We start from the raw sequence: 143,813 nt of genomic DNA, 5'->3' as shown, positions 1-143,813 counted from the left end.
TCTTCATGTATATAGGGGAAACAAAGGTCAGAAGAAAAGGGGAAAGGCTTCTGCCACACAAAGAAATCAGAAAACACATTTCATATATCTAAAGTTCATAAAAGGCAAGATTTCATAAGGTTTGTCCATGTGGGGGGAAAGGGCGTCCATAGAGGATGGCTAAAACGCAAGGGTGTTGCACAAAGGTCCTGGCAGGAGTTCTTGAGTGGCCCAAATAGACCTGGTGTCTCTGGAAACAAGCTTTGCTCCCCGTCCTTGGAGAACTACAGCTCCCGAGAGAGGCAGAGACCCCAAGGTCTAGCTATTCCCAGAGTTTCATGGGGTCCTCATTGTTGTTAAGGCCTTGGCAAATTGACCAAGACTTAACCCCTATTGTGCAGTCTGGTACCTTTGTCCTTTGCAGAACTATAAGTCACCATCCCTTGTTGGGGGGGGGGGGAGCATGCTCGACGTCAAAACTATCAATCATACGCCCATCCCTCCTTGACAATTATCCCCAGGCTGCCCAGGCTGATGGGAATCATAGTCCCAGAAAAGAAAGCATTTCCAAGCTCTAGAGAGGAAACTTCACAGAGAAACAGCTGCTCGACGCTGGCCTCTTTTGCCCTGAAAACACCTGATGTTTTGGTCTTGCAAGTGGTCCAAACATGAAGGACTAAGACGATGGCGTCAGCTGCAGGCCTGCCAGCCTCTCCCAGGCCGTTTGCACAGCCTGTACCCGCTTTCTCTGAATCAGGGCCGCTTTTGCCAAAGGAAACACACTCTGAAAGGCGAGAAGCTCTCTCTCTGGGCTGTCCTTGCCCTCCCAGGCACAGAAAACAAGCGGTTTCCTCCCTCACTTTCTGCACAGCTGGCAGCTTTTCCTTCCACTTGAGACCGACTTGGCCAAAAGCGGTGGCCGAGCACCAGCCTGACTCAGGGGGTGTTTTAGGAAATTGTTGCTGAGTATTCATTCCCTTGTTCCAAAGCCCTTTCCCCCAATATTTACAGATTTTGAAAAAGAAGTGACTCAGGGCATCTTGAAAAGAAAATCTTGCTGTCGCGGTGTGCTTTCAAGTTGTTTCTGGCTTATGGCAACATTCAAGTAAATTTATGGCAGCATTTTCTTGGCAAGGTTTCATCCAAAGGGCTTTATTGTTGCCTTCCTCTGAGGCTGAGAGAGTGAGGCTTTTGGTCAAGGTCTCCCAATGGGTTTCCGCAAGGGGATTCGAACCCTGATGTTCCAGAGTCCCCATTAAACTCAACCTTTTGTTGGAAACCAACCACAGGACAAGGAACAATGGCTTCAAATTACAAGAGAGGAGATTCCATCTGAACATGAGGAAGAACTTCCTGACTGTGAGAACCGTTCAGCAGTGGAACTCTCTGCCCTGGAGTGTGGTGGAGGCTCCTTCTTTGGAAGCTTTTAAGCAGAGGCTGGATGGCCATCTGTCAGGGGTGATTTGAATGCAATATTCCTGCTTCTTGGCAGAATGGGGTTGGACTGGATGATTGCCCATGAGGTCTCTTCCAACTCTTTGATTCTAGGATTCTATGATTCTATTGTCCTGAGTCTTGAAATAACATCTTCTGTCTGGCCCCAAAGAGCCAGTTCCATTGTCTTATAATCCTGTGATATTTACTTGATGATGAGGCAAGTCACACTCTCTCAGCCTCAGAGGAAAGCAATGAGAAATTACTTCTGAAGAAACCCAAGAGCTAGCTAAACTTGTAGTTTGGATGTTGGACTAGGACTCGTGGAGATCTCGAATTTAATTCCTCCTCAGGAATACATGCTTCCTGCCCGGTTTTATACCCATTACATACTTGTAATCAGCCAGGGACAAAAGTGAATGATGCAACCCTTGTCATGTCTGTCACATGGTCATGACTCTGCTTCTTCAGCATGTTCCTTGAGTTACACATCACCACCCACTTAATCATGTAGCAGGTGTGTGACCACATGTCCATTAGAAATGTATTTTCTACCAGTTTTACATGATAGGATTACAATCAGTGCATTCCTCTTTAATAATGTGTTACCTGTAGGGAAAGCTCTTGTCCCAAATAAAGCAGAGCACGGATTTAGGGGGCCTTGCCTGAGCAGAGGCTGGTGAAGACCCGAAACGAGGATCCACTATGCCTGGCGAGACAATAAGCACCAATAAAGAATTTCCTTATTTCCCAATAAATCTCACCAGGATGAACCAAGTCCACCGAAATTTATTTTCTATTCCAGCTGGAAAGGGTGACGACTGTCACTGTTCTGGAACAGCTGTTCCAGGAGCTCCAAATTTATTTGCTTTGAATTAAATGTTGGTTTGCAGTCCCAGGCTTGGGATTTTGCAGCAGGGTGGCTTCCTGTTATAGTTTGCAATCATAGGGCAAGCCACCTGTCTATTATAGTTAGGATCCCTGGTCCCGCCCCTCTCTGGGTTTTTTGGAGGGAAGGGGCCATTTTTCAGTTAGTCTCAGCAAAGGAAGTCAATGCAGAGGATGTAAACAGACGTCCTCCTGTGCAAAGGCTTCGTCCCTTAAGACTTTCCGGGGGAGAACAGTCTTGAGAGCCTCCGAAGATTCCCAAAGGTTCCGGGGAAACAGCCTTACAGCCCTGAGGAATTCCGGAGGGAATAACAGCTCTAACCATCAAAGCAGCTAAGTGATTACAGGCCTGCTGGTACATCTACTCGGTTCTGAGACGCAGTTCAGCCCGGTAGTGAATCCACATCAATAAGGTTTAGGTTCACAGCAGCCTGGGAGGAGCTAGAAAGGGGAATTTCCCTTTGAACAAGTTTTTTGAAGATAGTGCCTGTTCCCTGTGAACAAGATTGCAAGAGCTAAGAGACTGTTTAGAAAACTTTACAATTCCTGTTTGTTCATCAATAAAAGACTGTTATATATAAGCTCAAGCCTCATAAAGACTGTTTAATAAGGGAAATTTCTCTAAAGGCTTCTTTTTGGCCCCCCTGGCTTCCCGCTGGATCCAAGCCATACATCCTCTCTTAAAGGCACTTCATTTCAGGTCCAGTGGCGACAGAACAGTCACGATGCCAGGGCTCTGCCTTATTCAGGTAGAGATGAATCAAACAAATACCCAGTTTGTATCAAGCAGTTTAATTAAAGCAGCACTTACTTTCTGGCTGTTTTAATAGTCCAAAATATAAAACATAAAGATTGCACTCAGCCACAGAATATAAAACAAAAAAAGCAGACACTGTGGTCAACAAGTTAAACATGAGCCAACAATGTGATGTGGCGGCGAAAAAAGCCAATGGGATTTTGGCCCTCATCAATAGGAGCCTAGTGTCTAGATCCAGAAAAGTCATGCTCCCCATGCTCTATTCTGCTTTGGTTAGACCACACCTGGAATATTGTGTCCAATTCTGGGCAACACAATTGAAGAGGGATATTGACTCTAAGCTGGAATGTGTCCAGAGGAGGGCAACTAAAATGATCAAGGGTCTGGAGAACAAGCCCTATGAGGAGTGGCTTAAGGAGCTGGGCGTGTTTAGCCTGAAGAAGAGAAGGCTGAGAGGAGATATGATAGCCATGTATAAATATGTGAGAGGAAGCCACAGGGAGGAGGAGGGAGCAAGCTTGTTTTCTGCTTCCCTGGAGACCAGGACGCAATGGAACAATGGCTTCAAACTACAAGAAAGGAGATTCCATCTGAACATGAGGAAGAACTTCCTGACTGTGAGAGCCGTTCAGCAGTGGAACTCTCTGCCCCGGAGGGGGTCTGGTGGAGGCTCCTTCTTTGGAAGCTTTTAAACAGAGGCTGGATGGCCATCTGTCAGGGGTGATTTGAATGCAATGTTCCTGTTTCTTGGCAGAATGGGGTTGGACTGGGTGGCCCACGAGGTCTCTTCCAACTCTTTGATTCTATGATTCTATGAGTGTGGTGGAGGCTCCTTCTTTGGAGGCTTTTAAACAGAGGCTGGATGGCCATCTGTCAGGGGTGATTTGAATGCAATATTCCTGCTTCTTGGCAGAATGGGGTTGGACTGGATGGCCCATGAGGTCTCTTCCAACTCTTTGATTCTATGATTTTATGATTCTATGAGAGGAGCCATTAGTCTATTGTCCATGCTTAAGAGTTTCTGCAAAGTCCATTGTTTAAGGATGAAGGCCCAGAATGTTTGGCAATACCTGGGTCCCGAGGTGCTGACCATACTTCACAAAGAGGTCACCTTGCTTAATATTTTAAGCAAATGCTGTATTCTCAGTTGTGTGTTGTCAGTACTTTGGAGTGCTTTCTCCACTGACATCTTCTCTGGCCATTGAGAAGAAACTTCTACTCGTCTGTGTCTCATTCTGTCTTTTGGGAAACTAGACATGCCGGGCATCCGAACCCAGGGTTTTAGTGGAGCAGAAATCACTCAACCTTGGACTGGATGATCTTCCATTCCGTGATTCTGCATTGCCTTCTGCCCATCAATTCTGGAAGCTGAGACTCTGGCTGGGCTTCAATTGCAAGGAAGACTCCAGAGAGACCAAGCCTTTAAAGGACCTCAGGACATACCGAGAAGCCACAGAAACCGCCAGCACAATCCTTGTTGGGCTTTTCTCTCTGGGACGTTCTTAAGACTCCACTTTAGTGGGCAGATTGTGGGCGCAGCAGAAATCCCTTGGCAGGAGAGAGGTTTCATTTAAAACAACACAAGCAGGAGGAGAAAAATACCCAGATATTGTTGAGTAATCACAATAGAGAAAGCTTGGACTGTGCCAACACACACACACACACACACACACCAATTGGGATTATATGAATAGAATCCAAAATATACATAGAGCAGCCCTAGGATACCTCTACACTGTAGAATTAATATAGTTTGACCCCCCACTTGTCATGGCTCGATGCTACGGAATCCTGGGAGTTGTAGATTTAGAAGGTTCTTAGCTTTCCTCTGTCCAAGGTCTTGAAAGGTCTTCTAACACTGGTTGATTGAATGGTAATCATTTAAGGCTGCTTGAATTGTGTCTTCCTGCATGACAGAATTAGATGTGTCAGAGGTCTTCCAATACTGGTTGGTTGGATAGTCATTGTTTAAGACTGCTTGAATTGTGTCTTCCTGCATGACAGAATTAGATGCATGTCAGAGGTCTCAGATATGCAGATGACACCACTCTGATGGCCGAAAGCGAGGAGGAGCTGAGGAGCCTTCTAATCAAGGTGAAAGAAGAAAGCGCAAAAGCCGGGTTGCAGCTAAACGTCAAAAAAAAAAACAAGATTATGGCAACAAGAATGATTGACAACTTGAAAATAGAGGGAGAAAATGTGGAGGCCGTGACAGACTTTGTATTTCTAGGTGCAAAGATTACTGCAGATGCAGACGGTGGCCAGGAAATCAGAAGACGCTTCCTTCTCGGGAGAAGAGCAATGTCCAGTCTCGATAAAATAGTCAAGAGTTGAGACATCAGACTGGCAACCAAGATCCATTGCCTAGTCAAAGCCATGGTCTTCCCTGTAGTCACCTACGGATGTGAGAGCTGGACCGTAGGGAAGGCTGAGCGAAGGAAGAGAGGCGCTTTTGAGCTGTGGTGTTGGAGGATCATTGTTCAAGGCTGCTTGAATTGTGTCTTCATGCATGTCAGACTAGATATCCTTCCAACTGTATCTGGAGGCCTTTAAGCAGAGGTTGTGTGGCCATCTCTCAGGGATGCTTTAGTAGTGCCTTTCTACAGGGCAGAAGGGAGACCCCCAACAAGGAACCAAGGGGGGCCTAGAAAACCCTCCCCGAATCGGAACCCAAAGACCCCCGGAGTGTGAGCTGCCTGCCAAAGTCTGCAAACAGAGGCTTTTGCGAAAATAATATGTGTGGCATTGGCTGGAAGGAAATTCTGCAAAGGTAGCACATTGGGGCTGCGGACGTAGGAGGGCGAGGAATCAGAAGAAGGCGAGGGCAGCATTGGCAAGAGACGGCCGAGTAGGATTTCAACCCCGTTGCAGAAATCCTTCCTTGCAAAGTCAAGGGAAAAGGGCCAGCCGCTTCCTGCTTCTAGCTCTGGGTGGGCTGATTGGCACTTCCTTGGCTCCCTCTTCTTTTTAATACTTGCTTTTGGAGGGGCAAATGCAAGATACTCCACTTTGGCAGGAAAAATGAAATGCAAAGATACAGAATGGGGGACAATGCCTGGCTCGAGAGCAGGACGTGTGAAAAAGATCTTGGAGTCCTCGTGGACAACAAGTTAAACATGAGCCAACAATGTGATGTGGCGGCAAAAAAAGCCAATGGGATTTTGGCCTGAATCAATAGGAGCATAGTGTCTAGATCTAGGGAAGTCATGCTCCCCATGCTCTATTCCGCTTTGGTTAGACCACATCTGGAATATTGTGTCCAGTTCTGGGCACCACAATTCAAGAGAGAGATTGACAAGCTGGAATGTGTCCAGAGGAGGGCGACTAAAATGATCAAGGGTCTGGAGAACAAGCCCTATGAAGAGCGGCTTAACGAGCTCGGCATGTTTAGCCTGAAGAAGAGAAGGCTGAGAGGAGTCATGATAGCCATGTATAAATATGTGAGAGGAAGCCACAGGGAGGAGGGAGCAAGCTTGTTTTCTGCTTCCCTGGAGACTAGGACGCAATGGAACAATGGCTTCAAACTACAAGAGAGGAGATTCCATCTGAACATGAGGAAGAACTTCCTGACTGTGAGAGCCGTTCAGCAGTGGAACTCTCTGCCCCGGAGTGTGGTGGAGGCTCCTTCTTTGGAAGCTTTTAAGCAGAGGCTGGATGGCCATCTGTCAGGGGTGCTTTGAATGCAATATTCCTGCTTCTTGGCAGAATGGGGTTGGACTGGATGGCCCATGAGGTCTCTTCCAACTCTTTGATTCTATGATTCTATGATTCTATGAGGGTATGGCACCCCTAAATCAGAAGGATGCCCTGCTCCGTTGAGTTTCTCTGTAGCATTGCAATAATACTATGTTCTGTTGCAATAACACCATGTTCCTGGTTGGAAAGTGTTATTTCCTGTTTAACTGTGCAGTCCCTACTTTGAAAGTCGTTGTTCTACTCCAGAAACCTCATTTTTGTGGCACAAACTATGTCGAATTGGTTGAGACTTGATGAGAGATTCATTGAAAAACTAGAGCAAAATGTGCCGCACGATGTCCCTCTTGCAGAAACAAAGTTTTGGCAGTTTAGTTAACTTTTCCCATGTTGTTATGGTAGATCCAAATAAGAAATGGCATTTATGACCCAGGAACAAACCGATGGATGCAAATTATGAGACAAGAGATTCCCCTTAAGCTTCTTGAATGTAAAAACTGTCCAAAACTGGAACAGAGTAACTTGAAGGGTGGTGGGATCAACATCTTTGGAGGTCTTTCCAGGAATGCTTTAGTTCTGCATGGTGGGGTTGGTATAGATGGCCTTTGGGGGTCCCCTTCCAAATCCAATTATGCACTGGGTTGTTGGTTTTTTCAAGCTATATGGCCATGTTCTAGAGGCATTTCTCCTGACGTTTCGCCTGCATCTATGGCAAGCATCCTCATAGGTAGTGAGGTCTGTTGGAACTAGGAAAATTGGTTTATATATCTGTGGAATGATCAGGGTGGGACAAAGGACTCTTGTCTGCTGGAGCTAGATGTGAATGTGTCAACTGACCAATTTGATTAGCACTTGATGGCCTGGCAGTGCCTGGGGTAATCTTTTGTTGAGAGGTGATTAGATGTCTCCAGTATTAAAAAAACTTTAAAATTACAACAGCACAACAGCAGAGAGGAAACAATCAGGGACAGCTAATCACCTCTCAACAAAAGAAGGCCATTTGGGGTTTCCCCTTCCAGAGACCCTATATAATCCGATCCTGACCCCGCCTGGCTGGTTCTCCATGTAGTCCATGCCAAAGGTGCCAATCCTACGCAACTGCCCTTTGTGTAACTGCAACAAGCAAACAAAGGGGCCTTTCAGAGACTGACAAGCGGGCAACCCATATCGCGAGTGTTATCTGGGTCTGCCAAGAGAAGCACCAATGGTGAGAACAAATCCAGGCAGAAACGAGAGGATCGGGGAGGGCGGGGGAGACATAGTTTGCCAGTGACCTGGAATGGAATGCCTGCCTCGTCCCAGAATAGACGCACACACGTTGGCCCTTTTTCTTGGCCAGCTGGCTACTCGTTAACCTTCGAGTTGCCAGCCTGCTTCTGCAGAGACTATAGGGGGGAAACTTTGCAAACAATCCCCATTGTGTGTGTGTTGTTGAAGGCTTTCATGACCAGGATCTCTGGGTTGCTGTGAGTTTTTCAGGCTGTATGATCATGTTCCAGTAGCATTCTCTCCTGACATTTCACCTACATCTGTGGCTCTAGTGGCATCTTCAAAGGTTTGTGAAGAGGTTCTGTTGGCAGTGAAGCAGAACCTTTGCTTGTTTGAAGCAAGTGTGAATGTTGCAATTAGCAAGTTTGATTAGAATAATAGAATCATAGAGTTGGAAGAGACCCCATGGGCCATCCAGTCCAACCCCATTCTGCCAAGAAGCAGGAATATTGCATTCAAATCACCCCTGACAGATGGCCATCCTCTGTTTAAAAGCTTCCAAAGAAGGAGTCTCCACCACACTCTGGGGCAGAGAGTTCCACTGCTGAACGGTTCTCACAGTCAGGAAGCTCTTCCTCATGTTCAGATGGAATCTCCTTTAGCATTGATTAGCTTTGCAGCTATCAATCACTGAGGGTATCTGCACAGATCAGGGGTTCTCAACCTGTGGGTCCCCAGGTGTTTTGGCGTACAACTCCCAGAACCCCCAGCCAGCTTATTGTCAAAGGCTTTCATGGCCACAATCATTGGTTGTTGTAGGTTTTTAAGGCTGTCTGGCCATGTTCTAGAAGCATTCTCTCCTGATGTTTCGCCTGCATCTATGGCAGGCATCCCCAGAGCTTGTGAGGTCAATCCTCGTATATCTGTGGAATGTACAAGGTAGGAGAAAGAGCTCTTGTCTGTTGGAGGCAGGTGGGAATGTTTCAATTGGCCACTTTGATTAGCATTTGATGGCCTGACAGATTTTTGGTGTGGCTTGTTACTGCCTGGGGGAATCCTTTGTTGAGAGGTGATTAGCTGTCCCTGATTGTTTCTTGTTTGGAGTTCCCCTGTTTTTGAGTGTGTCCTCTCTCAACAAAGGATTCCCCCAGGCACTGCAAAAAGGAGAATGGTCTGGATGACCTCTAGGGACCCCTTCCAATGCTCCCTCATGGCAATATAGGTTCAGAACTCTGGAATCCTGTTGGTGCTTTACACACATGCAAGTGTCCTTTTACATGCTATTTTTACTTTCTTAAACATTGCAAAAAGGGAGATGGACTGGATGACCTCCAGGGACCCCTTCCAAGCCTAGAATCCTGATGCTGCCTCATAATGGCAATATAGGTTCAGAACTTTGGAATCCTGTTGGTGCCTTACACACATGCAAATGTGGTCTTGCAATGCAGTTTTTACTTTTTTGAGCATTGCAAAAAAAAGGACGGGCCGACTGGATGACCTCTAGGAACCCCTTCCAAGCTTAGAATCCTGATGCTGCCTCATAATGACAATATGGGTTCGGAACTCTGGAATACTTTTCATGCTTTTCACACATGCAAGTGTCCTCTTACATGCCATTTTGACTTTCTTAAGCATTGCAAAAGGGGGGTGGGCTAGATGACCTCTAGGAACCCCTTCAAATGTAGGATTCAGATGCTACCCCTAAACATGTTCAGATTCCCTCCAATCTGTACAAAGCAGATAATCCTGTTGATGTTTTGCACACTCATGCAAGTGTCCTCTTGCATGAAGTTTTTACTTTTTTGAGCATTGCAAAAAAGGGGGATGGACTGGATGACCTCTAGAGACCCCTTCCAAGTCTAGGATTCTGATGCTACCTCATAATGACAATATAGGTTCAGATTCCCTCTGATCTGTATAAGGCAGAACTCTGGAATCCTGTTGGTGATTTATACACATGCAAGTGTCCTCTTGCATGCAGTTTTACTTTTCGAGCATTGCAAAAAGGGGAGGGTGTGGACTGGATTAAGTCTAGGAACCCCTTCCAAGTCTAGGATTCTGATGCTACCTCATAATGACAATATAAATACTATAAATAAATAAATATAGGTTCAGATTCCCTCTGATCTGCATAAGGCAGAGCTTTGGAATCCTGTTGGTGCTTTACACACATGCAAGTGTCCTCTTGCATGCAATTTTTACTTCTTTGAGCATTGCAAAAAGGAGGATGGACTGGATGACCTCTAGGAACCCCTTCCAAGCCTAGAATCCTGATGCTGCTTCACAATGACAATATAGGTCCTGTTGGTGTTTTACACACATGCAAGTGTCCTCTTGCATGTAGTTTTTACTTTTTCAAGCATTGCAAAAAGGGGAGGGGGTGGACTGGATGACCTCTAGAGATCCCTTCCAAGCCTAGGATTCTGATGCTACTTCATAATGATCTTATAGGTTCAGATTCCCTCCGATCTATATAAGACAGAACTCTGGAAACCTGTTGGTGCTTTACACACATGCAAGTGTGCTCTTGCATGCAATTTTTATTTTTTTGAGCATTGCAAAAAGGAGGACGGACTGGATGACCTCTAGGGACCCCTTCCAACCCTAGGATTCTGATGCTACCTCATAATGACAATATAGGTTCAGAACTCTGGAATACTTTTTGTGCTTTACACACATGCAAGGGTCCTTTTACATCCCATTTTTACTTTCGTAAGGATTGCAAAAGGGGGATGGGCTGGATGACCTCTAGGGACCCCTTCAAATGTCGGATTCAGATGCTACCCTTAATAACAAAAGAGGTTCAGATTCCCTCCAATCTGTACAAGGCAGATAATCTTGTTGATGTTTTGCACACTCATGCAAGTGTCCTTGCATGCTGTTTTTTACTTTTTTAAGCATTGCAAAAACTATACATTGAGCTCACGAATAAAGTTATGTACGCCTGAACATTATAAGTGAAGTTGTGGCTTCTTGAAAGGTGCATGGGTCAAGGAATTCACTGCAATGGCCCAAACAGCTTCAGTATATTATTAGAATCATAATGCCTGAAAGGGACCTCCGAAGGCCATCTAGCCCAACCGGGAAGGGACCACCGAAGGCCATCTAGTCCAACCTGGAAGGGACCCCCGAAGGCCATCTAGTCCAACCTGGAAGGGACCCCCGAAGGCCATCTAGCCCAACCTGGAAGGGACCCCCGAAGGCCATCTAACCCAACCTGGAAGGGACCCCCGAAGGCCATCTAGTCCAACCTGGAAGAGGCCCCCGAAGGCTATCTAGTCCAACCTGGAAGGGACCACCGAAGGCCATCTAGTCCAACCTGGAAGGGACGCCCGAAGGCCATCTAGTCCAACCTGGAAGGGACCCCCGAAGGCCATCTAGCCCAACCTGGAAGGGACCACCGAAGGCCATCTAGTCCAACCTGGAAGGGAGCCCCAAAGGCCATCTAGTCCAACCTGGAAGGGACCCCCGAAGGCCATCTAGCCCAACCTGGAAGGGACCACTGAAGGCTATCTAGTCCAACCTGGAAGAGACCCCCGAAGGCCATCTAGTCCAACCTGGAAGAGGCCCCCGAAGGCTATCTAGTCCAACCTGGAAGGGACCACCGAAGGCCATCTAGTCCAACCTGGAAGGGACGCCCGAAGGCCATCTAGTCCAACCTGGAAGGGACCCCCGAAGGCCATCTAGCCCAACCTGGAAGGGACCACCGAAGGCCATCTAGTCCAACCTGGAAGGGAGCCCCAAAGGCCATCTAGTCCAACCTGGAAGGGACCCCCGAAGGCCATCTAGCCCAACCTGGAAGGGACCACTGAAGGCTATCTAGTCCAACCTGGAAGAGACCCCCGAAGGCCATCTAGTCCAACCTGGAAGGGACCCCCGAAGGCCATCTAGTCCAACCTGGAAGGGACCCCCGAAGGCCATCTAGTCCAACCTGGAAGGGACCCCCGAAGGCCATCTAGTCCAACCTGGAAGGGACCCCCGAAGGCCATCTAGTCCAACCTGGAAGGGACCCCCGAAGGCCATCTAGTCCAACCCACCCTCCTTGCCTTTCCTTGCAAACATCCCTCTTCAGCCAGCGCTGTCTCAGCAGGAAGGCAGCCCTTATTGCATAAGGGCCAATTCCGGGCCAAAACTCGTGGGCTTTGTGGGTTTTTCAACCCCTTTCCAAGCCAAGGTCAACATTTCCCCAGCTGTTTGGGGCCGGATTCTGATGACAGAGTCGCTTTTGACAGATCCAGCTTGGCCGGGCTCCCAAGGCACACAAGAGGCCTTTCTCTCGATTCAAGAGGTTGCGCGCAGGTTCATCAAGTGGGTGTCGGTCCGACAGGTATCACAACATTCGGCCCAGGATCAGAGAGCCGTTTTCACTCATCAGAGGTCTGCTTGGAGGGAAATCAATCAGGATGTCTTACCCAGCTTCGAAGAATCATTGGCTTGAAAGGGACCTTCTAAAGGCCATCTAGTCCAACCCGCTGCCATGCAGGAATGCTCAATTACAGGTCCAAAACACCTTGAGGGCCAAAGTTTACCCTTGCCCAATCTACACTATAGATGTCCTGCTATTGATTTCTGGGATTTGTAGTTTTGCAAGGGCTTTTGTCTTCACCACCAAAGATGGCTGGAGAGATAGATAGATAGATAGATAGATAGATAGATAGATAGATAAATGAATGGACGAATGGAAGGATTGACAGGGATGGATGGATGGATGGATAGATAGATAGATAGATAGATAGCTTAGACAGATAGATAACTGAATAGATAGATGGACGGACGGACAGAGATGGCTGGATAAATAGGTGGATGGCTAGATAGATAGATGGACAGTTGGACGGATGGACGGATGGATATATAGATAGATGGATGGATGGATGGATGGATGGATGGATGACTAAATGGGTGGACGAACAGAAGGATGGACAGATGGCTAGACAGATGGATAGATGGCTGGATGCATGGATGGATGGTTGACTGGATGGATGGATGGATGGATGGATGGATGGATGGATGGATGGATTGATGGATGGATGATAGATAGATAGATAGACAGACCGACAGACAGACAGATAGCTTAGGCACATAGATAGATGGACAGACGGACAGACGGACAGACAGATGGCTAGATAGATAGATAGATAGATAGATAGATAGATAGATAGATAGATAGATAGATAGATGGATGGATGGATGGATGGATGGATGGATGGATGGATGGATGGACGGACGGACGATAGATAGATAGATAGATAGATAAACAGACAGACAGATAGACAGGTGGACAGATAGACAGATAGCTTAGGTAGATAGATAGCTGGATAGATAGATGGACAGATGGACAGACAGATGGCTGAATAGATAGATGGATGGATGAATGGATGGTTGGATGGCTAGATAGACCAATAGACAGATGGCTGGATGGAAAGATAGATAGATGGATGGATGGATGGATGGTTAACTGGATGGATGGGGGAGAGAGAGAGAGAGAGCGTGCGTGCTTAGGCAGATAGATAGCTGGATAGATAGATGGACAGATGGACGGACGGACAGACAGATGGCCGAATAGATACATTGATGGATAGATGGTTAGATAGATGGATGGATGGATGGCTGGCTGGACGGATAGATAGATGACTGAATAGATAGATGATAGATAGATGGATGGATAGATAGATAGATAGATAGATAGATAGATAGATAGATAGATAGATGATAGATAGATAAGACAGATAGATAATTTTGCTGGATAGATAGTTGAATGGCTAGACAGATGGACAGATGGATAGATGGCTAGATCAATGGCTAGACTGATAGATGGATGGATGGATAGATGGATGATTAAATAGATAGATTGATCGAGAGAGAGAGAGAGAGAAAATGCTGGTGCTTGATCAAACAGCTTCCAGGTTTCCATCACATGGAGCCAAAGTGGTGTCAAATTACATTAATTCTGCAGTGTAGATGTACCTTGCATCCCATCTGGCTCCAATGGGATGGGTCCAAATTTTGGTCGGTCACCGTGCAGTATTTCCATCCCTTTATTGGATGGCAAACATCCTTGGGCCCATCCCAGCCCTTGACTCAGCCTTCCTGGGAAGGAAGAGCCGTCACCTTGTCTCAGTGGGGCCCAAGGATGGCATCATCTGGCCCAGATCTGCCCCTCCCGGTGCCCAGGACAGAGCGTTTCGGTTCCAAGGACGCAGGAAGTGACAGCATTTGTCCCCGTAATTCTGCCAAAATATTATTTGTGCTTTCTCATCCTCATGCCGGGAAGGCAAGACGTCCAAAAAGTTGGGAGGAGGAACGAGGCAACTAATCTCCCGATGGAGAGATGCCGAGAACAGAATCCCTATTCAACCCGGATTGGGTCTCCTCTAAGCAGACCGATATGAATAGGACTAAAGGCTAAGAAGGAGAAGAGCTAGTTTCACGTCATGCCTTCATTGGGTCTGTTCATTAAAAAGAAAATGAAATGCATGGATGGACAGATGGATGGATGGATGGATGGACAGATGGATGGACGGACGGAGGACAGACGGACGGACGGATGGATGGATAGACGGATGAATGGATGGATAGATGGACGGATGGATGGATGGATAGACAGATGAATGGATGGATAGACGGACGGATGGACGGATGGATGGACGGATGTATGTATGGATAGACGGATAGATAGACGGGTGGATGGATGGATAGAGGGATGGATGGACGGACGGACAGATGGATGGATGGATAGACGGATGGATAGACGGATGGATGGATAGACGGATGGATGGATAGACGGATGGATGGATAGATAGACGGATGGATAGATGGATGGATGGATGGATGGATGGATAGACGGATGGATGGATGGATAGACGGACGGACGGATGGATGGATGGATGGATGGATGGATAGACGGATGGATGTATGGATAGACAGATAGATAGATGGGTGGACGGCTGGATGGATGGATAGAGGGATGGATGGATAGAAGGATGGATGGACAGACGGACAGATGGCTGGATGGATAGACGGATGGATGGATAGACGGATGGATGGATAGATAGGCGGATGGATAGATGGATGGATGGATGGATGGATGGATGGACAGATGGGTGGATAGATGGATGGATAGACTGATGGACGGATGGATGGATAGAATGGTGGATGGATGGATGGATAGATGGATGGACAGACAAATGGATAGATTTCTAGATGGATGGATGCACAGACAGAGAGATGGCTGGATAAATGGATGGATGGGTGGATGGACAGACAGACAGGTGACTGGATAGAGAAACAGATGGACGGACGGACAGAGACATGGCTGGATAAATGGATGGATGGATGGATGGATGGATGGATGGCTTGATAGATAGATAGACAGACAGACAGCTAGATGGATAGATAAACGGATGAATGGATGGATACATAGACAGACAGACAAATTGCTGGATAGACAGACAGACAGATGGATAGATGGAGAGAGAGAGATAGGGAAATGACTGGATAGTAGACAGACAGACAGACAGACGGCTGGATAGATGGATGAGTAGATGGGATAGATAGATAGATAGATACTCAGTTCTGAGTGATTCCAGCCATGAAAGCCTTCGACAATAGATAGATAGATAGATAGATAGATAGATAGATAGATAGATAGATAGATAGATAGATAGATAGATAGATAGATAGATGGATAGATAGGTGGACGGACAGACACACAGACAGGCAGGTGTCTGGATAGATGGATGGATGTCTAGATAGATAGATAGATAGATAGATAGATGGATGGATGGATGGATGGATTGGATAGGGAGGTACGTAGATAGATAGATGTGTGGACGGACAGATGCACAGACAGACAGGTGTCTTTGGGGGCAAGCAAGTGCATTTATATGTGTGTGTCCACTAGGGGGCGTGCTGCCCATTTCCTTATTTTTAGTAGTAGAGATGAACCGAGCGCCCTCTAGTGGACATTTTGACATATTGAGGGGCAAAAATATTTTTGAAACATTTTGCAAAAAAATATTGTTTTTTGACCCCTGCGGAGGGGGCTGTATGCATGGAAGGTTACAAGAAATAATCTCTGATCTTTCCAAAGTGGTGGAAATGTCCTCAAGGATGAATGGGGGATCACAACAAACTATTTTCGACCCTTGGGAAGGCTAGGCCACACTTTGCTTTGTATAACCGCTTAGTGGATTATTTTTAGTTGTATATCAGGGATGACAGCTTGGAATTGTTTGTTTGGACCGCTTAGATTTATGGCCAGATGAATATGAAGTGAAAGCTGTGGCCAAAATGCTGCAATTGGGAGGAAGAGGGAGGAGGGATGCTTCAATCCCTTGACAAATGGGGTTTGTAATCCAGTTAAAAATTCAATCCAGATGTCAAAGCTGTTCTTCCAGCAACACATTCCCTACTTGTTCTGCAAGGCTGTCGTTAGCTCAGCAGGTGCTGGAGATGGTGGAGAAGAAGAGGAGGAGAAACCCAACATCTCCGTCTCAATCTTTTGGCAATTCAGAATTTCATCTATGTTTAATCTATGCTGACGATCGTGCCATCACCACTCAAGCATGGAGCTTTGAGATGGTTGAACAAAAGCTCTCCGAAGCTTTAGGTCCTCTTGGTGCCTATTACAAGGAAAACCAGCTGATTCCTAATCCATCTAAAATACAGACATGTGCTTTTCACCTCAAGAACAGACAAGCATCCCGAGCTCTGAGGATTATTACCTGGGAAGGAATCCCACTGGAGCATTGCAGCGCACCCAAATACCTGGGAGTTACCATGGATCATTCTCTGACCTACAAGAAGCACTGCCTGAATATCAAGCAAAAAGTGGCCGCTACAAATAATATCATAGGAAAGCTGACTGGCACAACCTGGGGATCACAACCAGACACAGAGAAGACATCTGCCCTTGCGCTATGCTACTCTGCTGTTGAGTATGCATGCCCAGAATCATAGAATCAAAGAGTTGGAAGAGACCTCCTGGGCCATCCAGTCCAACCCCCTGCCAAGGAGCAGGAATATTGCATTCAAATCACCCCTGACAGATGGCCATCCAGCCTCTGTTTAAAAGCTTCCAAAGAAGGAGCCTCCACCACACTCCGGGGCAGGGAGTTCCACTGCTGAACGGCTCTCACAGTCAGGAAGTTCTTCCTCATGTTCAGATGGAATCTCCTCTCTTGTAGTTTGAAGCCATTGTTCCGCGTCCTAGTCGCCAAGGAAGCAGAAAACAAGCTTGCTCCCTCCTCCTCCCTGTGGCTTCCTCTCACATATTTATACATGGCTATCAGCCTTCTCTTCTTCAGGCTAAACATGCCCAGCTCCTTAAGCCGCTCTTCACAGGACTTGTTCTCCAGACCGTTGATCATTTTAGTTGCCCTCCTCTGGACACATTCCAGCTTGTCAATATCTCTCTTCAATTGTGGTGCCCAGAATTGGACACAATATTCCAGGTGTGGTCTAACCAAAGCAGAATAGAGGGGTATCATGACTTCCCAGTGTGGAACACATCTCACCACACTAAAACAGTGGATGTTGCTCTTAATGAGACATGCCGCATTATCATGGGGTGTCTGCGCCCCACACCACTGGAGATATTACAGTGCTTAGCCGGTATTGCACCACCTGACATCCGCCGGGAAGTAGCAGCCAATAGTGAAAGGACCAAGGCAGAGACATCTCCAGCTCATCCCCTCTTTGGGTATAAGCCAGCACGTCAACGACTTAAATCAAGACATAGTTTTCTAAGATCTACAGAGACACTCGCTGGAACATCTCAGCAAGCGAGAGTCCAAACGTGGCAGGCTCAAACCCAGAACCTCAACCAATGGCTGATACCAAATGAGAGACTCCCCCTTGGGCACACAGAGGACTGGGTGACCTGGAGGGCACTGAACAGACTGCGCTCTGGCACCACGAGATGCAGAGCCAACCTTCAGAAATGGGGCCACAAAGTGGAGTCCACAAGTGAGTATGGAGAACAGCAAACCACTGACCACCTGCTGCAATGCACCCTGAGCCTTGCCACATGCACAAGGGAGGACCTTCTTGCGGCAACACCAGAGGCACTCCAAGTGGCCAGATACTGGTCAAAGGACATTTAATAGAATGCCAAGTTTGCAAACTGTGTGTGAGTGTGTGTGTTTTTATATACAATAGAACTGTATTGTCGAACTGTATTGTACCATGTAGCTGTGGACAAGTATACATAGGTACCACCAAACGCAGCAGCATTGCCCAAACACGAATCAAGGAACATGGAAGGCACTGCAGACTACTTCAACCAGAGAAGTCAGCCATAGCAGAGCACCTGATGAACCAGCCTGGACACAGCATATTATTTGAGAACACAGAAATGCTGGACCACACCAACAACCACCATGCCAGACTACACAGAGAAGCCATTGAAATACACAAGAAGCATGTGGACAATTTCAATAGAAAGGAGGAAACCATGAAAATGAACAAAATCAAGTTACCAATATTAAAAAAAAACTCTAAAATTACAACAGCACAACAACAGAGAGGAAACAAACAAGGACATCTAATCACCTCTCAACAAAAGTTTGCTCTAGGCACTGTCAGGCCATTATATGCTAATCAAGGTGGTCAGTTGGAACATTCACCCCTAGCTCCAGCAGACAAGAGTCCTTTGTCTCACCCACAGATATAAAAACCCTTTTTACTAGTTCCAACAGACCTCACTACCTCTGAGGATGCTTGCCATAGATGCAGGCGAAACGTCAGGAGAGAATGCCTCTAGACCATGGCCATATAGCCCGGAAAAACCTACAACAACCCTACAATAGAACTGTTTGGTTTTCTCCTGACACGATAAATAAATAAATCCAGAATTAATTTAGGAAACGGCCTTTGTGGGACTACATTTGAGGCAGAGGTGTCCCAGCTGAGCAGCCTTGTTGAGAACTGAATCTCTTGGAGGTCTCTTCCACTCCAAGTCGAGGTCAACTGTATGCCAAACAAGCACACCTGTGAGTCACCATATCCTTCCATATCTCATAGGCAAAACATAGAACACAGTTGTCTCCGCCACATCAGAGTGTGGTCAAGGTGGCAGAGGGAATGCGCAGGCCAGGAAACCCTGTGGTAGTTTGCAGACGGGAAATGCAAATACTTCGTTCAGAGAGCTTTGCATAAGCAAAGAGAAGCACGCTGACCCTTCCAGGGACCGCATCGACCCACAGAACACACTCTTTGCGCCACTTCACCACCTGAAACAGCAGTTTGGTAATTCATGCCATGCAGCTGGCAAGGGGCAGAAGTTCAATGGGGAGACCTCTTGTGCAGGGAAATGCCTTTGTAATGCAGGGAAGAAAAAGGCAAGGGTATTTTGCACGAGCTGTCCATTTTCCAACTGATAAAACATGTGGAATAGTTTTGCTAAAGTTAAATTTGTTAGCAGTTGAACTGGAGGGCATCCGTGCCCTGAAATGCTCCATGCATGCTGGAATTTCAAGCCCAACAGACCACTATAAATAATAATAATAATAATAATAATAATAATAATAATAATAATAATAATAATAATGGGTTGTTGTAGGTTTTTCCGGGCTATATGGCCATGTTCTGGAGGCAATTTTTCTCCTGACGTTTTGCCTGCATCTATGGCAAACATCCTCAGAGGTAGTGAGGTCTGTTGGAACTAGGGAAAAGGGTTTATATATCTGTGGAATGACCAGGGTGAGACAAAGGACTCTTGTCTGCTGGAGCTTGGTGGGAATGTTTCAACTGACCACCTTGATTAGCATTGCCTGGGGCAATCTTTTGTTGAGAGGTGATTAGATGTGTCCTAGACACTTGGGAAGTGTTCGACTTGTGATTCTGTGATACGAAATCCAGCATATAGATCTTGTTTGCTGTGACATACTGTGGTTTTGTGTCAGTAAAATAATATTAATATTATTAATATTATTATTATTATTATTAATAATAATAATAATAATGTGTTGTCGAAGGCTTTTACAGCCAGAATCACTGTGTTGCTGTGAGTTTTCCAACCTGTCTGGTCATATTCCAGAAGCATTCTCTCCTGACATTTCGCCCACATCTATGACAGGCATCCTCAGAGGTTGTGAGGTATATTGGAAACTATGCAAGAGAGGTTTATGTATCTGTGGGTGGGAGAATTAATTCCTGTCTGCTGGAGGCAAGTGTGACTGTTGCAATTAATCACCTTCATTAGCATTGCAAAGCCTTGCAGCTTCAAGGCCTGGGTGCTTCCTGGCTGTTGGGAATCCTTTGTTGGAAGGTGTTAGCTGGCCCTGATTGTTTCATGTCTGGAATTCCCCTGTTTTGAGAGTGTTGTTCTTTATTTACTGTCCTGATTTTAAGAGGTGACTGTTGCAATTAATCACCTTGATTAGCATTGCAAAGCCTTGCAGCTTCAAGGCTTGGGTGCTTCCTGGCTGGGGGGAATCCTTTGTTGGAAGGTGTTAGCTGCTCCTGATTGTTTCCTGTCTGGAATTCCCTCATTTTCAGTTTTGTTCTTTATTTACAGCCCTAATTTTAGATTTTTTTAAAATACTGGTAGCCAGATGTTCATTTTCATGGTTTCCTCCTTTCTGTTGAAATTGTCCACGTGCTTCTTGTGGATTTCAATGGCTTCTCTGTGTCGTCTAATATGGTGGTTGTGAGAGTGGTCCAGCATTTCTGTGTTCTCAGATTATATGCTATGTCCAGGTTGGTTCGTCAAGTGCTCTGCTGTGGCTGACCTCTCTGGTTGAGTTAGCCTGCAATGCCTTTCATGTTCCTTGATTTGTGTTCAACAATCAGGGCCAGCTAACACATCCCAACAAAGGATTCCCCCAGGCAGGATTCAGCCAGGCCTTGAAGCTGCAAGGCTTTGTAAAAATGCTAATCAAGGAGATTAATTGCCACATTCACACTTGCCTCCAACAGACAAGAGTTCTTTCTCCCACCCTGGACATCGTTCCACAGATATATAAACCTCCCTTGCTTAGTTACCAATAGACTTCACATCTGAGGATGCTTGCCATAGATGTGGGCAAAACGTCAGGAGGGAATGCTTCTGGAACATGGCTAGGCAGCTCAGAAAACTCACAGCAACCCAATAATAATAATAATAATAATAATAATAATAATAATAATAGGAGTCCCTGGTGGTGCAGTGGGTTAAATCACTGAGCTGCTGAACTTGCTGACCGAAAGGTCACAGGTTCAAATCTGGGGAGCGGCATGAGCTCCCGCTGTTAGCCCCAGCTTCTGCCAACCTAGCAGTTTGAAAACATGCAAATGTGAGTAGATCAATAGGTACTGCTTCAGCGGGAAGGTTATTGTGCTAGCCACATGACCTTGGAGGTGTCTACAGACAACGCCGGCTCTTCAGCTTAGAAATGGAGATGAGCACCAGAGTCCCAGAGTCGGACACGACTGGACTTAATGTCAAAGGGAAACCTTTACCTAATAATAATAATAGTAATAATAATAATATTTGCCGATACATCACACCGTGTCCAACGTGTGATCCAATACAACAGCCAGCAGTGTCTGCTGTCGACTCATCTTGTGTTTCAAATAATAATAATAATAATAATAATAATAATAATAATAGATCTGACATGTATATTGTTATTGTTTATATCCCACTTTTATCTCTTATGGTCTCCCACAACTCTTCAATTCTCTGCAGACAGTGCTTTTTGCGCAGAACTATTTATTACAAACCAAACCAACGCAATCTCTGGATACCAAATGCAATTCTTTGCCTGCTAATCGGAGCGTTCGCACTCGGGTCACACATTGCCTTGTTGTCAACAGATTTATGGCAGTCGGTCCAGCCGCTTTTTAATGGCGAACATCCATGTATCTGGAGGGTTCCAGCATGGGGAAATTTATTCGTTTGGAGACAGGAACAAAAGGAATATGAAAACGCACGCACACTTCTCCTTGGCCTGATCTCGCATATCTCTGCGAGTCTCTTTAAGCCAAAAGCTGTCTGGAGCCAAAACAAACCGAAACACACACCCACCGGGTTTGGGGCCGTGTAACCCATTAGGGTTGAGCCTTGTTGTGCAAACTGTTTTCCCAAAGTAAGAAAGCCCCAAACTGTGCGCGCAGGATGCTTTGAAGTTCTGCAGGCAGCATAGAGCATCACTATTTTGGAAACTCACATCCGGACAATCCCTTTCCTCATCTTGAGACAAGATCCAGCCTGAATAAAAGGCTACGAAGAGCCAGAGAGATGCCTGGACAGATCAGACAAAGGGCGCATCTACACTGCAGAATGAATGCAGTTTGACATCCCTTTTACTTGGTTGCCGTGAGCTACAAATCCCAGCATCTCGTCATATTATACCACAGCATCATACAAAAGCTGACTGGCACAACCTGGGGATCACAACCAGATACAGTGAAGACATCTGCCCTTGCACTGTGCTACTCCGCTGCTGAGTACGCATGCCCAGTGTGGAACACATCTCACCACACTAAAACAGTGGATATGGTTCTTAATGAGACATGCTGCCTTATCACGGGGTGTCTGCGCCCTACACCACTGGAGAAATTACACTGCTTAGCCGGTATCGCACCGCCTGACATCCGCCGGGAAGCAGCAGCCAATAGTGAAAGGACCAAGGCAGAGACATCTCCAGCTCATCCCTTGTTTGGGTATCAGCCAGCACGTCAACGACTTAAATCAAGAAATAGTTTTCTAAGATCTACAGAGACACTCGCTGGAACACCCCAGCAAGCGAGAGTCCAAAAGTGGCAGGCCCAAACCCAGAACCTCAATCAATGGCTGATACCAAATGAGAGACTCCCCCCTGGGCACACAGAAGACTGGGCGACTTGGAAGGTAGTGAACAGACTGTGCTCTGGCACCACGAGATGCAGAGCCAACCTCAAGAAATGGGGCCACAAAGTGGAATCCATGACATGAGAGTGCGGAGAACAAATCACTGACCACCTGCTGCAATGCACCCTGAGCCCTGCCACATGCACAATGGAGGACCTTCTTGCGGCAACACCAGAGGCACTCCAAGGGGACAGATACTGGTCAAAGGACATTTAATCAACTACCAAACTCACACATTCTGTATTTTCGCCTGCCTCTGTGGCTGGTATCTTCTGAGGTTCTGTTGGCAGCGAAGTAAGTGGAGTGAATATATATACCTGTGGAAAAATGTCCAGGGTGGGATAAAGAACCCTTGTCTGTTTGAAGCAAGTGGGAATGTTGCAATTAGCCAGCTTGAGCACTCCAGGCAACAAAGGCCAGGCTACCTCTACGTAGATACCCTCACTGATTGACTTTGAAAACTTCATGGCTACCCAATTGCTAATTCAAGCTTGCTAATCGTAACATTCTCACTTGCTACAACAGACAAGGGTTCTTTCTCACCCCAGACATTATTCCACAAGTAGATCTTGGGGCCCTTGTGGACAACAAGTTAAACATGAGCCAACAATGTGATGTGGCGGCAAAAAAAGCCAGTGGGATTTTGGCCTGCGTCAATAGGAGCATAGTGTCTAGATCTAGGGAAGTCATGCTCCCCATGCTCTATTCCACCTTGGTTAGACCACTTTACCTGGAATATTGTGTCCAATTCTGGGCACCACAATTCAAGAGAGATATTGACAAGCTGGAATGTGTCCAGAGGAGGGCGACTAAAATGATCAAGGGTCTGGAGAACAAGCCCTATGAGGAGCGGCTTAAGGAGCTGGGCATGTTTAGCCTGAAGAAGAGAAGGCTGAGAGGAGACATTATGATAGCCATGTATAAATATGTGGGAGGAAGCCACAGGGAGGAGGGAGCAAGCTTGTTTACTGCTTCCCTGGAGAATAGGATGCAAGGGAGCCATGGCTTCAAACTACAAGAGAGGAGATTCCATCTGAACACGAGGAAGAACTTCCTGACTGTGAGAGCTGTTCAGCAGTGGAACTCTCTGCCCTGGAGTGTGATGGAGGTTCTTTCTTTGGAGGCTTTTAAACAGAGGCTGGGTGGCCATCTGTCAGGGGTGATTTGAATGCAATTTTCCTGCTTCTTGGCAGGTTGGGGTTGGACTGAATGATGGTCCATGACGTCTTTTCCAACTCTAGGATTGTATGATTCTATGAGCTGTTCAGCAGTGGAACTCTCTGCCCCAGAGTGTGGTGGTGGCTCCTTCTTTGGAGGCTTTGAAGCAGAAGCTAGGTGGTCACCTGTCAGGGGTGCTTTGAATGCAATATTCCTGCTTCTTGGCAGGTTGGGGTTGGACTGGATGATGGTCCATGACGTCTTTTCCAACTCTAGGATTGTATGATTCTATGAGCTGTTCAGCAGTGGAACTCTCTGCCCTGGAGTGTGGTGGTGGCTCCTTCTTTGGAGGCTTTGAAGCAGAAGCTAGGTGGCCATCTCTCAGGGGTGCTTTGAATGCAATTTTCCTGCTTCTTGGCAGGTTGGGGTTGGACTGAATGATGGTCCATGACGTCTTTTCCAACTCTAGGATTGTATGATTCTATGAGCTGTTCAGCAGTGGAACTCTCTGCCCCAGAGTGTGGTGGAGGCTCCTGCTTTGGAGGCTTTGAAGCAGAAGCTAGGTGGTCACCTGTCAGGGGTGCTTTGAATGCAATATTCCTGCTTCTTGGCAGGTTGGGGTTGGACTGGATGATGGTCCATGACATCTCTTCCAACTCTAGGATTGTATGATTCTATGAGCTGTTCAGCAGTGGAACTCTCTGCCCCAGAGTGTGGTGGAGGCTCCTTCTTTGGAGGCCTTGAAGCAGAAGCTAGGTGGCCATCTGTCAGGGGTGCTTTGAATGCAATTTTCCTGCTTCTTGGCAGGTTGGGGTTGGACTGGATGAGGGTCCATGACGTCTTTTCCAACTCTAGGATTGTATGATTCTATGAGCTGTTCAGCAGTGGAACTCTCTGCCCCAGAGTGTGGTGGTGGCTCCTTCTTTGGAGGCTTTGAAGCAGAAGCTAGGTGGCCACCTGTCAGGGGTGCTTTGAATGCAATTTTCCTGCTTCTTGGCAGGTTGGGGTTGGACTGGATGACGGTCCATGAAGTCTTTTCCAACTCTAGGATTGTATGATTCTATGAGCTGTTCAGCAGTGGAACTCTCTGCCCCAGAGTGTGGTGGAGGCTCCTCCTTTGGAGGCTTTGAATGTGGAAAGGCACCCAAATGAGGTGGAAAGGAGGCCACAAAGGAGAGAATAGAAGCAGACGCATCTTTACTGGAATCGTGAAAGGGAATCAGCTGCTGGTGACACAACGGAGGGCTTCTCCACGCAAGCGCTTTGTACAGCACGGGAAGACAGCGGTGCTAAGCTCATCCCCCAAACTCTCCCCACAGAGCTATGCCCAAACTGGCCCCCCAAACATGTGGGGAAAGGCGTCCCCCCAAACCTCATACACCACAAGGCAGGAGCCTCCCTTGGACGGGGACCCCTTTCGATAGCAAAGCGCAGGAGGTGTCTCTGCTGGGCCAGGAGGACGAAGGCGGGCCAGGCGCTCTTGGGGTGGGAGGCTTTCGAGAAGCAGCGTCCGCCCCATAGCCTGCACGTATTGGGGGGTCTCTCGAGTCAGAATGGGGTGCCCCAAAAGGCCTCCTCCTCTCTCTCCTCCCAGGTGCAGGCTGCCCACCACCAATCAGGTACAGATAGGCCCAAGTCGCTTTGCTTATGGCGGGCGTCCAGGGCAAAAAGTCCACCTTCGATTTCCAAAAGAGAGAGCCTCCCCGGCTACATGAAGTCATCGGAGTCGTTGCCATCCTGAGGAAGGAAGCACAGGGGAAAGCACTGATGTGGGGAGGTCATGGAGGACTGGTAACAACAAGGTCCCTAGATCCCACATCATCATCACCACCACCACCATCATCATCATCATCATCATCATCATCATGTTTATGTTTGTTTGTTTACAACATTTATATGCCACCCTTCTCACCCCGAAGGGGACTCAGAGCAGTTTACAAGGTATATATACATACAATACATTATTTATATTATTTATATTATTTATACCCTGACTTTTCCCTCCACAAAGAAGACTCAAAGTGGCTTTCATGGCACCTAGGCCATAGAGTAGGCACGGGTAAACTTGAGCCCTCCCGCCAACTGTTTTGGATTACTGGGTGTTAGGAATTGTGGGACTTGTAGTCCAAACACTTGGAGGGAGGGCCTAAGTTTGCCCATGCCTGCCATATAGACACAGAGCTGAGCTAGAACAGTTGGGGGTAAACTTGAGCCCTCCCGCCAAGTGTTTTGGACTACTGGGTGTTAGGAATTGTGGGACGTGTAGTCCAAACACTTGGAGGGAGGGCCTAAGTTTGCCCATGCCTGCCATATAGACACAGAGCTGAGCTAGAACAGTTGGGGGTAAACTTGAGCCCTCCCGCCAAGTGTTTTGGACTACTGGGTGTTAGGAATTGTGGGACTTGTAGTCCAAACACTTGGAGGGAGGGCCTAAGTTTGCCCATGCCTGCCATATAGACACAGAGCTGAGCTAGAACAGTTGGGGGTAAACTTGAGCCCTCCCGCCAAGTGTTTTGGACTACTGGGTGTTAGGAATTGTGGGACGTGTAGTCCAAACACTTGGAGGGAGGGCCTAAGTTTGCCCATGCCTGCCATATAGACACAGAGCTGAGCTAGAACAGTTGGGGGTAAACTTGAGCCCTCCCGCCAAGTGTTTTGGACTACTGGGTGTTAGGAATTGTGGGACGTGTAGTCCAAACACTTGGAGGGAGGGCCTAAGTTTGCCCATGCCTGCCATATAGACACAGAGCTGAGCTAGAACAGTTGGGGGTAAACTTGAGCCCTCCCGCCAAGTGTTTTGGACTACTGGGTGTTAGGAATTGTGGGACTTGTAGTCCAAACACTTGGAGGGAGGGCCTAAGTTTGCCCATGCCTGCCATATAGACACAGAGCTGAGCTAGAACAGTTGGGGGTAAACTTGAGCCCTCCCGCCAAGTGTTTTGGACTACTGGGTGTTAGGAATTGTGGGACGTGTAGTCCAAACACTTGGAGGGAGGGCCTAAGTTTGCCCATGCCTGCCATATAGACACAGAGCTGAGCTAGAACAGTTGGGGGTAAACTTGAGCCCTCCCGCCAAGTGTTTTGGACTACTGGGTGTTAGGAATTGTGGGACGTGTAGTCCAAACACCTGGAGGGAGGGCCTAAGTTTGCCCATGCCTGCCATATAGACACAGAGCTGAGCTAGAACAGTTGGGGGTAAACTTGAGCCCTCCCGCCAAGTGTTTTGGACTACTGGGTGTTAGGAATTGTGGGACGTGTAGTCCAAACACTTGGAGGGAGGGCCTAAGTTTGCCCATGCCTGCCATATAGACACAGAGCTGAGCTAGAACAGTTGGGGGTAAACTTGAGCCCTCCCGCCAAGTGTTTTGGACTACTGGGTGTTAGGAATTGTGGGACGTGTAGTCCAAACACCTGGAGGGAGGGCCTAAGTTTGCCCATGCCTGCCATATAGACACAGAGCTGAGCTAGAACAGTTGGGGGTAAACTTGAGCCCTCCCGCCAAGTGTTTTGGACTACTGGGTGTTAGGAATTGTGGGACGTGTAGTCCAAACACTTGGAGGGAGGGCCTAAGTTTGCCCATGCCTGCCATATAGACACAGAGCTGAGCTAGAACAGTTGGGGGTAAACTTGAGCCCTCCCGCCAAGTGTTTTGGACTACTGGGTGTTAGGAATTGTGGGACGTGTAGTCCAAACACCTGGAGGGAGGGCCTAAGTTTGCCCATGCCTGCCATATAGACACAGAGCTGAGCTAGAACAGTTGGGGGTAAACTTGAGCCCTCCCGCCAAGTGTTTTGGACTACTGGGTGTTAGGAATTGTGGGACGTGTAGTCCAAACACTTGGAGGGAGGGCCTAAGTTTGCCCATGCCTGCCATATAGACACAGAGCTGAGCTAGAACAGTTGGGGGTAAACTTGAGCCCTCCCGCCAAGTGTTTTGGACTACTGGGTGTTAGGAATTGTGGGACGTGTAGTCCAAACACCTGGAGGGAGGGCCTAAGTTTGCCCATGCCTGCCATATAGACACAGAGCTGAGCTAGAACAGTTGCTTTCATGGCATCTAGGGCATAGAGTAGGCATGGGTAAACTTGAGCCCTCCCACCAACTGTTTTGGACTACTGGGTGTTAGGAATTGTGGGACGTGTAGTCCAAACACCTGGAGGGAGGGCCTAAGTTTGCCCATGCCTGCCATATAGACACAGAGCTGAGCTAGAACAGTTGCTTTCATGGCATCTAGGGCATAGAGTAGGCATGGGTAAACTTGAGCCCTCCCGCCAACTGTTTTGGATTACTGGGTGTCAAGAATTGTGGGACTTGTAGTCCAAACACCTGGAGGGAGGGCCGAAGTTTGCCCATGCCTGCCATATAGACACAGAGCTGAGCTAGAACAGTTGCTTTCATGGCATCTAGGGCATAGAGTAGGCATGGGTAAACTTCGGCCCTCCCATCAACTGTTTTGGATTGCTAGGTGTTAAGAATTGTGGGACTTGTAGTCCAAACACTTGGAGGGAGGGCCTAAGTTTGCCCATGCCTGCTATATAGACACTGAGCTGACCTAGAGGCCCTAGAACAGTGTTTCTCAACCTGGGGGTTGGGACTCCTGGGGGGTCATGAGGAAGTGTCAGAGGGGTTGCCAAAGACCATCAGAAAACACAATATTCTCTTGGTCATGGGGGTTCTGTGTGGGAAGTTTGACCCAATTCTATCCTTGGTGGGGTTCAGAATGCTCTTTCATTGTAGGTGAACTATAAATCCCAGCAACCGCAACTCCCAAATGTCAAGTTCTATTTTCCCTAAACTCCAGCAGTGTTCACATTTCGGCATTTTGAGTATCCATGCCAAGTTTGGTCCAGATCTATCATTGTTTGAGTCCACAGTGCTCTCTGGATGTACGTGGACTACAACTCTAAAATTCAAGGTCAATGCCCACCAAACCTTTCCAGGATTTTCCCTTGGTCATGGGAGTTCTGTGTGCCAAGTTTGGTTCAATTCCATCATTGGTGGAGTTCAGAATGCTCTTGGATTGTAGGTGGACTATAAATCCCAGCAACTGCAACTCCCAAATGTCAAGTTCTATTTTTCCCAAACTCCACCAGTGTTCACATTTGGCCATATTGAGTATTTATTCCAAGTTTGGCCCAGATCCATCATTGATTGAGTCCACAGTGCTCTCTGGGTGTAGGTGAACTACAAATCCAAAAGTCAAGGCCAATGCCCCCCCAAACCTTCCAGTGTTTTCTGTTGGTCTGGACCTACCTGGTTGGAGGACATGTTCTCCGTCTTCATTAAGGACGAGTAGCTCCTGCAAAAGAAAACCAAACATACGGTAGCTTGGAAGCAATCCATTTCCACCATTTCTCGTTCTAATAAAAAGGGATCTGTAGGCATTCAAAGCAAGATTTAACAACTCACACATCCTAATACTCCTGGTCAGTCGGAAGGCCGAACAGGGTCTAGATTTGCAGCTTGAGAGTTCTCCTGGACTCATTGCTGAGCCTGGAGCCCCAGGTCTTGGTGGTGGCCGGGAGAGCTTTTGCACAATTAATACTTGTGCACCAGTTGTGCCCATACCTTGGGAAGTCAGACTTGACCATAGTAGTCCATTCTCTTGTTACGTCTTAGAATCATAGAATCCTAGAGTTGGAAGAGACCTCCTGGGCCATCATCCAGTCCAACCCCATTCTGCCAAGAAGCAGGAATATTGCATTCAAAGCCCCCCTGACAGATGGCCATCCAGCCTCTGTTTCAAAGCTTCCAAAGAAGGAGCCTCCACCACACTCCAGAGCAGAGAGTTCCACTGCTGAATGGCTCTCACAGTCAGGAAGTTCTTCTTCATGTTCAGATGGAATCTCCTCTCTTGTAGTTTGAAGCCATTGTTCCCTTGCGTCCTAGTCTCCAGGGAAGCGGAAAGGAAGCTTGCTCCCTCCTCCTCCCTGTGGCTTCCTCTCACATATTTATACATGGCTATCATGTCTCCTCTCAGCCTTCTCTTCTTCAGGCTAAACATGGCCAGCTCCTTAAGCCGCTCCTCATAGGGCTTGTTCTCCAGACCCTGGATCATTTTAGTCACCCTCCTCTGGACACATTCCATCTTAGAGTCAATATCTCTCTTGAATTGTGGTGCCCAAAATTGGACACAATATTCCAGACGTGGTCTAACCAAAGCAGAATAGAGCATGGGGAGCATGACTTCCCTAGATCTAGACACTAGACTCCTCTTGATGCATGCCAACATCCCATAGGCTTTTTTTGCTGCCACATCACATTCCTGGCTCATGTTTAACTTGTTGTCCACGAAGACTCCAAGATCTTTTTCGCACGTCCTGCTCTCGAGCCAGGCATTGTCCCCCATTCTGTATCTTTGCATTTCGTTTTTCCTGCCAAAGTGGAGTATCTTGCATTTGTCCCTGGTGAACTTCATTTTGTTAGTTTTGGCCTTTCATCTCTCTAATCTGTCAAGATCGTTTTGAATCCTGCTCCTGTCTTCTGGAGTATTGGCCATCCCTCCCAATTTGGTCCTGTCTGCAAACTTGAGGATCCTGCCTTCTAGCCCTTCATCTCAGTCATGAATGAAGATCCTGAACAGGACTGGGCCCAGGACAGAACCCACCTGATGGCCCTCTGCTCGTCACTTCTTTCCAGGATGAAGAGGAATCCTTGGGGAGAATCACCCTCTGGGTTCGTCCATTTAACCAATTACTGATCCATCTCACCGTAGTTTTGCCTAGCCCACATTGGACTATTAATAAAGTGCAGCACCCAGGAGAGGGTCAGGCAAACTGGACTGTAGTTCTTGCCCAGATGCCAACCCCTGGAGCCCAATTTGGGCACATTTTGCCCTGAAAAAGCATCCCTTGCCTCCATATGCATCTAAGCTGCCAGACAAGAGCTTTCTGCACGAATCCCTGCTGGCTACAAGGCGCCAGACATGGATTCTGGATCCTGGCACAGAAATGCTGTTGTTAAAGAGTTCACTGTGAGGTCATTTGGCAGGCTCGGAGGAAAAACAAATGGGCACTGGGCACCTATATAGAAGGCAGAATCATCAATTTTGCAGACGACACCAAATTGGGAGGGATAGCCAATACTCCAGAAGACAGGAGCAGGATTCAAAACGATCTTGACAGATTGGAGAGATGGGCCAAAATTAACAAAATGAAGTTCAACAGGGACAAATGCAAGATACTCCACTTTGGCAGGAAAAACGAAATGCAAAGATACAGAATGGGGGATGCCTGGCTCAAGAGCAGTACGTGTGAAAAAGATCTTGGAGTCCTCGTGGACAACAAGTTAAACATGAGCCAGGAATGTGATGTGGGGGCAAAAAGAGCCAATGGGATTTTGGCCTGCATCAAGAGGAGCGTAGTGTCTAGATCTAAGGAAGTAATGCTACCCCTCTATTCTGCTTTGGTTAGACCACATCCGGAATATTGTGTCCAATTCTGGGCACCACAATTCAAGAGAGATATTGACAAGCTGGAATGTGTCCAGAGGAGAGTGACTAAAATGATAAAAGGTCTGGAGAACAAGCCCTATGAGGAGCGGCTTAAGAAGCTGGGCATGTTTAGCCTGAAGAAAAGAAGGCTGAGAGGGGATATGATAGCCATGTATAAATATGTGAGGGGAAGTCACAGGGAGGAGGAGGGAGCAAGCTTGTTTTCTGCTTCCTTGGAGACTAGGACGCAAAGGAACAATGGCTTCAAACTACAAGAGAGGAGATTCCATCTGAACATGAGGAAGAACTTCCTGACTGTGAGAGCCGTTCAGCAGTGGAACTCTCTGCCCCAGGGGGAGTGTGGTGGAGGCTCCTTCTTTGGAAGCTTTTAAACAGAGGCTGGATGGCCATTTGTCAGGGGTGATTTGAATGCAATATTCCTGCATCTTGGCAGAATGGGGTTGGACTGGATGGCCCATGAGATCTCTTCCAACTCTATGATTCTATATTATTATTATTATATTAATATTATTATTATTGAGCCTGCTACTCAAGACGACTGCCTGCCTGCCTCCTTTCCTTGCATCAAACACACAAAGAAATAAACAACCAAACAGGGACAAGGGCTGTTGCCTTGCTTCAAGTTTCCCAAGGCCTCCCTCACCTGAGCTCCTCCATCTCCTTCTTCTTCTTCATCTCCTCCTTCTCCTTCTTCTTCATCTCCTGGATCTGGGCCTTCTTTTCGTTCCTCTCCTCCCGGTCGCGGGATTCCTTCTCGGCCGCCAGGTCCGGGAAGCGCTCCACTTTGGTCTTCTCTAGGCGGTTCAGGATCTCGTTCACCTTCTTCTCCACCGTTACTGTCTTCACCTTCAAAAGGGAAATACCTGCCATCAACCCAGCTCACCCAGAATGGGAATGGGATCAAGTTCAAAGGCCCACAAGAGCGCACTTGTTGTCCTCCATCCACCCCTCTTCCCATAGACACATCCTTAAGAAGGATGGATATATATATATAGCAGCAATGAAACTGAGGGTGAGTTGTCTACTTAGACCGCATCCCTGAAGGGGAACCTGTTACAGTAAGTTGTAGCAGGATCAAGTGTGTGTTAAAAAAAACCCCTTATGATGTTAATTATTATGTGCAGCTGGTAATGTAGGTCAGCCAGCATGTTTGGGCCACACCTGGTGGAGTATAACTGTATGGATTTTGGAATAGTTTGGAGAAACAATAATTATGTGCAGCTGGTAATGTAGGTCAGCCAGCATGTTTGGGCCACACCTGGTGGGGTATAACTGTATGGATTTTGGAATAGTTTGGAGAAACAATAATTATGTGCAGCTGGTAATGTAGGTCAGCCAGCATGTTTTGGCCACACCTGGTGGGGTATAACTGTATGGATTTTGGAATAGTTTGGAGAAACAATAATTATGTGCAGCTGGTAATGTAGGTCAGCCAGCATGTTTGGGCCACACCTGGTGGGGTATAACTGTATGGATTTTGGAATAGTTTGGAGAAACAATAATTATGTGCAGCTGGTAATGTAGGTCAGCCAGCATGTTTGGGCCACACCTGGTGGGGTATAACTGTATGGATTTTGGAATAGTTTGGAGAAACAATAATTATGTGCAGCTGGTAATGTAGGTCAGCCAGCATGTTTTGGCCACACCTGGTGAGGTATAACTGTATGGATTTTGGAATAGTTTGGAGAAACAATAATTATGTGCAGCTGGTAATGTAGGTCAGCCAGCATGTTTGGGCCACACCTGGTGGGGTATAACTGTATGGATTTTGGAATAGTTTGGAGAAACAATAATTATGTGCAGCTGGTAATGTAGGTCAGCCAGCATGTTTGGGCCACACCTGGTGGGGTATAACTGTATGGATTTTAGAATACAGTTTGGAGAAGCAATACGCTACTCTGAGTAAGAGAAGCAATATACTGGAATGCGGCTATGCTTTAACAGCGATGCTCTTTGCTATGGTGGAATAACTATTTACTCAAGGTTTATGTTTTGCTCTCTCATTTGAATGAAGAAGCCTTATTCTGTGTTACTTACATGGACTATGTAAGTTTGTCGCACTTTGATTTTGTATGCAACACTGCAAGTTTTTGCCTCTGCTGATAAGAGTACAGTTTTTCTGTTCCCTTTTCCTCTTGCCTGTGTGTCTTTTGTATTGGACTTGGCTAAAATTCGCTTCTGCGCAACAGAACCCCATCCCCAGCAGGACCTTACCCCCCAACCAGAGGCGGGGAGGCCTCTTACTGTACTTTTATGCTAATGCTCTTATGTTAAGCTGCTTTGAGTCTCCTTTGGGAGAGATAGAGCAGGGCATAAATATAATAATAATAATAATAATAATAATAATAATAATAATAATAATTATTATTATTATTATTATCGGCACACTGGGTGCAGTGCTTCAAGACCTTGGCCTGCACTTAAAAACAATTGGTGCTGACAAAATTACCCGCTGTTAGCTGCAAAAGACCATCCTACTTGGATCTGCACACATTATTCGCCGATACATCACACAGTCCTAGACACTTGGGATGGGTCCGACGTGTGATTGAATACAAAAGCCAGCTTAGTGGTCTTGTTTGCTGTGTACTAATTTTGTTGTGTATCAAATAACAACAACAACACTGCCCACAAAAGCCAGCCATGTGCAAGTCATTTGTATCAACAAAGCAGCCCCAAGCAACCTCTCCAGAAGCCTTCTCTAACCATCTACACTGACCATTTAACACAGTTTGAAGGCAGCTTCCAATTGTACTGCCTCAACAATAAACACCCACAAAAGCTTGCAAAAGAAAGACCTGCGCTTGTGTCATCACTGTCCAGGCCTCAAACTGGTTCCAGGATTCCCCATATAATCATCCGCACAGCCCAACCACTTTCTCCAGTATCGGTTCTAAACTGACGTTAATGGATGCGCTCCTGGTGCCTTCCAGAAGTCCTGAAGGCCTCAGTGTGAGAAATGCCTGAGTCTGAGAGGGTTCTCAGTGTGAGAAGGCCTCAGTCTGAGAGAGCTCTTAGTGTGAGAAGGCCTCAGTGGGAGAAAAGCCTCAGTCTGAGAGAGCTCTTAGTGTGAGAAGGCCTCAGTGGCAGAAAGGCCTCAGTCTGAGAGAGCTCTTAATATGAGAAGGCCTCAGTGGGAGAAAGGCCTCAGTCCGAGAGAGCTCTTAGTGTGAGAAGGCCTCAGTGAGAGAAAGGCCTCAATCTGAGAGAAAGGCCTTATCTGAGAGAGCTCTTAGTGTGAGAAGGCCTCAGTGGGAGAAAGGCCTCAGTCTGAGAGAGCTCTTAGTGTGAGAAGGCCTCAGTGGGAGAAAGGCCTCAGTCTGAGAGAGCTCTCAGTGGAAGAAAGGCCTCAGTCTGAGAGAGCTCTTAGTGTGAGAAGGCCTCAGTGGGAGAAAGGCCTCAGTCTGAGAGAGCTCTTAGTGTGAGAAGGCCTCAGTGGGAGAAAGGCCTCAGTCTGAGAGAGCTCTTAGTGTGAGAAGGCCTCAGTGGGAGAAAGGCCTCAGTCTGAGAGAGCTCTTAGTGTGAGAAGGCCTCAGTCTGAGAGAGCGCTTAGTGTGAGAAGGCCTCAGTGGGAGAAAGGCCTCAGTCTGAGAGAGCTCTTAGTGTGAGAAGGCCTCAGTGGGAGAAAGGCCTCAGTCTGAGGCCTTTCTCCCACTCAGTCCCAACGGAGCAGAAGAATGGCGCTGCAATGCACCTGGAAGGCACCTGTTGGTGAGAGACTCATCTGTGAGCCTGGAAACTGTGCTGTTACATCACACTGGCTGAAATACAGAACATTATTCCTTCTGACAAAGCCAATTCCTGCCTGAGGTCTCCTTAAGGTCATCCTCTGCCTCCCCCTCGGCCCACCCGGGGTCTCCCGTCTTCCTTCCCTTTGTTTCCTTCCTCTTCCCGCTGGGTCTCCTCCTCCGCTCCCTGCCTCTCCACTTCACAGCAATGGAACAGCGGATGCTACGTGCTCCTCAGAGGTCTCCACCCAAAGGACCTCTCCTCTCTTCATGCAATTCTTTCCCTTCTTTTCCTTTTCCTCCCTTTGCATCTACTAAAACTCTATTTCGAAGAGTTGTGGGTTTCAATTACTCCCCCCTTTGAATTGCAACGTTAAGATGAATTTACAAGAATCTGAACCAAAATGGATAAATTGCTAATACAGGCATTGCTTTTCAATATATTGGTCTCTATTTAGCAGGAGATGAAATGCAAGGAAGTAGAAAAAGAAGGATATATAGTTGTGTTTGCCTGGGGAAGGGAAAAAGGTAGTTGTATAAGGTTCTTTTTTTAAAAAAAATCTTTTTTTTAAATTTTAAGCAAGGTTAATTTTGTATTGGATCTTTTAGCTTTATTTTTTTTTTTTTAGTTTAATCTGTGTCTTTTGTCAGAAATATTTAAAAATAATAATAATAATAATAATAATAATAATAATAATAATAATAAACTTTATTTATATACCACTCTATCTCCCCGGGGGGACTCAGGGTGATTTCCAAGCAACAACATCAAAACATACAGAGTCACAACATGAACAAAAAATAACATTAACAGCAACATAAGCATGGAATTACCCAAATTAATTAGGTATTTTAAAGTATGAAAATGTGAGTCAAGCACTGAAAGGGTTAAATGGATGAAACGACTCAGCAAAAGCTGTAGTTCTACATAAGCAGGTGTGCCTGTAGCTTAGGAGGCCTCAGTGTTAGTTCGCCTCAATGAGAAAGGCCTCAGTCTGAGAGAGCTCTCAGTGTGAGAAGGCCTCAATGGGAGAAAGGCCTCAGTCTGAGAGAACTCAGTGTGAGAAGGCCTCAGTGGAAGAAAGGCCTCAGTGGGAGAAGGCCTCGGTAGGAGAAAGGCCTCAGTCTGAGAGAGCTCTCAGTGTGAGAAGGCCTCAGTGGGAGAAAGGCTTCAGTCTGAGAGAACTCAGTGTGAGAAGGCCTCAGTGGGAGAAAGGCCTCAGTGGGAGAAAGGCCTCAGTCTGAGAGAGCTCTCAGTGTGAGAAGGCCTCAGTGGGAGAAAGGCTTCAGTCTGAGAGAACTCAGTGTGAGAAGGCCTCAGTGGGAGAAAGGCCTCAGTCTGAGAAGGCCTCAGTAGGAGAAAGGCCTCAGTCTGAGAGAGCTCTCAGTGTGAGAAGGCCTCAGTGGGAGAAAGGCCTCAGTCTGAGAGAGCTCTCAGTGTGAGAAGGCCTCAATGGGAGAAAGGCCTCAGTCTGAGAGAACTCAGTGTGAGAAGGCCTCAGTGGAAGAAAGGCCTCAGTGGGAGAAGGCCTCGGTAGGAGAAAGGCCTCAGTCTGAGAGAGCTCTCAGTGTGAGAAGGCCTCAGTGGGAGAAAGGCTTCAGTCTGAGAGAACTCAGTGTGAGAAGGCCTCAGTGGGAGAAAGGCCTCAGTGGGAGAAAGGCCTCAGTCTGAGAGAGCTCTCAGTGTGAGAAGGCCTCAGTGGGAGAAAGGCTTCAGTCTGAGAGAACTCAGTGTGAGAAGGCCTCAGTGGGAGAAAGGCCTCAGTCTGAGAAGGCCTCAGTAGGAGAAAGGCCTCAGTCTGAGAGAGCTCTCAGTGTGAGAAGGCCTCAGTGGGAGAAAGGCCTCAGTCTGAGAGAGCTCTCAGTGTGAGAAGGCCTCAGTGGAAGAAAGACCTCAGTCTGAGAGAGCTCACAGTGTGAGAAGGCCTCAGTGGGAGAAAGGCCTCAGTCTGAGAGAGCTCTCAGTGTGAGAAGGCCTCAGTGAGAGAAAGGCCTCAGTCTGAGAGAGCTCTTAGTGTGAGAAGGCCTCAGTGGAAGAAAGACCTCAGTCTGAGAGAGCTCACAGTGTTAGTAGGCCTCAGTTTGAGAAGGCCTGGTGTGAGAAGCTTTGATGAGAGGAAGCCCCAGGTTGAAGGCCTTGTGTGTGAAGCTCCAGTGTGAAGGCTGCTATGTGTAAAGTTACTGTGTGAAGCTCCTGTGTAAGTTCGGTGTGAGAAGCGGCTCTGTGAGAGTGAAGTTGTTTATCTGCATGGGAAAGAAGCCCAGCGTGGAAGCAAAGAAGGAAGTATAAAAAACTTTATTTGTGTCGTAGAAACCTTGTTATTGTAAATAGTGCAACCATATTATTTTGCTACTAAGAAAAGCCTCCTATGGAAGGGATAACATTGGTGTGTGTGTTTTGTCCTTTTTTATCACTTTGTGCTGGGTCATGCTACTAATAAGTTACTCTGCTGCGCATTTATGAGGAGGGCATTTTGTTAATAAGCCCATTTGCCCAATATCTTTTTTTTATCTTATTTTGATTTATTGTGAAAATTGCATTTTTGCTCACACTGAGAGCTCACTGAGAGCTCTCTTAGACTAAGGCCTTTCTCCCACCGAGGCCTTCTCACACTGAGAGCTCTCTCAGACTGAGACCTTTCTCCCACTGAGGCATTATTAAAGGAGTGTAATATTAAGAAAAAGGAATGGTATAACTTCTAATACAATGTTTTTGGTGATGCCTAAAACCATTCCATTTATTTATTTATTTATTTGCAGCATTTCTATTCCGCCCTTCTCCTCACCCCGCAGGGGACTCAGGGCGGATTACAGTGTACACATATATGGCAAACATTCAATGCCAATTTTGACATACAACATATACAGACATACACAGAGGCTATTTAACTTTTTCTGGCCGCCAGGGGAGCTGTCGCTTTCATCGTCCATCTGCGACACTGATGAAGCACTTCCACATTCCCCGCATGCTTCCCTACTGGAATGCTTTGCTGGAGTCTTCTTTATGGCTTCATAAATCAATTAATTTAGCCTCCCCACACTTTAAGGTGGTACCTAATTTTCCTACTTGACAGATGCAACTGTCTTTCGGGTTGCAAAGGTCGACAACAGGCTACACAATTGGTTGGAAACCCACTCCAACCTGGGTTGGCTTCGAACTCATGACCATTTGGTCAGAGTGATCTTAATGCAGCTGACACTCAGCCAGCTGCGCCACAATCCCTTAGTCCTATGAAAATAATTTCACAGCATCATTCTTAAATAGAAACAAAAACTGGTTCTGCCTTGGGAACTGCTTTGACTCAATGCTATGGAACCCTGGGAGTTGTAGTGTGACAGGGTCTTTAGCCATCTCTGCCAAAGTGTGCTGGTGCTTCACCAAACTACAAGTTCCAGGAGGCCACAGCAGTGAAAAGCGGTGTCCAACCATACTCATGCTACAACTATACTCATGTTACACTTGTAACTCCTAATTCCTATGGACTGAGAACACACGCTCCCCACCCCCTGAAATCAGGCCAGCGGCCCAAATGCTAAGAGGGGGACTTCCTGCCTTCGTTTGATTGAAGACACATGTATCAATCCAGGCGGGGGAGTCCAGGCATCTGATGTCACTGGAAGGAGTCGGTTTCTCCACGTTCCAGAGATGGCATCACTTGCCTGAGGCAATGCAGGAAATGTGCGGAATGGCTGAACCGCATTCCTCAGGAGACTTGCACAAAAACACCAGCGAGGCTAACCCAGTCCTCCCAAATCGCAAGGTACAAGCCAAGGCTCCCCCGCACTGGTTTCCTTGTGGGCCAGAGTGGGAGAAGAGAAGAGCCCGAGCCCCAGAGGAGAGAGCAGAGGGAGGCACTTACGTCCTTCTGCCGGTAGAACCCGATCTGCCCCACGTCCATGTCCCCCGTCTTCTTCAGGTTGCTCCACGGGGTGTACACCACGTTGACGTTGTTCATCTTGCAGCCTGTGAGTCAGAAAGAGCAGCCAGGGTCCGGATTTTGTTTGAAGTCAACCATCTGTCCTGACATTCAATCATTATGGCCAGAATTCTTTCAACGGTTAACAATGCAACACCTGCAGCCATTCCCCCCACAAGACTCCACCACAAAAAATGTTGTGCAGATAATCAGTGATTGATCTGGCACAAGTGAACCGCAAAGCGAGCAAGGCTTTGCCAGCTCCTGACAAGCTGGCCTTTATAGAACAAAAAGGAGAAGGGGGACTAAAATGGAAGAGGGCGACTCAAATGATCAAGGGTCTGGAGAACAAGCCCTATGAGGAGCGGCTTAAGGAGCTGGGCATGTTTAGCCTGAAGAAGGCTGAGAGGAGACATGATAGCCATGTATAAAGATGTGAGAGGAAGCCACAGGGAGGAGGGAGCAAGCTTGTTTTCTGCTTCCCTGGAGACTAGGACACAATGGAGCAATGACTTCAAACTACAAGAAAGGAGATTCCATCTGAACATGAGGAAGAACTTCCTGACTGTGAGAGCCGTTCAGCAGTGGAACTCTCTGCCCCGGAGTGTGGCGGAGGCTCCTTCTTTGGAAGCTTTTAAACAGAGGCTGGATGGCCATCTGTCAAGGGTGCTTTGAATGCAATATTCCTGCTTCTTGGCAGAATGGGGTTGGACTGGATGGCCCATGAGGTCTCTTCCAACTCTATGATTATAGGATTCTATGAAATGGAATGCACAGCCTTAGAACGAGTTGAAACAGTACATTTGTAAGGGATCTTGTAGTCTTAGGAGACCACAAACAAACCTGTCAGCAATGTGATAAGTACATACATACCTACAATACATACAATCCTAGAGTTGGAAGAGACCTCCTGGGCCATCCAGTCCAACCCCATTCTGCCAAGAAGCAGGAATATTGCATTCAAAGCATCCCGACAGATGGCCATCCAGCCTCTGCTTAAAAGCTTCCAAAGAAGGAGCCTCCACCCCACTCCAGGGCAGAGAGTTCCACTGCTGAACGGCTCTCACAGTCAGGAAGTTCTTCCTCATGTTCAGGTGGAATCTTCTTTCTTGTAGTTCGAAGCCATTGTTCCATTGCGTCCTAGTCTCCAGGGAAGAAGAGAACAAGCTTGCTCCCTCCTCCCTGTGGCTTTCTCTCACGTATTTATACATGGCTATCATATCTCCTCTCAGCCTTCTTCAGGATAAACATGCCCAGCTCTTCAAGCCACTCCTCAAAGGGCTGGTTTTCCAGACCCTTTATCATTTTAATCGCCCTCCTCTGTTGACATTTCAATTTGTCAACATCTCCCTGCATGGGAAAAAAATGGGGTTGGACTAAATGGCCTTTGGGGGTCCCTTCCAATTCTAGTACAAGGTGATCATAGAATCATAGAGTTGGAAGAGACCTCATGGGCCATCCAGTCCAACCCCATTCCGCCAAGAAGCAGGAATATTGCATTCAAATCACCCAGTCAGATGGCCATCCAGCCACTGTTTAAAAGCTTCCAAAGAAGGACCCTCCACCACACTCTGGGGCAGAGAGTTCCACTGCTGAACGGCTCTCACAGTCAGGAAGTTCTTCCTAATGTTAAGATGGATTCTTCTTTTTTGTAGTTTGAAGCCATTTTTCCGCATCCTAGTCTCCAAACTGGAGTGTGTCCAGAGGAGGGCGACTAAAATAATCAAGAGTCTGGAGAACAAGCCCTATGAGGAGCGGATTAAAGAGCTGGGCATGTTTAGCCTGAAGAAGAGAAGGCTGAGAGGAGATATGATAGCCATGTATAAATACCTGAGAGGAAGTCATAGGGAGGAGGGAGCGAGCTTCCTTTCTGCTGCCCTGGAGACTAGGATGTGGAGCAATGGCTTCAAACTATAAGCAAGGAAATTCCACCTGAACATGAGGAAGAACTTTCTGACTTAGAGGGCTGTTCAGCAGTGGAACTCTCTGCCCTGGAGTGAGGTGAAGGCTTTGAAACAGAGGCTGGATGGCCATCTGTTAGGTGTGCTTTGAACACAATATTCTTGCTTCTTGCAGAATGGGGTTGGACTGGGTGAGCCATGAGGTCTCTTCCAACTCTAGGATTCTATGATTGGCTGAGCCTGCTCGGCAGAAGGGAACTGAACTGGATGGTCCTTGGGAGTCTCTTCCTACTCTACAGCTCTATGGCTCGACATCCTTCTGCAGCAAAGGCCATGTTCAGCGCAAAGCAAATGGGCTCCAGATGTGACCAGGAGGGCATGACCTCCATAGGGAGGCCTTCCGCCCTTCCCCTCCCTGGTTTAGGCAGCCACAGGGAAGTCCTGCCAGGAATCATTGCTCCCCCCCCCCCCCCCACAAACGCCCAAGGCCTGGGAGACCTTCCCAAATGCCGTGGCCGCTGTCCAGCAGCTACAGTCACGCAAAGGGAGCCCGGCACACGCCAGGGGTTCCCATCCGTTCCCCGCTTTGAGATATGAAGTAAGCCTGTCCAGGGAGGAGAAGAAAACAAAGGCATCTCAACTAGATTGCAGGCTGTTCCAGTTCTTGGGACAACAAAGAGAAGGGCCACCCCCCACAAATGAAGTCCTTCCACTGGGTTCCTGTGAGTTTTCCAGGCTGTATGACCATGTTCCAGAAGCATTTGCTCCTGAAGTTTTGCCCACATCGATGGAAGGCATCCTCAGAGGTTAGGGGTCTGTTTGGAAGCTGCTGTCTGGCCATATTTCAGAAGCATTCTCTCCTGATGTTTCACCCACATCTATATTTTATTATTTATTTATTTACTGTATTTCTATACCACCCTTCTCAGCCTGAGGGAGACTCAAGGCGGTTTACAAAACGGCACAATCTGATGCCACAATAATATAAAAACAGGTAAAAGCATATAGGTAAGGTAAAGGTAGTCCCCTGACATTAAGTCCAGTCATGTCTGACTCTGGGATGTGGTGCTCATCTCCATTTCTAAGCCGAAGAGCCAGCATTGTCCGTAGACACCTCCAAGGTCATGTGGCCGGCATGACTGCATGGGGCACCCTTACCTTCCCACCACAGCGGTACCTATTGATCTACTCATATTTGCATGTTTTCGAACTACTAGGTTGGCAGAAGCTAGGGCTGACAGCTGAAGCTCACGCCGCTCCCCGGAATCGAACCTGCGACCTTTTGATCAACAAGCTCAGCAGCTCAGTGCTTTAACCCACTGCGCCACCGGGGGCCCATACATAAAATTCCATAAACCGTAAAATCAATAAAAGCATAAATCCCCCGCATCTCAATACCAAAATCGTTATCCGATCACAATTGTCCAGTCGTTCCGAGGTCAAGAAGTTATCTGCTACACTGCATTTGAGAAAGCCTGCTCACAAAGCCAGGTTTTGACTTTTTAACGAAATATTAAGAGGGTGGGGGCCATCTAATGTCCCTAGGGAGGGTGTTCCACAGCCGAGGGGCCACCACTGAGAAGGCCCTATCTCTCGTCCCCGTCAACCGAACCTGTGAAGAAGGTGGGACCGAGAGCAGGGTCTCCCCAGAAGATCTTAAATTCCTAGATGGTTCATAAGGAGAGATGGCGGAGGATGGCTGCCACAGATGTGGGAGAAAAGTCAGGAGAGAATGCTTCTGAAAGCCCATGGCCAGAAAGCCCAGAAAACTGATAGCAACCCAGAAGTCTTTTCTACTTTCTGCAACTGACTTTAAAGGGGGGGGGGGGCTTCTGTTCCTACAGGTTCCCAAACTCTTTCCAGGGTTCTCTCGGTTCCCCCAAGAATCCATTTGTACAAAGTGAAGGTGATCTTACCTTGAATGCTGTTGGCCTTCACAAGCTGCGCACAGTCTATCAGCACCTCCTTTGGGATGTCATCTATCGTCTGGCCCTGGAAGGGAACAAAGAGAATGGGAAAAGGGTAAAGCGAAAGCAGGCCCATTCCCAATTCCCTCACCAAACTACAACTCCCAGGTTCTAGAAAGTTAGAGAAATCTACCACTCGGAAGGGAAATTTACTCTTAGAAGAGTTATTATCGTGAGGGCACGGATAACAGGAGTGAAGAATATACAAAAAGAAAAAGTGTTTGGCCAATTAATAGCGTGTGCACAAATCGTTTTAGTGAGGGGCTGGAAAGATAAAACAAAATGGACACAGACTAATTGGTAGAAGTATATCGTTAATATGTTAAATGTGGAAATAACAAATTGCAAATAGCGTCTATATAAATAAAAATGCAACACATAATGGGTTGTGGTAGGTTTTTTCGGGCTGTATGGCCATGGTCTAGAGGCATTCTCTCCTGACATTTTGCCTGCATCTATGGCAAGTATCCTCAGAGGTAGTGAGGTCTGTTGGAACTAGGAAAAAAGGTTTATATATCTGTGGAATGACCAGAGTGGGACAAAGGACTCTTGTCTGTTGGAGCTAAGTGTGAATGATTCAACTGACCACCCTGATTAGCATTTGATGGCCTGGCAGTGCCTGGGGCAATCTTTTGTTGAGAGATGATTAGCTGTCCCTGATTGTTTCCTCTCTGTTGTTTTGCTGTTGTAATTTTTAGTACTGGTAGCCAGATTTTGTTCATTTTCATGGTTCCCTCCTTTCTGTTGAAATTGTCCACATGCTTCTTGTGGATTTCAATGGCTTCTCTGTGTAGTCTGACATGGTGGTTGTGAGAGTGGTCCAGCATTTCTTTGTTCTCTAATAAAATGCTGTATCCAGGTTGGTTCATCAGGTGCTCTGCAGAGAAGCCTTCCTTCCTTCGTTTTTTTTGCTTCTATCCTCTCTTTCCTTCCCTCTCTTTCTCTCCTTCTTTCGCTCCTTCTTTCCTTCCTTCATTCTCTACCTCTTTCCTTCCTTCCCCCCTTTTTTCCTTTCTTCCTTCTCTACTTCTTTCCTTCCTTCTCTCTTTCCTTCTTTATTTCCCTCCCTCTTTCTCTCTCTTTCTTCCCTTCTCTCCCTCCCTCTTCCTTCCCTTTTTTCTGTATCATCATTTAGCTTTTCGTCATGTCACTTTTTGGGGAGTTTTAAGTCCTTTTCGCTGTTTTGGGGATTTTTTTATGAGTGATGGTCACTTGTTGGTCTGTTAGGAGTATTGTGTCCAAATTTCGTGCCAGTTTGTCCAGTGGTTTTTGAGTTATGTTAATCCTACAAACGAACATTACATTTTTATTTATATATATATAGATTATTATTATTAGTAGTAGTAGTATTATTAGTATTAGTATTATTCCGCTCTATCTCCCTGAAGGGACTCATAAGCCCCCATTGCCAACTTGTCCAATGGTCAGGAATTCAAGGGGTCATAAGTTTGACTCCACTGCAATAGATGACCACGAACCGACATGACAAGCCGAAGATTGAGGGGGGGAGCCTTTACCTTCTGCAGCCGGAGGTAGACATGCGCAGAGGAGAGCTTGTCCACATGAAACCTGCAAAACACAATGCAGATGTGAATAGCACCATGACTTCAGCCCCAAAGAATGCTCTCCATAGATACCAGCTGGCACCAGAGCACCGGCCTTTGAATGCATGCATGTTTTGATAGTGGGAAGGGGGATTTTGATGGCTTATCAAGCTCACATCTCCAAGCAACTGTGCACCCAGCCAGGAGAAGAGGAAATTGAACAGCTGGAGGAAAGAGCTGCACACACACACACACACACACACACACACACATATATATGGGATAAGAACAGAGGCAAAGACCACAGACTCCCTCTGGTGGCTCTCATGATGGAAACAAGGCAAAGCTGGGTTGCTGTAATGCTCAGGTGGCCCAAAAGTGACCCTGGGTAGAGTGACCTGCCTTTACATCATTCCCACCAGTGCCCAGCCAAAAATGCAGCCCTATCAATTGCTGAGGGGACAAAGGGAGAGATATTCCTTCAGCTGGATTCTTTCCACATTTGGGAAAAGCAAAGCTATTGACGTTCTGGGCTAAGGTGAAAGTACATTACTGGCCTGCCAAGACTCTCATGAGTCTCTCTGGAGCAAGGATAAAGCCAGCTGGACTTGAAAGAGGGAGAAAACATAAGGATGGACAACTCAACTATATGTATTTTTGTAAATGTGTGTCTATATATATATATATATAGAGAGAGAGAGAGAGAGAGAGAGGACAAAGCAAACACAGAAACCCAAGACTACAGCTGGAACTGGAATATAACTCAAACCTCTTTTTTAGCTCCCTAGAAATTAACCAAGAGACATGATGATGATGATGATGATGATGATGATGATGATGATGGTGATGATACTTTATTTATACCCCACCACCATCTCACAGAGGGTCTCTGGACAGCTCACAAAGCACTCAAGGTGCAAACACGCAAAATACAAAAAGTGCAAAAACAATACCACAAAAATTGTCGAAGGCTTTAATGGCTGGAATCACTAGGTTCTTGTGGGTTTTTTCGGGCTATAGGGCCATGTTCTAGAGGCATTTCTCCTGACGTTTCGCCTGCATCTATGGCAAGCATCCTCAGAGGATACCTCTGAGGATGCTTGCCATAGATGCAGGCGAAACGTCAGGAGAAATGCCTCTAGAGCATGGCCCTATAGCCCGAAAAAACCCACAAGAACCTAATACCACAAAAGCAACAACAACCAACATAAACATCACAACCCTCCCCCCAGTAAGCTTTTGTAGACCAAAGGTGCATTTATACTAATAATATAATATATTGTATATACATATAATATTTATAATATTATAATGATATGCAATATAATACTACTAATATGATATTATAACTATATATTTTTTACATGTAACATTCTAATAATATTACAGTATAATGGTATAGTACAATATAGCAATATATAATATTATTTATTTATTTATTTATTTACCTGACTTATATCCCGCTGTTCTCAGCCCAAAGGCGACTCACAGCGGTTCACAACAAATACGAACAGCAAAAATTCAGTGCTACAGTATAAAAACAGTTAACAACCTAACACATTACACAATTAATTAGCAGTTACTACAATACCCATTCACTGTCGTCTCATCATCAAAAACATGTTCCAGATTCGTCATCCATTGTTCCATTCCAGTGTTCATTAACCAATCATTGCACTAATTATTCGAACGCCTGCTCAAACATCCAGGTCTTCACTTTTTTGCGGAATACCATTAGAGATGGTGTTAGTCTAATGTCCGTAGGAAGGGCGTTCCACAGCCGAGGAGCCACCACTGAGAAGGCCCTATCTCTCGTCCCCGCCAGACGCGCTTGAGAAGCAGGCGGGATCGAGAGCAGGGTCTCCCCGGAAGATCTCAAAGTCCTGGTGGGTTCATAGGCAGAGATGCGGTCAGATAGGTAGCGTGGACCGGAACCGTTTAGGGCTTTAAAGGCCAACGCCAGCACTTTGAATTGAGCCCGGTAGCAGATCGGTAGCCAGTGGAGTTAGCACAACAGGGGGGTTGTATGCTCCCTGCGCTCTGCGCCTGTTAAAATCATGGCTGCCGAGCGTTGGACTAGTTGGAGCTTCCGAGCTGTCTTCAAAGGCAACCCCACGTAGAGAGCGTTGCAGTAGTCTAAACGGGATGTAACCAGAGCGTGGCCAAGTCAGATACTAATACTGATATTGTGCTATGCTAATAATATATTGTGTGTGTATATGTGTGTGTGTATATATATATATTATTTATTTATTTATGTAAGCCGCTCTGAATCTCCTTCGGGGTGAGAAGGGCGGCCTATCAATGTTGCAAATAAATAAATAAATAAATAAATACATTTACACTGTAGAATCCATGCAGTGTGACACTGCTTACATTTCCATGGCTTATGCCATGCAGTTTGGTGAGACACCAACACTTCCTGGTTAAAGTTCTTGTAAAACTTCAACTCCCATGATTCTGTCGCCTTGAGCCATGGCTCCCAAAGTGAGTTCAAACTGCTTGGGTTCTACCACAGGTCCTGGTAAGGAACAAGGGTGGATTTAACAGGCAGGGCATGAGGCCCCACGGAGCACCACCCCTTCGGTACTCACCAAATATCTTCTACCCAGCCATATTTTATAAGGTCTTCATCTGCAAGAAAACACAAGACACACCATGAGCCTCAAAAGACACCTGGATTTCCCAGGTAAGACTTAATATACAGTATAGGCCAGGACTTCTTACACTTCTCCCACTCGTGACCCCTTTCCGCCCAAGAAATACTGATGTGACCCAAGGTATATAACTATATAAAATAGGCACAAAAATCAAACATTTACTGATAATAAATCAGCATTTGCAAGGCTTGCTAAACAAGTCCATTTTTTCTTTATGTGAAGCATTTTCCACTGAGCTGGCTGTAAACACCAATCATTGTTGTAAATGAGTGGCATTCAGAAAACTTTTATTTTGGCCAAATTTTTCGAGACCCCAACACAGAGGGAAGGGGACAGTTAGGCCAGAGCCCAAGCTGAAAAGAAACAACACAGTGCCAAACTTTCAAAACACATCCAAACGTTCCACTAAATTGGAAAAGGAGCTCCCGGTGGTGCAATGGGTTCAACCCTTGTGCTGACAGGACTGAAGACCGACAGGAGCACAGATGAGCTCCCTCTGTCAGCTCCAGCTCCCTATACGGAGACATGAGAGAATACTTCCACAAGGATGTAAAACACCTGGAATATTGTGTCCAATTCTGGGCACCACAATTGAAGAGAGATATTGACAAGCTGGAATGTGTCCAGAGGAGGGCGACTAAAATGATCAAGGGTCTGGAGAACAAGCCCTATGAGGAGCGGCTTAAGGAGCTGGGCATGTTTAGCCTGAAGAAGAGAAGGCTGAGAGGAGGCATGACAGCCATGGATAAATATGTGAGAGGAAGCCACAGGGAGGAGGAGGGAGCAAGCTTGTTTTCTGCTTCCCTGGAGACTAGGAAGTAATGGAACAATGGCTTCAAACTACAAGAGAGGAGATTCCATCTGAACATGAGGAAAAACTTCCTGTCTGTGAGAGCCGTTCAGCAGTGGAACTCTCTGCCCTGGAGTGTGGTGGAGGCTCCTTCTTTGGAAGCTTTTAAAGAGGGGCTGGATGGCCATCTGTCAGGGGTGATTTGAATGCAATATTCCTGCTTCTTGGCAGAATGGGGTTGGACTGGATGGCGCAGGAGGTCTCTTCCAACTCTATGATTCTATGATTCTGATTCTATGAAAACATACGGGCGTCCCGTGGGCAACGTTTTTGCAGACGGCCAATTTTCTCACACCAGAAGCGACTTGCAGTTTCTCAAGTTACTCCTGACAAACATATACACAAAACTAGGTTGGAAATGCTCATTCTGGATGCTAGGTTGCAGAATTACTCTCAAGATGAACTTAGCAAGATTTATGTTGGAATATATGCAGATAGGATACTGGTCTTCATGCTCCTTTATTGACAATTCAATACCAGCTCAGCACACAGGTTTCAAGATTTGTGTGCTTATGTGGCTATTGACTTATTAATTTCATAGTATTTTCTTAGGCTAGGAATCCTCAAAGGTGGTTTTTGCCATTTCTTATCTCTGAAACAGCATTTACAGCACCTGGTTTCCTTTGGCCGTCTCACATCCAAATACTAACCAGGGTTCACCCTGCTTAGCATTCAAAATAAAAGGATGTGGTGCCTTTGGGGTATCTAGCCTCCCTCAAATAAGATACCTGGGAATAATTCAGAATATGCAGTTCATTTCCACAAGGCAAGAGCTCAGACAAGAAATGTATAAACTGTTATTAGAACTTTGGAACCAGGATACATATAAGTATTGATATGAATGAGATTATCTTATCTGTTTATTAGGCAAGAGTTTAAATTCAAAAGGCCCATAATGAGTCCCTTTGGGGAGATAGGGCGGTCTACAGATAAAGTTGTTGTTATAATTATTATTATTGACACAAAAGCACAGTATGTCACATTATTGTTATTATTATTATTATTATTACACAATAACACAGGGGGCTGTGATTAATATGTATGCAATTATCTTATTAGTACCTTATTATTATTATTGACACAAAAGCACAGTATGTCACATTATTATTATTATTATTATTATTATTATTATTACACAATAATACAGGGGGCTGTGATTAATAAGATCTTATTATCTTATTATTATTATTATTATTGACACAAAAGCACAGTATGTCACATTATTATTATTGTTACGCAATAACATAGGAGACTGTGATTAACATGTATGCGATTATCTTATTATTATCTTATTATTATTATTATTATTATTATTATTATTATTGCCACAAAAGCACAGTATGTCACATTATTATTATTATTATTATTATTATTATTGCACAATAACAGAGGGGAGTGTGATTAGTATGTATGTGATTATCTTATCTGTATATTAGGCAAGCGTTTAAATTAAAAGGCCCATAATGAGTCCCTTTGGGGAGATAGGGCAATCTTCAAATAAAGTTATTATTATTATTATTATCATTATTATTATTGACACAAAAGCACAGTATGTCACATTATTATTATTATTATTCTAACACAATAACACAGGGGGCTGTGATTAATATGTATGTGATTATCTTATCTGTTTATTAGGCAAGAGTTTAAATTCAAAAGGCCCATAATGAGTCCCTTTGGATATTATTATTATTATTATTATTATTATTGACACAAAAGCACAGTATGTCACATTATTTTTCTAGCCTCTACAGAGATACTCGCTGGAACACCTCAGCAAGCAAGAGTCCAAAAGTGGCAGGCTCAAACCCAGAACCTCAACCAATGGCTGATACCAAATGAGAGACTCCCCCCTGGGCACACAGAAAACTGGGCGACTTGGAAGGCGCTGAACAGACTGCGCTCTGGCACCACGAGAAGCAGAGCCAACCTCAAGAAATGGGGCCACAAAGTGGAATCCACAACATGCGAGTGTGGAGAAGAGCAAACCACTGACCACCTGCTATAATGGAACCTGAGCCCTGCCACACGCACAAGGGAGGACCTTCTTGCGGCAACACCAGAAGCACTCCAAGGGGCCAGACACTGGTCAAAGGACATTTAACCAACTACCAAGCTTGCAAACTCTGTTTTGTCTGTTTGTTAAAAAATTGTTTAAAATGTAATACAATAGTCTGGTTGATACTGACACTTTAAATAAATAAAATAAATTATTATTATTATTATTATTATTGACACAAAGACACATTGTATCAATATTATTATTATTATTATTATATTGCAATAACAGCTGTGATGATTCACATCAAGCTACTCTATGTACTGTACTTCTTTTAGTGTTACAAGCCTGTTTAAGAGGGGAAGGCAGGCTATAAATAAATATTACAACAATAATTATAAAGGAAAATGGACCCTGAGGTAGCTGATGAGTTCCCAAAGCATGCGGAATAGTCATCTTGATCAAAGATAGCTTTCTGCCAGTCCAACTTCTAGGAGCAACAGCCAATGAGTTCTTAAAGGAGACTCACGCCTCATCCCAAGGTTCAAATTGTAAATAAACACACATGAAGCTGGCTCCACTTGCCAGGCACGATCACTGGACTTCCATACTTACTTTCATATTTATCCTTTCCCATATAAATTGTATAAGGAGCAGAAACAACTAGGGGGGAAACAAAAGGAAAACAAGATGAAAGTTTCAAAACAAAGTTGTGAACAGGGACACAAAGTTCTTGCAAAGGGGAAAAACAAACAACACATCTCAAAACATAATATCACTTTACCGTACTCTTTTCCTGAGGGGCTTTAAGGCTGCAGCTCAATAGCACTGAAGCCTCGAGCAGGGACCCCTTTTCATCCCTGGGAGTCCTTCAGATCTTTCCCCAAACAATGTCACTGAAAAGGGGGCACCAAAATTAGTCAAGGCATCCTCTTCCACCTTAAGTGTGTGAGAGGAAGCCACAGGGAGGAGGGAACAAGCTTGTTTTCTGCTTCCCTGGAGACTAGAACGCAATAGAACAATGGCTTCAAACTACAAGAGAGGAGATTCCATCTGAACATGAGGAAGAACTTCCTGACTGTGAGAGATGTTCAGCAGTGGAACTCTCTGCCCCTGAGTGTGGTGGAGGCTCCTTCTTTGAAGGTTTTTAAACAGAGGCTGGATGGCCATCTGTCGAGGGTGCTTTGAATGCAACATTCCTGCTTCTTGGCAGAATGGGGTTGGACTGGATGGCCCATGAGGTCTCTTCCAAGTCTAGGATTCTAGGATACTAAGGAATCTGGGGCAGAGAGTTCCACTGCTGAACGGCTCTCACAGTCAGGAAGTTCTTCCTAATGTTCAGATGGAATCTCCTTTCTTGTAGTTTGAAGCCATTGTCCCATTGCGTCCTAGTCTCCAAGGAAGCAGAAAACTAGCTTGCTCCCTCCTCCTCCCTGTGGCTTCCTCTCACATCTTTATACATGGCTATCATGTCTCCTCTCAGCCTTCTCTTCTTCAGGCTAAACATGCCCAGTTCCTTAAGCCACTCCTCATAGGGCTTGTTCTCCAGACCCTTGATCATTTTAGTCGCTCTCCTCTGGACACATTCCAGCTTGTCAATATCTCTCTTGAATTGTGGTGCCCAGAATTGGACACAATATTTCAGGTGTAGTCTAACCAAAGTGGAATAGAGCATGGGGAGCATGTTCTCCAGACCCTTGATCATTTTAGTCGCCCTCCGCTGGACACATTCCTATGAGGAGTAGCTTAAAGAGCTGGGCATGTTTAGCCTGAAGAAGAGAAGGCTGAGAGGACATATGATAGCCATGTATCAATATGTGAGAGGAAGCCACAGGGAGGAGGGAGCAAGCTTGTTTTCTGCTTCCTTGGAGACTAGGACGCGGAACAATGGCTTCAAACTACAAGAGAGGAGATTCCATCTGAACATATGGAAGAACTTCCTGACTGTGAGAGCCGTTCAGCAGTGGAACTCTCTGCCCCGGAGTGTGGTGGAGGCTCCTTCTTTGGAAGCTTTTAGACAGAGGCTGGATGGCCATCTGTCCGGGGTGATTTGAATGCAACATTCCTGCTTCTTGGCAGAATGGGGTTAGACTGGATGGCCCATGAGGTCTCTTCCAACTCTTTGATTCTATAATTCTATAACTTCCTGACTGTGAGAGCCGTTCAGCAGTGGAACTCTCTGCCCTGGAGTGTGGTGGAGGCTCCTTCTTTGGAAGCTTTTAGACAGAGGCTGGATGGCCATCTGTCAGGGGTGATTAGAAGGCAATGTCCCTGCTTCTTGGCCGAATGGGGTTGGACTGGATGGCCTGAGGCTGTGAGGAATTCTGGGAGTTGGAGTCCCAAACACCTGGAGGGGAGGCCCAAGCTTGCCTAGCCTAGTGTGATGCTGGCCCTGCTCCTCCTCCTCCTCCTCCTCTTCTTCCCCCCAAATGCTCTCCTTCCTTACCGGTGGAGGTGAAGTAGAACACCATGGCAACGGGGCCCTCGCGGGGCTCCTTCGAGTCCGCCGTGGAGACGCCAGACAACCTCTTCCGCCGGAAGTGACGCTCCCCCTGTGTAGGAAGGAAGGCGGAATGAAAACAACTCTGACTCGTCTCCTCCTGCAGGGGGCGCTGCCTCCTCCTCCTCCCTCACACGGAAGAAGGAGGAGAGCGGAGGCGGAAGTGACGCGCAATTGTTCTGTTCCTCTTCCCAGAAGGCACCGCGAGGAGAGGAAAAGGAAGACGTGTCCCTGGAGCAACTTGAGGTGAGTCTCCCGCCAGGGAAGCCTTGTTGCCTCGGTATTCTGCTTAAGTCAGGCCTCTTCACCTGGAATCACACTGGGCCGAGTTCTGGGCCTAGCCATTCCACAGAGAGATTGACTCTTAAGCTGGAAAGGCCTGCAGGGCCATGAACAATCCCTATGAGGAGCGGCTTGAAGAACTGAGTCATAAAATCAAAGAGTTGGAAGAGACCCCATGGGCCATCATCCAGTCCAACCCCATTCTGCCAAGAAGCAGGAATATTGCATTCAAATCACCCCTGACAGATGGCCATCCAGCCTCTGCTTAAAAGCCTCCAAAGAAGGAGCCTCCACCACACTCCGGGGCAGAGAGTTCCACTGCTGAACGGCTCTCACAGTCAGGAAGTTCTTAGAATCAAAGAGTTGGAAGAGACCTCATGGACCATCCAGTCCAACCCCATTCTGCCAAGAATCGCGAATATTGCATTCAAATCACCCCTGACAGATGGCCATCCAGCCTCTGTTTCAAAGCTTCCAAAGAAGGAGCCTCCACCACACTCCCCCCTGGGGCAGAGAGTTCCACTGCTGAACAGCTCTCACATAGAATCCTAGAGTTGGAAGAGACCTCCTGGGCCATCATCCAGTCCAACCCCATTCTGCCAAGAAGCAGGAATATTGCATTCAAATCACCCCTGACAGATGGCCATCCAGCCTCTGTTTAAAAGCTTCCAAAGAAGGAGCCTCCACCACACTCCGGGGCAGAGAGTTCCGCTGCTGAACAGCTCTCACATAGAGTCCTAGAGTTGGAAGAGATCTCATGTGCCATCATCCAGTCCAACCCCATTCTGCCAAGAAGCAGGAATGTTGCATTCAAAGCACCCCTGACAGATGGCCGTCCAGCCTCTGTTTCAGAGCTTCCAGTCTGTTTATCCCAGGCATGGGCCAACTTGGGCCTTCCCTCCAGGTGTTTTGGGCTTCCTAACAGCCTCAGGACCCTTCCCTCTCCCCCTCCTCTGCTTCAGATAAGGACTTGGAAGGCACAACCCAAGCCCTCCCGACAGAGGGTCGGAGGTTTAGCACAGCTGGTAAACCATCAGCAATTATAAGATCTAGCAAACAAAAAGTTGCACGATTCAAAGCCCCGGGTTGGTGTGAGCTGCCAACTGTCAGCCTAGCTCATTATTTACCCAAGTAATTTGAAAACTTACTTACTTAGGCGATCCCTCGTTGGACGAGTAAGATGGTCTTCCTTGATGACTATTTTTGTGGGTTTGTAGGTGGCTGTGGAGCCCTATTCTTGACCCGCATCTTCTCCCACAGTGAGGGCATTGGTTTCCAGGTGGAAGGCGGTCCCGGTCGGGGTTGGCTTGACGCGCCTTCCTCTTGGCATGTTTCTCTCTTTCACCCTCCATTCGTGCCTCCTCGAATTCTGCAGCACTGCTGGTCACAGCTGACCTCCAGGTGGAGCACTCAAGGGCCAGGGCTTCCCAGTTCTCAGTGTCTATGCCACAGGTTTTAAGCTTGGCTTTGAGGCCATCTTTAAATCTCTTTTCCTGTCCACCAACATTCCGTTTTCCATTCTTGAGTTCGGAGTAGAGCAACTGCTTTGGGAGACGGTGGTCAGGCATCCGGACAATGTGGCCAGCCCAGCGGAGTTGATGGCAGAGGACCATCGCTTCAATGCTGGTGGTCTTTGCTTCTTCCAGCACGCTGACGGTTCCCCACCTGTCTTCCCAAGAGATTTGTAGGATTTTCCAGAGGCAACACTGATGGAATCGTTCCTGGAGTTGCATGTGACGTCTGTAGACAGTCCACATCTCGCAGGCATAGAGCAGGGCTGGGAGAACAATGGCTTTATAAACAAGCCCCTTGATCTCCCTACGGATGTCCCGGTCCTCAAACACTCTCTGCTTCATTCGGAAAAATGCTGCACTCGCAGAGCTCAGGCGATGTTGTATTTCAGTCTCAATGTTGATGTCTGTAAATAGTCCACGTCTCGCAAGCGTATAGCAGGGTTGGGAGGACAATAGCTTTATAAACCAGCCCCTTGGTCTCCCTACGGATGTCCCGGTACTCAAACACTCTGCTTCATTCGGAAGAATGCTGCACTTGCAGAGCTCAGGCGGTGTTGAATTTCAGTGTCAATGTTGACTTTGGTGGAGAGGTGGCTGCCAAGGGAGTGGAAATGGTCAACATTTTCTAATGTGAACCCATTAAGCTGTATTTCTGGCATTGGAGATGGATTGGCTAGTGAGCGCTGGAAGAGCACTTTGGTTTTCTCGATGTTCAACGACAGGCTGAGCTTCTTGTATGCTTCTGTGAAGGTGTTTAGAGTGGCTTGTAGGTCATATTCTGAATGCGCACAGGCAGGAGGACACAATGCAAACCCTCCCAATTGATGGTCACCTAGCCTCTGTTGAAAAACCTTCAGAATAACCTGCTGTGTTTTAGGAAGCACTGGATTCTACTGACAAGCAGGTCTGACCATTGGGGATCTTCCCAATGTTTGAGGAATGTCCTGCCATTTGAATGCATGGCTCCACAAAACTCCTGAGGCAGCATATTTCACTTGAGTTGGACAGGGACTCCAAGGGCCATTCAGGAGGCACAACCCAAGCCCTCCCAACAGATGGCCATCAATTCACTGTTTAAAAACATCAATTGGAGGAGACGCCATCAGAGCTCTAAGGACTTTGAAACAGATCATGCCGCCAGGAAGTTCCTTTCCCTGCTATTTGGAGCCATTTGCTTTGCTGTGTTGCAGTCTCCAAAGCAGCAGAGAACAAGCTTGGCCCCTTCTCTTCAAATACGACATCTTTCTAATATTTACAGAAATGGCTCTTGTGTCTCCTTATCTCAGCCTTCACCTCTAAGCTAAACTTCCCTAGCTCCTAAGCCACTTCTCATGGCGATTCATGACTCCCAGACCTGTGATCATGTTGGTAACTGTCCAACCCAGGCATGGGCAAACTTGGGCCCTCTTTCGAGGTGTTTGGGAGTTCAACTCCCACCATTCCTAACGGCCTCAGGCCCCTTCGTTTTCCCCCTCAGCCGCTTAAGCCGATATGTCTGTGATTGCCTCTTCTGCAGGATGGTGACAGACGTGCAGCTGGCCATCTTTGCCAACATGCTGGGGGTCTCCCTCTTCTTGCTGGTCGTCCTCTATCACTACGTAGCCGTCAACAACCCCAAGAAGCAAGAATGACCCCTGGAAAGGTAAGCCTTGCAGGGATATGGATGGGTTGCTGAATGTCATGAACGTTTTTGAACTTTAATACAGGGTGATACAGCATAACTTCCTTTTTTCAAAACTTAATAAAACCCATTGTATGAATCAGATTTTTTTAAATAATGTAGGCACATACCTAAAGTTTTGTTTTATATAGTTTAGAAGATTAAATTAGGTAGGTGATGTTCCCCATTCTTCATACACTGAGTAAACCAATTTCTGGTGTTTGTCATGACTCTTGCCAGCATAGCAGGCATTATGTTGACAATTTCTTTCTGGATGTTGGTCTTCAAATCTTGGGAGGAGAGCAATGGCCCTTCTCAATAAAATAGTGAAGAGTAGAGACATCACACTGGCAACAAAGATCCGCATAGTCAAAGCCACCTACAACAACCCAGTGATTCCGGCTATGAAAGCCTTCGACAATACAGTAATAGAACTTTATTTGTATATTGTCCTATCTCCCCAAAGGGACTCAGGGTGGTTTCCAACATATAAGGCAAGCATTCAATTGCTGGAAAGAAAACCATACAGACAAATACTGGGCCTTGGGATTAATCATTCTTGAAAATTTTCTGGAACAGCCAGACGATAGTGCACAGTAGCCAGTGATAGATAAATAAATACATAGATAGGATAGACAGACAGCAGACAGATTTTAGCTTATTATCAGAAATGAGAGAAAATAACCCTTGCTGTCCTCACCCATTGTGTCTAGTTTTTAAATTTTGCTGTTTCAACCGTTTTTTTAGGGTTCGGAACAGCATTTAATTGAATATGCAATTCTGATTTTAACCCATCTAATATATGCACATGTTTTTCATTCCTGAAGTAGCACAGGTGAATGTGTACATAGAAACCTGAATCTGATCCATATTCACCTTTTTATAAAATGTTTTCAGGGACTTGTATAGTCAAGAGCGCATTGGAATAAATGAACCCTCCGTCCCATCTGTTTCTCTCCAATTTGTTTTGTTTTACCAAACAAGGGCCGTAACATGAAGGTTTCTGCTCCTTATTGACAATGGAGAACAAACAAGATCTGTGCCAGGGCTGTTATTTCCCTATAACCAAAGCTACAACTGTTTGGATCCAAAACATACTCCTACCCTCTTATCTGGATTAGAGTTCAGTTTTTCCTATCTTGCTTCAATCAGATATTTCCTGGTATGATTGCCATCTTTGTGTCATGGCCAGGCCTATGGTGCACAGTTAAGCCTTGACTTCTGTCTGTGTTGCTCCTCAGTGATGGAGGTTGTAAACATATTGTCGAAGGCTTTCATGGCTGGAATCACTAGGTTCTTGTGGGTTTTTTTCGGGCTATAGGTTCATGTTCTACAAGCATTTCTCCTGACATTTCACCTGCATCTCTGGCAAGCATCCTCAGAGGTAGTGAGGTCTGTTGGAATTAGGACAATGGGTTTATATATCTGTGGAATGGCTGGGGTGGGGCAAAGAGCTCTTCCCTGCTGGAGCTAGGTGTGAATGTTTCAACTGACCATCTTCATTAGCATTTGAAGGCCTGCCTGAGCCTGGGAAAATCTTTTGTTGAGAGGTGTTAAGATGTGCCTGGTTGTTTCCTCTCTGCTGTTTTGCTGTTGTAATTTTAGAGTTTTTTAATACTGGTAGCCAGATTTTGTTCATTTTCATGGTCTCTTCCTTTCTGTTGAAATTGTCCACATGCTTCTTGTGGATTTCAAAGGTTTCTCTGTGTAGTCTGACATGGTGGTTGTTGGTGTTTGTTGGTGTGGTCCCACCCCAGCCATTCCACAGATATATAAACCCATTGTCCTATTTCCAACAGACCTCACTTCCTCTGAGGATGCTTGCCATAGATGCAGGTGAAACATCAGGAGAGAATGCCACTAGAACATGGCCCTATAGCCCGAAAAAACCCACAAGAACCTAGAGGTTGTAAAAGTTTTATTTATAGTGCAAAAAAAAAGAAATGAGAGAAAATATGCAGGATGCTCTGGTAAGGTTAAAAGAAAAAAAAACTTTCTTCTGCAATTTCAGGTAATACATCTCAGTATAAATAGTAGATAGACAAAAGAAAATGCCCTAACTTTGGTAGAAGAGCCCTTCGCGCTGATTATTATTATTATTCTGCTGTAGATCTCAAATGCTGCCTCCCTGAAGTTTGCTCCCCAACTAAGTCCCAATTCCTCTTTCCCCTTTTGTTTTGCAGAGCGGAGCCCTCTTGCCAGCACCATGAAGCGTTGAGCCTTGGATGTCTCTTCCCCCTCGGCCACACCACCGCACATGGCGCGAGGCTCGTCCCTTCCGCCTCCTCCTTCCAACTGGGCTTTCCCTTCTGCCTCCCGCCAGCTTTGAGCAGACATGAATTTGTACGCTTCTCTTTTTTTTTTGTCAAACAAAATTTATTAATAGAAACGTGTTACAAGACAATCTCATTTCAAAAATAAGTCTCCGGCCCAGTAACCAACTATGTACAGCTGCAGAAAGGGCCTGGGAGGGTAAGGGGTAGGGTGGGTGGGTGGATGGGCAGGCTTGCTTGGCTGTGTTGTGAACCTTCCCCCCTCCCCGAACGCCACTTCCCAAGGCTGCCAAAGAGCGGCCGGTGGGCTCCCCAAATTTCAGGCAGGACCCTTCAGGAGAGACAGGAAGGAAGGCAGCTGTCGGCTCCTTGAGGCAGAACACTGAGTAGACAGAGAGGAGTAGGAGATGGGGTTGCCCCCCCCCCCCAAGAGGGCAACGAGGAGGGGATGGGAGGCCCCACCACTCCCCTTCAGGCCTTTGGTGTCTTCGGCAGCGGTCTGCACGTGGGAGGTGGCCGGGGGGCTCTACACTCTGGGAGGCGGCTGAGAGCCAGGAGCAGGGGCTGCGGGGTCCCGAAGAGCAGCTTTGGCTTGAAGGGGCAGGGCTGTGGGCGCGGGGCAGGCCCAAGGGGAGGGTGGCGCCGGGGGCCCCCCTCGGAGGCCGAGAGGCAGGGCGTCTTCCATGGGGCTGGCTCTGGGGCGGCGCTGCTGGTGGCGGAGGTGGCCGGCCGCTGCGTCCCTGCCCCTCCCGGCCCGTCAGGCTTCGGTGCAGAAGGAGAGGATCTTGTGGTAGGTGAGCTGCGGGGCGTCTGCCTGCCCCGCGAGATGCTGCAACAGAGAGAGCGGGCTCAGGGCACCAGGAGGGGCTGCCCTCGGCTTCACAAGGGCGGGGGGCCGCTGCCGATCCCGCGCTGAGGACGCTGTGGCGGCGGCGGCTTCAGCTTCTCCCGCTGCTGCTGCCTCTGCCTCCAGGCGAGGGGCGCAAGGGGCTCGAGGGGAGGGTAGCGGCGGCAGAGAGAAACGCCAGCAGCACCAGCCACGCTCCCGGCCCCCCGTACCTCGTCCAGCAAAACCTTGGGAGGGTTGCAGAGAAAAAGCGGCTCCTCTCTCTGCTGACCCGTGACGGTCAGGTCGGGCACCTCCAGCGGGAACTCTGCGGGAAAGAGAACAGAGAGAGTGGGGCCAAGGGGGCTGCAGTGGCTGCCACCCAGGCACAGGCAAACTTTGGCCCTCCAAGCAGTTTGAACTACAACTCCCGCAATTCCTAACATGCAGTGATAAAATTCATCTGAAGTAGCCTGAAGAGCCAGCCAGGTTTGAGCAAGCATAGGCAAACTTTGTCCCTCCAGGTGTGGGAGACTGAGGCCAGGAATTGTGGGAGTTGAAGTCCAAGACACCCAGAGGGCCAAAGTTTATTTAGTTATTTATTTCTGATATTTCTACCACCATCCTTCTCAACTGCACAAGGGGGACTCAGGATGGTTTACATTAGGCAACGATTCAATGCTGCTTCATATAATAATAATAATAATAATAATAATAATAATAATAATAATATCATAGAATCAAAGAGTTGGAAGAGACCTCCTGGGCCATCCAGTCCAACCCCATTCTGCCAAGAAGCAGGAATATTGCATTCAAATCACCCCTGACAAATGGCCATCCAGCCTCTGCTTAAAAGCTTCCAAAGAAGGGGCCTCCACCACACTCCGGGGCAGAGAGTTCCACTGCTGAACGGCTCTCACAGTCAGGAAGTTCTTCCTCATGTTCAGGTGGAATCTCCTCTCTTGTAGTTTGAAGCCATTGTTCCGCGTCCTAGTCTCCAAGGAAGCAGAAAACAAGCTTGCTCCCTCCTCCTCCTCCCTGTGGCTTCCTCTCACATATTTATACATGGCTATCATATCTCCTCTCAGCCTTCTCTTCTTCAGGCTAAACATGCCCAGTTCCCTAAGCCGCTCCTCATAGGGCTTGTTCTCCAGACCCTTGATCATTTTAGTCGCCCTCCTCTGGACACATTCCAGCTTGTCAATATCTCTCTTGAATTGTGGTGCCCAGAATTGGACACAATATTCCAGGTGTGGTCTAACCAAAGCAGTATAGAACACGGGTAGCATGACTTCCTTAGATCTAGACACTAGGCTCCTATTGACGCAGGCCAAAATCCCAAAGTTTATTTAGTTATTTATTTCTGATACTTCTACCACCATCCTTCTCAACTGCACAAGGGGGACTCAGGATGGTTTACATTAGGCAACGATTCAATGCTGCTTCATATAATAATAATAATAATAATAATACTTTATTTATACCCCGCCACAATCTCCCCAAGGGGACTTAGGACGGCTTACATTAGGCAACGATTCCATGCTGCTTCATATAAATAATAATAATAATATAAAACTTTATTTATACCCCGCCAGAGTTTGGTCAGAGATTATCATGTAATCAAAAAAATACAATAATACCACACAATTAAAATGCATAAAGCATTAATTAAAACAGTACATAAACATTAATTAAAACAATAATACAGTATCATCTGCTGTATCGTCATTCCAGTCAATTTCCAACTAAAGTGCTAAAAAAAAAAGCCAATGGGATTTTGGCCTGCATCAATAGGAGCATAGTGTCTAGATCTAAGGAAGTAATGCTACCCCTCTATTCTGCTTTGGTTAGACCACACCTGGAATATTGTGTCCAATTCTGGGCACCACAATTCAAGAGAGATATTGACAAGCTGGAATGTGTCCAGAGGAGGGCGACTAAAATGATCAAGGGTCTGGAGAACAAGCCCCATGAGGAGCGGCTTAAAGAGCTGGGCATGTTTAGCCTGAAGAAGAGAAGGCTGAGAGGAGATATGATAGCCATGTATAAATATGTGAGAGGAAGCCACAGGGAGGAGGAGGGAGCAAGCTTGTTTTCTGCTTCCCTGGAGACTAGGACGCAAGGGAAGAATGGCTTCAAACTACAAGAGAGGAGATTCCATCTGAACATTAGGAAGAACTTCCTGACTGTGAGAGCCGTTCAGCAGTGGAACTCTCTGCCCCGGAGTGTGGTGGAGGCTCCTTCTTTGGAAGCTTTTAAGCAGAGGCTGGATGGCCATCTGTCAGGGGTGATTTGAATGCAATATTCCTGTTTCTTGGCAGAATGGGGTTGGATTGGATGGCCCATGAGGTCTCTTCCAACTCTTTGATTCTATAGAATCATAGAATCAAAGAGTTGGAAGAGACCTCCTGGGCCATCCAGTCCAACCTCATTCTGCCAAGAAGCAGGAATATTGCATTCAAATCACCCCTGACAAATGGCCATCTATGATTCTAGTGGCTGCCACCCAGGCACAGGCAAACTTTGGCCCTCCCGGCGTTTTGAACTACAACTCCCACCAAACTCGTCTGAAGAAGCCCGAAGAGCCAGCCAGACTTTTGGTTTGAGCAAGCATGGGCAAACTTTGTCCCTCCAGGTGTTAAGCATCTGAGGGGGGAAAGGAAAGAGCCTGAGGCCAGGAATTGTGGGAGTTGAAGTCCAAAACACCCGGAGGGCCAACATTCGTTTATTTATTTATTTCTGGTATTTCTACCCCGTTCCTTTTCTACTCCCGAAGGGGGACTCGGGACGGCTTCATATAAATAATAATAATAATCCACTCAGTTCTTGTGGGTTTTTTTCGGGCTATAGGGCCATGTTCTAGAGGCATTTCTCCTGACGTTTCGCCTGCATCTATGGCAAGCATCCTCAGAGGTGACCTCACCTCTGAGGATGCTTGCCATAGATGCAGGCAAAATGTCAGGAGAAATGCCTCTAGAACACGGCCATATAGCCCGAAAAAACCCACAAGAACTGAGTGATTCCAGCCATGAAAGCCTTCGACAATACAATAATAATAATAATAATGGGTTGCTGTAGGTTTTTCTGGGCTATATGGCCGGGATTGTGGCGCAGCTGGCTGAGTGTCAGCTGCATTAAGATCACTCTGACCTATTCATCAAAAGCGCAGCGGAAGAGCCAGGTTTTAAGGTTCTTTTTAAAAGGCTTCTAGGGAAGGGGCTTTCCTAATTTCTCCAGGTAGTGAGTTCCAGAGTCGGGGGGACAAGACTTCTTTCTCCCACCCTTGACATCATTCCACAAGTATATAAACCCCACTTGCTTAGTTTCCAATAGGCCTCACAACCTGAGGATGCCTGCCATAGATGTGGGCAAAACGTGGGTAAAAGCACCCGGATTGTGGTGCAGCTGGCTGAATGTCAGCTGCATTAAGATCACTCTGACCAAAAGGTCATGAATTCGAAGCCAGCCCGGGTTGGAGTGGGTTTCCAACCAATTATGTGTAGCCTGTTGTCGAACTTTGCAACCCGAAAGACAGTTGCATCTGCCAAGTGGGAAAATTAGGTACCACCTTAAACGTGTGGGGAAGCTAAATTAACTGATTTATGAGGCCATAAAGAAGACTCCAGCAAAGCACTCCAGCGGGAAGCATGCGGGGAATGCGGAAGTGCTTCATCAGCGTCACAGATGGACGATGAAAGCGACAGCTCCCCTGGCGGCCAGAAAAATTAAATAGCCTCTGTGTATGTCTGTATATGTTGTATGTCAAAAATTGGCATCGAATGTTTGCCATATATGTGTACACTGTAATCCGCCCTGAGTCCCCTGCGGGGTGAGGAGAAGGGCGGAATATAAAAGCTGTCAATAAATAGATAAATAGGTTCTTGTGGGTTTTTTCGGGCTATAGAGCCATGTTCTAGAGGCATTTCTCCTGACGTTTCGCCTGCATCTATGGCAAGCATCCTCAGAGGTTGTGAGGTCTGTTGGAAGTGAAATAAATAAATGTTCTAGAGGCATTTTCTTCTGACGTTTTGCCTGCATCTATGGCAAGCATCCTTAGAGGTAGTGAGGATGCTTGCCATAGATGCAGGCGAAACATCAGGAGAGAATGCCTCCAGGACATGGCCATATAGCCCGGAAAAACCTACAACAACCCAGTGATTCCGGCCATGAAAGCCTTCGACAATACAACAACAATAATAATTAATAATAATAACTTTATTTATACCCCGCCACCATCTCCCCAAGGGGACTCGGAGCGGCTAACATGAGGCCACGTCCCTCAATACAGTATACACAATATAACACAAAAACATAACAGAAAATAAAATAAATAACCTAAAATACAAAGCCAATGTATATAAGTGACACAATATAAAAAAACATCACAATGGGCAGGACCAAATTCAAGGATTAAAAATTTAAAACACTGGGAGATAAGGCAATGTCAAATATCAGGGAGGGTTCTCTGGGGGTGAGGTAGGATTTAATTGCACGACGAGAAAAGAAAGTGCTTCTGAGGGCATTTCATGCAGAGTTTGATCAGAGATTTATCATGCAATCAAAAAATTACAATAATACAACACAATTAAAACAGTACATAAAGCATTAATTAAAACAATAATACAGTATCATCAGCTGTATTGTCATTCCAGTCAATTTCATAGAATCATAGAATCAAAGAGTTGGAAGAGACCTCCTGGGCCATCCAGTCCAACCTCATTCTGCCAAGAAGCAGGAATATTGCATTCAAAGCACCCCCGACAGATGGCCATCCAGCCTCTGCTTAAAAGCTTCCAAAGAAGGAGCCTCCACCACACTCCCCCTGGGGCAGAGAGTTCCACTGCTGAACGGCTCTCACAGTCAGGAAGTTCTTCCTCATGTTCAGATGGATTTCCAACCAAAGTACTAATTAAGTCTGCTGTCCGAAAGCCTGGTCCCACAACCACGATTTCGCTTTCTTCCTGAAAGCCAGGAGGGATGAGGCCACCACCGAGAAGGCCCTGTCTCTCGTCCCGGCCAAATGCATTTGCAATGTAGGCGGGAGCGAGAGCAGGGCCTCCCCGGATGGTCTTAAATTACGAGGTAGGACATAGAGACAGATGCATTCGGACAAGCAAGATGGCTTTGCCCATACTTGAGTCAACCCCTGTGGCTGGCCCTACAGGCTTCAGGAACAAGTGGGGCGGGAGAAAGGGATCCTGGATGCCACAGCAAGAGCCTACCTGGTAGGGAACTCTGTGCAGGCAACTGGGAGGTGTTGTATTTCCAGACTTTGAGGGCAGAGTCATCCATACAGCTCTGGAGCTGGAGCAAGTGCTGGGTCTGGCTGGCCGGCTTCCTGCGGATGGGGATCCGGCTGGGACGCGGCATCAGGATCTCCAGGCTGGTTCACAGAGGGGAGAAGGGGAGCGCATGCCAGGGAGAGAGGTTTAGAGTCTCTGTCTTGGCGTGGAGCACTTCCCTCATCCACCCGCCCCAAGTGGGAACGAGGCTGGTTCTCCTCTTTACCTAGAAGCATCTGATAGCTTCTCACTGTTCAGCCGCCTGGAAAGGTTCTGCAGGGAGGAAGAGAAAATGGCTGCAACACAGGCTCCAAACACGACTTAGTGTGAAAACTCTCACAAAGATGAGATGGAGGGCCATCTGATGGTGCTTTTCCTGCGTGGCAGGGGGTTGGACAAGATGGCCCATGTGGTCTCTTCCAACTCTAAGGTATTCTCACAAAAAACTAGTAAAACGTGGGTTAGACAAATGAGAACACAGAAATGCTGGACCACTCACAACCACCATGTCAGACTACACAGAGAAGCCATTGAAATCCACAAGAAGCATGTGGACAATTTCAACAGAAAGGAGGAAACCATGAAAATGAACAGTCTGGCTACCAGTATTAAAAAACTCTAAAATTACAACAGCAAAACAACAGAGAGGAAACAATCAGGGATGGCTAATCACCTCTCCACAAAAGATTGTCCCAGGCACTGCCAGGCCATCAAATGCTAATCAAGGTGGTCAGTTGAAACATTCACACCTAGCTCCAGTAGACAAGAGTCCTTTGTCCCACCCTGGTAATTCCACAATATATAAACCCAATTTTCTAGTTCCAACAGATCTCACTACCTCTAAGGATGCTTGCCATAGATGCAGGCGAAACGTCAAGAGACAATGCCTCTAGATCAGGGGTCCGGGGATTATTTTGCATAGAATTACGGAAAAAATAGACCCTTGCCTGATCCCACAGCAAGTTGGCTTCAGGAAAGGCAGAAGCTGCACATTGCAAGTGCTGAACCTGCCTCAGCACATAGAAGATGGCTTTGAAAGACAGCAGATCACAGGAGCTGCCTTCATAGACCTGTCAGCAGCCTATGATACTGAGAACCACCGCCTCCTCCTGAGAATAATGTATAATATCACAAAGGACGACCACCTCACCTGCCTCATAGGAAACCTGCTACAAAACAGGAGCTTTTTTGTTGAGTTCCAGGGCCAGAGAAGCAGATGGCGGAAACAGAAGAACGGCCTGCCTCAGGGGAGCGTGCTTGCTCCATCCATGTTCAACATCTACACAAATGACCAGCCACTGCCAGAAGGGACAGAGAGTTTAATCTATGCTGATGATCGTGCTATCACCGCTCAAGAAGGGAGATTTGAGATGGTTGAACAGAAGCTCTAGGTGCCCTTACTGCCTATTACAGGGAAAACCAGCTGGTCCCCAACCCATCTAAAACACAGACATGTGCCTTTCATCTCAAGAACAGACAAGCACCCCGAGTTCTGAGGATTATTACCTGGGAAGGAATCCCACGGGAGCACTGCAGCGCACCCAAATCCCTGGGAGTCACTCTGGACCGTGCTCTGACCTACAAGAAGCACTGCCTGAACATCAAGCAAAACGTGGACGCTAGAAACAACATCATACGAAAGCTGACTAGCACAACCTGGGGATCACAACCAGATACAGTGAAGACATCTGCCCTTGCGCTATGCTACTCTGCTGCTGAGTATGCATGCCCAGTGTGGAACACATCTCACTACACTAAAACAGTGGATGTGGCTCTTAATGTGACATGCTGCATTATCACGGGGTGTCTGCGCCCTACACCACTGGAGAAATTACACTGCTTAGCCGGTATTGCACCACCTGACATCTGCTGGGAAGTAGTAGCCAATAGTGAAAGGACCAAGGCAGAGACATCTCCAGCTCATCCCCTGTTTGGGTATCAGCCAGCACGTCAATGACAAATCTAGACATAGTTTTCTAAGATCTACAGAGACACTCACTGGAACACCTCAGCAAGCGAGAGTCCAAAAGTGGCAGGCTCAAACCCAGAACCTCAACCTATGGCTGATACCAAATGAGAGTCTCCCTCCTGGGCACACAGAGGACTGGGCGACTTGGGAGGCGCTGAACAGACTGCGTTCTGGCACCACGAGATGCAGAGCCAATCTTAAGAAAAGTGGAATCCATGACATGCGAGTGCGGAGAAGAGCAAACCACTGACCACCTGCTGCAATGCACCCTGAGCCCTGCCACATGCACAAGGGAGGATCTTCTTGCGGCAACACCAGAGGGCCCTCCATGTGGCCAGCTACTGGTCAAAGGACATTTAATCCACTACCAGGCTTGCAAACTTTGTGTTTTGTTTGTTTGTTTGTTAAAAAATGCAATACAACTGTTTGGTTTGCTCCTGACACGATAAATATTAGTAATATTGCATGTAATATAAAATATATAATTATAATATTGCACTGCAGACTACTTCAACCAGAGGCACTGCAGACTCCTTCAACCAGAGAAGTCAGCCATAGCAGAGCACCTGATGAACCAACCTGGACACAGCATATTATTTGAGAACACAGAAATGCTGGACCACACCAACAACCACCATGTCAGACTACACAGAGAAGCCATTGAAATCCATAAGAAGCATGTGGACAATTTCAACAGAAAGGAGGAAACCATGAAAATGAACAAAATCTGGCTAACACTATTAAAAAACTCTAAAATTATAACAGCTAAACAACAGAGAGGAAAAAACCAGGCACAGATTAACACCTCCCAGCAACAGATTTTCCCAGGCTCAGGCAGGCCTTCAAATGCTAATGAAGGTGATCAGCTAAACATTCACACCTAACTGCAGCAGGGAAGAGCTCCTTGCCCCACCCCAGCCATTCCACAGATATATAAACCCATTTTTCCTACTTCCAACAGACCTTCTCAACCTCTGAGGATGCTTGCCTCTAGAGCATGGCTCTATGGCCCGAAAAGACCCACAGGGACCTAATTATAATATTGTATTATTATTAGTATTATATTGTATTGCATTATAATAATATAAATATTATATGTATATACAATATATTATATTATTAGTAAAGCACAGGTGACAAGATGGAACAAGATGCTGAGGGTGAGACGACTGAGTTCTGCTCACACTGAGATCAGCCCTGCCCTCCCTGTTTCTGCAGTGGCGGCTGCCCCTTACCTGGAGCAGGGCCAGGCCACAGGGAGGAGGGGGCTTCAGCTCCTCGTGGGGGTGGTCTGCTTCCCGGAGCCCATGGCAGGCAGTGCCAGCTTTGGCCAGGAGGCTGTTGCAGCCGGGCCCTGCGGTAGAAAAGGAAATAAGGGGAGGTCAGTGCCTGGTCCCCAAAGCCCAGTGTCAACAAGGAGGCACCCAAGAAAACAAAACAAGCCCACTCGTTGGGCAGGTGGGCTGATTAACACAAGACCCTCCCCATGAATGCGCAGCAGAGTAACTTCTCAGCAGCAGCAGCCTGACCCAGCACCAGGAGCCCAAAGTGAGAAAAAGAACACAAACACACAGACCAATGTTATCCCTTCCATAGGTGGCACTTTTTACAAGAACAAGGTTTCCATTACTCAAAAAAAGGTTCTTTATAATTCCTTCTTTGCTTCCACGCTGGGCTTCTTTCTTATGCAGATAAACAGCTTCTAGCTTCACTCTCACAGAGCTTCCTCTCAGACAAACCTTACGCAGGAGTTTCACACAGTAGCTTTTCACACACAGCAGCCTTTATACATTGGAGCTTCATACCAAGGTTTCTCTCACACAGAGGTTTCCCTCACACTCCTCAGGACGACACTAGCTTTGGCCCACTGATTCTAACAGGTTTTGACCTACTCACTCTCTCAGGACGACACTAGCCTTGGCCCACTGACTAACAGGTTTTGGCCTACTTGTTCTCTCAAGATGACACTTGCTTTGACCCACTGACTAACAGACTTCAGCCTACTCACTCTCCTATGAGTGACGCTAGCTTTGGCCCACTGACTCTGACAAGTTTTGGCCGACTCACTCTCCTCAGGACAACACTAGCTTTGGCACTCTGACTCTAACAGGTTTGACCTACTCACTCTCCTCAGGACGACACTAGCTTTGGCCCGCTGACTCTAACAGGCTTTGGCCTACTCGCTCTCCTCAGGATGACGCTAGCTTTGGCCCACTGACTCTAACAGGCTTTGGCCTACTCACTCTCCTCAGGACAACACTAGCTTTGGCCCACTGACTCTAACAGGCTTTGGCCTACTCACTCTCCTCAGGACGACACTAGCTTTGCCCCACTGACTCTAACAGGCTTCGGCCTACTCACTCTCCTCAAGACGACACTAGCTTTGGCCCACTGATTCTAACAGGTTTTAACCTACTCACTCTCCTCAGGATGACACTAGCTTTGGCCTACTGACTCTAACAGGCTTTGGCCTACTCACTCTCCTCAGGACTACACTAACCTTGGCCCACTGACTCTTAACAGGCTTCGGCCTACTCACTCTCCTTGGGATGACACTAGCCTTGGCCCACTGACTCTAACAGGCTTAGGCCTACTCACTCTCCTCAGGACGACACTAGGTTTGACCCACTGACCCTAACAGGCTTTGACCTACTCACTCTCCTCAGGACGACACTAGCTTTCATCCACTGACTTCAACAGGCTTTGACCTACTCACTCTCCTCAGGATGACACTAGCTTTGGCCCAGACTCTAACAGGCTTTGGCCTACTCACTCTCCTCAGGACGACACTAGCCTTGGCCCACTGACTCTAACAGGCTTCGGCCTACTCACTCTCCTCAGGACGACACTAGCTTTGGCCCGCTGACTCTAACAGGCTTTGGCCTACTCACTCTCCTCAGGACAACACTCTGACGCTAACAGACTTCAGCCTACTCGCTCTCCTCAGGACGAGACTAGCTTTGGCTCACTGACTCCAACAGGCTTTGACCTACTCACTCTCCTCAGGATGACACTAGTTTTGGCCCACTGACTCCAACAGTCTTTGGCCTACTCGTTCTCCTCAGGACACTAGCTTTGGCTCCCTGACTCTGACAGGCTTTGGCCTACTCACTCTTCTCAGGACGACACTAGCCTTGGCCCACCGGCTCTAACAGGCTTAGGCCTACTCGCTCTCCTCAGGACGACACTAGCTTTGGTCCACTGACTCTAACAGGCTCAGCCTACTCCTTCTTTCAGTGCTTGACTCACACTCTTGTAATCAAAAATACCCAGTTAATCTTCAATATTTCTGACAAAAGTCTGCCTGCAAGCCCCGATTTGCATTGGACTAGCAGTAAGGCCGGAGGCCAAGGGTCGAGAGGGAGTGCCCACCTGTCATGTGGAGGGTGCAGGCGCCCAGGCCGGGGGGCAGCTGGAGGTGGGAGGCCGTCCTGGCCGAGGAAGCGAGCCCCGAGGGGGCCTGCAGGCTGGTCACTGCCGCTCGCAGCAAAGTCTGGTGCTGGTGGCGCCGCTTTTCCTGGACCCGCGGCTCTGAGCGGAGGAGGAAGGACAAGGCATGACCCCTCTGGAGGCTGACCGGTGCTCTCACCACCACCCAGCTTGGCCTGCAAGGAGACCTCCCTGGAAGGCTGTGGCAAATGAAGCTACTGTGGGTTCCAGTGGAGGAAACGCTGTTGCAAATCCTCCAAAGGTTTTTCACACTGAGGCTTCTCTCACACAGAGGTTTATCTCACACTCCTCAGGACGACACTACCTTTGGCCCACTGACTCTTTGGGTGGGGGAAAGGGCAGGGTAGAAATGCATGAAATAAATAAAAATAATAAAGGTTACTGGCTTAATTTTGAGGTGGGACGATTGTATCGCCTATCTGGAGCTCCCCCCCCCCCCTGAATCCCTGGCTCCCTTCTTTCTTCTTGACACCCCTCAAATACAAAAGCAGCCTCACAGCTGGGATTGACTGGCACACACCAAAACATCAACCCATTTCGTAGCTCTGTACACAAGAGCCACATGGGGTAGTGACTGGTTGTGTTGGAACAGGATGCTGGGAAACACGGGTAAAGGTTTTCCTCTGATGTTAAGTCCAGTCATGTCCAACTGGGACTGGTGCTCATCTCCATTCCTAAGCCGAAGAGCCGGCATTGTCCGTAGACACCTCCAAGGTCACATGGCCGGCATGACTGCATGGAGCACCATTACCTTCCCACATGTTTTCGAACTGCAAGGTTGGTAGAAGCTGGGCCTAACAGCGGGAGCTCACGTTGCTTTCCGGATTGGAACCTGCAACCTTTCGGTCAACATACTCAGCAGCTCAGCGGTTTAACTGTATTTTAGCTGTATTTTATTTTCTTGGGCTTGCCTTCATGTTAGCCACACAGAGTTCCCTTTGGGGAGATGGTGGTGGGGTATAAAGATTATTATTACTATTACTATTATTATTGTTGTTGTTGTTGTTGTTATTGTTATTGTCAACCCACTGCACCACCAGGGGCTCCTCAAATCCCCATTTGGCCATGAAAATCCTGCCCCCAGACCTTAGGCAAAGTTCTCTCTCTCTCGGCCACAGAGGAAGGCAAAGGAAAACTCACTCCAAACAACTTTTGCCAAGAATCAGAGAATCCTAGAGTTGGAAGAGACCTCATGGGTCATCCAGTCCAACCCCATTCTGCCAAGAAGCAGGAATATTGCATTCAAACCACCCCTGACAGGTGGCCATCCAGCCTCTGTTTAAAAGCTTCCAAAGAAGGAGCCTCCACCACACTCCGCGGCAGAGAGTTCCACTGCTGAACAGCCCTCACAATTAGGAAGTTCTTCCTCATGTTCAGATGGAATCTCCTTTCTTTCCTGTTGTTCGAAGCCATTGTTCTGCTTCAAAGAAAACCCCGATGACTCTAAAATAACTTGAGGGCAGACCGCAATAATATTGTGGGCAGAATGCATTCAGTGCCACTGCTGTGTCCTCCTTGGCCCCGGCCCCAAATCTCTTACTGTCCAAAACCTTCCAGCAAAAAAAGAAAAGGCCCTGTGCAATGCAGGGCATTTGGCTTGAACAAGTCGTTAGTCTGGCCTTAGCTGCCTGGCTTGAGAGCAGTACGTGTGAAAAAGATCTTGGAGTCCTCGTGGACAACAAGTTAAACATGAGCCAGGAATGTCATGTGGCGGCAAAAAAAGCCAATGGGATTTTGGCCTGCATCAAGAGGAGCATAGTGTCTAGATCTAGGGAAGTCCTGCTCCCCATGCTCTATTCCGCTTGGGTTAGACCACTTTACCTGGAATATTGTGTCCAATTCTGGGCACCACAATTCAAGAGAGATATTGACTCTAAGCTGGAATGTGTGCAGAGAAAGAAGGCGACTAAAATGATCAAGGGTCTGGAGAACAAGCCCTATGAGGAGCAGTTTAAAGAGCTGGGCATATTTAGCCTGAGGAAGGGAAGGCTTAGAGGAGACATGATGAGGGCCAGGCATAAATGTGTCATAGGGAAGAGGGAGCAAGATTCCTTTCTGCTGTCCTGGAGACTAGGACGCAATGGAGCAATGCCTTCAAACTACAGGAAAGGAAAGGAGATTCCACCTGACCATTAGGAAGAACTTCCTGACTGTGAGAGCCGTTCAGCAGTGGAACTCTCTGCCCCGGAGTGTGGTGGAGGCTCCTTCTTTGGAAGCTTTTAAGCAGAGGCTGGATGGCCATCTGTCAGGGTTGCTTTGAACATGGTTGCCCTAGAATGGGGTTGAACTGGGAGGCCCACCAGGTCTCTTCCAACTCTAGGATTCTAGGATACGAAGGAAGCTCTCCTAATAGAATCTCATCCCCTTCAGCATCGTTTGTGGCACAACATCAACGAAGTTTCTGGAGACGAAGGATTCCTTCCTAAGTCAAGGCCACAGCATGAAAAGAGAAATCATACTTCCAAACCAAGAACAGAACATTTTTTTTCCAAATTAGTGCAGGCATGGGCAAACTTGGGGCCTCCATTCAGGTGCTTTGGATTCCAACTCCCAGAATTCTTCACAGCCTCAGGCCCTTTCCTGTTCCTGTTAATTTGCTCTGTTTCCATGATATTTCTTATGCTATTAAACATTGTTATTCACCTTACTCAACCACCTTATCCTTTAACTAGCTCACAGAGAGGCTTTCTCCCCCCCCCTCCCCCCGCTCCAAAATTAGTCTGCTGTTATTGTTGTTGCTAGCTATTATTGTTACGCTGTCTTATGCTGTCTTAATTGTTATTGCTTTGTTTTTAATTGTATTCTGCCTTGGGCTTGGCCCCATGTAAGCCGCCCTGAGTCCCTTCGGGGAGATGGAGGTGGGGTAGAAAAATAAAGTTCTTTGTGAGAGGAAGCCACAGGGAGGAGGGAGCAAGCTTCCTTTCTGCTTCCCTGGAGACTAGGATGCAGAACAATGGCTTCAAACTACAAGAGAGGAGATTCCATCTGAACATGAGGAAGAACTTCCTGACTGTGAGAGCCGTTCAGCAGTGGAACTCTCTGCCCCGGAGTGTGGTGGAGGCTCCTTCTTTGGAAGCTTTTAAGCAGAGGCTGGATGGCCATCTGTCAAGGGTGATTTGAATGCAATATTCCTGCTTCTTGGCAGAATGGGGTTGGACTGGATGGCCCAGGAGGTCTCTTCCAACTCTTTGATTCTAGGATTCTATGATTCTATTGTCGAAGGCTTTCATGGCTGGAATCACTAGGTTCTTGTGGGTTTTTTCAGGCTATATGGCCATGTTCCTCCAGGAAATAAAGCCCGACTGCTCACTGGAGGGAAAGATACTAGAGACAAAGTTGAAGTACTTTGGCCACATCATGAGGAGACAGCAAAGCCTGGAGAAGACAATTATGCTGGGGAAAGTGGAAGGCAAAAGGAAAAGGGGCCGACCAAGGGCAAGATGGATGGATGGCATCCTTGGAGTGACTGGACTGACCTTGAGGGAGCTGGGGGTGGTAACGGCCGACAGGGAGCTCTGGCGTAGGCTGGTCCATGAGGTCACGAAGAGTCGGAGATGACTGAACGAATGAACAACAATGGCCATGTTCTAGAGGCATTTTCTCCTGACGTTTCGCCTACATCTATGGCAAGCATCCTCAGAGGTAGTGAGGTCTGTTGGAATTAGGACAATGGGTTTATAGATCTGTCGTATGATACAACATATATATGTTGTTTTGCTGTTCTTTGTCTTTGATACAAACAATCTCCAGACCCACCAAGAAAATCCAACCAATGCTCCGTTCAGCAAAGGACAAGAGTGATCCTCTCACCTCTGCAGGAGTCTACCGTGGACCATGCAGCTGTGGACAAGTCTTCATAGAGACCACCAAACGCAGCACCCAGACATGCATCAATGAACATGAAAGGCACTGCAGACTACTTCAACCAGAGAAGTCAGCAATAGCAGAGCACCTGATAAACCAGCCTGGACACAGCATATTATTGGAGAACACAGAAATGCTGGACCACTCTCACAACCACCATGTCAGACTACACAGAGAAGCCATTGAAATCCACAAGCATGTGGACAATTTCAACAGAAAGGAAGAGACCATGAAAATGAACAAAATCTGGCTACCAGTATTAAAAAAAACTCTAAAATTACAACAGCAAAACAGCAGAGAGGAAACAAACAGGCACATCTTAACACCTCTCAACAAAAGATTCCTCCAGGCTCAGCCAGGCCTTCAAATGCTAATGAAGGTGGTCAGTTGAAACATTCACACCCAGCTCCAGCAGAGAAGAGTTCTTTGCCCCACCCCAGCCATTCCACAGATATATAAACCCATTTTTTCCTAGTTCCAACAGACCTCACTACCTCTGAGGATGCTTGCCATAGATGCAGGCGAAACATCAGGAGAAAATGCCTCTCGAACATGGCCATATAGCCCGAAAAAACCCACAAGAACCTAATAAAGTTCTTCTTCTTCTTCTTGCCAGGGGTATATTGTGGCTTGCCTGCCCATTCCTGACCCATAGAGGCCCTCAAAGGGAGCATCTCTTGGTTCAGAGAGCAGAAGCAATGGATGGGAATCCCTGATGACAATAGGGTGGCTCAGGTTGACAAATGGGCTGCTTTCACAAGTTGCTTGACTGTGAAGCTCTTTTATTTCACCAGGAAGGGAATTGAAGGTCACGGCTGTTGTTCAAAAAGGCCATTTCCAGCAGAAAACCCACTCCAAGACCCACTGGGCCGCTGCTAGCAGAACTTGGCTGGGAGGCTTACCTCGCACGAGGGCCAGCACCCTGGAGGCCCCTTTTGGGGGGGCGCCCTGCCCCATGCCGCTCAGGGAGGCCGAGGGGTGGGAGCAGCTGAAGGTGAAGCTGGGGGAGGCCTTGACCTGTGGGGAGGCCTGCTGGCTGCTGCTGCTCCCGTTGCTGAAGCTCCGGGTCCGGCAGAGGGAGTTCTCCGAGGCGGAGGCCGAGATGCCGCTGGGAAGGAAAGAAGGAACGGAGGGAAGCTTTGGGCTGGAGGGATGAAGATTGCATGTGCCTGCTCCAAGCCACAGTCTGGAAACAGGCAGGATTTGATACCTGGGGAGCAATGTGTCCCCTAGTTTGAGGGGCAAGCAGCCAAGCCTCCACTGAATGCCTGGGGCAGCCCTATGCTCCGAAACCCACCCAACCCCACCCCACTCGACCCTCCCTTGGTCCCTGCCCGGTGCTGCAGCCACGTACTTGGCCCCCTTGGGAGGGGTCCTGGTGCCCTTCCGCCGGGAGCAGGCGACCACCCCCCTCATGCTCCGCACGTGCTTCAACATCCAGGCGCGCAGGTTGCTAAGGCAGCTGTGTTCCGAGAGGACGATGCGGGGCCAGGGGTTGCACTCCGCCATGTCCAGCGCGGCAATGGCCAAGGCCCGACCCACCTGCAGCGAGAAGGGAAGGTGGTGAGTGACAAATGCAAGATACTCCACTTTGGCAGAAAAAATGAAATGCAAAGATACAGAATGGGGGACAATGCCTGGCTCGAGAGCAGTACGTGTGAAAAAGATCTTGGAGTCCTCATGGACAACAAGTTAAACATGAGCCAGGAATGTGATGTGGCGGCAAAAAAAGCCAATGGGATTTTGGCCTGCATCAATAGGAGCATAGTGTCTAGATCTAGGGAAGTCATGCTCCCCATGCTCTATTCTGCCTTGGTTAGACCACATCTGGAATATTGTGTCCAATTCTGGGCACCACAATTCAAGAGAGATATTGACAAGCTGGAATGTGTCCAGAGGAGAGCGACTGAAATGATCAAGGGTCTGGAGAACAAGCCCTATGAGGAGCGGCTTAGGGAACTGGGCATGTTTAGCCTGAAGAAGAGAAGGCTGAGAGGAGATATGATAGCCATGTATAAGTATGTGAGAGGAAGTCATAGGGAGGAGGGAGCAAGCTTGTTTTCTGCTTCCCTGGAGACTAGGACGCAATGGAACAATGGCTTCAAACTACAAGAGAGGAGATTCCATCTGAATATTGGGAAGAACTTCCTGACTGTGAGAGCCGTTCAGCAGTGGAACTCTCTGCCCCGGAGTGTGGTGGAGGCTCCTTCTTTGGAAGCTTTTAAGCAGAGGCTGGATGGCCATCTGTCAGGGGTGATTGGAATGCAATATCCCTGCTTCTTGGCAGAATGGGGTTGGACTGGATGGCCCATGAGGTCTCTTCCAACTCTTTGATTCTATGATTCTATGAGTGGCGGCACCCAAGCTCTCTTGCAGCCCTGCCTTGCCAAGGAGCATGCGCTTCATTTTCCATAAAGGAAACCCGGCAGCAGCCGCCCTTGTGAGTCAAAAGGGAGGACCGCCAATTGGGACAACAAGAGAAGGCATTCCTGGGTGGCAGTCAATCAAGAGCATGGATTTATGAAGGTGCAGGAAGGGCCAGACTAGCAACAGCCCCACCGATGGCTTCTCTAACAAGAGCAGACGGTCAAAGGTGGGATCAGAAGGTCTAGGGGGCTTGTGTGGTTCCCAAACTCCCTAACTGGGACCGTGGCGCAGCTGGCTGGGAGTCAGATGCATTAAGATCACTACTGACCCAAAGGTTATGGGTTCGAAGCCAGCCCAGGTTGGAGTGAGCTTCTGACCAATTTGTGTAGCTTGCTGTTGACCTTTGCAGCCCAAAAGACAGTTGCATTTGTCAAGTAGGAAATTTATTTATTATTTACTATTTACAGTATTTATATTCCACCCTTCTCACCCCGCAGGGGACTCAGGGCGGATTACAATGTACACATATATGGCAAACATTCAACGCCAAAGACACACAACAGATATAGACAGACGGTCAGAGGCTATTTAACTTTTCTGGCCGCCAGGGGAGCTGTCGCTTTCATCGTCCATCTATGACACTGATGAAGTACTTTCCGCATTCCCCGTATGCTTTTTGCTGGTCTTTTTTTAATGTCCTTTTAAATTAGTTAAATTAGCCTCCCCACACAAAGGTGATACCTAATTTTCCTACTTGACAGATGCAACTGTCTTTCGAGTTGCAAAGGTCAACAACAAGCTACACAAATTGGTCGGAAGCTCACTCTGGCCCGGACTGGCTTCAAACTCATGACCTTTTGGTCAGAAGTGATCTTAATGCAGCTGACACTCAGACAGCTGCGCCACAGTCCCGGTGGTACTGCTTATGCGGGGAGGCTAATTTACGACACCATAAAAATCTCCAGCATGCATGCAAAGAATGAGGAAGTACTTCATCAGTGTCACAAATGGACGGTGAAGCGACAGCTCCCCCTGGTGGACAGAATACCCTCACGAAAAAGCTGGAATGTTAAACAGCCTCTAAGTGTCTGTCTATATATGTTGTGCGTCTATGGCATTGAATGTTTGCCATGTATATGTGCATTGTAAACATCCTTCGGACGATCACAAGGGTTGTGGAGGACCATGTGTTCTCCACCCTGGGTTGGCCCAAGCAGCCTTGGGGGCTCCCCTTGTAGTTGGGATTTCCAGTCTTAAGCCTTCTCTCCTCATTTAGAACCATAACGTGGGAAGAGGACACAAATGCTGCTGAGCAGTGGCTGAGACCGGAAGCACTCCTCGAAGGCCCAGATTGGAAGAATGGGTGAGGAAGGGGCACCCCAATACCTGCTCAAACAGCTCCACGGTGTATTTGGAGGGGAAAGTCGGGAGAGGAGGAGGAGTCGCCCGCCCGTTGTCGTGGCAGGCTGCCGGGACAGTGTTGACCGACCGCCCGGTGTTGTAATTGCACTCCAGGGTGTAGCTAGAAAACACCAAAAGGGAGAAAAGGGCAGGCTGGTCAGTGGCCAGAGTCAGTGGCCGTGGCTTCTAGATGCAGAGGAAGGGCTCTTACCCAAATATTTATTTATTTATTTATTTGCTATACTTGTATACCGCCGTTTCTCAGCCTAGCCGGCAACTCAACGCGGTTTACAACAACTTATAACAAACTGCAGTATACAGTTTAAAAGCATAAAAACACGATCCACAATACATATATCAATAAACAATCCAATTCATCTCTTGACTAAAATCGCGATCCAGTTTCGTCGTCCAAATTGCCAGTCCTTCAATCATTACACTTATTGCACTGAGTTAACCGAACGCCTGCTCGAACATCCAGGTTTTTAGTCTGTTCCGGAAAACCATCAATGAGGGGGCTGATCTTACCTCCATGGGGAGGGCGTTCCATAGCCGCGGGGCCACCACAGAAAAGGCCCTGTCTCTCGTCCCCACCAGCCGCACCTGTGAAGCAGGCGGGATAGAGAGCAGGACCCCCCCAGAAGATCTTAGGGTCCTGGTGGGCTGATAGGCTGAGATACGATCGGATAGGTAAGTTGGGCCAGAACCGTTTAGGGCTTTAAAGGCCAGCGCCAGCACTTTGAATTGAGCCCGGTAGCAGATCGGCAGCCAGTGGAGCTGATGCAGCAGAGGAGTTGTATGCTCCCTGCGCTCCGCTCCAGTTAGTATCATGGCTGCCGAGCGTTGGACTAATTGGAGCTTCCGGGCCGTCTTCAAAGGCAACCCCACATAGAGAGCGTTGCAGTAGTCTAAACGGGATGTAACCAGAGCGTGGACTACCGTGGCCAAGTCAGACTTCCCAAGGTACGGGCGCAGCTGGCGCACGAGTTTTAACTCTGCGAATGCTCCCCTGGTCACCACCGAAACCTGGGGTTCCAGGCTCAGTGATGAGTCCAGGATCACTCCCAAGCTGCGAACCTGCGTCTTCCGGGGGAGTGCGACCCCATCCAACACAGGCTGTAACCCTATGCCCTGTTTGGCCTTGCGACTGACCAGGAGTACCTCTGTCTTGTCTGGATTCAATTTCAATTTGTTCGCCCCCATCCAGACCGTCACAGCGGCCAAGCACCGGTTCAGGACCTCGACATGCCTGCTATACTATATGCCTGCTATACTAGAAGCAGAGCGCCTTACATTTTTGGTCCTGGCCCTAAAGGGTCCCCTGAGCTCAATGTTGGGGTCCCAAAGAATTTGGTAACAGTAAAACATTTCTGAAGGCCACCAATTTACACAGATCTGTTAGCAATAACATGCAGTGTTTACAGTGGCTTGTGCAGAAAATGTCCACCTCTACTCCACAAAAAGGAAAATCAGCCTATTTAGCAAGACTCGGAAATCCTGGTTTATTATCAATAAACATTTGCTTTTTAAACATCTTTTTTGTGCTATACTAATAATATAATGTAATATAATGTAATGTAATGTAATGTAATATATTGTGTATGCATATAATATTTATAATATAATACAATGTAATCTCTATAAATCTCTTCTGCTGTGTTTTCCAGTGCTTTTCTGAGTGATGGTCACTCATATTGTGTCCAAATTTGGTGTCAATCATCCAGTGGTTTTTGAGTTATGTTAATCCCACAAACAAACATTAGATTTTGGGTTGTTGTAGGTTTTTTCGGGCTATATGGCCATGTTCTAGAGGCATTTTCTCCTGACATTTCGCCTGCATCTATGGCAAGCATCCTCAGAGGTAGTGAGGTCTGTTGGAACTAGGAAAAGGGGTTTATATATCTGTGGAATGACCAGGGTGGGACAAAGGACTCTTGTCTGTTGGAGCTAGGTGTGAATGTTTCAACTGAGATTGGCGGGGATGAGGAGCAGGGCCTTCTCGGTGGTGGCCCCTCACCTGTGGAGTTCACTCCCCGGGGAAGTTAGATCAGCGACATCCCTCCTTTCCTTTAGAAGGAAATTAAAAACATGGATTTGGGACCAGGCGTTTGGGCAATCTGGCAGATAAATAAAGGACTAAGGTGACTGATAGGAATAGACAATGTAGAATGAAATATGGACTCTGAGTTGTCGAATGCAGAGCTTGAGATTGGTTTACTGACTGTGATATATATTGATTGTTTTAACTGTTATAATTGTTTTAAGTGCTGTTTTTATACGTTTATCTGTGTTATTGTGCAGGCATCAAATTGTGCCTTTGTGTAAGCCGCCCTGAGTCCCCCCTCGGGGGTTGAGAAGGGCGGGGTAGAAGTACACTAAATAAATAAATAAATAAATAAATAAACTGACCACCTTGATTAGCATTTGATGGACTGGCAGTGCCTAGGGCAATCTTTTGTTGAGAGGTGATTAGATGTCCTTGATTGTTTCCGCTCTGTTGTTTTGCTGTTCTTTGTCTTTGTCCCACGCTGGTCATTCCATAGATAGATAAACCCTTTTTTCTAGTTCCAACAGACCTCACTACCTCTGAGGATGCTTGCCATAGATGCAGGCGAAACATCAGGGGAGAATGCCTCTGGAACATGGCCATATAGCCCAAAAAACCTACAACAACCCAGTGATTCTGGCCATGAAAGCCTTTGACAATACATTACATTTTTCTTTATACAGATGAAGGTTTGGCTTTTTAATACCTTTTTTATATACTTAGGTACCTGGGATTATGTAAAATATTCTATATACTTCGGGTCACATAAACATTTCTCGGGCAGAAAGAGGTCATGCGTGACCCTAAAGGACCTGCCCATGACCACCCAAACCAATGCTCTCCTCCACCTTGGGCCTCCTGCACAGATCAAGTGGGGGCCCAGCACAACTTGTCCCAGGTGCATCAGCCCAAACACCTCAAAGGGAGAATAGGGTTTCCCCATGCGGTATGCTTATAGCATCACCCCTCCAGGAATCCCACTGGAGCATTGTAGTGCACCCAAATACCTGGGAGTCACTCTGGACCGTGCTCTGACCTACAAGAAGCACTGCCTGAACATCAAGCAAAAAGTGGGTGCTAGAAACAATATCATACGAAAGCTGACTGGCACAACCTGGGGATCACAACCAGACACAGTGAAGACATCTGCCCTTGCGCCATGCTACTCTGCTGTTGAGTATGCATGCCTAGTGTGGAACACATCTCACTACGCTAAAACAGTGGATGTGGCTCTTAATGAGACATGCCGCATTATCACGGGGTGCCTGCGCCCCACACCACTGGAGAAATTACACTGTTTAGCCGGTATTGCACCACCGGACATCCACCGGGAAGTGGCAGCCAATAGTGAAAGGACCAAGGCAGAGACATCTCCAGCTCATCCCTTGTTTGGGTATCAGCCAGCATGTCAACGACTTAAATCTAGAAATAGTTTTCTAAGATCTACAGAGACACTCGCTGGAACACCTCAGCAAGTGAGAGTCCAAAAGTGGCAGGCTCAAACCTGGAACCTCAATCCATGGCTGATACTCAATGAGAGACTCCCTCCTGGGCACACAGAAGACTGGGCGACTTGGAAGGTGCTGAACAGACTGCGCTCTGGCACCACGAGATGCAGAGCCAACCTCAAGAAATGGGGCCACAAAGTGGAATCCACGACATGCGAGTGTGGAGAGGAGCAAACCACTGACCACCTGCTGCAATGCACCCTGAGCCCTGCAACATGCACAAGGGAGGACCTTCTTGAGGCAACACCAGAGGCACTCCAAGGGGCCAGATACTGGTCAAAGGACATTTAATCAACTACCAAGCTTGCAAAATCTGTTTGTTTGTTTTGATCTGTTAGAAATGTAATACAATGGTCTGCTTGCTGATGACACAATAAATAAATAACCCCTTCTGATCTAAGCAGGAGCTGGAACATCTCAAAGCCTGCCTGGGAGAAAGAGGAGCCTATGGGAAGGCCCATGCAAGGAGGGTAGGAGGGATGAGGGGAGCACGCCTACCTGTGAATGATGCCCAAGGCCTTGTAAATGGCCACCCGCCCGCTGCCCTCCTTGGACTGTCCGTCCCGCTTGTCTTTGGCGTACATGTTCTTCTCGGAGAAGTTGCAGCCCCCAAAGTCAAAGTGGGCTGAGTTCATCGAGATGAGCTTCGGGAACAGCATGTTTTCAACCTGCAAAAGCAAACAAAGAGGGTGGGACTAGCCGTGAAGACAAAGGCTGGAATGTGTCCAGAGGAGAGCGACTAAAATGATCAAGGGTCTGGAGAACAAGCCCTATGAGGAGCGGCTTAGGGAACTGGGCATGTTTAGCCTGAAGAAGAGAAGGCTGAGAGGAGACATGATAGCCATGTATAAATATGTGAGAGGAAGCCACAGGGAGGAGGGAGCAGATCAGGGGTCTGGAGAACAAGCCCTATGAGGAGCGGCTTAGGGAACTGGGCATGTTTAGCCTGAAGAAGAGAAGGCTGAGAGGAGATATGATAGCCATGTATAAATATGTGAGAGGAAGCCACAGGGAGGAGGAGGGAGCAAGCTTGTTTTCTGCTTCCTTGGAGACTAGGACGTGGAACAATGGCTTCAAACTACAAGAGAGGAGATTCCATCTGAACATGAGGAAGAACTTCCTGACTGTGAGAGCCGTTCAGCAGTGGAACTCTCTGCCCCGGAGTGTGGTGGAGGCTCCTTCTTTGGAAGCTTTGAAACAGAGGCTGGATGGCCATCTGTCAGAGGTGATTTGAATGCAATATTCCTGCTTCTTGGCAGAATGGGGTTGGACTGGATGGCCCATGAGGTCTCTTCCAACTCTTTGATTCTATGATTCTATGAGGGGAGCGGGGAGAGAGAAATCGAGCAGCTCTCTGCACTCAGCTGAAAAAGATGAAGCCAAGCTGCAGATGTGGATTCAAAAGAGACTCTGCTAGGGCTACAAATTGGGAAGAGAGATGGAGGATGCTGCAGCTCAGGTTCACAGAATCAGAACTGGATGAGCTCCGAAAAGCAAATCAATCCAACCCTCTTCTCCAGACAGGAAATCCAAGCCTTCCCAACAGATGGCCATCCACCCTCTACTTAAAAACCTCCCCAAAAAGAAACACCTTCAGACTCTTTATCTGTTTATTTATTTACTTCACTTGTATACCACTTTTCTCACCCTAGGGAGGGACGGAAACTGGTTTCCAACACAATTATGGCAAAATTTAATGCCTCACATACAGAAACCCTAACATATATAATATATTGTATATGCATATAATATTTATAATATTATAATGTAATACAATATAACTTTAATAATAAAAAAATAATAATATGATATTATAATTATATACTTTATATTACATGTAATATTACCAATAATATTACATTATAATGGTATAGTATAATGAGTATGCAATCATACAATCCAAGAATCCAAACCATGCAACAAGAAATACTTAGACAAGAATCTTCCAAGCAAGGCTTCCATGAAACAAGGACGAAAACTTCACTTGATTCCAAACGATGCTTCATCTGGCTATATTTCCCGTACTTGGAACTTTTATCCCCTTGTTAAGCTATTCCAAGATCTTAGAAACTGGTTTCGCTTTAATTGAGACTCCCTTATCTTTTTCCGTCAGAGCTTGGCAGAATGCCGAAGCCACTGTTCGGTTTGTCTGTTTTGACTAATCTGCCGTCTATCTATTTTCTCATTATTATTATTATTACACTTTATTTGTATCCCGCTACCATTTCCCCAAGGGACTTGGTGCGGCTTACATGAGGCCGAGCCCACAAAGCATGTCTGATGTCCCTGGGGAGTGAGTTCCAGAGTCGAGGGGCCACCACTGAAAAGGTCCTGTCCTTCGTCCCCGCCAATCGCGCTTGCGATGGAGGCGGGAACGCGAGCAGGGCATCTGCATTAAGTTTTGCAGCTGGGCCAGGTGCCCAGTTGTTTTCAAGCCCTGAATCCTGGGAACTCTCTGGTAGCAATTCAGGGAGTACACCATCATCCCCACACCTTTCAGGGACATTCTCGTGGGAAACTACAGTTTGCACAGGGGTCTCCTGGTCCTTCTCTGCAGCAATATCATTGACCAAACCACTGCCATCTTGACTCATTGGCATCACTTCCCACATCCAAAGCACCCTGATCCTGAAACACAATCACAGGCTGAGCTCCAACACCTGCTCCCTTGTGCCTCCATACTCAGGACAGCCCTGGGCCCATTCTGCTAACCATCCCACCCCATCCCACCCCATTCCATCCCACCCCATTCCATCCCACCCCATTCCATCCCACCCCATTCCATTCCATCCCATCCCATCCCATCCCATCCCATCCCATCCCATCCCATCCCATCCCATCCCATCCCATCCCTCCTCTTTCCAAAGGCCAGGAAGAGCTTGGCCAGAGCGTGAGACTGGGTTCCAGCAGCTCCCCTTCTCCCCTTCTTCCTCCTTCTCCTCACCTGTTGGTTCTCATCTAAGATGTTGTTCCCGTACATGAAGCAGCCGCGCTTGGAGGCATGGCCGTGCAGGTCGACGTAGTAGGCCAGGCCGCTCTGCTGTGGTGGGATGGCTTCTGGGGCGGGGAGGCTCTCGGCTTCGCTCTCAGAGTCCTCACAGAAGTAAATCACAGAGTTGGAAGGGACCCCCAAAGGCCATCCAGTCCAACCCCCTTCTGCGAAGCAGGAACACAGACTCAGAGCCCACTTAACTGATGCCCACCCAGCCTCTGCTAGAGAAGGGGACTCCACCACACTACCTCAGGGTGTCCCTCGTCCGAGAGGATCCAGGAGTCCTGCTCGGGCCCCTCGGAGGCCTCAGAAGCCTCTGGCGATGGGGTGCGGGCCCTCCTGGGGCAGTTGCGCCGATTGTTGGCTTTCTCTAGCTGGGAGAGAGGAGCCTCCTCGGTGGGGGCTTCGCTGCAGGAAGTGTGCTGGTTGGAGGCCTTTGGGCCCAGGGCGTTGGCGCAGGTCCGCCAGTCGGGGACGCCAGGCTGGACGCGGTTGTGGACGTGGTGGTAGAGCATGACCGCCTTGGCCCCATAGACAGCCGGGTGCTGCTCCGCGTCTGGTTCCAAGTACTGGCGGTTCAGGTTCACACCCCGAGCATCTGTCCTATGGGGAGGAAGGAAAAAAGGAGCCGGAAGTGAGTGACAACTCCTTCCAAAAGGTGCCAACTTCTTTCTTTTCTTAACTATTTTTTATTCTGAAATAAATAATAAACAAAAACAATACAAAGATGGCGGATTTTCATATCTGCACCCAAACTAAAACATCTTACAAATCTAAATCTAAAAGAAACACTAATCCAGTGGTTCTCAACCTTGCTAATGCCGTGACCTCTTAATGCACTTCATTAAGTTGTGGTGACCCCCAACCATAATATTGTTTTCGTTGCTCCTTGATACCTGTCATTTTAGTAGAATCATAGAATCATAGAATCAAAGAGTTGGAAGAGACCTCCTGGGCCATCCAGTCCAACCCCATTCTGCCAAGAAGCAGGAATATTGCATTCAAATCACCCCTGACAGATGCCCATCCAGCCCCTGTTTAAAAGCTTCCAAAGAAGGAGCCTCCACCACACTCCGGGGCAGAGAGTTCCACTGCTGAACGGCTCTCACAGTGAGGAAGTTCTTCCTCATGTTCAGATGGAATCTCCTCTCTTGTAGTTTGAAGCCATTCCTCCATTGCGTCCTAGTCTCCAAGGAAGCAGAAAACAAGCTTGCTCCCTCCTCCTCCTCCCTGAGGCTTCCTCTCACATATTTATACATGGCTATCATGTCTCCTCTCAGCCTTCTCTTCTTCAGGCTAAACATGCCCAGCTCCTTAAGCCGCTCCTCATAGGGCTTGTTCTCCAGACCCTTGATCATTTTAGTCGCCCTCCTCTGGACACATTCCAGCTTAGAGTCAATCTCTCTCTTCAATTGTGGTGCCCAGAATTGGACACAATATTCCAGGTAAAGTGGTCTAACCAAAACAGAATAGAGCATGGGGAGCATTACTTCCTTAGATCTAGACACTATGCTCCTCTTGATGCAGGCCAAAATCCCATTGGCTTTTTTTTGCCGCCACATCACATTCCTGGCTCATGTTTAACTTCCTGTCCACGAGGACTCCAAGATCTTTTTCACACGTCCTGCTCTCGAGCCAGGCATTGTCCCCCATTCTGTATTTTTGCATTTCATTTTTTCTGCCAAAGTGGAGTATCTTGCATTTGTCACTGTTGAACTTCATTTTGTTAGTTTTGGCCCATCATCTCTCTAATCTGTCAAGATCGTTTTGAATCCTGCTCCTGTCCTCTGGAGTCTTGGCTATCCCTCCCAATTTGGTGTCGTCTGCAAACTTGACGATCCTGCCTTCTAGCCCTTCATCTAAGTCATTAATAAAGATGTTGAACAGGACCGTGCCCAGGACGGAACCCTGCTTTTGGCACTCCACTTGTCACTGTTATAAATCGTAATGTAAATATCTGATATGCAGGATATATTTTCGTTCACTGGACTAAATTGAGCACAAATACCCAATATGCCCAAATGTGAATGCTAGTGGGGTTGGGGGGCGGGGGGGGGGGATTGATTTTGTAATTTGGGAGTTGTAATTGCTGGGATTGATACTTCACCTATATTCAAAAAGCATTCTGAACTCCACCAGCGATGGATTTAAACCGAACTTGGCACAAAGAACTCCCATGACCAACAGAAAACACTGGAAGGGTTTTGTGGGCATTGACCTTGAGTTTGGGAGTTGTAGTTCACCTATATCCAGAGGAGCACTGTGAATTCATGCAATGATGGATCTGGACCAAACTTGGCACGAATACTCAGTATGCCCAAATGTGAACACTGGTAGTGTCTGGGGAAAATAGACCTTGACATTTGGGAGTTGTAGTTGCTGGGATTTATAGTTCACCTACAATCAAAGAGCATTCTGAACTTGACCAACAATAGAATTGAGTCAAACTTCCTACACAGAATACCAATGACCACCAGAAAATACTATGTTTTCTGATGGTCTTTGGCGACCCCTTTGACACCCCCTCACGACCCCCTCAAGGGTCCCGACCCCCAGGTTGAGAAACACTGCACTAATCTAACAGATATTTATTTACAGTATTTATATTCCGACCTTCTCACCCCGAAGGGGACTCAGGGTAGATCACAGAACACATACACAGCAAACATTCAATGTCATTAGACATACAGGACAGGCAGACGTATGTGTTGGCATTTTCCAACTTCAGCATCCTGAAAGTTATGCTCGATTCCGGCCACAGGGGGGTGCTGTTGCTTCATCCTCTATGATCACAGACTTTCCTCCTATTATTTGATCACTGCCATAAAATACCTCCCCGCTTAAACAGTGTCGAATTTCTCTACTCACACCTCACAGCTATCTTCAAACTGCTTAGGTGGACAGTAAGCTAGGCTGAAGGTCAGGTGCTCACCCCTACCCAGATTCAAACTGCCAACCAGATCGAATCCTAGAATCAAAGAGTTGGAAGAGACCTCATGGGCGATCATCCAGTCCAACCCCATTCTGCCAAGAAGCAGGAATATTGCATTCAAAGCACACCCGACAGATGGCCATCCAGCCTCTGCTTAAAAGCTTCTAAAGAAGGAGCCCCCACCACACACTGGGGCAGAGAGTTCCACTGCTGAACGGCTCTCACAGTCAGGAAGTTCTTCCTTATGTTCAGATGGAATCTCCTCTCTTGTAGTTTGAAGCCCTTGTTCCATTGTGTCCTAGTCTCCAGGGAAGCAGAAAACAATCTTGCTCTCTCCTGTCATACGTTTTGCAGTTGATGGTGCTTGGTGATGGAAGGGTTAATGTAAGTCTTAGTTCTAAAGGGTTTAGTAATCTGTAGGTAAGAGCTCATGGGTGAAAGCAATTAAGGGTGGAGGTATGCAAGAGATAGGTTGCAGCTGGGTGTTTGTGGATATAAAGAGTGAGCCTTGGAAGTGGTTTTTGGGAGAAAAGTATTGTCATATTTTGGTGGTGGATGCTGCTGGTTTCCCCCCCAGGTCTGTTGTTCTTTCGGTATCCTGACCCGTCTCCTGTAATCTTGGAACCCTGCAACCTTTGGACTGGCTTTTGACTACGGTATAGACTCTTGATTCCTGGACTTTGTTTATTGAACTCTCGGCGTTTGACTAGAAGACTGAACCCTTTGACTATGGTGTAGCTTTTGCTATCAATTTTTGTTTATTCTGTGGCTGAGTGCGATCTTTGTTTTATATTTTGGTCTATTAAAACAGCCAGCAAGTAAGTGCTGTTTTAATTAAACTGTTTGATAAAACTGGGAGTTTAGCTCACCGGTAGTGGCCCCGCACCACCCCGTCCGGGTTGAGCATGGGGATGAGCTTGAAGACAAACATGCGGCGCAGCATCTGGGCGCGAGGGTCGTCCTCCCGAAGGATGAACTCCAGGAAGCCGTTGAAGACGAAGCTGGAGGGCGTCTCCCCGGGATGGACTCTGCTGCTGAGGAAGAACACCTGGGGAAAGATTTTTGGGGGTGATGGAGAAAATAAAAGAGACAGGCAGTAGGCTGTGAGGAATTGTGGGAGCTGAAGTCCCAAACACCTGGAGGGCCCAAGTTTGACCATGCCTACCCTAAGAAGGGTAGGTAACGGTGCTCCGTGCGGGAAGGTAACGGCGCTCCATTCGGTCATGCCGGCCACATGACCTTGGAGGTGTCTACGGACAACGCTGGCTCTTTGGCTTAGAAATGGAGATGAGCACCACACCCCAGAGTCAGACATGACTGGACTTAATGTCAGGGGACTACCTTTACCTTTACCTACCCTAAGAAGAAATTTGGCTCCCCCAGAGATACCCAGAATATGTCCCAATGATCTGTTTCTCCTATAATGGTTCTACAGATGCTTAGGAAATGAAAGATAGTTTTACACGTCTCCGGTGCTGATAACCATACAGAATTTAAAAGGAGGCAATTCCTGCTAGAAGGATCAGTCCAGTTAGAATCTTCGAAATTCGGAATAAATTTGAAAAAATTACCTTTTAAAAAATAGATAGTTTTTTATTTGTTTTCTTAGAATACATCAATACATCAATACCTTCAAAACTCTTATATTCCGTCCTCAATTAATTACATCAACTGTAAGTGTAAACAAGCTATGCCTGTTCTCGCTGCCTATTGTTATTGTTATGATCATTTTAAAGCTAATTGTATTGTTTTAATCTCTTTCTGTAAACCGCTCCGAGACAAATTGGGAGTAGCGATATACAAGTTGAATGAATGAATGAATGAATGAATAAAAATATATCATATATACTTTTTTTCACCTCTTTGCCCCCCCCCCCCCTTTCTGAGCCACTTGTCTCCTGCACTGTGCTTATAATATAATATAATATAATATAATATAATATAATATATTGTATATAGGTTTTTGACATCAGGAGAAAATGCCTCTAGAACATGGCCATATAGCCCGGAAAAACCTACAACAACCCAGTGATTCCAGCCATGAAAGCCTTCGACAATACATATTGTATATACATATAATATTGATAATGTTATAATGTAATACAATATACTACTAATAATAATAATAAAATGATATTATAATTATATATTTTATATTAAATGTAATATTAATGTAGTATTACTAATAATATTACAGTATAATGTTATAGTAGAATGTAATATATAATATTAATATTATGCTATGATAATAATAATATATTGTATTTACTTTTTGGGTTGTTGTAGGTTTTTTCGGGCTATATGACCATGGTCTAGAGGCATTCTCTCCTGACGTTTCACCTGCATCTATGGCAAATATCCTTACAACCTGGACGCAGCATATTATTTGAGAACACAGAAATGCTGGACCACTCTCACAACCACCATGTCAGGCTACACAGAGAAGCCATTGAAATCCACAAGAAGCAGGTGGACAATTTCAACAGAAAGGAGGAAACCATGAAAATGAACAAAATCTGGCTACCAGTATTAAAAAAAATTCTAAAATTACAACAGCACAACAACAAAGAGGAAGCAGGCAGGGACATCTAATCACCTCTCAACAAAAGTTTGCTCCAGGCACTATCAGGCCATCAAATGCTAATCAAGGTGGTCAGTTGAAACATTTACACCTAGCTCCAGCAGACAAGAGTCCTTTGGACATTCCACAGATATATAAACCCCTTTTTCCTAGTTCCAACAGACCTCACTACCTCTGAGGATGCTTGCCATAGATGCAGGCGAAACGTCAGGAGAGAATGCCTCTAGAACATGGCCCTATAGCCCGAAAAAACCCTACAACAACCCAAACAGGAAATAACACTTTCAAACCATTAACGAAAGGGTTCGGAAGTCTCGGAAGTTTTGAAAAGTTTTGAACATTTTTTTTCTGTGAAAATCAGAATTGACTTTAGAATCAAACGAGTTTTGAACCTTTTTTTTTTGGATCAAACAAGCCTATTAGATAGAAATACATCGGCAGCAAGTCTATTGTGTAAAATACAGTTCTAATGGACATGTGATAACACACCTGTGGAATGCGAGTCGTGATCATGAGACATTCATGACAAGGGGAGAAGGGAGGAAATGCTCCACTTTTCTCTTGCCAGTGTGTATCTTGGGCATTCACTCTGGCCAACCCCTGGACATCCGCGGCAAGACTCCTGTGAATGGAGGACTGCCTCCCTCCTGGCCTGACTCACCCTCTTGCCCAGAAAGCAGTGTGGCCGCGGGGTGTTCTTGTCTGGAAAGAGCTTCTCCAGCCGGGCCTCCCGCTCCTCCTGCATGCCGTGGTGAGAGGTGATGGTCAGCAGATCCACGCGGAGCTTGTCCAGGGAGAAGCACAACACCTCTCGGTGGTAATAGATGGAATCCAGGGAGCTGGGGACAAAGAGTGGGTGAGACCCTGCATGAAGTGGGGCAGCCCACCTCCTGGCTCTGTCTGAGGATCCTCAGGACACGGCCCGCTCTTGTCCTCCAGAACTCAGAAAGAAGTCCTCAAAGGAAAAAGGCTTTGTGGGTTTTCGGGATGGAGGGGGGAGAAGTAGTCCTGTAGCAGTCTCTCTCCTTTGGCCTGGGGTCTCATTCCCCATCCAAGCCTTTGCAGGGGTTTTGTCCACAGTGACGTATCCTTGTGGATCACACAACCACTGCCCCCAACACAGGTTCCCAGGGACATCTCTCAAGGGCAAAGGGACTTCCTGGTGGGCTTGGCTCTGGGAGGTAGGGAGGGATAGACAGGTAAACAATGGTTGAGTCGCTACTTGGGCCTGGGTCTCCAGCGTCCCCCCCCCTCAAAAAGAGCAGCCAAAGAGTGGCTCCTGGGGCCCAGCAGCCCCCTTCTGAAGGACAGCCAAGGCCTGGCATGAGAAGCCAAGGCAACCCACTTACGGTGCGCCCTTGGCCGGGCCGGCCTCCTCCTTCCTGCCCCTGGGGCGTCCTCTCCGGAGGCACTTCCTCCCTCGGTGGATGGTGGGGCGCAGCTTCCCTTCCACCTGCCTTCGAGGGTCTGCGCCTGTCTTCCGACTCACGGTACTATAATGTTGGACACTAGATTAGATGGGCAGAGGAAAGCCTGGCTCAGTGGGCCTCCTGCGCTCAGTCTCCTTGCTCAGCCCCATCCCAGCCAAGGTTCTGTCTCTGCTCCCCAAATCTCTGCTGTGACAGTCTGTTAGGAATTGTGGGAATTGCAATCCAAAACACCTGGAGGGAGGACCAAAGTTGGCCCAGGCCTGATCTCGATGCTCCCGAGGTGGATCTGAAGAAGTAGGGGGCTGAGAAAAAGCATGCAAAGGGCAAGATGCAGCAGGAAAGCACGGACACGGAAGGCTGGCTGTATTGTATTTAGTTCATGTTTGAAGAAATCCAATGTCCTGCAGATATGACTGTGTCTTAGAATTTAATTTAATTTTTAATTTATGTATTTATTTATTTATTTGCCCTATTTATTCCCCGCCTTTCTCTACCTCGCAGTGGTCCAGCATTTCTGTGTTCTCAAATAATATGCTGTGTCCAGGTGGGTTCATCAGGTGCTCTGCTATGGTTGACTTCTCTGGTTGAAGGAGTCTTGCATGGTACACGGTACAGCTGTGGACAAGTCTACATAGGGACCACCAAACGCAGCATTGCCCAAACACGAATCAAGGGACATGAAAGGCACTGCAGACTCCTTCAACCAGAGAAGTTGAATATATAAGCATATTATTTGAGCACACAGAAATGCTGGACCACTCTCACAACCACCATGTCAGACTACACAGAGATGCCATTGTAATCCACAAGCATGTGGACAATTTCAACAGAAAGGAGGAAACCATGAAAATGAACAAAATCTGGCTCCAGTATTTAAAAACTCTAAAATTGCAACAGCACAATAACAGAGAGGAAACAAACAAGGACATCTAATCACCTCTCAACAAAAGTTTGCTCCAGGCACTGTCAGCCCATTGTATGCTAATCAAGGTGGTCAGTATGTCACAGCAAATGAGATCTATATGCTGGATTTCGTAACACAAAATGACAAGTCGAACACTTCCCAAGCGTTGTTGTTGTTATTATTATTATTATTATAAAGGGCAACATGCAAAGCCCAGCTGATCAGGAAAGAGCCAATGTGTGGGTCTTGCCAAAGGCCCAAACTCCACTGACTGGCACATCTGGACACAGGTATCCTTGCCTGAAGGGCTGGAATGGTCAGCTTGGCCAGAAGCCCAAACACAGAAAGACTCCCTCTGCGCCTTCATTTCCTTCAGAGAACTTGTTGCTAACAACAGGGGCATCTTATAAGTTGGGGAGGGACAAAGTGTGGCCTGATGGGATCTAATGTGCAGCCCCTGATACCCCCCCCCCACCCCCACCCCATTAGAACATTGCAGGCTCTTCTGGAAAAAGAGAAGGGCCCATCAACCCCTTTCCCCAGAACTGAGATCTTGGGGTGTTATTGAGTGCCCCCTCTCTCAAATCCGGGTGCCTTTCCTGCTCCAAGGTGGCCTCGGGTGAGGAAAGTCCTGGTGGACGCATGCCATGGGCATCACTCTCCTACCTGCTGGGAGAGAGGTGCCTGCACTCGGCAAAGTGGGCGTCCAGCTGGGCCAGCATTTCCTGGCACTCCGTGTAGGAGAAGGGGTAGCAGAAGGCAAAGTAGGTGGTGGCTCCGCGGCAGTCCAGGAAGCGGTGCACAAAGGAGAGGACAAACTGGGTCTCCACCATCTGCAAGAAGCAAAGCGGGGCCAGAGCTGAGAGGCGGGCGCCCAGGAAGACGCGGGGGCAAGCAAGGCAGAAGCAGCTGCCAACCCGCCATGGTGGAAAGCTGAGCTAAATGGCCTTTTTATGCCTGGAACCACTGGGCTATGCACACCCCCAACCCTCTCTTGCTGTTGGAGCTGCACTCTTGATTGCCCCCCCCCCCCCACCCAACTGAGAGGCAGGCTATAATATCTGCTGCAAAAGCCTTTATCCCCTTGAGCCCATTCAGGGCTCCTGTTAAATTGCAAAGGTGTCCCTGGTGCAGCTCCCTCTCCCCTGATATCAGAAGACTGACTTAGATGCACCCATCTTCAAAGTTTCTTTCATCCATTGGTCCTTCCTTGGATTCCCAGTGAATCATAGAATCCTAGAATCCTAGAGTTGGAAGAGACCTCCTGGGCCATCATCCAGTCCAACCCCATTTTGCCAAGAAGCAGGAATATTGCATTCAAAGCACCCCTGACAGATGGCCATCCAGCATCTGTTTAAAAGCTTCCAAAGAAGGAGCCTCCACCACACTCCAGGGCAGAGAGTTCCACTGCTGAACGGCTCTCACAGTCAGGGGAGGCAGAGGCCACACTCCAGGGAAACTCAAGGAGCAGGCCTTGCTCTTGATGCCAGCAGCAGATGCCTGCCCTTATGGAGAAAGCAAGCTGCTTAGTCTCCTGGTATTCCAGCAAGACAACAGAGGAAGAAGCAGTCTGATGGACTGAGCACTGCATAGGAGTTTCCAAGCAGGGCTAGGGGAAATAGTCCCAAAGCCAGGTTGAGTCTAGTCAAGCAGCAGCCAACCAGCACCAAAGCTAAGCAGGCACTGTCGAGGGAAGTGGAAGGAGTTGCAGAGTGGAAAGGCCCCAGGACTCCTGGCCCTTCTTTTCAGCTGACTATTATTTATTTATTTACTTAAAACATTGATATTCCGCCCTTCTCACCCCAACTCAGGGGACTCAGGGCGGAGCACAGCATATATACGCCAAACATTCAATGCTGGGACACAAATTCATATACGCATACGCAAACATTAAAAACATTTATCTCAATATTAAAATACACCATTTAAAACCGTTCTAGTCATCAGCATCAAACCTAATTGGCCTGGTCATCTTTCCTCTTGCTGCTTTATTGCCCAATCCTGAAAACTTGATCCCACAGCCAAGTTTTGACCCTCTTTCTAAAGGACAGGAAGGAGGGGGCTGACCTGGTCTCACCAGGAAGGCAGTTCCATAGCCAGGGAGCAATCACCAAGAAGGCCCCCCACCAATCGCACCTGTGACAACAGCAGGACGGAGAGCAGGGCTTCCCCAGAGGATCTTAATCTGGTTCATAGGGGGAGATGCATTCGGACAGGTAAATTGGGCCGGGGCCGTTTAGGGCTTGATAGGCCAAAGCCAGCACTTTGAATTGTGCCCGGTAGCAAACTGGCAGCCAGTGGAGCTGATGCAACAAAGGAGTTGTGTTCTCCCTGTATGCTGCCCCAGTTATTAACCTGGCTGCCTCTTGCTGGACTATTTGAAACTTCTGAGCAGTCTTCAAAGGCAACCCCATGTAGAGTGCGTTGCAGTAGTCTATCCTGGATGTAACGAGAGAGTGGACCACCGTGGCCAAGCTGCCTGTCCCCAGGACTTGCTCCAGCCTAACCAGCCCTGCAAACAGGAGCTCATATCCTTTCAGAAAGCTGCCTTTTGGGGAATACACCCGCATCCCACCACATACATGCCTCGGATGCACCAATCCTGCCCCACGAGTACCTCAAAGGCCGGCCGCTCCCGAATGCGCTCCCAGCGAGGCCTGGCAGGCACAGTCTTGACCAGGGGGGCCATTCCCTGCGAGTAGAGCTTGGTCTGCTTGTTCATGTTCACAATGTGGATCTTGATGACCTTGCCGGGCACTCCCCCGCGCACGCTGAAGTAGAACCACGACCTGGGGAAGATTATTTGATTGGTGGAGCTATAGGCCAAGAAAAGACATGTACCTGGTTGCATATCCCAAATCCGCCCCTTGGCCACTTCAATCTCAAGAGTCAGTGGACAAAAGTGGAGAGGAGCAAATCATTGACCACCTGCTGCAATGCAACCTGAGCCCTGCCACATGCACAATGGAGGACCTCCTTGCGGCAACACCAGAGGCACTCCAAGGGGCCAGATACTGGTCAAAGGACATTTAATCAACTACCAAACTTCACAAATGTTGTATTTTGTCTGTTTGTTTGCTTTGTTCTGTTAGAAATGTAATATATTTGACTGGTTGCCCTGACACAACAAATAAAATAGTGGACCCAAGCTAGTATTGTCCTGCAGAGAGTGAGTAGGCCGAAGCTTGTTAGAGTCAGTGGGCCAAAGATAGTGTCATCCTGAGGAGTGTGAGGTAAACCTCTGTGTGAGAGAAGCCTCATGTGAGAAAGCTCCAGTGTGAAGGCTGCTGCATGTAAAGCTACTATATATTTGCTTATTTGTGTTATGGAAACCTTGTTCTTGTAAATAGTGCAACCATATTATTTTACTACAAAGCAAACCCTCCCATGGAAGAGATAACATTGGTTTATGTGTTTTTGTTCTTTTTGTCACTTTGGGCTACTGGTGCGGGGTCATGCTGCACATTTATGAGGAGGGTCTTTTGATAATAACCCAGAGAGAGAGTGACATCCCATGCCATGCATCCTCCCGCTTTCCTGACAGTCTGAGCATTGAGAGTCCCATACTTCATCCTTTCTGTTTTCCTCCCTTTGACATGCATTGCATCCAACTCTATCCACACCACCATGTTCTGCACACATTCCTCCCCACAATGTGGATACTTATTCTCCTGCATTTGGCTTCCCTGTGCCCTCTTCAATATCCCAAATCTGCCCCTTGGCCACTTCAATCTCAAGAGTCAGTGGGTCAAAGCTAGTATTGTCCTGCGGAGAGTGAGTAGGCCGAAGCCTGTTAGAGTCAGTGGGCCAAAGCAAGTGTCATTCTGAGGAGTGTGAGGTAAATCTCTCTGTGAGAGAAGCCTTGTGTGAAAAAGCTCTTTGATGCTCATTGCATCTAACTCTTTTCACATCACCATATTCTGTACATATGTCAGAAATATTAAACATTAACTAGGTAGTTTTGATTACAAAAGTGTGAGTCAAGTACTGAAAGAGTGAGTAGGCCGAAGCCTGTTAGAGTTAGTGGGCCAAAGATAGTGTCTTCCTGAGGAATGTGAGGTAAACCTCTGTGTGAGAGAAGCCTTGTGTGAGAAAGCTCCAGTGTGGAGGCTGCTGCGTGTAAAGCTACTACATATTTGTTTATTTGTGTTATGGAAACCTTTTTCTTGTAAATAGTGCAACCATATTATTTTACTACAAAGCAAACCCTCCTATGGAAGAGATAACATTGGTCTATGTATTGTCGAAGGCTTTCATGGCTGGAATCACTCAGTTCTTGTGGGTTTTTTCGGGCTATATGGCCATGTTCTAGAGGCATTTCTCCTGACGTTTTGCCTGCATCTATGGCAAGCATCCTCGGAGGTGAGGTCACCTCTGAGGATGCTTGCCATAGATGCAGGCGAAACGTCAGGAGAAATGCCTCTAGAACATGGCCATATAGCCCGAAAAACCCCCACAAGAACTGATTGGTCTATGTGTTTTTGTTCTTTTTGTCACTTTGACTGGTGCGGGGTCATGGTGTACATTTATGAGGAGGGTCTTTTGATAATAACCTAGAGAGAGTGACACCCCATGCCATGCATCCTCCCACTTTCCTGACAGTCTGAGCATTGAGAGTCCCATACTTCATCCTTTCTGTTTTCCTCCCTTTGATATGCATTGCATCCAATTCTATCCACGCCACCATATTCTGTACACATCCCCCCCCCCCCCCCCCCAATGTGGATCCTTATTCTCCTGCATTTGGCTTCCCCCGTGCCCTCTTCAATGTCCCAAACTTGCCCCTTGGCCACTTCCATCTCGAGCCACCTTCTGCTGCCGATCTCTCTCTCTCTCTCTTTCTCTTCCTGCCGCCTCCGCCTCCCTCCTCACCTGTTTCCATTCTCATATTCGGTTTCTCCGCAGTCCGGCTTCGTCCAGACGTTGAACTCGTAATCGGCGAAGGGGAGGGAGCTTCCGAACACCATGGAGGTGCTGCCTCCGCTGCTGCTGCTGCCGCCATTCCCCGTGAGGTCGAGGTCTCCCTCCTGGTGCTCCACCTTCTCCACATGAGCCAAGTTCCCAGAGTCAAACTTGGAGCTAAACAAGAGGCCGCCGCAGCGCGTCTCCATCGTAAGCCTGCCGGGCGCCTGGCACGCTCATCCTCCTGTTTGCCACATGCCTCTTGAGGTCCTCCTGCGGGGCCAAAGGGAGCAGACGTGTGGCATCAGCGCACGGAGAAGGCAAAAAGGGCATTTGACAAGAAGGAGTTTAAAAATGGATTAAAGAGAAGGGAGGAGAAGAGAGGGAAGAAGGGAGGGATTTGGGAGAGATAGGTGTTGCCAAACACCAGGGAAAGAGATGTGGGTAAAGGCGAAAAAGAGATCGAAATGACCTGGCAGAGATGGTTCGGAGTGCTCTCTGATTGTAGGTGAACTATAAATTATTATTTTTATTATTATTATTAAACTTCATTTGTACCCCGCTAGCATCTCCCAAAGGACTCGATGCGGCTTACACAGGCCAAGGCCTCAACACAACAACAGCAAAACAACAACAATACAATTCAAAGCATATCAAAAAACATAAAGCAATAACAAAATAAATTCCAGCAACCCCAACTTTCAAATCACAGAATCATAGAATCAAAGAGTTGGAAGAGACCTCCTGGGCCATCATCCAGTCCAACCCCATTCTGCCAAGAAGCAGGAATATTGCATTCAAATCACCCCTGACAGATGGCCATCCAGCCTCTGCTTAAAAGCTTCCAAAGAAGGAGCCTCCACCACACTCCGGGGCAGAGAGTTCCACTGCTGAACGGCTCTCACAGTCAGGAAGTTCTTCCTCATGTTCAGATGGAATCTCCTCTCTTGTAGTTTGAAGCCATTGTTCCGCGTCCTAGTCTCCAAGGAAGCAGAAAACAAGCTTGCTCCCTCCTCCTCCCTGTGGCTTCCTCTCACATATTTATACATGGCTCTCATCATATCTCCTCTCAGCCTTCTCTTCTTCAGGCTAAACATGCCCAGTTCCCTAAGCCGCTCCTCATAGGGCTTGTTCTCCAGACCTTGATCATTTTAGTCGCCCTCCTCTGGACACATTCCAGCTTGTCAATATCTCTCTTGAATTGTGGTGCCCAGAATTGGACACAATGTGGGTAAAGGTGAAAAAGAGATCGAAATGACCTGGCAGAGATGGTTCGAAGTGCTCTCTGATTGTAGGTGAACTATAAATTATTATTTTTATTATTATTATTATTAAACTTTATTTATACCCCGCTAGCATTTCCCGAAGGACTCGATGCGGCTTACACAGGCCAAGGCCTCAACTCAACAACAGCATAACAACAGCAATACAATTCAAAGCAAATCAAAAAAGCAATAACAACAACATAAATCCCAGCAACGACAACTTTCAAATGTCAAGATCTAGTGTTCACATCTGAGCATATTGGGTATTCCTGCCAAGTTTGGTCCAGATCCAATGTAGGAATGAATGTTATGTGTGTGTGAATGCTGAGTAACTGTAATATCTCTTTGTGTAAACAAATGTAACTATAGAGCAGCGTTTCTCAACCTGGAGGTCATGACCCCTGGTGGGGTTGCGAGGGGATGTCATAGGGGTCACCAAAGACCATCAGAAAACACTGTATTTTCTGTTGGTTTTGGAGGTTCTGTTTGGGAAGTTTGGTCCAATTTTATAATTGGTGGGGTTCAGAATGCTCTTTGATTGAAGGTGAACTATACATCCCAGCAACTACAACTTTCAAATGTCAAGGTCTATTTCCCCCAAACTCCGCTAGTGTTCACATCTGGGCATATTGGGTATTCCTGCCAAGTTTGGTCCAGATCCATCATTGTTTGAGTCCACAGTGATTTCTGGATGTAGGTGAACTACAACACCCACACACAAGGTCAATGCCCACCAAACCCTTCCAGTATTTTCTGTTGGTCATGGGAGTTCTGTGGGCCAAGTTTGGTTCAGTTCCATAGTTGGTGGAGTTCAGAATGCTCTTTGATTGTAGGTGAACTATTAATCCCAGCAACTACAACTCCCAAATGACAAAATCATAATTTTTTGGGTGATGGTCACTGCTTGTGTTGTGAGACGTTTTGTTGCCAAATTTGGTGTGATTTCGTTCATTGGTTCTTTCGTTTTTAAGGTACTCTTTATGCACAGAGCATTTATATATATATAGATGAGGGGGAACTTCCTGACTGTGAGAGCTGTTCAGCAGTGGAACTCTCTGCCCCGGAGTGTGGTGGAGGCTCCTTCTTTGGAAGCTTTGAAACAGAGGCTGGATGGCCATCTGTCGGGGGTGATTTGAATTCAATATTCCTGCTTCTTGACAGGGGGTTGGACTGGATGGCCCATGAGGTCTCTTCCAACTCTTTGATTCTATGATTCTATACAGACACACACACACACACACACATATAAATGTAATGTTAGTTTGTAGGATTAACATAACTCAAAAACTCCTGGACGAATTGACACCAAATTTGGACACAATATACGTATCAGGCCAACGAGTGAACATCACTTATAAAAACACTGAAAAACATAACAAAGGAGACTTTAAAAGCCAAACACACACACATATATATACATATATATGAAAGCCTTCGACAATACACACACACACACACATACACACACATATATATATATCTACATGTAAACACACACATTGCTGAGGAGACAGGAAAGCCTACAGAAGACAATGATGCTGGGGAAAGTGGAAGGCAAAAGGAAGAGGGGCCGACCAAGGGCAAGATGGACGGATGGCATCCTTGAAGTGACTGGACTGACCTTGAAGGAGCTGGGGGTGGTGACGGCCGACAGGGAGCTCTGGCGTGGGCTGGTCCATGAGGTCACGAAGAGTCGGAGACGACTGAACGAATGAACAACAAAAACACACACATATACAATTATACACAAATATATACACACACATATATGCACACAAAAGACATATACACAGACTGGGCCACAGCAACGCGTGGCAGGGAATAACTTGTCTATAAAGCTATTCCCTTCCCAACCCTGCTCTATGCCTGCAAGACGTGGACTGTCTACAGACGTCACACGCCACTCCTGGAACGATTCCATCAGCGCTGCCTCCGGAAAATCCTGCAAATCTCTTGGGAAGACAAGCAGACAAACGTCAGCGTGCTGGAAGAAGAAGCAAAGACCACCAGCATTGAAATGATGGTCCTCCGCCACCAACTCCGCTGGACTGAAGGCCACGTTGTCCAGATGCCTGACCATCGTGTCTCCCAAAGCAGTTGCTCTACTCTGAACTTAAGAACGGAAAACGCAACGTTGGTGGACAGGAAAAGAGATTGAAAGATGGGCTCAAAGCCAACCTTAAAAACTCTGGCATAGACACTGAGAACTGGGAAGCCCTGGCCCTTGGCCGCTCCAGCTGGAAGTCAGCTGTGACCAGCAGTGCTGCAGAATTTGAGGAGGCACGAGTGGAGGGTGAAAAAGAGAAATTTGCCAAGAGGAAGGCGCGTCAAGCCAACCCCGGCCGAGACCGCCTTCCACCTGGAACCCAATGCCCTCACTGCGGAAGAAGATGCAGAGCAAGAATAGGGCTCCACAGCCACATACGGACCCACAAGAATATTGGAAGACAATCATCCTCGGAAAGCGAGGGATCGCCTAAGTAAAAGTAAGTAAGTAAGCTTGTGATGAAGGCGGGACAGACAGCAGGGCCTCCCCAGATGATCTTAATGTCCTAGCTGGTTCAAAGGAGGAGATGCGTTCGGACAGGTAAGTTTGACCAGAACCGTTTAGGGCTTTATAGGCTAACGCCAGCACTTTGAATTGTGCCTGGTAGCAGACTGGCAACCAGTGGAGCTGGCGCAACAGAGGAGTTGTATGCTCCGTGAGTGCCGCTCCTGTTAGTATCCTGGCTGCCGAGCGTTGGACAATTTGAAGCTTCCGAGCAGTCTTCAAAGGCAACCCCACGTAGAGAGCATTGCAGTAGTCTAAACGGGATGTATCCAGAGCGTGGACTACCGTGGCCAAGTCAGACTTCCCAAAGTACGGGCGCAGCTGGTGCAAATGCGCTCCTGGTCACCACCGAGACCTGGGGTTCCAGGATACCCTTTCACCCTCCACTCGTGCCTCCTCAAATTCTGCAGCACTGCTGGTCACAGCTGCCCTCCAGCTGGAGCGGTCAAGGGCCAGGGCTTCCCAGTTCTCAGTGTCTATGCCAGAGTTTTTAAGGTTGACTTTGACTTATAATCCAGGATCACACCCAAACTGCGAACCTGCGCCTTCAAGGGGAGTGTGACCCCATCCAGCACAGGCTGTAACCCTATGCCCCGTTCGGCCTTACGACTGGCCAGGAGTACCTCTGTCTTGTCTGGATTCAATTCAATTGAAAAACATAGCAAAAGAGACTTTAAAAGCCAAAACCACACACACACATATATCTCTACATGTAAACACACACACACACACATATATATACTTATACACAAATATATTGCTATATATTTGTGTATATATTGTATATATGGCTATTTGAGAAGGCATTTAATTGAGTGCTACAATAATTGGTAATGACGACTGGAACGGAATATGGATTACGAGATTGGTTATGATTCTACGATGAGACGGAGCGGATTGTTTAGTGTAATTATATTAATGTGGTATTAGTGATATGTTGATATTTTGTTACGGCTTTATTGTAAATTGTCTTTTTATATGTTGTACACCGCCGTGAGTCGCCCTAGGGGCTGAGAACGGCGGTCAACAAATGCAGCAAATAAATAAATAAATAAATAAATATATACACACACATATATGCACACAAAAGACATATACACAGACTGGGCCACAGCAATGAGTGGCAGGGAACAGCTAGCATATATATAATTGTTTCGTGTCAAGCTGCTTTGAGTTTCCTGCGGGGGAGATGAAGCGGGGTATAAATAAATACAATATTAACAACAATAGATGTGTGTCACATGTTCTCAGCCTCAGCAGAACGAAGGGGGGTGTCTGGATGGCCTTTGGGGGTCTCCCACAGCCCTAGGAGCAAGAACACCAAGGAAAGGAGAAGGCACAACAGGCCCCCCTGGCCGTCAAGGGGTGTGGCGTCCCTTTAAGAAGGGGGCGCGCCCCGCACATGCGCAGAGGGCCCTCCCGGCAGGGCCTGAAGAGGGATGGCCCCCTCTCGGAAGGGGAAAGAGGGGAAGGCAAGGGGCGTGGCCTCGCGCGCTGGCCCCTCCCCTTGCATACGGATTTGCATATCCCCTCACCCTTTCCCCCCCCGAAGAGGCGACCCGGGCCGCGGACCCACCTCCTTCCTCCTCCGTCTCCGTCTCCGCTGCCTTCGCCCCGGCTGCCCCGGCAACAGCAAGCGCGCCGCTGGTTGGCTGGGCCTCGCCCGTCTCGCCATTGGCCCGCTTCCCGAGCAACGCGCCTCGCCATTGGCCGGAGCAGGGCCACGCGGCCGTTGGGTTGTCATGGCGACGGGAGGCAGCAAAAGGAGGAGGCGTGTTCCCAAGGAGACCGCGGTGGGCGGGGCCTTCCTTAGTGGGCGGGGCTATGAGCCACAAAACATGCCTTAGGCGCTGAGACTTGTTTACTTTCCAAAATGCATAAGGTTGTGGGTGAACTACAACTCCCATCATGCCAGGTTAACTCCCTGAAACTCCATCAATACTCAAATAATTCAGTCAATACTTAAACTTTGTCATATTGGGCAACTCTGCTGTGGATGCATCATGTTCAGTGTGCTATCTGGCTATAGGGTAAACTACAACTCCCATTATGTTGAGTCAGTCCCCTCAAACCCTTCCAGTATTTTCTGTGTGTCATGGGGGTTCTGTGTGCCAAGTTTGGTCCAATTCCATCGTTGGCGGCGTTCAAAATGTTCTTTGAGAGTAGGTGAACTATAAATCCCAGCAAATACAACCAAATGTCAAGGTCTATTTCCCTCAAACTCCACCACTGTTTACATTTGGGCATATGAAGTATTCATGCCAAGTTTGGTCCAGATCCATCATTGTTTGAACCCACAGTGCTATCTGGATGTAGGTGAACTACAACTCCAAAACTCAAGGTCAATGCTTACCAAACACTTCCAGGATTTTCTGTTGGTCATGGGAGTTCTGTGTGCCAAGTTTGGTCCAATTCCATCATTGGTGGAGTTTGGAATTCTCCTTGATTGTCGGTGCAGGTGCTTACCTACACAGCCCTAAACCAGTGTTTCTCAACCTGGGGGTCGGGACCCCTGTGCGGGTCGTGAGGGGGTGTCAGAGGGGTCACCAAAGACCATAAGAAAATGTATTTTCTCTTTGTCATGGGTGTTCTGTGTGGGAAGTTTGGTCCAATTCTATGATTGGTGGGGTTCAGAATGCTATTTCATTGTGGGTGAACTATGAATCCCAGCAACTACAACCCCCAAATAGCAAGGTCTATTTTCTCCAAACTCTACCAGTGTTCACATTTGGGCATATTGATTATCTGTGCCAAGTTTGATCCAGATCCATCGCTGTTTGAGTCCACAGTGTTCTCTGGATGTAGGTGAACTACAACTCCAAAAACTCAAGGTCTATGCCCACCAAACCCTTCCAGTATTTCTCTTGGCCATGGGAATTCTGTGTGCCAAGTTTGATTCAATTCCACTGTTGGTGGAGTTCAAAAGGCTCTTTGATTTTAGGTGACATTCCCAAATGACAAAATCAATCCCCTCCAACCCCACCAGTATTCAAATCTGGGCGTATCAGGTATTTGTGCCAAATTTGGTCCAGTGAATGAAAATACATCCTGCATATCAGATATTTATATTACGATTCATAACAGTCGCAAAATTACAGAAGTAGCAACGAAAATAACGTTATGGTTGGGGGCCACCACAACGTGAGAACCTGTACTAAGGGGTCGCGGCATTAGGAAGGTTGAGGACCACTGCCCTAAACGGTTTGGGACCTGCCTACCTGCGTGACCTCATCTCCATATATGAACCCACACGTTCCCTTTGATCATCTGGAGAGGCCCTGCTCACGATCCTGCCTGCGTCGCAAGCGAGTTTGGTAGGGACGAGGGACAGGGCCTTCTCTGTGGTGGCCCCCCAACTCTGGAACTCTCTCCCCAAGGACATCAGACAAGCCCCAACGCTGGCTGTCTTTAGGAAGAGTCTGAAGACCTGGCTGTTCCAGTGTGCCTTCCCAGAATAGGAAACTCCTGAAGTCCCAAATGCACTTTGTTTAGAGATTTAGCATTATCTGCACATTGTACCTAACTCCAAATACCTCTACATATCACCTGTCAAGTCCAGCACTTTTAAATTTTGTCTATTCCATTTGGCCCGGCTTTTAGGTTTTAAATGCGTCACGGTGTCTGTTACTGTTCTATTGTTATGCTTGATGTTTTATTGTTTGCTTATGAGTTTTATTGTTGTATTTGTACGTTGTTGTGGTGGTGGCCTCGGCCATATCAAGTCCTTTGGGAGATTTTGCGGGGTACAAATAAAGTTAATAATAATAATAACAATAATAATCTAGGTTTTTATGGGTTTTTTCAGGCTATAGGACCATGTCCTATATGGTCCTATAGCCCGAAAAAACCCACAAGAACCTAGTGATTCCAGCCATGAAAGCCTTCGACAATACAATAATAATCTATATATATATATATAATATATTATATTATATATTATATATTTCTCCTGATGTTTCACCTGCATCTATGGCAAGCATCCTCAGAGGTAGTCAGTAGGGCTGGGCGGTTTCGTTTCGTAATTTTGTAATTCGTTAAAAATTCGTTATTTTTTTTTATAACGAAGCGATATTGAACCATTCAGGAGCAACTAAAAAACGAAACGAATTTTTCCAATTCGTTTCGTAATTGTTTCGTTATTGATTCGTTATTGATTCGTAAATGTTTCGTTATTATTTCCGCATGTCTGGTGCAAGTTTTAGGGTTGCTGTTTGTTTTCTCAGTGAAAAAAAATATAATTATCACACCAACAGTCAACAACAGAGGGAGAGGGAAGCTTCAGAAGTTTTTTTAGCGTATTGCGCGATCGCGGCCGCCATTAACGAATCGATTCGTAATTGATTCGTAATTGTTTCGTAATTGGTTTATGATTTCCGAAATTTCGTAAATATCGAACTTTTTTTAAGGAAAATTTCGGAATTCTTTTAAATAACGAAACACAAAAAACCCCTAAAAACGAATCGAGTTTAGAAACAAATTTTTCTGTGTTTGGACAGCCCTAATATATATAAAGGTGAACGTCGTCCTGAGTGGTTCAAAAACGGAAAAACTACAGGACCAAATATCACCAATTTTGGCCTTCTAATGCCTCGTACCTCAAGGTATGACCAACAATCATCAAAATCATCAAAAATCATCATGGGGCCTCTGTGTGGGAAGTTTGGCCTAATTCTATCATTGGTTGGGTTCAGAATGCTCTTTGATTGCAGGTGAACTATAAATCCCAGCAACTACAACTCCCAAATGTCAAGGTCTATTTTCCCCAAACTCCACCAGAATCCACATTTGGACATATTGAGTGTTCGTGCCGAGTTTGGTCCAGATTGATCATTGTTTGAGTCCACAGTGCTCTCTGCATTTAGGTGAACTACAACTCCCAAACTCAAGGTCAGTGCCCACCAAGCCATTCTAGCATTTTCTATTGGTCATGGGATTTCTGTGTGGCCAGGTCTGATTCAATTCCATTGCTGGTGGAGTTCAGAAAGCTCTCTGATTGTAGGCGAACTATAAATCCCAGCAACTACAACTCCCAAATGACAACATCAATCTCCTCCAACCTCACCTCTGAGGATGCTTGCCATAGATGCAGGCGAAATGTCAGGAGAAATGCCTCTAGAACATGGCCATATAGCCCGAAAAAACCCACAAGAACTGAATCATCAAAATTCCAATAAACACCAAAACAAACTCACAAATTCAAAAACTCCACAAATGGCAGAGCTGTGGGGCAGGAGACCCACAATGAGGATGATGCCGGCGGCACAAACGCAGACTCTGAACGGAGGCCGTGTAATGAAAATTATTGTCCTTTATTCCACTTGGCAAGAAGAGGCCGCTCTGGGGACCAAGGAAGGGGGGCTGTTCGCAGGAGGGGACAGAAAGAGGCTTCCTTCTTCCAAGGTACGCAACCCACAACCATCTCCCCCTTGGTGTGTTGAGCATCACAATGCTTTACCTCCAAGCCAGCTCTCCTGGAATTGCCTCTCTTTGTTTATTTATTGCCTGCCTTTCTTTTGCACCTCGACCCATTTGAAAAGGAGACCCCAATGAGCCCCCTTAATCCTCCTCTCCTTGACCTATATACTAACTCAGAATGTAGAACAGGCATGGGCCAACTTGGGCCCTCCCTCCAGGTGTTTTGGACTTCAACTCCCACAATTCCTAACAGCCTACCGGCCGTTAGGAATTGTGGGAGTTGAAGTCCAAAACACCTGGAGGGAGGGCCCAAGTTGGCCCATGCCTGCTGCAGAATTTGGTCCAGAAGAAGTCAAAGGCATCTCTGTGGGAGCCAACCACCACCTGAGAGAAAGACGGACTTGCCCCAAGGGAGATTGGGGCCGCACCTGAGCCTGCAGGTAAAGGACGGAGGGGGGCAGGGGCAGGGTCTGCAGGTGCAAAATGAATAAACATGGCCAAGGCTTCACTGTGGGGTCACAGCATAGAAGGCGGCAGAGAGACAGGGGAAAAGTTTTCCATTTGCAGGAAGAGCCTCCAAACCTGTGGCACAACGATGTTGAAGTTGGGCAGCAGGTGAGATGACAAGGCCTGAGTGAAAAGGAGCCTGACCCACACAACGGGCTGCAGCGGGGGGTCCGTGGTGGCGCTGCCTCGCCTTCCTGCGCTCAGAGATGTCCTGAGCCACACTTCCCACTCCGTTCCTGAGGCCAAGGGCCAGCGCTAGTGGCCTGAGATGATGGCCAAGGCCCAGTCCTTGATGGCCACCGTGGTGTCCTGCAGGAACGTCCAGGAGGAAAGGGTGAGGTTGGTCAGTTGGTCCCTTAGGCAGTTCCACGAGCCTTCACCCCTAGGAAGGAGAAGAGAAGGGGGAAAAGGTCAGCAGCCAACAGAACCAGATGCTAGGACAGTGTTTCTCAACCTGGGGGTCAGGACCCCTGGGGGGGGGGTCATGAGGGGTTGTCAGAGGGGTCCCCAAAACCATCAGAATATACAATATTTTCTGTTGATCATGGGGGCTCTGTGTGGGAAGTTTGGCCCAATTCTATCATTGGTTGGGTTCAGAATGCTCTTTGATTGTAGGTGAACTATACATCCCAGCAACTGCAACTCCCAAATGTCAAGGTCTATTTCCCCCCAAACTCCACCAGAGTCCACATTTGGACATATTGAGTGTTCATGCCGAGTTTGGTCCAGACTGATCGTTGTTTCTTGCTTCTCCACCTCTTTCCTTCCTTCTCTTTTACTTTCTTTCTTTCTTTCCCTCCCTCTTTCTTTATTCCTTTCTTTCTTGCTCTCCTTCCTTCCCTCTCTCTTTACTTCCCATTTTTCTGTACCATCATTTAGCTTTTTTGGTGAAGGGGGTTGCACTGGAGGGCCTTGAGTATTTTCCGTTGGTCATGGGGGGTTCTGTGTGGGAAGTTTGCCCCAATTCTATCATTGGTGGGGTTCAGAATGCTCTTTGATTGTAGGTGAACTATAAATCCCAGCAACTACAACTCCCAAATGTCAAGGTCTATTTTCCCAAACTCCATCTGTGTTTATATTTGGGCATATTGAGTATTTGTGCCAAGTTTGGTCCAGATCCATCATTGATTGAGTCCACAGTGCTCTCTGCATGTAGGTGAACTACAACTCCCAAAGTGAAGGTCAGTGTCCACCAAGCCATTCTAGCATTTTCTATTGGCATGGGATTTCTGTGTGGCCAGGTCTGATTCAATTCCATTGCTGGTGGAGTTCAGAAAGCTCTCTGATTGTAGGCGAACTATAAATCCCAGCAACTACAACTCCCAAATGACAACATCAATCTCCTCCAACCCCACCAGTATTCAAATTTGGGCGTATTGGGTATTTGGGCCAAATTTGGTCCAGTGAATGAAAATCCATCCTGCATATCAGATGTTTACATTACAATTCAGAACCATATCAAAATTACAGTTCAGAAGAAGCAACAAAAATAATGTTATGGTTGGGGGTCGCCACAACATGAGGAACTGTATCAAGGGGTCGTGGCAATAGGAAGGTTGAGAAACACTGTGCTAGGAGAAAGCAACTGGGGCTTATATTGTTGCAGTAAGTCATAGCAGGATCAAGTGTGTGTTAAAGAAAAACCTTAATTATTATGTGCAGCTGGTAATGTAGGTCAGCTAGCATGTTTGGGCCACACCCGCTGGAGTATAACTGTATGAGTTTGTTGTAGGCTTTTTCGGGCTATATGGCCATGTTCTAGAGGCATTCTCTCCTGACGTTTGGCCTGCATCTATGGCAAGCATCCTCAGAGGTAGTGAGGTCTGTTGGAACTAGGAAAAAGGGTTTATATATCTGTGGAATGACCAGGGTGGGACAAAGGACTCTTGTCTGCTGGAGCTAGGTGTGAATGTTTCAACTGACCACCTTGATTAGCATTTGATGGCCTGGCAGTGCCTGGAGCAATCTTTTGTTGCACAAGCCGGAATGTGTCCAGAGGAGGGTGGCTAAAATGATCAAGGGTCTGGAGAACAAGCCCTATGAGGAGCGGCTTAAGGAGCTGGGCATGTTTAGCCTGAAGAAGAGAAGGCTGAGAGGAGATATGATAGCCATGTATAAATATGTGAGAGGAAGCCACAGGGAGGAGGGAGCAAGCTTCCTTTCTGCTTCCCTGGAGACTAGGACGCAATGGAAGAATGGCTTCAAACTACAAGAGAGGAGATTCCATCTGAACACGAGGAAGAACTTCCTGACTGTGAGAGCCGTTCAGCAGTGGAACTCTCTGCCCCGGAGTGTGGTGGAGGCTCCTTCTTTGGAAGCTTTTAAACAGAGGCTGGATGGCCATCTGCCAGGGGTGATTTGAATGCAATATTCCTGCTTCTTGGCAGAATGGGGTTGGACTGGATGGCCCAGGAGGTCTCTTCCAACTCTTGGATTCTAGGATTCTATGATTCTAGCTGATTAGATGTCCCTGATTGTTTTCCCTCTGCTGTTTTGCTGTTTTAATTTTGACAACCACCATGTCAGACTAGGTCAACTAGCATAATTGGGCCACACCCGGTGGAGTATAACTGTATGGATTTTGGAATACAGTTTGGAGAAGCAGTACGCTACTCTGAGGAGGAGAAGCAATATGCTGTAATGCTGCTATAAATAATAATAATAATAATAATAATAATAATAATAATAATAATACTTTATTTGTACCCCGCTACCATCTCTCCAAGGGACTCGGTGCGGCTGACATGAGGCCAAGCCCACAGCACCTCAATAAACAAAGGCAATAACAAATAATCAATACAAAACAGTTAAAATAAAAACTCAAAAACAAAAATACACAACAAATAGTAAACAATAACAATAACATACAGCATTTAAAAACCTATGGCCGGGCCAAATTTTCTAACAGGCACTACTCACTTGCAAGAGGCCACCCAGTGTTGCCAGAGTCCCTCCAGGGACGTGGTCACGTAGTCCACGGCCGGCAGGAAACAGTTCCGCATGAGGAAGAGCAAAAGCTCCTTGAGGTACTCGGCTCCTTGCAGCACGGCGTCTGGAATGTGGGTCTGGAGCTGGCAAAGGAGAAAAGGCAAAAGCAGCAGGTCAACCTCTAGCACCAGCAATAGCCGCAAAGAGCCCCAGGGATGGCTCAGGGTGCAATAGGGAGTCAACAACACCTGCCACAGGACAGGTCCACCTCAGTCATTGTTCTGAGCCAAGGAAACCAAGGACATATATAACGGCCACAAGGACATATATAACCTTGCAACAGCCATATAGGCACAAATCCTACATGCTCAATGGGGCCATACAATAGCAATAATAATAACAACAATAACAATACATTTATTACCCGCCTCTCCTTGCCTGCAACACACTCAAGGAGGCTTAGCAACTGGGTTTCTGCCCCTTCCCTCTGGGGGTCCCAAACCTGTTGATTTATTGACCTCTGAGTGTCCACTCAAAGGCCCAAAAGCAAATAATGAAGTCTGCTGCCTCAGTTAGTTCCAAAGCCTGGAGCAGCTCTTATCTTTTATCTAAGATCTACAGAGACACTCGCTGGAACACCTCAGCAAGCAAGAGTCCAAAAGTGGCAGGCGCCATGGTATCAATCCATGGCTGATACCAAATGAGAGACTCCTTGCTGGGCACACAGAAGAGTGAGCGACATGGAAGGCGCTGAACAGACTGCGCTCTGGCACCATGAGATGCAGAGCCAACCTCAAGAAATGGGGCCACAAAGTGGAATACACGACATGCGAGTGTGGAGAAGAGCAAACCACTGACCACCCTGTGAGCCCCGCCACATATACAAGGGAGGACCTTCTTGCGGCAACACCAGAAGCACTCCAAGGGGACAGATACTATTTATATATTTATTTCTCATGTCAGGGAAAACAGTCAATTATATTACATTTCTAACAGAACAAAGCAAGCAAACAGACAGAACACAAAATTTGCAAGCTTGGTAGTGGATTAAATGTCCTTTGACCAGTATCTGGCCACTTGGAGTGCCTCTGGTGTTGCTGCAAGAAGGTCCTCCATGGTGCATGTAGCAGGGCTCAGGGTGCATTGCAGCAGGTGGTCAGTGGTTTGCTCCTCTCCGCATTTCGTGGATTCCACTTTGTGGCCCCATTTCTTGAGGTTGGCTCTGCATCTCGTGGTGCCAGAGCACAGTCTGTTCAGCGCCTTCCAAGTCGCCCAGTCTTCTGTGTGCCCAGGGGGGAGTCTCTCATTTGGTATCAGCCATTGGTTGAGGTTCTGGGTTTGAGCCTGCCAGTTTTGGACTCTCGCTTGCTGAGGTGTTCCAACGAGTGTCTCTGTAGATCTTAGAAAACTATGTCTGGATTTAAGTCGTTGACGTGCTGGCTGATACCCAAACAGGGGATGAGCTGGAGATGTCTCTGCCTTGGTCCTTTACTATTGGCTGCTACTGCTTGGCGGATGTCAAGTGGTGCAATGCCGGCTAAGCAGTGTAATTTCTCCAGTGGTGTAGGGCGCAGACACCCTGTGATAATGCGGCATGTCTCATTAAGAGCCACATCTACTGTTTTAGCGTGGTGAGATGTGTTCCACACTGGGCATGCATACTCAGCAGCAGAGTAGCATAGTGCAAGGGCAGATGTCTTCACTGTGTCTGGTTGTGATCCCCAGGTTGTGCCAGTCAGCTTTCGTATGATATTGTTTCTAGCGCCCACTTTTTGCTTGATGCTCAGGCAATGCTTTTTGTAGGTAAGAGCACGGTCCAGAGTGACTCCCAGGTATTTGGGTGCGCTGCAATGCTCCAGTGGGATTCCTTTCCAGGTGATCCTCAGAGCTCGGCCAGCTACTGCTCAAAGGACATTTAATCTACTACCAAGTTTGCAAAGTTTGTGGTTTGTTTGTTTGGTTAAAAATGTAATACAAATGTCTGGTTGCTCCTGACACGATAAATAAATAAAGGTTCAAAAAGTATTTGTGACAACCATCCTGTGTGGACTGACTTTTGCTGTATGACACAACTGCACATCCTCACTCGCACGCACAGGGCCCACCGCCCTAACTCTCCCTCCCTCTCCCCCGGATGGATGCTCACCCATTCGATGAATGCCGGGAGATGGTCCCTGAGCCAGGCCAACTGAGCTGAGCACTTCCCGGAGATGTAGACGGCCGTCGCGTTCGTCTTGGCCCAGGCCAGCTCCAGGTTGGGTCCCAGGGCAGTGGCCACGCGAGAATAGTAGACAGGCACGTTGGCTTCGAGCCAGCTGAAGAAAGAAGGGCAGGATGAAGAATGTGGGGCCAAGGGAAAAGAAGCACCTCACGACAATGCCTTTGGGGAGGATCACAGAGTCATAGTGTTGGAAAACACCACAAAACTCGGCACTAACGCTTGATGCTCAGGTGTCGGCGATGGCTGGGAGGGCCTTTGAGCAACTGTGCGCCAGCTGTGACTGTACCACGAAAAGTCTGACTTGACCATGGTGGTCCACGCCTTAGTTGCCTCCAGGTTGGATTACTACAATGCACTCTACGCGGGGCTGCCCTTGAAGACAGCCCAGAAGCTGCAACTAGTGCAAGAATCAGCGGCCAGGTTGAGGATATAGTATTTAGCTTTTAATATTGTTATTATGCACTGTCTCATGTCTAATTGCACTATAATGGTTCTTTTGCTTATCAATGTATGTATTTTTATGGCATCGAATTGTGCTGATTGTGTACGCCGCTCTGAGTCGCCCCCAGGCTGATATGAACGGGGTAGAAATAATGCAAATAAACAAATAAATAACCGGAGCAAACTACAGGGAGCGGTCAACCCTCCTGGTCAAACAGTTAGTTCCATTGGCTGCCGATAAGTTTGCAGTCCCAATTCAAGGTGCAGGTAATAATAAAAATAACGGCATTCCTAGAGAGGTCATAAATCAAGTGTGTAGAACAAATGGGCGCAAAGTCATACGTCACTCTGAAATGCAAGAGGTGTGGACTAGTGCTGATAACAGTTAAAGTGTTTGCAATGTTATGATCGGACGGTAAAGAAGCAATTTTACGATGTGCTGAGTGTTAAGTAGCTTCTAATGTATATAGCTGTAAAATAAAGTAGTTTATAGCCTAGGTGGCTGTGATTGATCTGTTCCTGCCTTGCTGTGCTGCAGATGTTACTGACAGCATTGTCCCCTATGAATCTACACAATCTCTAAGATCTTCTGTGGAGGCCCTTCTCTCGCTCCCACCCCCGTCACAAGCACGGTTGGTTGGGATGAGGGAGAGGGCCTTCTTTGTGGTGGCCCCCCAGCTATGGAACTCTCTCTCCGGGTAGATTAGACTGGCACCCACCTTGTCCACCTTCCAGAAAGAACTAAACACGAGGATGTTCCACTGTGCCTTCGACTAGATAGTTCCCCAAATAATTCTGGCTGTTAGGAATTGTGGGAGTTGAAGTCCAAAACACTTTGAGGAAAGGCTAAAGTTGGCCCATGCCTGGTCTTGATATGATATTCCCATTGATGCAGCCTAGAGTCATGCTGGCTTTTTTAGTTGCCACATCACAGTTGTCTCATGTTCAGCTTGTGTCCACTAAGACTCCTAGACTCCTTTCACATGGACCGTTTCGAACCTATATCTACACATTTCATTTTTTTCTGCCTTAGTGTCTTCTCATACATTTCTCCCTGTCGAAAGGCATTGTGTTCATTTTGGTCCATCAGCTCTCCAATCTGAAGGTCATTTTGGATCCTGATCCCATCCTCTAGGACACAAGCTCTCCCTCTCAACATGCTCCCCAAAGGCAAAGCGCTGACACTGCATGAAATAGGGGAAGGGGTCCTACTGACCTGTAGCCTCCCGCAGAGGCACGGGACACCTTGCTCCAGGCTTGCTGGGATGCAGATAGGATGCCGGAGGAGCGCAGGAACCGAGCAGAGGCAGAGGCTGGAAATGACAGATAGTGTCCCTCAGGATACAACAACTTCTGATACAACAACTGAGACAGGTCTGCCACCCCACCCACCCACCCACCCCCACCTCCAAGTGTGATGAATATGTGATAGGTGGTTTGATCTTCTTTCCTCATGTCAGGAGTGACTTGCGAAACTGCAAGTCGCTTCTAGAGTGAAAGATTTGGCTGTTCTGCAAGGACATTGCCCGGATGTTTTACCATCCTTGTGGGGAGCTTCTCTCATGTCCTCGCACAGGGAGCTGGAGCTGACAGAGGGAGCTCACCCATGCTCTCCCCGGATTCGAACCGCCGACCTATCGGTCTTCAGTCCTACAAGGGTTTAACCTATTGCGCTACCAGGAGATCCATGGTGGTTTGAATAAAATTGTATGAAAAATCGATGACTGGGACGTATAGAGTCTAAAGATCCCATCCTAAGAAATAAGGCATGGAAAACTACAAAAAGGAGGTGAATTGCTGACTTTTATGATCAGAGACGATGACTAATCCTTGGTGAAAAACAGCATGTTTACATATTAAAAGGCAATGGCTGTTTTAAGTTAAGGAAACCAATATCTGTTAAAAAGGAAGTCAACACAAGGCTCCTTATATGTACCAACACCAATTAAGCAGAGTCAACATCTGTCTGGAACTGATGGGAATCAATGTGTTTCAGGCTGGAAAAATATCTATCATTCACTTACAACTTTGGAACAACATCAACAAGAAATACTGCTATACAAGAGACCTTATTACAACCCAAAAATTGTGGCAAACCAGAGGAAGTTCTGCTGTGTTCCCATCGTGCACAGATCTTCTGATAGCCAAGCCAAGCAATAATGTGACCCACACATTCTTGTGAAATGCCGATTATGCTTGAAATTTCTCTCTGAGTGATACGACGACTGTCTTGAATCAATCTGTCAACCTTTTGCTTCTGAAACTCAGTGGTTGCTGTCACAGGATGTCCAACTCAAATGTCATGCAAGTCAGATGTTCCCACCTCAACATCTTTAAATTCACTCGCCCAATGACGCACAGTACTCACATCAACACAATCACCATAAACAGCTTGCATTCTCTGATGAATCTCCTTTGAGGTGAGACCTTCTGCTGTCAAGAATTCAATGACTGCACCTTGCTTAAGTCGCATTGACTGACCGTCTGCGCAGGGTTCCATACTTCGCACTTTAACAACACAACTGTTCAATGCTAAGGCTTCCCGCCAAAATGGAACTGTAGAGGAGAGTCTACTGAACAAGCCAGTACCTGCCACATACCACTACTGCCATCTGTTGAGGAGTTACGAAGGTGGAGGCATTACATTTTCTGCTAAGGCTTCCTGCCAAAATGGAACTGTAGAGGAGAGTCTACTGAACAAGCCAGTACCTGCCACATACCAGTACTGCCATCTCTTGAGGAATTACGAAGATGGAGGCATTACTTTTCCTGCTTCCTGCCAAAATGGAACTGTAGAGGAGAGTCTACTGAACAAGCCAGTACCTGCCACATACCAGTACTGCCATCTCTTGAGGAATTAAGAAGATGGAGGCATTACTTTTTCTGCTAAGGCTTCCTGCCAAAATGGAACTGTAGAGGAGAGTCTACTGAACAAGCCAGTACCTGCCACATACCAGTACTGCCATCTCTTGAGGAATTACGAAGATGGAGGCATTACTTTTCCTGCTTCCTGCCAAAATGGAACTGTAGAGGAGAGTCTACTGAACAAGCCAGTACCTGCCACATACCAGTACTGCCATCTCTTGAGGAATTAAGAAGATGGAGGCATTACTTTTTCTGCTAAGGCTTCCTGCCAAAATGGAACTGTAGAGGAGAGTCTACTGAACAAGCCAGTACCTGCCGCATACCAGTACTGCCATCTCTTGAGGAATTACGAAGGTGGAGGCATTACTTTTCATTCAACCCTCGTATTTACACAATGGTAGATTTGCTTGGAATGCAATCAGGCTTCCTCCAGGGTCTCTTTTCCCGGAGAAGGAAGAAGAGATGGTAATGCATGCATGATGAGTGAATGTTTCTATGTGTGTGAATGTTTATATGTTTGTGTGTCTACTTTCTTTCTCTGCAAAGTGCCTAATACTCTGTCTCATTGCAAATGAAGTAAAAGAACCTTTTAAATGCCTTTTGTAGTTTGAAACGTATTGATGACCCAGGGAAGTTGTCCCCTCGCCTCACCTTGGAAGGAGCCGTGGGTCCTCACGTCGTGCATCAGGAAGCAGCCAGCGAAGACGAGGAGGACCAAGGCCAGCCGGGGCCAAGGAAACCGACTGGTTTTCATCTTGAGCAGCAGGCTCTACGAGGAAGGAAACGGGCGAAACAGAAGACGGGTTGCCTCTACCAAGAGGAGCCCAGCGGCCTTCCCGAACCCGGAGCCCCTTCCCGGCAGAGGAACGCACCTCGCAGGCAGTTTGGCAAGCGGAGACGTCCTGAGCATTGTTGGATCCCTTCAGAGCCAGTTCGTCGTTTGTGGCTTTGAACGAGCGAACCGTTTCATGTAAAGATTTCCGGACCTTGGGGATAACAGATATGAATATGAATAAGAATCAAGATATCCTATTCAACTATATGATAACTTTAGCTAGAATTGTACTTGCAAGACATTGGAAGACAAGAGAAAACCCAACGGAAGAAGAATGGAAATTAGAAATAATGGATATAAAGAATATGAGAAAAGACATGAAGGCAAACCCAAATGCCCTACAGACTGGACTTTACTAGACTTTTTCCCCCAAAAAAACTAGATGATGCAATTATGAGAAGACGGGGAGACTAATTACAATTGATATGCAAGAGACTAATTGCTTGGAAAGGATAAGAATTTGGAAGTCAACAAGAAGATTTTAATTTTTATTTTTTTTATTTTTTTCCTTTTTATTTTTTCACCGCCATTTTAAATACACACACACACACACACTTTTTCTACCATTTTCCCCATTTTTTCTTTCCCTCTTTTTTATATATTTTCTATTTTTATTTCTTGCTAGCCATAACCTGCCACACGTTGCTGTGGCCCACATCGGGGTTCTGTGTGGAAGGTCTAGCCCAGTTCTATCATTGGTGGGGTTCTGAATGCTCTGTGATTGTAGGTGAACTATAAATCCCAGTAACTACAACTCCCAAATGTCAAGATTCTCTTTTCCCCAAACTCTTCCGGTGTTCACATTTGGGCATATTGAGTATTCGTGTAGCATTTGGTCCAGATCCATCATTGTTTTGAGTCCACAGTGCTCTCTGGATGTAGGTGAACTACAACTCCAAAACCAAAGGACACTGCCCACCAAACCCTTCCAGTATTTTCTGTTGGTCATGGGAGTTCTGTGTGCCAAGTTTGGTTCAATTCCATCACTGATGGGGTTCAGAATGCTCTTTGATTGTAGGTGAACTATAAATCCCAGCAACTACAACTCCCAAATGAGAAAATCATAATTTTTTTTAGTGAAAACATTGGGTTGTTAGGTGCCTTGTGTCCAAATTTGGTGTCAATTCCTCCAGTGGTTTTTGAGTTCTGTTAATCCCACAAACGAACATTACATTTTTATTTATATAGATTTCATTTTTTTGCCTTTCATTCCCCTTTAGCTCTTTTACCCCATCCCATTAGTAAGGAAACTTCCGTACCCCTTCTACCACAGTTAGCCTCTTTCCATTTTTTTTCCTTTTTACCAATCTAATTTTCCTACCCCTTTTTACCTACCCTTTTCTATTCCCCCTTTTTTTCATTCCTTTTTTTCTTCATTCCTTTTTTCTCCCCCCCCCTTTCCCCCCCCCCCCCAAACAATCAATAAAAATTATTTTTAAAAAGGATTTCTGGACCTTGGAAAAGAAAAAAAGTTGACAAAGAATGGGATAGAATCATCAGATTGGGAGACAGCCTCTGAACCAAGGAAGAGATGCCCTGCTCGTGTCATAGAATCATAGAATCAAAGAGTTGGAAGAGACCTCCTGGGCCATCCAGTCCAACCCCCTGCCAAGAAGCAGGAATATTGCATTCAAATCATCCCTGACAGATGGCCATCCAGCCTCTGCTTAAAAGCTTCCAAAGAAGGAGCCTCCACCACACTCCGGGGCAGAGAGTTCCACTGCTGAACGGCTCTCACAGTCAGGAAGTTCTTCCTCATGTTCAGATGGAATCTCCTCTCTTCTAGTTTGAAGCCATTGTTCCATTGCGTCCTAGTCTCCAAGGAAGCAGAAAACAAGCTTGCTCCCTCCTCCTCCCTGTGGCTTCCTCTCACATATTTATACATGGCTATCATGTCTCCTCTCATTCTTCTCTTCTTCAGGCTAAACATGACCAGTTCCCTAAGCCGCTCCTCATAGGGCTTGTTCTCCAGACCCTTGATCATTTTAGTCTCCCTCCTCTGGACACATTCCAGCCTGTCAATATCTCTCTTGAATTGTGGTGCCCAGAATTGGACACAATATTCCAGATGTGGTCTAAACAAAGCAGAATAGAGGGGTAGCATTACTTCCTTAGATCTAGACACTATGCTCCTATTGATGTCATCCTGGAAGATTATGTCAAAGAACTTCAAAGAAATGAAACTTGAGAGGAATTCACACCATGAATGGAAATGTGCAATGAGCTGTTAAAAACCGCCATCTGGTATCGTCAAGGCTGAGAAAAGGAAGCCATAACATTCTTTATTGAGATAGCTAGAGCTATTGATTGATTGAAAATGCCTCCAGAACATGGCCATATAACCCGGAAAAACATACAACAACCCAGTGATTCCGGCCGTGAAAGCCTTCGACAATACACAGGAAATCATTCTTAATCACTAATGCCCATGGTTGCTGCACCTCTATTGCCACAAAATCCAAAGACAGAGGCCACTCACCTTTTTGGATGTCTGGCCCCAGGTTTCCAGGTAGTGGTTCAGGAGTAGGCTGTGGAAACAAAGGGAAAAAGACATCATGCTTTGGACTTCAACTCCCAGAATTCCTGGCAGCCGAATTATGGAAGTTGGAAGTCCAAAACACCTGGAGGAAGGACAAAGTTGGCCCATGCCTGTCCTAGAAGGTTCTGCATGAACCGCAGGCTCTAAAAGGTGGCGAGGCAGTGGCGAAGCCTTACCTCGACTGAGAAAGGTGCTTGGCGTAGAGCTGCTTCCAGACGCTGAAGCTGAGCGGATCGAGACTGAGGCACTCGGTCAAACAGTTCAGCAGCTGCACAGGATTGAGAGCAGAATTAGGGGCAGGGGTCTGCAGAACTAGCACCAAACAGCATGAAACAGCAGCTTCTGTGCAACCAAGGGATGGTGCAAGAGCATTGCAACCCAGGTGTAAGAACATTGCAGGCACAGACATAATCTTCAGGACTCCCCGTCCAAGTCGTGACATACATTCCCCAAATCTTATTATTTATTTATTTATTTATTTATTTCAGGCATCTCTATCCCATCCTTCTTACCTCCGAAGAGGGACTCAGGACAGCTTACAGCAGTTTGCTACCGGGCACCATTCAAAGTGCTGGCTTTAGCCTATAAAGCCCTAAATGGTTCCGGTCAAGCTTTCCTATTGGAACGTATCTCTCCTTATGAACCATCTAGGACTTTAAGATCATCTCAGGAGGCCCTGCTCTCGATCCCGGCTTCCTCACAGATGCGTTTGGCGGGGACGAGAGACAGGGCCTTCTCAGAGGTGGCCCCTCAACGGTGGAATACTCTTCCCCAGGGATATAAGATCTGCTCCCTCCCTTCTATTTATTTATTTATTTATTTACGGTACTTGTAGACCGCCGTTCTCAGCCCTAGGGACAACATATAAAAAACAATTTACAATAAAGGCAATATCACAAACAACAAGAACAACATCACTATCAATAATACAATTACACTAAATCATTTGCGACGTCTCATCATAGAATCACAATCCAATCTCGTTATCCATATTCCGTTCCAGTCATCATTGCCAATTGTTGTAGCACTTAATCAAACGCCTTCTCAAACAACCACGTCTTTAGTCTCTTGCGGAATGTCATAAGGGAGGGCGCCTGTCTGATGTCTACAGGGAGGGTGTTCCACAGCCGGGGGGCCACCACCGAGAAGGCCCTATCCCTCGTCCCCGCCAGGCGTGCCTGTGAGGCAGGCGGGATCGAGAGAAGGGCCTCCCCGGACGATCTCAAGGTCCTCGTGGGCTCATAGGCCGAGATGCGGTCAGATAGGTATTTTGGGCCGGAACCGTTTAGGGCTTTATAGGCCAACACCAGCACCTTGAATTGGGCCCGGTAGCAAATCGGCAGCCAGTGGAGCTGGTACAGCAAGGGCGTTGTATGCTCCCTGCGTCCTGCTCCTGTTAGTAACATGGCTGCCGCGCGCTGGACTAACTGAAGCTTCCGGGCCGTCTTCAAGGGCAGCCCCACGTAGAGAGCGTTGCAGTAGTCAAGGCGGGATGTGACCAGAACGTGTACTACCGTGGCCAAATCAGACTTCCCGAGGTACGGGCGCAAAATGGTTAAGACCTGGCTCATCGAGCAAGCTTTTCCTACTGGAGCATAATTAGATGTAAACGAATGTATGGAATGACTAACGATCCAACTGGACCACGATTTTAGTAAGGAGACGCCGAGAATCCTGTTTTTACAGATATATTACATTTTAAATGTTGAACTGTTTTTATAATTCTTTTAACTGTATTTTGATATTTGTTATGGCATCGAATCGCTGCCGACTGTGAAGCGCCTTGACAATGCCAATATATTAAAACGCGCAGTTACAATTAACACAATTCAAACAATTAGAAGCATTCAATTAAAAACAGATAGGTGTGGAAGCAGGTAGACTTCAATCCACCTGGAAGTATTTGCTGTAGTTCAGCGCAGACAGCTCTGCTGCAGCAGGATGAATGCGTGACTAGAAACATTACTATCATCCTATACACACACACACACATATACATACACATACACACACATATATGTACATGTGTAGTGTGTGTGTATATATATATACACACACACACACACTCCACACTGAAGACACTTTGTGGACAACTGATGTGTTAGTACCCCCTCATTAGATTTGGATGGTTTACATAGAAAATAATAATAATAATAATAATAATAATAATAATAATAATAATAATAATAAAACTTTATTTATATGCCACTACCATCTCCCCAAAGGACTCTGTGCGGCTTACATGAGGCTGAGCCCACAATACAACAATACAAGCAAAACACATTTTTTGTGTGTGTCAGGAGCAACTTGAGAAATTGCAAGAACATCCAAAGAGCACTGTGGACTCAAACAATGATGGATCTGGACCAAACTTGGCACAAATACTCCATATGCCCAAATATGAACACAGATGAAGTTTGGGGAAAGTAGACCTTGACATTTGGGAGTTGCAGTTACTGGGATTTATAGTTCACCTACAATCAAAGAGCATTCTGAACCCCACCAATGATAGAATTGGGCCAAACTTCCCACATAGAACCCCCACGAGCTAGAGAAAATACTGTGTTCTGGCACCCACTCGCGACCCCCCCCAGGGGTCCTGACCCTCGGGATGAGAAATACTGCTTTAAGGCCATCCAGTCCAACTCCAATCCAGCTATAGATAGACATAGGATTCACTCTCTCTCACACACTCACACATGTATATGACACATATAGTATCATAGATTTGAAAGGGACCCTTAAAGAAGGACAATTATATGTTGCATATTCCAGAGTAGGCAAACCAGACACTCTCCACATCAACACTGGCAAAGAAACAGCAAGAAATACTGTGTACCCACAAGCAGAAAGACATTACGTATATTAGAAACCAACACTTTCTCATTACTTTATTTTCCAGATCACCAGACTGGGCCACAGCAATGCATGGCAGGGGACAACTAGTATTTTATATATAGAGAAATGTGCCAAGAATAAAAGGCTCCTCAGTTTGGATCAAAACCAAATCAGAGAGTTTTTCTAAACCAGTGGTCCTCAACCTTCCTAATGCCACAACCCCTTAGTAAAGGTCCTCACGTTGTGGTGGCCCCCAACCATAACCTTATTTTCGTTGCTACTTCTTTAATTTTGCGACTGTTATGAATCGTAATATAAATATCTGATATGCAGGATGTATTTTCATTCACTGGACCAAATTTGGCACAAATACCTGATACGCCCAAATTTGAATACTGGTGGGGTTGGAGGGGATTGATTTTGTTATTTGGGAATGTTGGAGTTGCTGGGATTTATAGTTCACCTAAAATCAAAGAGCTAGTGTATATATATACACACACTCCACACTGAAGAGACTTTGTGGATAACTGATGTGTTAGTACCCCCTCATTAGATTTGGATGGTTTACATAGAAATACAGAAACTTTGCATAATGTTTAAAAAGGGAAGAAAAGATAATAGTTGGGTTGTTGTAGGTTTTTTCGGGCTATATGGCCATGTTCTAGAAGCATTCTCTCCTGACGTTTCACCTGCATCTATGGCAAGCATCCTCAGAGGTTGTGAGGGCTCTGAGCTGGTTTATTTATTTATTTCAAGTACTTTTACCCTGCCTTTCTCAACCCCCGAGGGGGGGACTCAGGGCGGCTTACAAAAAAGCACAATTTGATGCCTGCACAAAATACGCATACGTACAAAACAGCAGTTAAAAACAATTATCACAGTTAAAATAGTCGTTATATAACACAATCAATAAAACTAATCTCATGGTCAGCGTTCGTCTTTTAGAGTTCCATAATTCCATTCCACTTAGTCAATTCCTGTCCATCATAGAATCAAAGAGTTGGAAGAGACCTCATGGGCCATCCAGTCCAACCCCATTCTGCCAAGAAGCAGGAATATTGCATTCAAATCACCCCTGACAGATGGCCATCCAGCCTCTGCTTAAAAGCTTCCAAAGAAGGAGCCTCCACCACACTCCGGGGCAGAGAGTTCCACTGCTGAACGGCTCTCACAGTCAGGAAGTTCTTCCTAATGTTCAGATGGAATCTCCTCTCTTGTTGTTTGAAGCCATTGTTCCATTGCGTCCTAGTCTCCAGGGAAGCAGAAAACATCGTCAAGATCCTTTCTTTATCTGCCAGATTGTTCGAATGCCTGGTCCCAAATCCATGTTTTCAATGTTTTCAATTTTTTCCTAAAGGCAAGGAGGGATGTCACTGTTCTAATTTCCTCGGGAAGTGAATTCCACAGGTGAGGGGCCACACCAAGAAGGCCCTGCTCCTCGTCCCCGCCAATCTCACTTGCAATAGAGGCGGGGTCGAGAGCAGGGCCTCCCCAGAAGATCTTAGACTCCGAGGTGGGACGTAGAGGGAGATCCGTTCGGACAGATACACTGGGCCAGAACCGTATAGGGTTTTCCCTGCAATAGGCAGTAAGGGAACCTAGAGCTTCTGTTCAACCATCTCAAAGCTCCCTGCTTGAGCTCCCTGCTTGGGGGACATGAGAGAAGCCTCCTCACAGGATTGCAAGACATCCGGGAGTCCCCTGGGCAACGTCTTTGTAGACGACTGATTCTCTCACTTCTGAAGCAACCAGAAGCACTCTGCTGTGTATGGGTTTATGTTGTAGCTCAGCGTCCTGACTGAGCTGCTACTCCTAGTAGTAGTGGGGAAAGGTCTCCTCGGGAGTCAGAGAGTAAAAGGCAGCGTCAACACATTAGAGGAATCCTCCTGGCACCAAGCGACAGTGATACGTTCATGGGCTTCTCAGATTACGACATGGGGAATGGGGAAGCATCTAGAGGTGTTAAAAGGACTGTTTGTGAGCCAGAATCTGAAGGAGAAGCACAGAGGAAGCGTATTCGGGAGTTACTTGGGGAACCCACCTCTGAGGAGGACTTTTTGGGCTTTGAGGGGGATTTGGGGTCTGGAAGTGACATGGAAGGGGAGGAATTGGATTGGACTCAGGTACAGAATATAAGAGACATCTGCAACCAGCCCACTTCCAGCGAGGAGTTCGAGGGGTTCATGGGGGGACTGGCAGCCAGGTGATTCTTGGCAGAATCTGACCCCTGATAGTAATTGGCAAAGGTGGAGAGATGGGCATTCAGCTGCAGACTTGGAAGCAGGTGATAGCGATGATGAAAGGGTGGGGAGCTCATCAAGCTCTGACAATGAGCTTTAGGATATAAGGGAGTTCTGTTGGCACATCCAGTTGCAGGAAGCAAAGTGTCCAAATGGGACCTTACTCTTTGCCTTGCCAAACTCTCACCTTTGGGTCCCGGGCTCCAGCCTCGTGAGTTCCTGTTGTTCCAGCTTTCCAGCTTTGATTCCTTCGGACTGACCTCAGGACCGGTTTGACCATGCTCTGGCTTTTCTGGACTTTATGTGTTTATATTTTTGGGACTGAAACATTCCTTTGGTTCTGAAACTGTGATTTTCTTGCTCCAGCGACTGTATTTCTGCTACATATTGATTTTCAAGCAGTTTGCTTCATTTTTAGTTTAATCTGGATTAAGAGTCTACACTATAATCCGGATTATACTTTAGTTTGCTCTATTGACTCAATTTTGGTGTCAAACTACTCCAATAGACTTCAGCACTGCAGTGAAGTCTCTCTTGAATATCTCAAGAGAGATATTAACTCTAACCTGGAATGTGGCCAGAGGAGGGCGACTAAAATGATCAAGGGTCTGGAGAACAAGCCCTATGAGGAGCGGCTTAGGGAACTGGGCATGTTTAGCCTGAAGAAGAGAAGGCTGAGAGGAGATATGATAGCCATGTATAAATATGTGAGAGGAAGCCACAGGGAGGAGGAGGGAGCAAGCTTGTTTTCTGCTTCCTTGGAGACTAGGATGCGGAACAATAGCTTCAAACTACAAGAGAGGAGATTCCATCTGAACACGAGGAAGAACTTCCTGACTGTGAGAGCCGTTCAGCAGTGGAACTCTCTGCCCCGGAGTGTGGTGGAGGCTCCTTCTTTGGATGCTTTTAAACAGAGGCTGGATGGCCATCTGTCAGGGGTGATTTGAATGCAATATTCCTGCTTCTTGGCAGGGGGTTGGACTGGATGGCCCATGAGGTCTCTTCCAACTCTTTGATTCTATGATTCTATGATTCTATGATTTCTGCTACATATTGATTTTCAAGCAGTTTGCTTCATTTTTAGTTTAATCTGGATTAAGAGTCTACACTATAATCCGGATTATACTTTAGTTTGCTCTATTGACTCAATTTTGGTGTCAAACTACTCCAATAGACTTCAGCACTGCAGTTAAGTGCTTTTCAAGACTTTTTGTTATCAATAAAGCTGTGCTTTACCATTTGAACTGTGTCTGGCGTGTTTGAAGGCATCTGGGTCCTGACAGGTTTATGTATGGGTTGATTATTCAGTCCAGTGTGCAGTGTATCCAGGAAGGGCATGAGTGAGGAAACTATAAATCACACATCCTGCCATGACTGATTAGTCCTGCTCAAGAATTGCCTGAGACACACAGAACCCACATGCCTGGAGGAAAACTATGCCCCTGCATCCCTCACCTCTTTCTTCATGTCAGCGGAGCAGCCGGGGAGCGTCCTTGAGAGGAAGGATGGGAAGTAGGTGTGCAGCGTAGTCTCCGGCTTTGCCCCAAAGGCCAGCACTTTCAGGCGAGGATAGAGCTGCCGGAGCTGCTCCTGGAGGCTGAGCAGAGAGACAGAAAGAGGAAAGGAGGACCCATCAGCCCCACTGACGCCCTCGGAGGAGGAAAGGCAGGCTTTCCATCCACTGCATGTGGGCAAAGAGGCACCACTGCACCACCCAGGCTCTCAGCCCCATCTGAGGAGCAGGGAGGCAACTCTTGGGTGCAAAATGCTCCTGTGTGCCTATTTTCCGCCCTACCTGGGTGATAAGGAGTTGTTGGGCGTGAAGGCAAAGTCCAAGAGCGGAAAGAAGTCTTTGGGTCCTATCATACCAAAGCCTTTGGTCAAGTTGGGATGCATCCTGCCAGAGAGAAAGCACAACGTCAGTCAACGCACAAACAAAACAAGGCGATCTAGCAGACGATGTATATACTTCAAGATTATATTAGTTAAAGGAAAAATATAAAAATGGATCTCCAATGTGGAACTGGGACTCGAAATGGAAAGATCTGATAGGCAGAGTAAAAAGGGAAAATAATAATAATAATAATAATAATAATAATAATAATAATAATAGCATGGCTGTGGCTCACAAATGGAACTTTGAAAAAGGAGACAAAGGAGAGCCTGATTCTGGCAGCCCAAGAACAAGCCATTTAAACAAATGCCATCTGAGCCAGAATTGAAAAGTCGACAACAGATCCCAAATGTAAACTCTGCAAGGAAGCAGATCATAGAAGCATAGAATCAACGAGTTGGAAGAGACCTCATGGGCCATCATCCAGTCCAACCCCATTCTGCCAAGAAGCAGGAATGTTGCATTCAAATCACCCCTGACAGATGGCCATCCAGCCTCTGTTTCAAAGCTTCCAAGGAAGGAGCCTCCACCACACTTCGGGGCAGAGAGTTCCACTGCTGAACGGCTCTCACAGTCAGGAAGTTCTTCCTCATGTTCAGGTGGAATCTCCTTTCTTGTAGTTTGAAGCTCCATTGCATCCTAGTCTGCAAGGAAGCAGAAGCAAGTTCTTGGCAAGTCCCTGCACAGAAACTTGCATCAAGAGGAGCCTAGTGTCTAGATCTAGGGAAGTCATGCTCCCCATGCTCTGTTCTGCTTTGGTTAGACCACACCTGGAATATTGTGTCCAATTCTGGGCACCACAATTGATGTTGACAAGCTGGAATGTGTCCAGAGAAAGAGGACGACTAAAATGATCAAGGGTCTGGAGAACAAGCCCTATGAGGAGCGGCTTAAAGAGCTGGGCATGTTTAGCCTGAAGAGAAGGCTGAGAGGAGATATGAGAGCCATGTATAAATATGTGAGAGGAAGCCACAGGGAGGAGGAGGGAGCAAGCTTGTGTTCTGCTTCCTTGGAGACTAGGACGCAGTGGAGCCATGGCTTCAAACTACAAGAGAGGAGATTCCATCTGAACATGAGGAAGAACTTCCTGACTGTGAGAGCCGTTCAGCAGTGGAACTCTCTGCCCCGGAGTGTGGTGGAGGCTCCTTCTTTGGAAGCTCTGAAGCAGAGGCTGGATGGCCATCTGTCAGGGGTGATTTGAATGCAATATTCCTGCTTCTTGGCAGAATGCGGTTGGACTGGATGATGGCCCAGGAGGTCTCTTCCAACTCTAGGATTCTATGATTCTAAGACATGTTAGGATGTTTTCCTGCTTCTGAGCTGCTGGAAGGAGATCTTTCACGTGGACAGCTAAGGACCATTTGAATTTCTCTTAAAGGGCATTGTATGAGTCAATGCACCTGTTCACATGACTGTATATATGTTGCTCTGCATAACAAAGAGTCTAGATCTAGGGAAGTCATGGGGAGCATGACTTCTCTAGGTCTAGACACTATGCTCCTACTGATGCAGGTCAAAATCCCATTGGTTTTTTTTTTTGACGCCACATCATAGAATCATAGAATCAAAGAGTTGGAAGAGACCTCATGGGCCATCCAGTCCAACCCCATTCTGCCAAGAAGCAGGAATATTGCATTCAAATCACCCCCGACAAATGGCCATCCAGCCTCTGCTTAAAAGCTTCCAAAGAAGGAGCCTCCACCACACTCCGGGGAAGAGTTCCACTGCTGAACGGCTCTCACAGTCAGGAAGTTCTTCCTCATGTTCAGATGGAATCTCCTCTCTTGTAGTTTGAAGCCATTGTTCCCTTGCGTCCTAGTCTCCAAGGAAGCAGAAAACAAGCTTGCTCCCTCCTCCTCCCTGTGGCTTCCTCTCACATATTTATCCATGGCCCTCATCATATCTCCTCTCAGCCTCCTCTTCTTCAGGCTAAACATGCCCAGTTCCCTAAGCCGCTCCTCATAGGGCTTGTTCTCCAGACCCTGGATCATTTTAGTCGCCCTCCTCTGGACACATTCCAGCTTGTCAATATCTCTCTTGAATTGTGGCGCCCAGAATTGGACACAATATTCCAGATGTGGTCTAACCAAAGCAGAATAGAGGGGTAGCATGACTTCCTTAGATCTAGACACTAGGCTCCTTTTGATGCAGGCCAAAATCCCATTGGCTTTTTTTGCTGCCACATCACATTCCTGGCTCATGTTTAACTTGTTCCCCAAGAGGACTCCAAGACATTTTTCACACGTCCTGCTCTCGAGTCAGGCATTGTCCCCCATTCTGTATCTTTGCATTTTGTTTTTCCTGCCAAAGTGGAGTATCTTGCATTTGTCCCTGTTGAACTTCATTGTGTTAGTTTTAGCCATTCATCTCTCTAATCTGTCAAGATCGTTTTGAATCCTGCTCCTGTCCTCTGGAGTCTTGGCTCTCCCTCCCAATTTGGTGTCGTCTGCAAACTTGATGATCATCAGAAGGTTGATTGTAGAATGTAAGGCAGGCATAGGCCAACTTAGGCTCTCCCTTCAGATGTTTTGGACTTCAACTCCCATTACTCCTAACACCTAGAGGGAGGGCCCAAGTTGGTCCATGCCTGATGTAAGGCATTTGTTCCCACCACCCAAACATTCCTGCAAAGGGAAAACAGGGTGTCGCTTCTCTCAAATCCTTGCTGTGAAGGCTCCTCACAAAGAGCCAAGCAGTAGCCTCTCTCTGTAAACAATTACATAGGAAACCACCTCCCATCCCAACTGGGGGGAGAAAAGTCAGATATAACTCAATAGAGAGACCACATGAGACCCCAGCCTCACCCCTGCCAGGTAGGTCTGCCACACACAGCCCGCCCTGCTGCAAAGCAACTCACATGAGCAGACGATCCAGGAAGGTGATGGCAAACGGGGAGAGAGACTTGATGCCCAGGACCGGAAGCATAATGCCAAGCCACACTGTGAAGGGAAGCGTCAGAGCAACATTTAGACCTCTGGCCTGTTCTGGAAATTTCCCAAAAAGGAAAAAAGCATTAAACAAACCAAGCACAGCAGAATTGGGTTGTTGTAGGTTTTTCCGGCCTATATGGCCATGCTCTAGAGCAGTGTTTCTCAACCTGGGGGTCGGGACCCCTGAGGGGGTCGCGAGGGGGTGTCAGAGGGGTCGCCAAAGACCATAAGACAACACAGTATTTTCTGATGGTCATGGGGATTCCATGTGGGAAGTTTGAGCCAATTCTATCGGTGATGGAGTTCAGAATGTTCTTTGATTGTAATGAAGTATAAATTCCAGCAACTACAACTCCCAAATGTCAAGATCTATTTTCCCCAGACTCCACCAGTGTTCACATTTGGGCATATTGAGTATTCATGCCAACTTTGGTCCAGATCCACCATTGCATGAGTCCACAGTGCTCTCTGGATATAGGTGAACTACAACTCCCAAACTCAAGGTCAATGCCCATCAAACCCTTCCAGTGTTTTCCATTGGTCATGGGAGCCAAGTTTGATTAAAATCCATCACTGGTAGAGTTCAGAATGCTCTTTGATTATAAGTAAACTATAAATCCCAGCAACTACAACTCCCAAATTCCAAAATCAATCCTCCCCCAACCCCACTAGCATTCACATTTGGGTGTATTGGGTATTTTGGGTGTATTGGGTGTATTGGTGCCCAATTTGGTCCAGTGAATGAAAATGCATCCTGCATATCTTATATTTACATTATGATTTATAACAGTAGAAAAATGACTGTTATGAAGTAGCAATGAAAACAATATTATGGTTGGGGGTCACCACAACATGAGGGACTGTATTAAGGGGTCACGGCATTAGGAAGGTTGAGAACCATTGCTCTAGAGGCATTTTCTCCTGACGTTTCGCCTGCATCTATGCCAAGTATCCTCAGAGGTAGTGAGGTCTGTTGGAACGAGGAAAAAGGGTTTATATATCTGTGGAATGACCAGGGTGGGGCAAAGGACTCTTGTCTGCTGGAGCTAGGTGTAAACAATCAGGCACATCAAATCACTCTCAACAAAAGATTCCCCCCAGGCACTGCCAAGCCATCAAATGCTAATCAAGGTGGTCAGTTGTAACATTCACACCTAGCTCCAGCAGACAAGAGTCCTTTGTCCCACCCTGGTCATTCCACAGATATATAAACCCCTTTTTTCTAGTTCCAACAGACCTCACTACCTCTGAGGATGCTTGCCATAGCTGCAGGCGAAACGTCAGGAGAAATGCCTCTAAAACATGGCCATATAGCCCGAAAAAACCTACAACAACCCAGTGATTCCATGAAAGCCTTCGACAATACAAAGCAGAATTGTGCAGCAGGTGGAAGCGTGCTGGGCCCATAACCCCTTTGTTGTGGAATTTTCCCAAAAGGAAAAAAAGCATTTGACAAACAAAGCACAGCAGATCACTCACACAGCCAAAGTTTGCAAAGCTGAAGCAAAACAGTAATGTTTCAATGTGCATTAAATTTAATTCTTAATTTAAATGTTTATTTTAATTGTTTTACGGCATTGAATAGCTGTTTATATGTAAAGCCGCCTTGAGTCCCCCTTTGGGTAAATAAAATAAATAAATGCTTGAGTTTTGGATTCTTTTGATAACAAGAAAGGAGATTCCAACTGAACATGAGGAAGAACTTCCTGACTGTGAGAGTCGTTCAGCAGTGGAACTCTCTGCCTTGGAGTGTGGTGGAGGCTCCTTCTTTGGAGGCTTTTAAACAGAGGCTGGATGGCCATCTGTCAGGGGTGATTTGAATGCAATATTCCTGCTTCTTGGCAGAATGGGGTTGGACTGGATGACCCATGAGGTCTCTTCCAACTCTTTGATTCTATGATTCTAATTTTCTTGCCTTTTCCTAGCAACTCGCTCCTGTTTAAAGAAGATGGGAAATTTATTTATTTACAATATTTATAGTCCACCCTTCTTACCCCGCAGGGGACTCAGGGCAGATTACAATGTACATCTACATGGCAAACATTCAATGCCATAGACACACAACATATATAGACGGACATACACAGAGGCCATTTAACATTCCAGCTTCATGAGGGTATTCTGGCCTTCATGAGGGGAGCATCAGGGGAGCTGTCGCTTCACCGTCTATTTGTGACACTGATGGAGTACTACCTCATTCTTTGCACACTTGTGTTTGAGCTGTTTGCAATTTGTAATGTAGATTTCAAAGTATGCATGTACGTTTAAAATGCAGTAGTTTTGTGCCGAGTGTGTGGAGTTAACTGAACCATGGAGGGAACGGCATTCCTAGAGAGGTCATAAGTCAAGTGTATAGAGCAAATGGACGCAGCATCATGCCTCATACATCATACGTCACTCTGCAATGCAGGAGGTGTGGACTACTACTGATAACGGGAGTTCGTGTGTTGGCAATGTTACTATCGGAGGGTGTAGAAGCAAGTTTTAGGATGTGCTTAGTGTTAAGTAGCTTCTAATGTATATAGCTGTAAAATTAAGTAGTTTATAGCCTAAGGTGGCTGTGATCGATCTGTTCCTGCCTTGCTGTGCTTGCCGATGACACTGACAGCTTGCTGGAGATTTTTATTCATATCCTGCCCTTTTCTAATTAAGAGAGCCAAGGCTCCAGACACACCTTAGAAACACAACACACTTTACAATACAAAAATCAAAAGACAATTCACCTCCCCGCATAAGCGGTACCTAAATTTCCTACTTGACAGATGCAACTGTCTTTCGGGCTGCAAATGTTGACAGCAAGTTACACAATGGTCAGAAGCTCACTCCAACCCGGGCTGGCTTTGAACTCATGACCTCTTGGTCAGTAGTGATCTAATGCAGCTCACTCCCAGCCATCTGCACCACAGTCCTGTGCCCAAACCTGCGTATCCCGGAAAGGCTGAGCCGCTTGGAAGAGGGCTGGGGAATACGCAGGTCTGGAAGATCTTGCTAGACTACAGATCCCATCATCCTCCAAATATGGTTTTGGCAATGTTAATGAGGAAGGATGGGAACTCCTGTCCAACAACCTCCAGATCTGGATGCCACAGTTTGTTGCAAAGGGCTTGTGGAAAACTCTCTCCAGGAAAGAGCCTTTCCGTACTAAAGGATACGGAAAGGCTAGGCCAGGACATCACAGCAGCTATGCAAATGCTCTCATCTCTCGGATGGAAAACCATCACCCGCCTCACCTTTCAGTCCTTCCGTCAGATCAGCGAATCCCGCTTGCCCCAAGGCCCACATGATGGTCAGGCATTTGGGCGTCCGGTTCTGATGGGACCGCAGCAGCTCCAGGTACTGAAGTAGCAACAAAAGGGGAGCAAAGAGGGAGACCGGCATTGGATCACAAGTCCCAGCAGGAAAGATTCATATCCTGCCCTTTTCTAATTAAGAGAGCCAAGGCTCCAGGCACACCTTAGAAACACAACACGCTTTACAATACAAAAATTAAAAGACAATTAAACTAAACTGTAACTCCTTTAACTTAAAATTTTGCATTGCGAGAGAAACCAGTTCAGCTGGCTTTGGAATAAGGGAAGGAACGCTTATTCCACCTCTTCCCTCTCCACTCGTTTTCTCCTTTTGTGTTGGACTTTTCTATTAGTCTTTAAAACACAGCCCATCTAGCCTCTGTGAGACCTGATTTGGCCTAGAAAATGAATAAGAATGCACTAAATACGAAAGGAAGGACTCGTGATTACTCTCCGTGATATGCATCCTGAGATGGGAGTTAAGTCCCACTGAAGGCAATAAGCATTAACTCTAAATGGACCAAATATAGGATTGAGCCATTTATCACATGTGCATGGCTTTGAATTGTTCTGGAGAGCGAACTTCAGCCCTCCAGGTGTTTTGGACTTCAACTCCCACAATTCGGCTGTTAGGAATTGTGGGAGTTGAAGTCCAAAACACCTGGAGGGAGGGCCCAAGTTTGCCCAGGTGAATTTTTGCTTTTTGCAAGCAGTTGTCTCTTTTTCTGCAAAGAGAGGATGGACATCTATCCCATTCTGACCAATGATTATTCCCCTCACCTGAAGGGCCTCCAAGTTGGAGACAGCCAGCTGAGCCACTCACCTTGCCCAAGTTCGCCGTGGCCACTCGAGGCTTGTCCAAGAGCACGGCTTGAATGCAGATCCTGTAGCCATACAGGGATTCTCCTGAAAGGTGAAGAGGAAGCAGACAACTGAGGGACCCGGATGGAACAGGGAAACCTGGCCACAAATGCCCTTAACTCACAGGAAGGAAAGGAACACACAGTTGCTGTGCAACTACACGAGCAGAGAAGGTGCATGGCCCTACCTAGGGTCTTCTTTCAGCTCTTACCGGGGGTCTTGTCCAGCTCTTGCAACATTGTGTAAATACAGTGGTCAAAGAAAAGCTCCAGGACGTCTGCGGCTTTCGAGAGCAGCGACCTGATGATGCTCTTCAGCTCTTTGTTGATAAGGCAGTAAGGGTAGTCTGCAAGAAGGAAAAAAATAGGATGATTTGGAGAAGGCCACATCTGCAAAGGGTAGAGCAGCTCACCCTGATTGTTGTGACTCAGGTAACAGAGATTGTCTTACACAGCAATTAAAGTGTTAACAGCAGTCTTTAATGAGTCTCTATCTGTAAGAGCACTTAACAGCAGTGCAATTATCAAAACAAAAGAGCCTTCAGGCAGGTAAACAAAGAAAGAGATAAGCCGGATCTTCCAGGACTTGAGCTCAGCAAAAAGGAAAGCAGGAGTTAACAAGAGCATGTGGCAAACACAAAATCAAAACAGCTTCTTAATCAAGCAGAGTTCAGAGCAATAACAAAGTCCGATAAACAGTTGCGTAGTCCAAAGACGATTCCAAGGTCAGGGGCAGGATGAAGTCACTCACGTAGAACGGTTCCGAAGTCAAGATACACAAGGCAGGAAAGCTGGATACCAGGGACCCAAACAGAGGTTAGGCAGCACAAAGCACATAAGCAACACTTTGTCTTCTGCAAAGTTATACATCCCAGCGTTCTCAATTTATTCACAGTCACCATCACTTGATTGACCTTCATTACTAGTATCTGAATCATTTCCCTCAGCTGCTGCCTCATCGCCATGCCAATGCTGCCATCGTTGATCCAATTCCTGATCCTGCCAAGATGAACCTTCCTTCCAGGTATCTTGGAACCCTTCGAACTCATCACTGGACGTAGCTTGGGTGCATATGTCAACTAATGTTCTTAACAAGAGTCCAATCCAGTTCCTCCTCCATTTCACCCTCACTGGCTTCCAATTCTCCTGAACTGGAATTATCAGCTGTATCTTTAAGTCTCTTACTCAGGGTATCGTCATCACTGTCAGACTCACTGGCAACACGCTTTACTCCCCTGACTCTACTAGGTCCTCAGGGCCGAACCCTGCAAAGTCCTCCGAATCGCTCGGGGCCAAAATGATTTCACGAATACGCTTCAGCTGACGCTGATCCAGGTCTGACTCAGCATCACTTCTCCTTCTCCTGCAACTGGTAGTAGAGCCTCAACACTGATACTGGCTCTGGCTCTTGGTAACCTCCCATTTGAAATGGGTGTGCCAAGGACACAGAAAGAACATTGGCAGGAGCATGTCAGGGAGAACCTCACTTTTGTACCCACAAGTGTATCAAGTGTCATGGGAAGAGCTACACATTCGATCTACGCTGCTCTAGCTCTTCTGTCGGGAGTGGTTTGCCCTGTGAGAATCCATGTTCTGTCGCAAATAACTTTACCACGAGGTCCTCAATGGCCTTTAACTTTTGTTTTCAAGCCAACATTTCAGGCCGGTGTCAATCAGCAATAATTCAGCACAGCGCGAAAGAGACAGCAAGGTATATCACAGCGATGTGTTTCTGGATCATAATTCTGATCATTCTTCATTACTGGCTAGGGCTGAAAAATGCTTTGTGGGAACATATCTGCAGGACGGCAGGGCAATCTTAACAGGTTAGAGAGATGATTGGCCAAAACTGACAAAATGAAGTTCAGTGGGGACAAATGCAAGAGACTCCACTTAGGCAGAAAAAAGGGAAATACAAAGATACAGAATGAGGGACAAGGCCTGGCTAGAGAGCAGGACGTGTGAAAAACATAATGGAGTCCTCAAGGACAAGAAGTTAAACATGAGCCAACAATGTGATGCGGCGGTAAAAAAAATCCAATGGGATTTTGGCCTGCATCAATAGGAGCCTAGTGTCTAGATCCAGGGAAGTCATGCTCCTCATGCGCTATTCTGCCTTGGTTAGACCACACCTAGAATCACACTATGTCCAATTCTGGGCACCACAACTGAAGGGAGATGTTGACAAGCTGGAATGTGTCCAGAGGAGGGTGACTCAAATGATCAAGGGTCTGGAGAACAAGCCCTAGAAGGAGTGGCCGTAAGACTGTAGGATCTATATAGCAATATTAAATAACCACTCACAAGCCATTTTTGTTTTGAAATGGATATATTGCTTGTATCTCTGCAGCCAAGAAAGACACCACTGGGCTTTACAGGCCAATGGATACTCCACCTCAGACATAAGAAGAGCTGCACGACCGAGAACAAGCCACAAGATAATTAAAAAGCAACAAAATAGAAAGCACTTTAAAGAAATAAGTAAATCCAATTATGTAAGAAGATAAGCAGGAACAAAATAGTCCAGGGTACAGTTCAGCAAAGTCCATGAAAACAAAGTCCACACTTCTCCAATATAATCCAAAAAAAACAGCAAACATTAATCCAAGGCCTGACTATGCAACCATAAAATACAGGAGTCAAAATCATGAAACAAGAAATACTTAAGCATGAATCTTCCAAGCCATGTTTCCATGAAACAATGATGATAACTTAACTTGATTCTAAATGATGCTTCATCTGACTGCGTTTCCCATACTTGGAACTTTTATCCCCTCGTTAAACTATTTCACGCACTCAGAAATTGGTTTGAGACTCCCTTATCTTTTTCTGTCAAAGCCTGGCAGAACGCCGAAGGCACTGTTCGGCCTGTCTGTTTGGAGTAATCTCCTGCCTTCTATATATTTGCTCATTAACTTCTGCAGGTGCCGAGTTGTTTTGAAGCCCCAAATCCTGGGAACTCTCTGGTAGCAATTCAGGGAGTACACCATCATCCCCACACCCTTCAGGGACATTCTCATGAGAAATTACACTTTGAACAAGGATCTCCTGGTCATTCTCCGCATCAATCTCATTGACCAAACCATTGCCATCTTGAAACTCATTGACATCACTCCCCACATCCAAAGCACCCTGATCTTGAAACACAATCACAGGCTGAGCCCCAACAGGAAGGAAGGAAGGAAGGAAGGAAGGAAGGAAAGAAGGAAGGAAGGAAGGAAGGAAGGAAGGAAGGAAGGAAGGAAGGGGACACCCCCATATGCCAGGAGGAATGACTGACCGTGAGGGTGTTGGCTGAGGGTGGGCTCGCTCTCTGGGGCCTGCAGCTTGTAGTTCAGGTAGCCAGCCAAGTCTTTGAGCCACACGGAACGGTTCTCCGGGAACAAGTTCTGGCTGTTATCCAGTGCCTTCTGGAGTTCCGACACATCCAACTAGCAGAAGGGAGAGAAAAAAAAGAGTCTCCAGTGAACAGACAGAACCAGTCTCTGCAGCAAGAAAGAAGGGAGGAGACATGGCTGCCCTGGAGCACTGTGCCTTTCCTCCCCAGATCGGAACTGGCTCTTACACTACAGCAGACATAAATAATAATAATAATAATAAAACTTTATTTGTACCCCGCTACCATCTCCCCAAGGGACTCGGTGTGGCTTACATGAGGCCAAGCCCACAGTACATCAATAAACGAAGGCAATAACAAATAATCAATACAAAACAGTTAAAATAAATCTCATAAACAAAAAATACACAATAAACAATAACAATAACATACAAGCATACAAACATACAAGCATTTAAAACTTAGACATGGGCAAACTTTGGTCCTCCAGGTGTTCTGGACTTCAACAATTCCTAACAGCCTACCTGGAGGGCCAAAGTTTGCCCATGCCCACACTAGAGGTATATGACAGGCATTTTCTCCCAGACTCCAGGTCAAGAGAAGCCGATGCATTTCCAGACAAAGGGAAGCAAAGGAGTGGGGAAATCGTTCACAGAAAGAAGCATGCGAGCCTCCTGGTTTGGTCAGGATTTCAAACTGTACCTCGATACCACGAAGAATTTGGAAAAGAATCGCAATTTCTTAACAACAACAACCTTTATTTATATCCCACTACCATCTCCCAAAAAGAAACTTGAGGTGGCTTACAAGGCACTCCAAGTGCAGTATATAGCATAAAACAGTGTTTCTCAACCTTTCTAATTTTGCGACCCCTTAATACAGTTGCTCATGTTGTGGTGACCCCCAACCACAACATTATGTTTGTTGCTACTTCCTAACTGTAATTTTGCTACTGTTATGAATCGTAACGTAAATATCTGACATGCAGGATGTATTTTCATTTACTGGACCACATTTGGCACAAATACCCAATGCGCCCAAATTTGAATTCTGGTGGGGTTGGGGGGGATTGATTTTGTCATTTGGGAGTAGCGAGGTAGTGAGGACCATGTCAGAGTGCACAGAGAAGCCACTGAAATCCACAAGCATGTGGACAATTTCAACAAAAAGGAGGAAACCATGAAAATGAACAAAATCTGGCTACCAGTATTAAAAAAAACTCTAAACAGCAAAACAACAGAGAGGAAAAAATCTGTGACATCTAATTGCCTCTCAACAAAAGATTGCCCCAGGCACCAACAAACCACACCAAACAACTGCCAGGCCATCAAATGCTAATCAAGGTGGTCAACTGAAACATTCACACCTACCTCCAACAGACAAGAGTTCTTTGTCCCAACCTGGACATCATTCCACAGATATATAAACCTATTTTCCTAGTTCCAACACACCTCACTACCTCTGGGGATGCTTGTCACAGATGCAGGCGAAACATCAGGAGAGAATGCCTCTAGAACATGGCCAGGTTGTTCCAGTGTGCCTTCCCAGAATAAGAAGAACTCTCAGCAATATGCCCTCATAATGCACCTTAATACTGACTTAGGATGGATTGCGTTCCCTTGTTTCTCTCTGAAAAATCCTATCCCAGTTACATTTTACCTGTTCACGTCAGCATATTTTCAATTTTAATCTATTACATTTGGCCCAGCCATTTTTAATATGTCATTATTGATTTTTTTTTTTTGCTAATGGATTTATATGATTTGTATTTTATTGATAATGTTGTGTTATTGATGTTTGTTTGATGTACTTCGGGCTTGGCCTCATGTAAGCCACACCGAGTCCCTTGGGGAGATGGTAGCGAGGTACTAATAATAATAATAATAATAATTATTATTATTATTATTATATAGCCCGAAAAAACCTACAACAACCCAGTGATTCCGGCCATGAAAGCCTTTGACAATACTGATTCATCATTCAGCCACTGGTTGAATGGGTCTACTCTCCTTCAAATTAATTGTGCAAAAGCCCAAAGCCAGCAACAATGCACATTTTGGACGAGAACATGGTGTTGCTCTCTCATCTGGCTGCAACAGGAACACAACATTCCCAGAGCAGGGCTTTCCCCCAGTTGGCTGCCGCTCAAAGTACACGTAGCACAACACCAAGGGAAAGCTCAGGGTGGCAACTCACCGCTTTCAGCGCCTCTTCCAACGTCCGGAATTTCACTTCTCTCCGCCTCAGTTCTCCGGCTGGTGCTTTCTTGGCATTCTTCCCTGCATTTTGCTTCTTTTGCTGCTGGGATCCCGAAGGTGGTGGCACCTGCTCCTTGTTCTGCTTCTTCTTTGATTTCTCAAAGCCCAGCTCAAAGAGGGTTTCCGAAGTAGCCAGAGGGACTACAAATGGGGCAGGAGAGGAAGGAAAGGGCTGTGTGAGGGGTTTTGGCCCCAGAGAAAAACCAAAAGGAAAAAGGGAGGACACGCTGCTGGTGGGAAATCATGAAGACCTTAAGACACTCAGGAACGGTTTATGACTGTCTCAAAACCAAGCCAAGATTCAGTATTAACTTCGACCCTTCATTTCTCCCAACCGGAAGCTCATGGACATTGACAACAACAAAGCTTTCCCAAATTGACCTACAATCCTAGTTCTCTCCCTCCTTTTGTGGGGAGCCACTACTCATAAGGCCCTCTATCCTGATGTGCACAAATCCAAACAGGAAGAGCCTCTGATAGGGACCCACGCTACTGCAGGAAGGGCATGCAACAGAATTGGCACGACAAGACTCGCCTCCTCCTCCTGGAATCACAGAATGCATAGAGTTGGAAAGACCCCCAAGGGCCACCCAATTCCCTTCTGTCATGCAAGAAGACACAATCAAAGCCCTCCCAATGGACGGCTATCCAGCCTCCGCTTAAAAACCTCAAGAGAAGGAAAGGGACTCCAGCAAACTCCGACATATACTCCACTGGAGCTGAGAGGGAACCCCAAAGGCCATCTAGTCCAGCTCCATTTGGCCAGGCAGGAAGACACAATGTAAGCACTCCTGATAGCCATCCAGCCTCTGTTGAAAAACCTCCAAGGAAAGACATATATACCACACTGAAGTTGGAAGGGAACCCCAAAGGCCATCCAGTCCAACTCATTCTGGAGTCTATATTCCACTGTTGAACAGCTTCTACTATTAGGATGCCCTCTCCTCTTCGAGGTCATAGAATCAAGAAGTCAGAAGGAACACCCAGGACCATCCAGTCCAATCCCCATTAACAATCAAAACCGTCCTTAAAGATGGTCATACAGCCTCTGATTAAAAATGTAGGCGCGTATTTATTTATTTACAGCATTTCAACCCCGCTCTTCTCACCCCCACAAGGTGGTTAACAATGGCAACAACAACAACAACAACAACAACAATAATAATACAATTTATTTATAACCCGCCACCATCTCCCCAAAGGGGACTCGGTGCGGCTAACATGAGGCCAAGCCCATGCCGCAATAATTACAATTATAATTTGATGCTGCAATAATTACAATTATAAAAGCAAAAGAATATAATACATTAAAACAACATCAGTTATCCAATCATAAGGCATTTATGATACGGCTGTCCGTCTGGTCCAGTTCGCTGTTCAAGTGCTGTTATATCCATTAGCCAAAAACCTGGTTCCACAACCACGTCTTCGGTTTTCCTCTGAAAGAAAGGAGGGGGGATGCCTATCTAATTTCGCTGGGAAGCGAATTACACAGGCAGGGGGTCACCAACGAGAAGGCCCTGTCCCTCATCCCCACCAGACGCGTTTGCAAAGCTGGTGGGACCGAGAGCAAGGCCTCTCCAGCAGATCTTAGACTACAAGGCGCAATGTACAGGGAGATACATTCGGACAAGTAAGCTGGGCCAGAGTTGTATAGGGTTTTATAGGCCAAGACCAGCACTTTGAATTGTGCTCGGAAATGGACCGGCAGCCAGTGGAGTTGACGTAACAAGGGGGTGGTGTGCTCCCTGAACGATGCTCCAGTGAGCAATCTGGCTGCTGCCCGTTGGACTAGTTGAAGTTTCCGAACAGTCTTCAAAGGCAGCCCCATGTAGAGTGTGTTGCAGTAATCTATTTGGGATGTAACCAGAGCATGGACCACCGTGGCCAGATCAGACTTCCCAGAATTGTGTCCAATTTTGGACACCACAATTCAAGAGAGATATTGACAAGCTGGAATGTGTCCAGAGGGGGGCGACTAAAATGATCAAGGGTCTGGAGAACAAGCCCTATGAAGAGCGGCTTAAGGAGCTGGGCATGTTTAGCCTGAAGAAGAGAAGGCTGAGAGGAGATGATAGCCATGTATAAATATCTGAGAGGAAGCCACAGGGAGGAGGGAGCAAGCTTGTTTTCTGCTTCCCTGGAGACTTGGACGCAATGGAACAATGGTTTCAAACTACAAGAAATGAGATTCCATCTGAACATGAGGAAGAACTGTGAAAGCCGTTCAGCAGTGGAACTCTCTGCCCCGGAGTGTGGTGGAGGCTCCTTCTTTGGAAGCTTTTAAACAGAGGCTGGATGGCCATCTGTCAGGGGTGATTTGAATGCAATATTCCTGCTTCTTGGCAGAATGGGGTTGGACTGGATGGCCCATGAGGTCTCTTCCAACTCTTTGATTCTAGGATTCTTCAGTACAGATTCCACCGCCAAACAGCTCTTACTCTCAGAAAGCTAATCCTAACGTTTAGGTGGAATCTTGTTTCCTGCAATTTGAATCCCTGGCTCTGTTGTGTCTAAGCAGCAGATAAAACCTTCTCCCTTCCTCCTTTCAGATATTTAAACTTGGTTCTCATGTCCCCTTCTTCCAGCCTCCTCCAGATATCCACCCGCCCTTTGCACCTGGCTCCATGAAGCTGGCTGCACAACCCACCTGAGGAGTCCCTCCTGCCAAAAACCGTGGGTTGCAGGGTGTCTCTGCAGAGGGAAGAAAGATGGAAGGAGGGCCCTGCGGGGGTGGCTCCCCAAAGGCTAGGGCACAGTTCTCCAAACAGTGTCACAATACTTTCGTGTGTCAGCTGCACTGTGTAGGTGTGCTGCATGAACATAACAAGTAATGACTAAAATCCAGGAAATGGATGTTACTATTTTATCAATCATATACAGGCAGTCCCCAAGTTACAAACATCTGACTTACAGAACGGGGGTGAGACAACAGGAAGTGAGAGAAATCTACATTAAGAAGGGAAACTGCAGCAGTTACATCTGTACCTTCGGAGGTCAGACTTGGCCAAGGTGGTCCACATTCTTGTTACATTCAGGACAGACTACTGCAATGCACTCTACGTAGGGTTGCCTTTGAAGACTGCTCAGATCTTCAAACAGTCTGAGAGGCAGCCAGGTTAATAACTGGGGCAGCATACAGGGAGCATACAATTCCCATCTTACGCCAGCTCCACTGGCTGCCAGTTTGCTACCGGGCACAATTCAAAGTGCTGGCTTTGGCCTAGAAAGCCCTCAATGGCCCTGGCCCAGTGTACCTGTCTGAACACATCTCTCCCTATGAACCATTGCAGAGATTAAGATCCTCCAGGGAGGCCCTGCTCTCCATCCCTCCATTGTCAGAGGCACGATTGGTGGAGACGAGAGACAGGACCTTCTCGGTGATTGCCCCCCAGCTATGCAACTCCCTTCCTGGTGAGATCAGGTCAGCTCCCTCCCTCTTGTCCTTTAGAAGGATGGTCAAAACCTGGCTGTGGGACCAAGCTTTCAGGACAGGGCAATGAAACGACAATGGGAAAGATGACCAGGCCAATTAGATTTGACGCTGATGACTAGGACGGTTTTCAATGGTGTATTTTAATATGGAGATAAATGTTTTTAATGTTTATGTATGTGTATATGAATTTGTGACGTGGCAAGGTGGTCCCTTCCAACTCTGTTATGATTCTCAGATGCCTTTCCTATGGATTGTTTACAAAGCCTATAGACTAGGAATAAGCTTGTAGGCCTGGGCCAACTTGGGCCCTCCAGGTCTTTTGGACTCCAACTCCCACAATTCCTGCTAGGAATTGTGGGAGTTGGAGTCCAAAACACCTGGGGGTAGGGCCCAAGTTGGCCCAGGCCTGGCCTAGCTCACCTATAATAATATCTCCCAAGAGGGCAGAACTACAACTCCCAGGATGCCAAATGGGAGGGGAATGACATGGGACACGTGGATAGGCCAGCTGACCCCGGATGCAAAAGCCCCTTTTCCCTCCTGAGGCCTACACTTCCGGTGAGGCGCGGCTCGAGTGGTCTACTCACGCGAGGCGGGCGCTCCTCGCTGTCCCCCGTTGGCCTCGCCCAGCGCCTTCCTCCCCGCGAGGCCCGCGTTGGAAGGTCCCTTCCGGCTGGGCTTCCTGACCACTTCCCAGCGCTGCGTCGACATCGCCGCCTTTCTCCCTCTCAGGAGCCTTTCTCTCAGAAAAAGGGTGACGGGGCTGTCTGCGCATGCGCTTGCGGGGAGAAGGGGGGCGTGACTCTTCCTGGCCCCGCCCCGCTTTTCCCATTGGTCCGTTACAACTTCGCAGGCAGCGCTGATTGGCGGAGCGGCTTCCTCAGTTTCCGAATGCAGGGGAGAGGGCGGAGCCACGTAGAGCCACGCCCCTCCTTTCCCATTGGTCCGTTACAACCTCGCAGGCAGCGCTGATTGGTGGAGCGGCTTCCTCACTTTCTGCAATGCGTGCGCCACGTCCCTCGCTACAACCCGCCTCCCGGAAGCAGGAAACGTGCTCTTGAGCCCGCCCCTCAGCTTCCGGCGTAGGCTACAAAAAGGGGAAGCGTTTCTTATATAGCTGTCATGAGTGTGTAGGTCACAGGTTTGTCCCTCCAGGCTTCCTTATTTTCCTGCTTCTTCTTGGACTTCAACTCCCAGAAGCCCCTGCCAATTGGGCCAATGGTGGAGGATTCTGGGAGATGAAGTCCAAAACTGCTAGGATGGAGGACCTTTACCTTGTGCCTTTGCATTGTAGAATGAGTGCCTGGCTCAAGGCTGGGGAGTCCTGGGAGTTGCAGTTTGGTGAAGCCCCAGCATTCTTTGGCCTTGTCTCCTGTGCTATGCTAATAATATAATGTAATATAATATATTGTATGTACATATAATGTTTATAATGTTATAATATTTATAATATTATAACGTAATACAATATACTACTACTAATAATATATTATATAAAATTGTATATACATATAATATTTATAATATTATAATGTAATACAATATAACTTGTATGCAGAACACATCATGCGAGGATGTGCGGGGCTGGATGAATGCAAAGCTGGGGTGAAAATGGCTGGAAGAAACATTAACAACCTCAGATATGCAGATGACACCACTCTGATGGCCGAAAGCGAGGAGGAGCTGAGGAGCCTTCTAATCAAGGTGGAAGAAGAAAGCGCAAAAGCCGGGTTGCAGCTAAACGTCAAAAAAACCAAGATTATGGCAACAAGAATGATTGACAACTGGGAAATAGAGGGAGAAAATGTGGAGGCCAAGACAGGGTTTGTATTTCTAGGCGCAAAGATTATTGCAGATGCAGACTGTGGCCAGGAAATCAGAAGACGCTTCCTTCTTGGAAGGAGAGCCATGTCCAGTCTCGATAAAATAGTCAAGAGTAGAGACATCAGACTGGCAACAAAGATCCATTGCCTAGTCCAAGCCATGGTCTTCCCTGTAGTCACCTATGGATGTGAGAGCTGGACCTTAGGGAAGGCTGAGCGAAGGAAGAGAGAGGCTTTTGAGCTGTGGTGTTGGAGGAAAGTGCTGAGAGTGCCTTGGACTGCGAGAAGATCCAACCAGTCCATCCTCCAGGAAAGAAAGCCCGACTGCTCACTGGAGGGAAGGAGACTAGAGGGAAAGTTGAAGTCCTTTGGCCACGTCATGAGGAGACAGGAAAGCCTGGAGAAGACAATTATGCTGGGGAAAGTGGAAGGCAAATGGAAGAGGGGCCGACCAAGGGCAAGATGGATGGATGGCATCCTTGAAGTGACTGGACTGACCTTGAGGGAGCTGGGGGTGTTGACGGCCGACAGGGAGCTCTGGCGTGGGCTGGTCCATGAGGTCACGAAGAGTCGGAGACGACTGAACAAATAAACAACAACAACAAATACAATATAATTCTCTCTCTCTCTCTCTCTCTATATATATATATAACTAGCTGTGCCCTGCCACGCGTTGCTGTGGCCTAT

The 143,813-nt window shown here is 46.9% G+C and overlaps 4 protein-coding genes across 5 annotated transcripts; 1 reads left to right on the top strand and 3 right to left on the bottom strand.

Annotated features, from left to right (window-relative positions):
- Positions 1-25,131: 25,131 nt before the first annotated feature.
- On the bottom strand, positions 25,132-52,528 carry CCDC25 (coiled-coil domain containing 25). The gene is made up of 9 exons (XM_067471319.1): positions 52,416-52,528; positions 50,585-50,632; positions 47,055-47,094; positions 44,434-44,485; positions 42,866-42,941; positions 38,992-39,095; positions 32,047-32,249; positions 29,204-29,249; positions 25,132-25,688 (listed from the first exon to the last, which is right to left on the bottom strand). Exons 1-9 carry the CDS (start codon positions 52,438-52,440, stop codon positions 25,659-25,661), a joined length of 624 nt encoding a protein of 207 aa, XP_067327420.1. The 5' UTR covers positions 52,441-52,528; the 3' UTR covers positions 25,132-25,658.
- Positions 52,529-52,608: 80 nt separating this feature from the next.
- Positions 52,609-58,314, top strand: OST4 (oligosaccharyltransferase complex subunit 4, non-catalytic). The gene is made up of 3 exons (XM_060754778.2): positions 52,609-52,715; positions 55,782-55,907; positions 58,109-58,314. The coding sequence occupies exon 2, from the start codon at positions 55,783-55,785 to the stop codon at positions 55,894-55,896; it is 114 nt and encodes a 37-aa protein (XP_060610761.1). The 5' UTR covers positions 52,609-52,715; position 55,782; the 3' UTR covers positions 55,897-55,907; positions 58,109-58,314.
- AGBL5 (AGBL carboxypeptidase 5) lies at positions 58,275-102,106 on the bottom strand. 2 transcript variants are annotated; one of them, XM_060754780.2, is made up of 19 exons: positions 102,046-102,106; positions 96,624-96,926; positions 94,369-94,540; positions 92,418-92,584; positions 90,767-90,925; positions 90,079-90,256; positions 87,706-87,884; positions 84,153-84,507; positions 83,857-84,006; positions 81,411-81,580; positions 77,343-77,478; positions 74,944-75,131; positions 74,492-74,697; positions 69,648-69,806; positions 67,511-67,629; positions 64,533-64,579; positions 64,247-64,407; positions 59,258-59,352; positions 58,275-59,027 (listed from the first exon to the last, which is right to left on the bottom strand). In XM_060754780.2, exons 2-19 carry the CDS (start codon positions 96,860-96,862, stop codon positions 58,956-58,958), a joined length of 2,952 nt encoding a protein of 983 aa, XP_060610763.2. In that variant the 5' UTR covers positions 96,863-96,926; positions 102,046-102,106; the 3' UTR covers positions 58,275-58,955. The 2 variants fall into 2 exon arrangements, with proteins under 2 accessions (XP_060610763.2, XP_060610762.2); XM_060754779.2 differs by having other exon boundaries at positions 58,275-59,352.
- Positions 102,107-105,759: 3,653 nt separating this feature from the next.
- On the bottom strand, positions 105,760-142,062 carry TMEM214 (transmembrane protein 214). The gene is made up of 17 exons (XM_060754781.2): positions 141,891-142,062; positions 137,806-138,008; positions 135,553-135,703; positions 132,485-132,619; positions 132,236-132,318; positions 131,353-131,458; positions 128,050-128,131; positions 125,094-125,195; positions 124,754-124,895; positions 118,397-118,488; positions 118,161-118,209; positions 115,719-115,832; positions 115,498-115,615; positions 113,198-113,294; positions 111,466-111,634; positions 109,311-109,462; positions 105,760-106,773 (listed from the first exon to the last, which is right to left on the bottom strand). The coding sequence occupies exons 1-17, from the start codon at positions 142,012-142,014 to the stop codon at positions 106,647-106,649; spliced, it is 2,046 nt and encodes a 681-aa protein (XP_060610764.2). The 5' UTR covers positions 142,015-142,062; the 3' UTR covers positions 105,760-106,646.
- Between the last annotated feature and the right edge of the window lie 1,751 nt (positions 142,063-143,813).

This window comes from Anolis sagrei, chromosome 1 (genome assembly GCF_037176765.1).
Source record: "Anolis sagrei isolate rAnoSag1 chromosome 1, rAnoSag1.mat, whole genome shotgun sequence".
In the NCBI taxonomy this organism is placed as follows: Eukaryota; Metazoa; Chordata; class Lepidosauria; order Squamata; family Dactyloidae; genus Anolis; species Anolis sagrei.
The sequence above is the reverse complement of the archived record's forward strand: the minus strand, read 5'-3'. Positions and strand labels throughout refer to the sequence as shown.

Bases quoted from the DNA above. Each gene is read 5' to 3' on its own strand.
- CCDC25 (XM_067471319.1), bottom strand. From the start codon at position 52,440: ATGGTGTTCTACTTCACCTCCACCG. The intron at 50,633-52,415 runs GTAAGGAAGGAG...TTTCCCCCCTAG, and splicing joins GTTCTACTTCACCTCCACCG to TTGTTTCTGCTCCTTATACA. The intron at 25,689-29,203 runs GTAGGTCCAGAC...TTCCTTCCTCAG, and splicing joins AGAACATGTCCTCCAACCAG to GATGGCAACGACTCCGATGA.
- OST4 (XM_060754778.2), top strand. From the start codon at position 55,783: ATGGTGACAGACGTGCAGCTGGCCATCTTTGCCAACATGCTGGGGGTC.
- AGBL5 (XM_060754779.2), bottom strand. From the start codon at position 96,862: ATGGAGACGCGCTGCGGCGGCCTCTTGTTTAGCTCCAAGTTTGACTCT. The intron at 87,885-90,078 runs GTGAGTCAGGCC...ATCTTTCCCCAG, and splicing joins ACTGCTTTCTGGGCAAGAGG to GTGTTCTTCCTCAGCAGCAG. The intron at 84,007-84,152 runs GTAGTGTGGTGG...TACTTCTGTGAG, and splicing joins CGGACGAGGGACACCCTGAG to GACTCTGAGAGCGAAGCCGA.
- TMEM214 (XM_060754781.2), bottom strand. From the start codon at position 142,014: ATGTCGACGCAGCGCTGGGAAGTGGTCAGGAAGCCCAGCCGGAAGGGA. The intron at 131,459-132,235 runs GTGAGTGGCTCA...TTGCTACTTCAG, and splicing joins CCACGGCGAACTTGGGCAAG to TACCTGGAGCTGCTGCGGTC. The intron at 113,295-115,497 runs GTGAGGCGAGGG...TGTCATTTCCAG, and splicing joins GACCCACGGCTCCTTCCAAG to CCTCTGCCTCTGCTCGGTTC.